This window comes from Myotis nattereri (assembly GCF_964212035.1).
Source record: "Myotis nattereri genome assembly, chromosome: 18".
Taxonomy (NCBI): Eukaryota; Metazoa; Chordata; class Mammalia; order Chiroptera; family Vespertilionidae; genus Myotis; species Myotis nattereri.
In genome coordinates this window covers 15,447,904-15,564,960 of record NC_138093.1, presented here as the reverse complement: position 1 = coordinate 15,564,960, position 117,057 = coordinate 15,447,904, and the positions used below count along the sequence as shown (strand labels likewise).

The following is a 117,057-nucleotide window of genomic DNA, read 5'->3' as shown; positions in this document are numbered from 1 at the left end:
GACACAATACAAAACTTGTAAACAACTTGTTGGGCTTTTACTTTACTTACCTATATGTGGGTAGAAATATTTGGAATCATTGAAATGTGTCATTTTAAGAAAAGTTAAATGCCATGAGATTTTGCATTCTGGAAAACATTGATTACAAGAAACTTTAGTGCTCACCATGCACAGAACACCTGTGTCAAGTGCTAGGGAACATGCCATGGAATGCTCCTTCATTCACATTACCTCTGGGTGGAGAGAGGAAGCACATAGAAAATGATAGCTCCTTTGCCACCTAATCAAGGGTAAAGTTGTTTCAAGTATGTGTACTAAATATGAGAAAACAAGGAATAAAGTTTTATGTGGTCATTGCTTTTATCTTCACTTCTCTAAATGGGCTCCCGTGATGGTAGAGAGGACTTAGTTTGGACTTAAAGGGGTGTATTGAGATGGGTAAGGAAGACACCGCATTCCATTCCCTAAAGTGAGGCCTGCTGGGAAAGGCAATGGAATTAAAGTCCAGTGTGTGAACTTCCTCTGTGCACACCAAGCACTGTTTTAAGAGCTGTGAGTCTCCCGCCGCCATTCTAAATCCAGCTCCATACAGCGCTTCCTGGCACCGATCCTAACCGCGCACCGGCACCCCCAGCCAGGAACTTGGCCACCATGGAGATCAACACCAGCAAGAATCAGCGGGATGACTGGAGACTTGAGCGGGGATACAAGCAAGAAGGATCTGACTGATACTTATCTCGATGTGGGGAAGTTGTAGACTGCACAATTAAAACAGATCCAGTCACCGGAAGGTCAAGGGGATTTAGATTTGTGCTTTTCAAAAACGCTGCTAGTGTGGATGAGGTTTTGGAACGGAAAGAGCACAAACTGGATGGCAAATTGATAGACCCCAAAGGGCCAAAGCTTTAAAAGGGAAGGAGCTCCCAAAAAGGTTTTTGGGGTGGATTGAGCCCAGATACTCCGGAAGAACAGAGTATTTTGGAGCCTTTGGAGGGGTTGAAAATATTGAACTTCACCGTGGATGCAAAAACAAATGAAGAGGTTTTTGTTTTATCACATTCAGATGAGAACCAGTGAGGAAATTACTAGACAGCAGCCATCATGCGTTTGGTTCTGGGAAGTATGAAATCAAAGTGCCCAACCAAAAAAAGTATATAGGCAGCAATAATAACAAAGAGGAGGAAGAGATGCTGCAGCTGGTGGGCCAGGTGGTACTAGGGGTCTGGGCGGAGCCCAATAGAGCGCTTCGGGCAAGGCCTCTGGAGGGGGTGGCAATCGCCACAGCAATTACCAGCCATGCTAAAGGAGGACATCGGGGAAAGCTGAAGGAGAAGTTGCCGAAGTAACCCATCTTCAGGACAGCATTGAAGATTGGTCTGTTGCTCTAAGGTAATTATTTTATTAAAGACTTTCTAGTATACAAGACACAACTGTGTCCAACTGTATATAGCCAACAATTAGTTTTCTTTGTTTTTACTTTGCCTTTTGCTATCTGTGTTATGATTCAATATGGACTTGTGTTTATACAAGTTTTATTTGTAGATTTCATGTTAAACCTCAAATAAATGCTTCCTTATGTGATTGTTTTTCTGGGTCAGGTACTGGGGGAAAAAAAAGCTGTGAGGGATTCAAAGGATTCAACAGCCTTGCTTTTGAGCTTTGATAAAATTTGCATGTACAAAACAACTAGAGATCAACCTCAAAGTAGTATGTTATATGCTCCAAACTGGGACTATTATAGGAATTCAGAGAATTTAGTAGATTATGTGCTTCAAAGTGAGAATGTTATAGGAGTTCAGACAAGGAATTAGTATAGCTGAGGCAGATCTGAGTAGCTGACTCTTTTAAGAGGCAAATTGAGAAGAGATTGACTTTAACTGGAATGCAATAATAAAGATAAGATCAAAAGCTGTAACTTCTGAAGTCTCCCCTCATCCCTGGTCTTTTATTTATTTATTTTTTTTGGTTTGTTTTTTTAATCCTCACCCGAGGATATTTTTCCATTGAATTTTAGGGAGAGTGGACGAGCGAGGGAAAAATAGAGAGAAATATTGATTGGTTGCCTCCTGCACGAGCCCCGGCCAGGGCCCAGGATGGGAAGGAGCCTGCAACCGAAGTAAATGCCCTTGACCAGAATCAAACTGTCCACAGGCCGATGCTCTATCCACTGAGCCAAACTGGCCTGGGTGCCCTCATTCCTAGTCTTAAATTCTTTTTTAATTTATTGAATTTTTAATTTATTTTTATTTTATTTAAAAACGTGTTTTTATTGAGTTTTAGAGAGATAGGAAGCGTGAGGAATAGGGAGAGAGAAATATCCATTGGCTGCCTCCTGCATGGCCTCCACCAGGGATTGAGCCCTCAACCCAGGCATGTGCCCTGACCGAGAATCAAACGCGATCTTTTGGTGCATGGGTCATGCTCAACCACTGAGCCACACTGGATGGGCTTTTTTTTTTTTTTTGAGAGAGAGAGAAAGGGAGAGAAAAATGTCTTTTTTGTTGTTCCACTTATTCATGCAGTCATTGGTTGCTTCTTGTATGTGTCCTGACCAGATATGGAACCACTAACTGAACTACCTGGCTAGGGCCTCATTCTTAGTCGTTATTGCTTATTTTCTCAAAAGAATTTTTTCTTATATAAGTTTAGTAAGTTCCTGACAAATGGTAGTGTTGCATTTTCTCCAAACTCAAACTTGAGAAGGGTGAGACAGTCTTTGCTAAGTTTGACAAGCACTTGGCTTTAAAGTGCTTTACAGTCCAATACTGAAAATGTTGGATTTGCATAGTCCTGGATTTGCTCAGCTTCAAATTAAAATTTACTTTCAAATTATCTCACATTTTATCAGCACAGCTGGAACTGAAACTAAGTTCCATACAGGAAACTAACTCTCTGACTAAAGAATTATTCAGCCCTAGCTGATTTGGCTCAGTGGATAAAGCGTTGGCCTGCAGACTGAAGGGTTCTGGTTTCGATTCTGATCAAGGGCACATGCCCAGGTTGCAGGCTCGACCCCCAATAGGAGGCGTGCAGGAGGCAGCCCATCAATGGCTCTAATCATGATGTTTCTATCTCTTCCTCTCCCTTCCTCTCTGAAATCAATAAAAAAATATTTTTTAAAAAAGTAAACTCATACCTTGTTTTGAAGGAAATTACTGGATCGAACAAAGGACCGATAGATCTTTATGTTTGGGGTATTCTTAAATTTCCAATCAACTTTTAAATATGAGTTGGCCTTGACACAAAATTACTGAAAATTATTAGCCTTGTCTAATAGTCCTTGCTTAAAACAAAACAACCCCAGAATCCTTACCGAGCAGCTTTTGGTTCAGTGTGTACATTCCCCAGTACACATGATCATATCAAGTCACCTAGTTTTTTTTAACAAAAGCTGCTGGGGTGGGGACATGTGTCATTTCCTGCCCTTCCCAGAGCTGGTTATGGATAGAGTTTATTACAGTTTGCTCTGAACCAGGAGAAAGTCTTTATTTTTAAAAAAAATGTTTATTGTTGACAGTATTACAGATGTTCCCCTTTCCCCCCTTGCTTCCTCTACCCAGTTCCCACTTCACCCCACCCCACCCCTTCACTGCCCTACTGTCTGTCTCCACAGGTAAGATCTTTGGTTAATCTCTTCCCACACCCCTCCCCCCTTCCCTCTGAGATTCATCAGTGTTCCATGCTTCCATGCCTCTGATTCTATTTTATTCACCAGTTTATTTTGTTCATTAGACTCCTTTTTTTTAGTAATTTTTATTGATGTTTAGAGAGAGGAAGGAAGAGGGAAAGAGAAACATGGATGTGAAAGCCTAACATCTATTGGCTGCCTCCTGTATGCCCCCTACTGGGGACTGAGCTGAAATCTGGCCATGTGCCCTGACTGAACCAGCAACATTTCAGTCAATCAACTGAGCCACATGGGCCAAGGCTGCCCATTTTTTAATTAGATTGTTGGCTTTTTTTGTGTCACTAGACTTCTTTTTTATTTTGATTTTTAGGTTCAATTGTTGATAGATATATATTTGTTGCCATTTTATTCTTATTTTTTATCTCTTCTTAAAGAATACCCTTCAACATTTCATGTAATACTGGTTTGCTGGTGAACTCCTTTAGCTTTTTCTTGTTTGTGAAGCTTTTTATCTGACCCTCAATTCTCAATGAGAGCTTTGCTGAGTAGAGTAATCTTACTGTTCATTATTTCGACTATCATATTGGGCCCACAGAAAGAACCTGGGTCCCGGGGAGTTTCAGTGCCCTTTGCCAGAGTTAGCTCTAAAGGCTGCCCCCCACCTGTGAACTTCCCTTTAGGTGAACTACTGCATTTTCTTAATGTTTAAGCCACTTTGAATTGGGTTTCCTGTACTTGTAGCCAAAATCACCCTGTGTTCCAAGTTACTCTTACAATCATTTTGTTATAGCTTGTTCCTATTTTTAAAACTATTACGTAGGGGAAAATATTATATACATGCCATGATTGCAATAATAAGATAGTTAAATTGGAAGATGTGCCAAAATGATTGATGTTTGTCTGTAGATGGGTACTTTTCCTATTCTATGAACTTATTATTTTACATGTTTTCTATAATGATCCTGAGTGACATTATCAGGGGAAAAATGCACAGGAAATAAGATTGGAAAACAAAACGGTTGTTTAGGTTTTGGAATCGATTGATTTTTCCCCCTCTTATTTTTCAATTTTCTTATGTTTATTATATTAGTTTTATAATTTGAAAATGTTTTTTAGTTCCTTCACTGAAACTTCAAAGAGCAGGGACTTTTTCTCCTGCTTCCTTTCTCTCTACCCCAAGCATGTACACAGGGAGGGCCATTAAGAGAAAATAAGAAAACTGAATCATTCCAGACTTTAAGGCAGGCTCAGAAATCCACAAAAGCACTTGCAGTGGTCATATCACCCCAGTATATGACCCTTGAGTCTTGCATTAACCTATGTTTTTTCTTTTTCTAAATCTTTATTGTTGAAAGTACGTATTTTTTTTTTCTCGTTCAGAGCATTTATCCGTTTGCATTTATCCATTTGTTATTGTGATTATTTGATTAATGCTTGTCCTCTGCTAAGCTTCATAAGAGTAGGACTCTTGCTTATCAATATGCTGTATCCGCGGTATGTGGCATATGGTAGACAATAAGTAAATAGCTGTTGATTAATGAATGAGTGAACCAACTCAGTTAGTCTAGGCATTGCTTTTGGAATAAATGTTCCCAATTACAAGGGCAGAGTGATTCTCAGCACTCAAAACCAGCATCTCTCCCCCTGGTGGTTATGGTCTTAGAAATTACATTTTGAAGGGAAAGCAAAATGACTAGAAAAAGTACTAGGACAAACAGTAAACCAAGCCACCTATCAAGCGAGAGTCTCTAGGACAGGAGTCTGGAATGTGCATTTTCTCCACAGGTGCCCCAGATGATTCTGACTCCGGTGGCCTGAGGCCCACACTTTGACAACAGACCCTGGAATATCCTATTAGAATCTGAGTATTCACTTCATTCGTCGTCATCCAGCTTCCAAGAGAACCATGCTGACATCACTGTTACTGTTTCTATTTAATGGGAATCAGTTTTTATTTTGCACTTGTGCGGTGCGTTAACAAATTCAACATACAAGATAGCATTACATATTGTAGGTTAGCGTTACGGCATTATGCAATTTCACACGATTCATGTTAGCGTTTTTAGATTTTTCTTTTTTAATTTGACACGTTTATTTTATTCTTGAGTTTCATTTTTACAAGAGAAGACACAAGGTAAAGAAAGACAACCACACTGGAGAAGGATCATGGTGAGGGAAATGTCACTATCATGGCCATAGTAAAAGCCTTCCAAGAAAAAGGACTTGCATTATCCCCTCTCCTGAGCAAGCTGCCCCTGTCCCGCAAACCAGTTCTGTCTGTGTTCATACCGAGAGCACTGTTTCTAAGCACGTACCTCTTGGCTGTGCTCCACTGAGAACTGAAAGAAGGAATAACTCATAAAGGGACTTTTGTTATTAAGAGAAACCCTTGTCTTCCCAAAGGAATCAAGATGTCAGCAGAGAAGAACCGACTCTTGGAAAATCCGAAGTGACCATTCCCTAACCTATTCCTGACCGTGAGCGCCTTGTGCAAAAAGTAGGATGTGACTCTCTCGTCTTTCAACTGACTCTTAGGAGGAGGCATGCCTCTCCTGCCCCCATCAGTTAGCTCTGGGAGGAACAAATGTGAAAGCCCACGTCAGTTAAGAAACTTTGGGACAGCAAAGTCAAGGGCACGATGGATCAGGCCTGAGGTAGGAGGGAGGAAACCTGTACTTCCTTTTGGCCTTTTTTCTGAGAAAAACACCGAGGCAGCTCATAGGCTACAGAACTACTGGTTCCTCCTCTGTCACCTCACTACCCACTACGCAGTAGACCCGACGAATTCAAGGAATAAAGCTCCGAGGAGATGGGAGAGAGAAAAGTGGGGTGAGGCTGTTTTCCCATTCTTAGGTCAGGAGGAGCTACAGAGGCACACACAGCAGGGCAAAGATCAGACTGTCTCCACCTGTTGCTTTGCATTGTTTCTGGGAAGGAAACAAACATGGATTGCTCGGCAATTTCTGATCTTCAGACATTAAGGCGATGAAGAAGAATCATTTAAATTTTTTTCCTAATGGGGTTTCAGAACGCTCTCGTTAGATTTACATTAAACTATCTCAAAATGCCATTTTTAGAAAACAAAAATTATTTTCTTCTACGTATGATACAGTATTTACATTCCATGGAGTATAGGACAGAGCGTGGTGGTGTGAACCCAACTGATGGTGAGAGAGTGAGTCAGACTGTAGTGGGTGGGAGCTGACAGGGACAAGAACAGAGGGCTTTGTGCCTGCTCAGTACTGCTCCGCCTTGTCAAGAATCAAGGTTAAAAAAGACAGCAACCAAAGGATTGGGGAGGAGCAGATAGGTTTTAAATCCACAAGAGCTAAGGGAACATCAAAGGCAACATCACCACTCTCCATAGCGACTCAGCTTTTTAACTCCCTTCTCAGAAGTAAGTTAGAAAGTGGTTTCTTGCTTGGAAGTGGACCTTCAGTTTTAGCGAATCCCTCAGGCCATGCTTCAAGCTGCTGCTGACTTGAGTTCCTCTTCAGGCTAGCAAAAATATCGACTGCCTATCCAAGCATACTCATTGTCAGTGAAGTCTCTGCCACCATGAGAAGCCTCAACATTAGAGACACGGCTGGCCTAGGAGTAAAGAGAGACTTGAACTCTAATCCCAGCAGGATGCTGAGTGCTCTCAACCTCTGTGCCCACTGGCAGGAGGAGGGCTGAACTCTGTGGTTCCCCTCATCAGTTCCAAGAACCAAGCACTTTGTTTTGAGGGAAAAGATGCCCTGAAAGAATCCAAGTTACCTTTATGACTCAGCCTCACTGATATTTTTCAGAGTCATTGCTAAAAAATGTAAGGAGAATAATTTTTGAGGCCCTTTGCCTTACAAAGCAAAACTAACCACTAACCACGCCTAAGCTACTTGAGAAGACTCTAAAGCTTCTTCTCAAGGGTCAGCATTTCTGGAAAAACAAAGGCCAATTTAATTCTTCAAACATCGGATGATTTCTAACCCATCAACCAGAAATAGCTGTTGCCTCCATATCCAGCTGCAAAAGGGAGGCCGCAGCCATCCCATTTCTCCTCTCCGTGTCCTCATCCCTGCAAATAGTGTTGGGGACCAGCAGGATGTGTTCACTGGTGCTATCCTGTAGCTGAAGCTGGAATTTCCAAAGCGCTCATTAGAGACATCATCTTGTTTTGTAAACCTACTGCTGCCTCATGAGTCTCATGTGTCCGTGTGCTTCCTCACAATTTAATCATAGGCTGCCGCCTACCCCTTCATAGCAGGAGAGCTGACAGCAGAAACGCCCCATCTCTCAAACAGTCTTTCTCCTGAAAACCCGGCCTAATCCAGTCCACCTTTGTTTCTTGGCTTACTACAGACCTCTGACCTAGAGCTCAATAAAAGAGCAGAGATGTCAGAGGTAATAGGAAGAAAAGATGGGGACAATGAAAATATGAGGTTTTACAAGAGCAAAATATTCTTTGTGGAGGTGGGGAGAGTAACTGTTCAGAGAAGCCCAATAAAAAGAGGCCAATTTCAGGTAATCAGCAAATACAGTTCGGCACAAAACACAGTTTTCATGGATTAAAATCTGTAACTTGATATTGGCAGCTAGGCTAATTTCTTCAGTTTGTATTAGACATGCAAGTATAGGTTACATTGTTATATATAAACTTGTAGAGGTCTTTCCCTCTCTCTTTTTCCCCATTAAAAAAAAAAGAATTGCTAGTGCCTTGCCAAGGAGAGAAATCATCATCTCTACGAACTGATCTGCCGCTGTGGTCATGTGGGGTGTTCTTTGTAGGGTTTATTTTGTAAGAAATTTTCTTCTACAACTAAAGTGAGGTTTTGAGTCCGCTTCTCTCTGCCACCTCTTTCCCCACCATGTCCCTGCCCAGCCTGGCCCTGGGGTTGGAGGCGAGGAGCACAGGGTTAGTACTCGCTCAGGCTGTGCCACTTGGCCACAGGCTTGCGGGGGCTCTCGCAGACCTCTCGCCAGTGCTCGGCGCCACTGGCTGTGACACTGTGCGCCCCCAGGATCAGCCTCCCCACCACCTCGTTCTTGGTGGTGCGATCGAAGTCGATGACGAGGAACTCAATGCTGATGTCGGGCAGGAGGTCAGTGGGGATGTCATAGATAAAAGACTCATTGAAGGCTGGGTTCAAAGTGCACTTCTTCACGTGGGTTTTCTTCTTGGCAATGCGCTTTCTGCCGTAGTAGACGTTCACCTTCACATAAGGATCTGGGGCCGCCAAAGAGATCAAACGAAAAAAGGAAGACAGGCCTATGACACAGTCCTCTCCTCTATAATGGTGGTTTCATGCTGGGAAGAGGGGGTTCTGCTGTCCATCTCTTTGGTGGCCACCCCTACGTGGTCTTAGTGACAGCACAATCAATGCCTGGAGCAAGGACTCAGCACCTGGCATGGGCTCCTACTAGGGCATCTCACCAAAGGTCAAGGTCCCATTTGCTCACCCATTTGGCTAGGAAAATCTATAACCTAGATATTCCCCAGGAAGAGAAAGGAGACACAGAGAGGAACGCATGTAAAGCGACAGGTATAAGCGGTCCTGACGTGTGTGTGTGTGTGTGTGTGTGTGTGTGTATGTAGGGCGGGTATCTGGGCCTCAGGCAAGAGGAGGGGGTGTCATTCAGACACTTAGAAATAGGTTGGAGTAAATAGCTGCTACCTGAGAGCCCGGTGATATCCATCTTCGGCAAGTGTCTGGCTTTGAGGACCACCACCGTCATTCTCTGTGCCACAGGCTGATACGACAGGGACACCTGGAGTTCCCCTCTGCTAATGCACTTCTGTGAAGAAAAACAGCACATGAGAATCCTGCCAGGGGAGCCGGGCATGGCACGGAAAGGGTGCCAGGGAGAGGGAAGAGAGGCTGGAGAGGAAGCACAGGGAGGAGAAGGCTGCATGGCAGGTGCCCATCCCCCAAGAAGATGTTACTATCACTGGACAGGGAAGGGGTAAGAGGAGATGTTCTCATTATAATCCAGATGCTAAATAAGATCATTTGCATGGAGAGGCAGCACAGCCCTGTTCTTACAGGCCCAGACTCTGAAGCCAACCTGGCCCGGGTTCAAATGGGCTACTTGTCGTCTGGATGACTTGGGACCACTTACTTGACATCTCTGTAGTACTTCAGTTTCCTCACCTATCAGATGGAGATAAAAATAGCACCTAAAGGCCTGGCCGGGTGGCTCAGTTGGTTAGAGTGTCGTCCTGAGACACCAAGGTTGCGGGTTTGATCCCCAGTCAGGGCACATGCAAGAAGCAACTAATGAGCCCTAACCGGTTTGGCTCAGTGGATAGAGCATCGGCCTGCGGACTGAAGGGTACTGGGTTCGATTCCAGTCAAGGGCATGTACCTTGGTTGCGGGCACATCCCCAGTAGGGGGCGTGCAGGGGCGTGCTGATCAATGTTTCTAACTCTCTATCTCTCTCCCTTCCTCTCTGTAAAAAATCAATAAAATATATATTTTTTTAAAGAAGAAGCAACCAATGAATTCACAACTAAGTGGAACAAGAAAATTTATGTCTCTCTCTCTCATCAGTAAATACAATTTTTTTTAAAGATATTTTATTGATTTTTTACAGAGAGGAAGGGAGAGAGAGAGTTAGAAACATCGATGAGAGAGAAACATCGATCAGCCGCCTCCTGCACATCTCCTACCCAGGTACATACATGCCCTTGACCGGAATCGAACCTGGGACCTTTCAGTCCGCAGGCCGACGCTCTATCCACTGAGCCAAACCGGTTTCGGCAGTAAATAAAATATTTTAAAAAATAGTACCTCATTCAGAGGATTGTTAAAAGGATTAAATAAGTTAAATTTTGTGACACCACGGTGCCCGGAGTACAGTGTGCACGACAGAAGTGTGTTCTCTCCTATTTCCTCATTTGGTTCTTGTGATAAACACGTATATTGGGAGGCAGGACATTTGGGTCTGAGCCTTCACTTTGCCGCTCCCGCAGCGCCTGGCCTTGGGCAAGTCCCCGGCCTTCCTGAGCTGCGCCCCTCCATGCCACAGGGCGAACAGCCGCACCTGCCCCGCCTGCCTCAGTCATGCACTTCGGGGCGTCTTCTCCAGTCGTCGCTCTCTTCCCTGGGCCCACATCTTTGCCTCCCCATCTGTAACGTGTCTTCTAGGCCTCTCTGTGAACTTGGGAAAAACCTCTCGTCCTCCAAGAACATTTTACAGCCCTGGCTCGCTACCTGCCGGGTGCTGGGGGCCACAGCTGCCCGGACCCAGCTGCTCCCAAGGAGCTCACTAAGCATAGAAGAGACGCAGGTGGAGTAAGCAGAGAAGGAAGAAGCCTGTCCACGCGCTGCCCGGAGACTCAGGGAGGCGCTGCCGGCTGGCATCTGGGCTGAGTTACGAAGGGTGAGTCAGAGGCCATGAGACAATGGGCAGAGAGAAGCTCACACCAGGCAGAGTGGCAGGAGTGGCTGGCACCAAGGCACGGGGCCCTGGAAGGGCACACTGTGCTCAGAGGGTGGTGAGAGGCGCATGTTCCTGATGTTGGGGTGCCTGGCAGGAGGGATGAGTCAGGAACCGGGAGAGGTGGGTGAGGTGAGGGTAAAGAGCAGTGGGGCAGTCTCGCCAACCAGCAGAGTCACCACCGGGCAAGGCAAGGTCTGTTGGTATAGGAGTGACAAAGTTATGATGGTTGTTTTTAGTATTTCATTAATAATATTATTATTCTAGTGAGAGCTGAAAAGTGGAGAAAGACCAAAGTCAGAAAGCTCAGTTAAGAGCTGCTGCAATAGGCGAAGGAAGAAATGATGAGGCCTGGAGCCAGGGCTAGAGCAGAGGGGTTGGGCAGGGGGGTAAGCTATGTCTCACGGAGAATTGCCAGGATGTCCTAGGTGTGGGTGGCTAATTGGATGTAAATGTAGGGGAGAAGGAAGAGGTGGAGGAATATTTGTTTGTTTTGTCTTGTTGGAGGACTATTAAGTTTCTAGCTTAGAAAGTGGGGCTGAGACTGAGATAAAACAAAAGGAGATAGAATTTGAGGAATTTAAGACACAAGTTAAATCTGAGACAAAATCACTCCTCCACTATCAAATCAGTATATATATATATATATATATATATATATGTGTGTGTATTAACATGTGTATCTTATTATTATTATTTTATCCTTACCCAAGGATATGTTTGTTTTTTAATCAATTTCAGAGAGTGAGGAAGAGAGAGAAAAACATCAATTGGTTGCCTCCTGTACGTGCCCTGATCAGGGATTGAACCTGCAACCTGGGTATGGGTGCCCTGACTGGGAATCAAACCCACAACCTTTTGGTATATGGATGATACTCCAACTGATCCACCCAGCCAGGGCCTACTATCAAATCTTATTCCTTGTATTATGCATAGTCCCAAAGAAATGTCGCCTATTTCAGGAATTTCTCTTAGATTGAGCAAAAATAGACTATTTTCACTACCAGCCTTACATGTCCATCAAAATTATTCATTGTGCACTTACTAAGTGCCAGGAACTCTGCCAGCAGCTAGGGCTGAAAAAACAGACAATGAAGAGTCCTACCCTCAAGAAGCTATAGGCTAGCCCTAGCCAGTTTGGCTCAGTGGGTAGAGTGTCGGCCTGTGGACTGAAGGGTCCCAGGTTTGATTCCCGCCAAGGGCACATGCCTGGGTTGTAGGCTTGATACCCAGTAGGCAGCTGATCAATGACTCTCTCTCATCATTGATGTTTCTATCTCTCTCTCCCTCTCCGTTCCTCTCTGAAATAAATAAAAATATATTTTTTTTTAAAAAAAGAAGCACCCTAGCCGGTTTGGCTCAGTGGATAGAGTGTTGGCCTGCGGACTGAAGGATCCCAGGTTCGATTCCAGCCAAGGGCAAATGCCCAGGTTGCGAGCTCGATCCCCAGTAGGGACGTGAAGGAGGCAGCCAATCAATGATTCTCTCTTATCATTGATGTTTCTATCTCTCTCTCCCTCTTCCTTCCTCTCTGAAATCAATAAAGAAATATATTTTTTTAAAAAAAAGAAGAAGGAGAGGCTACAAGCTAGTGCTCTGTCTGTCACGTGTGTCTGATACAGGGAAGGACAACAGCAGTAATTTAACCAGCTTATCAATGAAAAACAAGGGGGAAACCTAATAGTTTATGTTTTCATTATAAGCCTTATGTTATCTCAAGGAATAAAATTGTGATAATAAGGAATTCGATTATTTTATGTGGTTTAAAAAATTTCTCAAGACTATGTTTCATACCAGGAGCATATGAAAATGTCTCTCATAGGGCATAGAATATGACTAACTAAAATTTAATTTTGAAACTGAAGTACAAAAGAGAATAGACTTTAAAAAAGATGTGATAGCTTTTCTCTACTAGATTGAAGTCTCCCATTTTTTCCTTGCCCATAACATACATATTGTCTGGTTTCGATGATATCCACAGGAAGTACCCTCAGCCCGTTTAAAATCACAGGCTGGTTGCCCTTGCCAACCAGTATACTTCTGGGCAGCTTCTTTTGGACACAAATCAGAATACAACCAGAGAACGTAAACTCCTTTTTACTACTATTACCCACAGCCAAATGGCATTAGGAAAGTAATCCCCCGTGAGAAAGAAAATCAAATGCCTTCCAAAACATTTCAGAACTGAGCTATCCAATACAGTAGCCACTAGCTACATGTGTCTATTGAAATTATAATCCATTAACATTTTAGTTCCTCAGTCACAGGATCCATATTTCAAATGGTCAGCAGCCATGTGTGGCTACCATATTGGACAGAGCAGATGGAGAGCAGTTCCAGCATCACAGAAAGCCCCAGCAGACAGAGCTGATCTAGAAAGCAAGAACCTTTGGATTATTTGGGCCATTGCTCTCCTCCGTTTCCACGAATAATAAAATGTTAAGTAGATTTGATATCTATTTCTGGGACCATCTTGAACACTGGTATCTAAATATTAAATATGCAATCTTTCAATATAATTCTAACTTTATATACAGAAGAAGGATAAGTGGGGTTAAAGGGATATTTGATTTAAAAAAATAACACAGAGTTTTAGCCCTGGCTGGTGTGGCTTAGTTGGTTGAAGCGTTGTCCCATACACCTAAAGGTGGCAGGTTCAATTCCCGGTCAGGTCAGGGCACATACCCAGGTTGCAGGTTCAATCCTCGGTCAGGGCACTTGTGGGAGGCAACTGACCAGCATTTCTCTCCCACGTTGAGTTGATGTTTCTTCCCCTCCCACCCCCAACCTCTCTCTCAAATTCAATCAATTAAAAAAAACCACCACTAACTACAATATTATAGTTTAGGTTTCCTGAATATTTGTTTAAAACTGTTTCCTAAATCATTCATTATAGCAAAATCTCCCTAATCTAAACCTCCATGTCCCTTCCCTAGGTCTTTGAGAAAGTAGACAACTTCTGGTTCCCCTTTTAATATTTTTCTCCCCTAAAATCACTCCTCAGGCAACTGTTTTCCTTCTGGCCGCCCTCACCTTTGTCATTTTACCTGGGCAGACTGCCAGTGCCCATTCAGCTGCCCCTTTGTGATACCCAAGTCTGCAGCCGCAGCACTACCTGAATGCCATTCCATTCTGCATCGAAGAACAGAGTTTCACGTCCCCCCATTCTCCTCCCCTTCTTTTCCCACCCAATCCCATTCCAAGTAGCATTGCCAATGGCTCTTTTTCAAAGGCTCTTTGTCAAGGGCTGGGAGCGAGCTCTGTTTCCCAGTCCCTTGGCTTAATGAGGCAAAGACCCTGTTGTGGGGCAGACAAGCAGAAGGACAAGGGGGAGAAAGGGTTTTGTCTGTGCCTGACAGAGTTGGGAGGCTCTGCCCGCCCTCAGTGGGAAAGAGGAACAGGAGCATGGGTCCTGAAGCAGACAGACAGACACAGGAACACTTAGGTGGGGGAGAAACCTATCTCCTCTAACTAGCAGAGCCCCTCCCAGGATGATCTGCTAGCCACACATCCACAGTAAACCTTTACTGGGGTGAGCAGAAGGAAGGGCCACGTCCACATCAATCACAATCATGGGAAAACAAAAGAAACAAAAACCTTCATGTTCCACCCTCTCCTCCTCCCCAGGACACATACAGAGCGAACTTCTTTATTGTTCCTGGGAAAGGGACATTCCTTTTTCTTTCTCTCTTTTCAGTCCCTTTGGCTAGAATGGATGACCTCTTAGGTCCCCTGTAACTCTGAGATTTTAAGAATCCTTTCGTTAAGTGGCCATTGTCCCAGGTCATCAACACTGGATTGGACAGTGGAAAGGCAGGAAAGCAATGACCTGAAGAAATTAGGAGTCTAACAACTCTGTTACCCACTCGGTAATTCTCTTTTCCCAGTGTCTCTTTTTTATTCCCCAGCCCTCTCTGCACTGTCTCCCTTCTCCTTGTGGGGAATTTATTGTGGGAATATAAATGCACATTAATTTCTATCTGAATAAAATACTAGGAAAAAAGCTGCTTGCCACTAAAAAAATCAAGTCCCAAAGCCCAACTCAGAGATTTTGGGTATTACAGAGTTTATATCATGATCTCCTTTTACTAACCATAAAGAGTTCATTTTTCATGCTTCTTATATCTTTTTGTATGTTCATAAGAACCAAGAGTGCTCTCATAAAGTGATCCTAGTAAACTTCATGATGCAGCCGAGAGAGAGACTGAGGCCCAGAGATGTTAACCAGCTGCCTAGAATAAGGTAATGAAATGGATAGAGTAAAAGTGATGACCAGTCCTGGGCTTCTTCAAGCGGACTGCACTATATCATGGAAAGAAGAAGAGATGAATTCTCTGCTAAAGGCCAGGAAATACAGTTAGTAGTGGGGAGCTATATAGAGAAATGCAATTCTCACCACCACGCAGGAATCTTTGGAGGAAGATAATTGGGCCCCATATTATAAAGGAATGCTTTACACAGACCAAAAAAACCCAAAAAACTCTTTACAGACAGCGTGGAGTCGGCCCGAGCAGCTCTAACTGATGAGCTAAGGGGAGACCCAGAAAGGGCAGACTCTTGGCTACAGTCGGGAGGATTTCGGGCAGGCATTGGAGGCTGCAGTGCTAGGGAATCACCAGGATGAGTGTTTAGCCAGATGAGTAGGGAATGACAGTCATGGCTCGGGTTGGAACACAGCCCTGCCCATAGTTACTGGTTGGGGAGAACACTGTTGGGAAGCCAGGCGGTGGGAAGGCTCTGGTGGGGGGTTGCACAGGCTCTGGGTGTCCTGTGTGGGGCCTCTCCCAGGGAATGTGTTGCTAAGGATTGCAGCCCTGGCTTATCCCTCCCTGAGGGGAGTTAATAAAATAGAAAGAAATTGAGCTCATGCCAAGAGCCCCCCTGGACGTTTAGTAAATGCCCCCAGCCCAGTGTCCTGGATTAAAATTCAGGTCTCACTTCAAAGCCCTTGCTATTAACCACTTATATTTAATCCTGAAAAAATAAATGAAACTCTGAGTTAAAATGTCAACAACTTCTTTCAAAGCACCTGCCAATATGGTAATTGCCAAAATTGTTTGTCTTTCCTCCACTAAAGTAAAAGCTCCCCTAGGGCACTGATATACCAGGGATATTATCTCATTTGAGCCACCTACTCCTGTAAGGAAGGCAATATTAGCTCCATTTTACATTGGGGGAAAAATGCTTAGAAGGGTTTTCTCCCATGTCGCACAGCTGGAAAAGGGTGAGCTGGAACGTGAAGTCAGGCAGTCCAACTCCAGAGCCCGAGGGCTTAACCATAGAACTACATTGCTTCCCCAACTGTGGAGAAAATGAATGAACTAATGGAGGACAGGTACACATTTCTTGTACCCCTGAAATGACAATGCTAGCCCAGTGGGAGAGAAGGCTCTCCCACCCCCCCACTCCCCACTTCTCACACAGAGAGGAGGAATAGAGAGAGAGATATCTGTAGCAAAGGTTTGGGCCTGGCTCAGGGGCTCAGAGGTGAAGCAATTCATTTAATTGCATTTACAAAATGGTTACTAAAAGACATCCTGACATGATGCTATTTATACCCCTAGGTTTGGGCTGGGAAAGGAAAGCAGAGGGGGAAATTATTGAACCACTTTCAAAGTTTCTCAGCTGTGAGAAATTCGCTAGAGGAAGATCACATATTATTTAGGGGGGAAAATTAGCCCCTACAGCTAAGCAGGCTGGGTGCAGTGTCAGGATACCAGCTACTACGTGGAATTTCAGAAGCCACCTGTCCCTCTATCCCCAGGAAGCTGCTTCCTACAGGAGACCTTACCTGCCAGGCCCTCTGTCTTACTCTGACCACGGCTTATTCTTGGTAGGTGAGAGCTTCCGCCCCACAGTCCCTCTTTGCCACCCATTTCATCCCCTCCCCCTCCCCCTCCCCCTCCCTCTTCCATTTGTCCCCTAAGATCTTGTCTCCCCCAACCTACCATCCCTCCCCCACACACACTTCCTCCTCACCTGGATGTTCCTTTTGATGATGTCCCTAGTCAGCTGTACCTTGCCTGTGCTGGGGTCCACCCCAGCCAGCGGCACCATGACCTCCCCAATGACGTCGTCCCGAGAGAAGCGGTCAAAGCTGAGCACTAGGAAGTGCAGCACCAGGTCCTGGAGCTGGCTGTAGGGGATGCCGTAGAAGGTGAAGGTCTCGTCAAACACAGGGTCCAGGGTCTTCCGTAGCACTCTGGTCTTCACCCGGTGCCGCTTGTCAGGAAGGATGGTCATTTTGATGTAGGGGTCAGAGCCCTGGGTCTGGTCATCCATCACGGGCAGCCCATGGGCCTCCTGGATCGTCACCACCAGGGCTTTTTTGGGGAAGTTATAGTCCACTGAGAAGGTGAGGGACCCCAGCATGACGTCCTCCTCTGGAGACGATGGAGAACTCGTTTTGCTCTCCCCGGGGGTTAGGCTTGCAATGGGGCTCCTCAGCTCTTCCCCATAGTCCACTTTGATGGGTAATTGGCCGAGACAAGATCCAGAGCTGGGTGGCCTGGGACCCTTGTCTCGGCCCAGCAGGCCAGCCTCTGCTGCATCCACCAACAGGTTCCCGTGGCCACCTTCCCTCCCAGGGCCATCTTTGTCTCTTCGCACTTTGATAATTTTCTTTTTGTTGCTGAGGGTCTCTGGGTATATGCTGATGCCTTTGAGCATATGAATAAACTTGTACGGTGGGTTCTTGTGCTTCTTCTCTGTCTGCTGGTGGCAGCATGTCCAGACAAACACGGTCACCGAGACACACACCACCAGTACGGAGGCCCCGATAAGGCCTGCCACCACCGGTGACATATCTGAAGGTGGAGAACAGAGATGCGTTAAGGCAGGTGGACCTCAACCCCCTTCCGGAGCTCTCCTACCTGGTGCCTCTGCTGGAGCCAAGGTCATCCCAACCGAGCCTCCAACACAAAATTTGCTCATCTGGGCTCATGAACTTATCCCCTCCCTTAGCAATGCCCTCATCCATCCACTCAACCAAGCCACGGCTCTTCCTTTCCACCAAACCTGAGTGAAATATTTACCTTCTCCAGAAAGACTTCCCCGAAGTGCCCACCCAACTCCCTGTTATTGTCTTGGCCTTCCCTTAGCACTTAGGAACTTGGTTTGCTAATCATGATTGGTTTCACACAAACTGCCCTGTAGGTCTGGTAAGGTCACCTTTTTACATTCACCTCAACTGTTACACAAGGGCACGAGGTGTGTCTGGGTTCAGGAGGGTATTCCACTGCATCTCGGACAGGGTTTGTAAACAGTGGGACTGTGTTGACTTACTGGCTTGTAGGGTGAAAGGATGTGGGGTTGACTTCAGATCATTTTAGTAGGTTGCTCAAGGGTAGCAAAAGTGGGTGGGTGGCAATAAGAACAGTGGGTCTAAGTACTTTGTAAAATCTTCACCCGAGGTAATTTTCCCATTAATTTTTAGAGAGAGTGGAAGGGAATGAGAGAGGGTGAGAGAGAGAGAAACATCAATGTGAGAGAGACACATTAATTGATTGCATCCTGCAGGTGCCCTGACTGGGGCAGGATTGAACCTGCAACCCAGGTACATACCCTTGATAGGGAATCGAACCTGAGACCCTTTGGAACCCAGGCTGATGCTCTAACCACTAAGCAAACCAGCCAGGGGGGGTGTTAAGTACTTTTAAACTATGTTCTAAATTTCAGCTCCTAGGTATTTACAAATAGAAGAATTTTAGAAAGAGAAAAAGAGAGACTGTGGAAAAGTCAGATCTTTGCTCAAATGTCACCTTCTTAGTAAGATCTCCCCTGACCACCCCATTTAAAAGTGCAACCTTCTCCATCCCAAACACCCACACTTCTTAGCCCTGCTTAATTTTCTCCATGTGTCTGCTCTTTCTTTCTCTTTCTCTCTCTCTCTCATACACACTCACATACACAAGAATATATATGTAGACACACATATAAATTTACTGTTTATTATCTATTTTCACTAGAATATAAGTTTCATGAAGACAGGGATTTTGTTTGTTTTGTTTATTTCTATATCCCCAGCACTAAAGACACTTAATATATATATTTATTGAATAAACAAGTAACTAAAGAGAAACAGATTTTTTCCTTCCCTTCCTCTAGTCTTATCTGTCTTTTCCCCACACAAGTTCGCCCCTGCCTTAGATAATTAGGTTTGGGGTTATTTCCCCTTTAAGTTCACTGAAGCCAATTGGTCTAGATACAGCCTCTAGTTCTCTACATTACTTGACTTGCTTACTTTTTTTTTTTTTTTTCAATTACATTTTACATTCAATATTATTTTGTATTAATTTCAGGTGTACAGCGTAGTGGTCCGACAATCATATACTTTACAAAGTGTTCCCCCCGATATTTCCAGTACCCAAATAGATATTACCATAAATGGATATTACAAAATTATTGACTATATTTCCTACGCTGTCCTTTACATCCCCATTACTATTTTTGTAACTACCCATACATTACTTTTTTAATGTTTTGCATATATACACTTACATATTCTATTGCATTTTAATAACATGTAATGTATATGTGTATACACACACACAAATTATAATCCTCTGTGGTAATCACAAATATTGAAACCCATTGTGCCATAATATGTTCCCTTGAACTTGAAATGTAATTATATAATTTTTTTTCAATAGAAGCAGAAACATAAACCCTACATTACTTTTTCAAGGAAAGATTTGGACAGGGAGAAATCAGAAAATAAGTGTGACTCCAGAATATTCCAGATTCTTCCTGGAACATCCTTTCACCAGGTCTGCCCGGCTCTCTGCCTCTCACTGCAGACCTCTGTGCAAACTTCATGTTATCAGAGAAGCATTTGCTGACTGCCCCGAGTGAGATAATATCCCTATTACCTGCTTTATTTTTTCTGCATAGTAGTTCTTACGCCCAACAATTTCTGTTTTTCCTCACCAGATAAACTTAATAAGAATACTGAATTTCTGTCTGTTCACTGCTATATCCCCAGGTCCCAGGACCATGTGGCACCCAGGAAGTGTTCAGTGAACAAATGAGTTCGTAAATTCAAAACAGCCTCCACAGATCGGAAAAAGAGGGTGAGGTCAATATGATGACATATCTCAGGGAAAATGTAAAATTCTATTTGGTTTTTAAAACCTGTCAGTAAGCAACGGGAGACCTTACTTGACAAGTCTGAGCAAAAATCACTTAGCAGTTTAGGTGACCACAAGCTTGGAGTATAATTAGGCTAGAGCCGGCTTATACTTTGAATACGATGTCTGGATCACAGGAGGGTAGTATAATTTCATCTGCACTGGTCACAACACATATGGAGTGTTCTGTCTGCTGTCTAGCACTGACAGGAATAAACACTGCTTTTTTTTTGGTTGTACACTTTTTATGTCCCTGCCAGGCATTGAGCTAGAGCTTCCTCTCTTTGAATCAAAGGACTCATTAAGTAGGAACTGTTAATATACTCGCTTTACAATGGAGAAACCTGGGGGCTCAAATCTGCCCCAGGCCAAGTAATGGCAAATGGTAGTGATGGGATTTAAATACTGGTTTGCCTGACACCGAAGTGTCTCTACATTATGGATAATCAAGATGGTGAAAGATCTGGGAACCACATCCAATGAAGAAAAATGGAAGGAACTGAAGGAGCTGAGAGGTCTAGGAATAATAACTGTCTTCAATTATTTAAGATGCTGTGATGGAAGAAGGTGTGATTTGATTTAACTTTGGAAGGCAGGCCCAGCACCAGCACGTACAGGCTGCAGGAAGACAGATCTGACTCAATGAAAAGAGTCCAATTATTATTTCAACTGCCTCACAATAGCCCAGATTGCTTCATAAAGCAGTGAATCTATAATTGAAAACTTTCAGAGGTTGAATCACCACTGGTTAGGGATATTCTAAAAGGGATTTCTTCCATGGAGATTGTGCTAAATATCTTCAATGTTTTTTCTACTTCAGACATTCCATGGTTTCATGAAAGCTGGGACCAGGTAAGAAAAGAAGGGGTTAGTCCTGGCCGAGTAGCTCAGTTGGTTAGAGTTCGTCCTGATACACCAAGGTTTTGAGTTTAATCCCTGGTCAGAGCACATACAAGAAGCAATCAATGAATGCATAAATAAATGGGACAACCAATCAATGTTCCTCTCTCTAAAATCAATAAAAATAAAAAAAAAATTGTTAAAGAAAAGGAGGAGTTACATTCTAAAATAATATAGTTAAGGAATAAAGCCATTAACAAAATAAATCAAGGTGACCATGTCCATACCAAATAATAACAGTGTTTATTCACAGAGAATTACGTGAAATAAGAGTTATTATGGAGAGAGTTTTCACAAAATGGGACAGCATTGGTGTTCAGCTCATTGAGAGCAAGCAGAAATGACATCCTGTTCATCTCCGAATCCCTGAGTCTCTTGCATCTAACACAAGGTCAGTAACTATTTATTTGAACAATTGATTGGTTTCAATTGTCAATCAAAATGGCACAAACTAAAAGAAAATGGCTCTCTATTCACCAAGAAGGGACTTTCCTGAAAATTGCTTGCTAGTGATTAGTGAAACTGAACATTGTCTCTGTAAGGGGAAAGCAGGGAACTACCGAGACAGGTGTATTTTTGAGAGCGATTTGAAAGAGATCTAAAGGCCATGTTGGGAGACATTGGAGTGATCCTTTTGGCTCTACCTTAAATTTACTCTGTGATCCCAAGGGAACCCACTGTTGCTTCCCATGTCTTGGCTTTACTGCTAGAAAATGCAGGTGGTGTGGGTAAGAAAGAAGATGAAGGATTCTTATCTTTCAGAAGGACAGAGAAGGAAAAGAAGAGAAACAGATCAATCCATTTATAAATCACCTACGTGCTTTTCTCCACCTTATTTCCCACCTTTGCCCTACTTTTTTCTTAATTATTTGTTAACCTCTGCCTCTCCTTCCCACGCTCAAGGCAGTTAATTAGGAAAATCGGGGATGTTGAGACTCAGAACCCTCTGTCTTGCTTTAGTCAAAAGGTTGGTGGGAAAAGGCAGTTGGAACTGATATCTGACGTGAGTGCTTAAAGTAGTTGTAAATTGCAGTGGCCTATGCCTCTTGCTCCTTTTGTACGCTAAGGTCGTGGATAATTGAGTGTTGGCTTGGTGTATCTCCCAAGGGCTAGGGCATTGGGAATGGAGTACTCTAGGGGACATGAAAAAGTCAGAAGTAACAGTTCTTGTGTAGGAAACCCTCTGCAAGGGTTGAAAGGCCTGTGAGACACATCTGGGCTATGCCCAACTCTGTGAGTCCCTGACCAGACCTGCTTACTGACTTCCTTTACTAAACCAGCTTTTCCCTGTCAAATAGACCAGTGTGATACCGATATGAGAACAAACTTTGGCATCAACTGGACATTGGCACTACCCTCACTATTTTGTGTAACTTTTATTTATTTTAGCTCCCTGAGCCTCAGTTTCCTCAACTGGAAAAAGTATATATAATAATTCCTACATCAGAGGATATTTGTAAGGATTAAATAAAATGTGGTATGTAAAAGGCTGATAAAATTTATTTTCTCTTTTCCACTAATATTCCTTCTAAAGGAAATCACACCATCTCACTTTCCAAGGAATTGGGAAATGTAATTAGAAAAAAAAAAGAACATTTTGAAAAGAAGGCATAAGAAGAAAAAGAAAGAGCAGAAAGAAAATCATAGGGTGCTCATGCAATCTCCAAAGAGACTTCTATTTTAGAAATTTAGGACTCAAAGAATAGCAATGCAGAAGGTGAAGTGGAAGACAAAAACATCAAGATTTAGCCTTGAGAATCAGTGGGAGCAAGTAGTAATTGGGTGTGATCTGTTGTCTAGATACTTTCCCTGATCTGATGTCTTCTGGATATCGAGAGAATGGAGCACATTGGTTTTTGCTCATTTCCATAAACCTCTCACTGGAGAGTGAGAAAAGCCACTTCCATGTTGGATTGTGGACCCACCCAAACGCTGGATGCTCAAAACTTCTGGATTGCCTGAGGGTTAGGATCTCTTAAGGGACATGAAGGAACCCTTGGCTGACAGCACTCTCACTGGCTGCTACCATCCAAACTGGGGTTAAGTAGAATTGAGGGAGACGCAGGGCAATTCTTTTTTTTATTTTTGCACCAGGAAAACATAGCACAGGTAGTTTGTTACCCTAGCATATTTTGGAAGAATTCCCTAGGAGGAAAAACTTGTTTCTCGAGCTTTTATTTCCCATTTTTCCTATTTTCCACTCCACTCTCTGCTCCAAGGAATGTAACAGATCTTGGAGCCGCGCCGAGATGACGTAATGCTTTCTCTGGTACACAAAGCGGCCTCCCCCGGGCTGGGCCTCTCACGCCCCTCCCCCTCCGGCCTGGGTCGGGCCCCCACCAGCTCCAGCACTAGCGCGGGTGAGTCCCCCTATTTGAAAAGCCAGCCCAGAGAATGGGGAACAAAAGGCCTGGGAGGAAGCGCCTGGGCACTGCCAGGAGGCCCAGAAATAGACATCACGTCATCCCCTAGCCCAGCAGCACCAAGCGCCATTTGGTAGCATCAGAAGGACCCCACCATTACGATGCAGAATAGAACTTGTAGGGCTCACGGTTCCCCTCGGCCTCAGCATCCAGCTGACCGGCTTAAGGAGTGGCTTCCTTTTAACTCCCCACCCCCGCACCTCTCTCCCTAGAGGCCGCTGCCTCCCCTGGCTGCCAGCCACACAGCCCACAGTCTCCAAACTGCCATCTTGATGCCCCATCCCCCTTGCCATCTCCCTCCCCCGCAGCCTGAGGACGAGGATGGGGAGGAAGGGGCACCGCCCTGCGTGCCCCAAGGGGGAGGGCTCGGCCTACTCCACCTCTCCTCCCCCAGAAGGAGGGGTTCGCATCCTCTGCAAACTCTGTTTCTCACCTCCAGCAGTGCTGACGGTGCACCAGACGAGGTTTTAGCATCCTGGACCTTCCCTCCACCCCCCACCAGCCTCCATGTCTCTAGCCTTCCCAGCCTCTGCAGCCCATAGTTTAAGTTCAGGCTCCGTCCACTGCCCACGACCCACCTCCACAGGCCCGATTCTAGCGGGGCTGGCACTTGAAGACCCCGGTCTGGGCTCCGTTCCTTGTGCAGCCGCTGGGATTACCGCAGGCTTAGTTGGACCGACTGTACTTACCAAAGCCAGGTCGGATATTGGTGATTTCGGCCATGTCGTAATCAGAGGCTCTTGCTGTAAAGGCTGTTGCAATGGTCACACAACTCTGAGAACCCTGGATCAGAACCGAGGCCGCCGCTGTACAGCGCTAGGTCAGGGGAGCGGGGAGGTATCTGGCGGGTGCCCCCTGTGATGGTCTGGTCCCCGGTTGCCAGCTGCGGTCGCCTCTTCAGATGCTCCAGGGATGCTCTGAGCTAAGGATGCAGGTGCAGCCAGACTGGTCCTGATGCGAGGGAGGCCCCGCCTTCTTCCGAGCGGTCCTCGGCAGAAGACTCCGCCTCTGTCCGAAAAGTTCCGGAAGGCAGGACCCGCCCCTTTCCGGAAGATCTCTGGGAGGGGGGGACCCCATCACCGGGATTTCCTGAGAATAAGACCCCGCCCACTGACGGGCTGTTGGTCTAAAGGAGAAAACCCCAAGGATAGAGTAAGGAATGTGGGTATGTTATCATGATTCCGATCCCCTGGGCTTAATACAGCGGCGGAGTATTCTGGCTGAGAGGGAGCCCAGGATTGTGGAAAAACAAAATTCTGTATGTCTGCATTTCAGTATCCATTGCCATTATTGTTATGCATTTCTGAGCCCACGAAAGGTTATTATGGAAACTTTCTTAAACTTCAGAAACTCTAAAACTCTGACTCAAGATCAAACCTCCTGATGGATGCACAACTCTGAACATTTACTTAGAACAATTTAATTATACAAGTAGAACGGATGAATTTTGTGGTGTGTAAATTGAAGCTGTTTTTATAAAAAAGACTAATGAAGCTCTAGCCGGTTTGGCTCAGTGGATAGAGCGTCAGTCTGCGGACTGAAGGGTCCTGGGTTCGATTCCGGTCAAAGGCAGGTACCTGGGTTGCAGGCTCCAGGGCGAGTGCAGGAGGCAACCAATCGATGTTTCTCTCACATCGATATTTCTGTCTTTCCCTCTCTCTTCCACTCTCTTTTAAAAAATCAATGGAAAATACCCTCATGTGAGGATTTAAAAAAAATGTTGAAAAACAAACAGATAAATAATAAAATAAATTAAAAATAAATAAAAAGATTAATGAAGAATGCCAAAATTTATCAGCGCTGCATATGTCTTTCTTTTTTTACTTATTTTTTAATATATTTTATTGATTTTTTTTTACAGAGAGGAAGGGAGAGGGATGGAGAATTAGAAACATCCATGAGAGAGAAACATCAATCAGCTGCCTCCTGCATGCCCCCTACTGGGGATGTGCCCGCAACCAAGGTACATGCCCTTGACCGGATGGAACCTGGGATCCTTCAGTCTAAAGGCCTATGCTCTATCCACTGAGCCAAACCAGTTAGGGCTGTATTTCTTTTTTAAAGTGTCAAGTGATTAGGGCTGCTTAGGAGAGAGAGCATGTGCAAACCATCAGATGACCAGAGGCTCTGATATTTGAAACCCTGTGAGCAACAAAACTTTTCCAGGGAAGATACCCATATGCTACAGGTTCAAAAGCAAGCCACAAATGAAACCCCAAGCTTCTCGCAGCCGTGGGCAAACTACGGCCCGCGGGCCAGATCTGGCCCGTTTGAAATGAATAAAACTAAAAAAAAAGACCTTACCCTTTTATGTAATGATGTTTACTTTGAATTTATATTAGTTCACACAAACACACCATCCATGCATTTGTTCCGGTCCTCCGGTCCAGTTTAAGAACCCATTGTGGCCCTTGAGTCAAAAAGTTTGCCCACCCCTGTTAGGGACTTCCTTGGCATTTGGGAGAGTTAGGGTGATTGAGGCTAGAGTCAGATTGCAGTTGTGTCCTGAGTATATTAATTTCGCTCTTCATTTTGGCTGTGGATACTTTCATCAATCCTGTTTATAGACAGGATCAGGTTACATAGATTATTTAAATGCATAAAATATTTGTTGGTGGTTCACCTGCAAAATGAGAGAGTTGAGTGTATTTTTCCAATTCTCTTCTTCTAGAAAAGTGGAAAGAACATGGCTCTAGGAGTCATTCATTTGTTCAAAACACAAGTATTGAATTATTGGACATCAAGTATGCTTCCTGGACGTTAGATCAATGCATTAGAAGCTAGAGTTAAGGATACCCGATTCCCCTTGATACCTTTGGTCTAAGCCAGCTGTGTACCTTTGTGAAATCACCTATCCAAACTGAGCCAGAAATTTGTTCCATGTAAATTTGAAAGTATAATACCCACTGTTCCATAAGGTTTATCGGGGAGATCAAATCACCTATGATAACGTAAGTGAAAGCATTTTGTAAAATGGCAGAGTATTATACAGCTATGAGTAGTAGTTACTATGGAGTGACTCCATGACTCAGTGTAACTGCCCTATTGGTAACCCAGGGACTCCTTTCTGAAAATTTCTGAATTCTCCACTTCCTTGGCCCCGTAGTTCAGGTGTGACGCGGCAAGAAGGATTCGTTATCGAGTTAAACTAACGAATCACAATCCCAAGTTTTGTTTTGAGCAGCGCCTGGGACCGAGTAAGAGGGATATTTCCTTAAAACTTTTTGCCCACAACGGACGTGCTAGCCTTGCGGCTTCATCCCGCCCGCAAGTGGGACGGCGCCCAGTGATTGGAGCGCGCTCTTTGACGTCCTGACGCCGCGCACCGCGACTCGGGGGCGCGCACGTAAGTTGCTGCCGCCGGCTGACTTCCGGTGGCCCCGACTCCGAGTTTCCGCGGGATCAGTCGCTGGTGAGGGGACCGTGTCCCGTGCCGTGAGGCGGGAAGTGGCGAGCGGGAGCTGCACGTCCGGGCGCAGGATGTCCAGGCTGCGGGGGTCGGGTTTGAGAGCTGGCGCGGGGTGTAGGACAGAAGGTAGAGGTCCGAGGGGGTCTAGCCGGGCGCGGGGACTTGGGCCGGTGCTCGGCCCCTGGTAAAAAGCGCAGTCAGGCCCCCCTTTTGGAAAATATCCCCAGGAGGGGCTCGCGCGGGGGCTACCTTCGGATTTGCATTCGTTCACCCTGTTGGTCCCACTCCAGTTCCTAAAAGGTGAGCCGCTTTAGAATTGCTGTATTATTGTAAGTGCCGGGAGCCGACCCCTGTACGCTGCTGACTTTAAATGGTAGCTGGCTGTCTTTTCTTTCATTCTTAATTCCCACCCCACTTTTCTGGACCTCAGTAATTCATCTGCAGAATATTGGACTCGGCTAAGCTACTCCCACTCCCCTTCCCCACTTACCACCCGCCCTTGAGCTTTAATTACCAAGATAAAGGCGTTGGTAGATTGGAGTTGGGGGGAGAGCTCTCCTACGATCTGTGGAAGCTGAATTAGGGAGGTTTAAAACTAACTTTATAGTTCAGACTTGAAGAGTTGGAACTTTGCCCTGGCCGGTCTGCCCCGTTGGTTAGAGTACCGTCAGGATACACCAAGGTTTCGGGTTCGATCCTCGGTCAGGGCACATACCAGAATCCACAAATGGATTCATAAATAAGTGGAACAACAAATCAATGTTTCTCTCTTTCTCTCAACTCCTTAAATACGGGAAATTATTTAAGACGGAAAATAAAATAAAAAAGAACTTCATTTTGCAGTCCTGTAGTCCAAACGTTTATCGAGTGCCCTGGTGGATGGGCATTCAGACTTTGAACATTATCAGTGATGAAGAACTCACTGTAACACAAGGTAACTTATTCTGTTCTTGTACCTGTTTTATTGGGTAAAGTTTTTTGGTTAAAAGTTTCCATATAATGCTTAACTTCGGTCTAAATGCTGCATAAAATAAGCACAGAGTAGGGAAGTTCATGCTCTCTTTTTTAAAATATGCTTTTGATATTTTAGAGAGAGAGAGAGGAAGGGAGAGGGAGAGTGAAACATTGATGAGAGAGAGAAACATCAATCTGCTGCCTCCACCGCTGCTGGCGATCGAACCTGAAACCTGGGCATGTCCCTGTCGGGGAATCGAACAGGTGATCTCGGTGCATAGGAGGATGCTCAACTAACTGAACCACACCGGCTGGAGCCACACTCTTTTCCATTCATTCATTTAGTCAGTCTTTACAATAGGGCAGATACTGCCTGGTACTTGGGGTACTAGTTGAAAAAGTCCTTTTCCTGAAAAACCACATAGTTTTTTTGTGGAGGCAGATAGGAAGGAGACAGACAAGAGGCGATTACAAAAGTTATAATTATTATAAAAGAGGTTTCAAACAGGTGCTAGAAGAACATGAAAGAAGATACTATCCAATTTAGGTTAGTGTTGCTCCTAAACTGTGATAACTGGAATTGAAAGCAAGCGTCAGAAGTAACTTAGTACAGAGAACAGTAGGAATCTCTCTCTTGTTTACAACACAAAATTTCTGTTAATATCGCCTAACCTCTTTATTTATTTATTTGTTAATCCTCACTCGAGGATGTATATTTTTTTCCATTGATTTTTAGAGAGAGTGGAAGGGAGGGAGGGAGAGAGAGAGAAACATGGATTGGTTGTCTCCTGCATGACACCTGGACTGGGGCCAGGAATCAAACCTGCAACCCAGGTACATACCGTTGGCGGGAATCGAACTTGTAGCCTTCGGTGTGTGGGCCTGTGCACGCTCTAACCTCTGAGAAACACTGTCCAGGGCAAGGCCTAACCTCTTTAAACAAACACATTTTACTTTTGGATTGTTTCTGTTAATGGAAATAACCTGTTTATGCAAACAGAAATGGAGAACATTTATTGATCTAATAAATTACTATCTAATGATGTAACTGCTATTTTTAATTTAGGTTATGACTGAAGAAGCAGATTCAGGTTAAGTAGTGTATAGTAGGTCACAAAGCTGGGGAGAATCAGACTTGGGAAACAAATCCAGGCAGTTTGACTCTGTTTGGTCTCAGCATCGTGCTATTCTACCCTCCTGATGGTAATAATAATAACTGACACTGATCATTTACTATGTAATTCTTTTTTTTTTTTTAAATATATTTTATTGATTTTCCACAGAGAGGAAGGGAGAGAGATAGAGAGCTAGAAACATCGATGAGAGAGAAACATCGATCAGCTGCCTCCTGCACACTCCCCACTGGGGACGTGCCCGCAACCCAGGTACATACCCCTGACTGGAATCGAACCTGGGACCTTTCAGTCCGCAGGCCGACGCTCTATCCACCGAGCCAAACCGGTTTCGGCTACTATGTAATTCTTATAACAACTCTTATGAGGTAAAAACAGTTCTTTTTTTACAGTGGAGGAAACTGAAGTTTAGAGAGGTTAAGTCACTAAGCAAGATAACTTACTAATCAGCAGTAGAATTGGGATCTCAGGCACTCTAACCACTGTCTGTCCACTTCCACCTAATGGGAATAAGGTGCATTTGATATAAAGTACTGTGTTCACGATTGAATATGAGTAAGTGAAAATATATTTGAGGAAGTGTCATAGGTAATATGAAGGTGGTAAAAACTTGCTTTTATCCTTTCAGGATGGAACAAAAGTAGGACTTTTAAAATGTTGCCCAGTAAGAAGAGAAGAACGTCAGAGACTGAGTTCCCACAGCATCAGGGCAACCCGGAGGAAGAGGACTTAGACCTAGAGTCCGCTGCTCCACCAGAATCTGACCAGGTTCAAGACTTGGGGTCAGTGTCACTGGCCTGGGGTCGAAGCCATGGTAGTGCAGCTGGTCTCGAAGTTGAATCTGTGCAGGATGCAGGAAATCAGCTTGGGGTGGAAGATCCATCTCTGAGTTCCAGGGTACTCACCCAGGACACAAGTGCAGCAGTTCTAGAAGCTGTTAATGTGGCCATCTCAACCGGAATCGCCCTACCTTCCTTGGAGTCTTCCCAGCCCCTTAACATACACAATAAAGAAAAACTCCATGCCACTGGTTCAAAGAGAGGGAAGAAAATGACACTCAGGCCCAAGCCAGTTACCCAAGAAGACGGAGGTGATCCTCTTACCACAAAGGAGCCTTTTTCAGGAGAGCCTAGTGAGGAAGTCAAGGAAGAGGGAGGTAAGCTATGCATGGTCTTGCTATGTTTTTCTTGTCAGCAGTTTGGCATTGTCTTTGCCTTTGCTACTGCAGTGCTTTTACAAAATTTAGTTTTTTTCTGAAAGGGGATCTTGATTTGGCATGGAATTGGAATTGCAGAGTTCCGAAGGTCAGCAGTGAACTTTATGAATGGGTGGAGGTTTTCTTCTCCCCTCCCATTCCTTAAATCTTCTGTGTCCTTTTCTTTCCTTTCTCTATCCTTTCTTGTCTGGAGGTATGAACTATATATAGCTTTTTGTGATTTGGTGCGTATCTATGACGTGGGGCTTGTGGAGGAGGGTCAGTGGCTTAGAGACTACTGCCTGGGGCATTGGGAAAGGCTTTACCTAATCCTTAGGACTTGAAGGATGAGTTGCAGTTTGACAGAATGATGGCATAGGGTTTCATAGGCCAACAGTAGTCAGCTCAGATGTCAGAGGCAGAAGAGGATGGTGACATTGCTTGGAAGAAGTGGTGAGAGATGACTTCAGAGTGGTTGATTGTGCTTAGATTGTGAAGGGTTTTATTTTCCATGCTCAGGTGTTTGAGCTTTTCCTGTAGGTGATAGCTTACCCTATATAATAAAAGGCTAATATGCAAATCAACTGAATGGTGGAACGACCGGTTGCTATGATGTACACTGACCTCCAGGGGGCAGACGCTCAACGCCGGAGCTGCCCCCTGGTGGTCAGTGTGCTCTTACAGGGGGAGCACTGCTCAACCAGAGGCCCTGAGCCGGGATCACGACTGGTGAGCCCAGTGGCGGTAGCGGGAACCTCTCCCGCCTCCTTAGCTACTGCTGGCTTAGGGTCTAAGCCAGGGGCGGGCAAACTTTTTGACTCGAGGGCCACAATGGGTTCTTAAACTGGACTCAGAGGGAGGAGCTGTGGCCGTGTTTCCCGATGTTGCCACGTTAACACTGCTGCTGATGAAGGAGCGGAGGGGAGAGCAAGAGAACTCTCCATTCTTTCAGCTCCGCGGGCCGGATAGAACAGCCAAACGGGCCGGATCCAGCCCGCGGGCCGTAGTTTGCTCACGGCTGGTCTAAGCCATCAGTTGGACATCCCCTGAGGGCTCCCAGACTGTGAGAGGGGCAGGCCAGGCTGAGGGACCCCCCCCCTCCCCCGAGTGCATGAATTTCATGCACCGGGCCTCTAGTTGATGCATAAAAGAAGCAGAAGACATAGTTCTAACCTCAGGAAGCTTATAGTTTAGTTGGAAAGATAAGACATAAACATTTGGAACAGCATAAGACAACATGTGATTAATTTGTGTGTTGTGTTTGTGTGGGAATGTAGCAGGGCTTCAGAAAGAAAGGGCAGATCAAGGTATTCACAGCCATGCTGTTATCCCCTTAAGACCTTATAAAGAATAGAGAATAAAGAGTATAATTTAGACTTGACAAAGAAATAACTAATGTTGCTCAGAGACTGCTGTGATTTAAGGTGTCTGGATTGGGGGATGGTGAAGCATGCTGTCATAATGGGGAACATATTTGAGGGGCTGATTGTTAAATTTCTTTCTATAAACTAAGTTGTAATGGTGACATGAAGACAGGAAGAACTGGAGAAAAATACAAGATTAGAGTGCTAAACAAGGAATGGATAATTAAGTAGGGGTTCAATGTCACTTAGCTATTGAGTGGAATCTAGAGATTTTTAAAAAAATTAAATTTATTGGGGTAACATTGGTTAGTAACATGGTGCAAATTTCAGGTGTAGAACTTTATAATATGACATCTGTCTACTTATACCACCGAAGTCTAGTCTTCTTCCATCACCATGTATTTGACCCCCTTTACCCTCTTTGCCCTTCCCCACCCCACTTCCCCTCTGGTAACCACATTTTATAATGTATATCATTTATAGTTAATTAAATGTGATGTTAATGGTCAACTATATAAATTGTCCCTTTGTCATCAGCAATATAACACCTCCCCTCCCCCCATATGAATCTGATTTTTCTATCTATAATAATAAAAGCATAATATGCTAATTAGACCCGACGACCTTCCAGACGAAGCCGGGGCTGTGAGGGAAGCCCAGGTCCCGGGTACTGGGGGAAGGAAGGCTTACTCTTGCATGAATTTCGTGCATTGGGCCTCTAGTAGGAAATAAATGCATAGCTCTCAGTGTAATAGAGCTAGAAAGACCTTAGCCATTATCTACTTCAGTTCCCTGACATTATAGATGAGTTAATTGGATGTGAGCATATTTCAATATTTTTCTTAGGACACTGTCTTTAAGAGAGAGGAATGCCTGTATAGTATAAGCATCATTAACAAAGTTATTTACCTACAAAGGACTTTATAACAAGATCCTGATTTCTACAATAGAGTATGACTAAGAATGGTGAAAGTGTGAAGCAGTGTTTGTAATTCTTCCAGGAAAACCTCAGATGCATTCTGGAGAAGAGATGCCTTTATTGCCATCAGGCAGCCACTCTGTAAAACTAGGAGCCCAGCCTAGGAAATCATCTCAGCCAGATGCCTGTGCGTCTCCTCAAGGAAAGCCATTCAGGACTTCAGATCACCAAGCTGAGGAAGAGATAGAGGATGATGGACTCTTTATTCCAATGGGTAGGCTCTCTTTTTCTTTCCTTTTTTTTTTTTAAATTAACCCTCTTTATTGAAGTATAATATGCAGAAAACTGCACATATCCTAAGATATAAAAGTTTATTGAATTTTCAGAGTTTGAATGCACCTGTGTAGCCAGCAACCAGATCAAGAAAAAAATATTACTGCCCTGGCGGGGTGGCTCAATTGGTTGGAGTGTCAGCCCATACACCAAATGTTTCCAGTTCCATTCCCGATCAGGGCCCATGCCTGAGTTGTAGGTTTGGTCCCCAATTGGAGCATGTATGGGAGACAGCTAATTGGTACTTCTCTCTCGCATTGATGTTTTTCTCCTTCTCTCCCTCTTTCCCTTTCTCTCTCTGAAAATAGATGAACATTTCCTTGGAACATTCCCATTTTAAAAAAAGGAAACCGAGCCCTGACCGGTTTGGCTCAGTGGATAGAGCGTCGGCCTGGGGACTGAAGGGTCCCAGGCTCGATTCCAGTCAAGGGCATATACCTTGGTTGCGGCACATCCCCAGTAGGGGGTGTGCAGGAGGCAGCTGATCAATGTTTCTCTCTCATCGATGTTTCTAACTCTCTATCCCTCTCCCTTTCTCTCTGTAAAAAATCAATAAAATATATTTAAAAAAAAAAGGGAACAGAATATTACCTGTACTCAAAAGTGCTCCCTTTAAGTTATTACCAACACCTTACCCCTGGGTAACCATTATCCTGACTTCTAGCAGCATAGATTGGTTCATCTGTTTTGTACTTTGTATGAATGGAATATAAAGTACGTTGTGTGACTGCCTTTTTTCACTTAACTATGTATTTATGAAATTGGTCCACATTGTTTCATGTATTTGTAGATTGTTCATTTTCTTTGCTATGTAGTATTCTGTTCTTGAATGTTCTACATTTTCTTTATCCATTCAGCTCTTGCCCTGGCCAGTGTCGCTCAGTTGGTTGGAGTGCACCGAAGGGTTGTGGGTTGGAGTCCCCGTCAGGGCACATACCCAGGTTACAGCTTTGATCCCTGGTCAGGTGCATACAGAAGGCAACCATAGATGTTTCTCCCTCTCTCTCTAAAATAAAAGCAAAAACAAAACACTTTTTAAAAAAATATATATTTTATTGATTTTTTACAGAGAGGAAGGGAGAGAGATAGAGAGTTAGAAACATCGATGAGAGAGAAACATCGATCAGCTGCCTCCTGCACATCTCCTACTGGGGATATGCCCGCAACCCAGGTACATGCTTTTGACCGGAATCGAACCTGGGACCTTTCAGTCCGCAGGCTGACGCTCTATCCACTGAGCCAAACCGGTTTCAGCAACAAAACACTCTTAATGGACATAAGGATCATTTCTAGTTGTAGGCTACTTTGAATGGTGCTGCTGTGAACATTGTACTGTAGATCTCCTGGTGAGAATATGTACTTTATTTTCGTTGGGTGGAATTAATAGGTTATAGAATTAGTCCTCCCTAAAAATTCTTTGAACTATATTTTTGTGCAATATAACACATACAGACAAGTAAATAGACTTCTTCATTCAACTTAAGTGGCTTTAAATGAACCCCTGTGGTTTCTTTTTTCATATATTGCAAATTACTATGTAGGTTAGAAGTGGTGATAGTGAACATCCATGTCTCATTTCTGAAATTGGGGTAAGGTGTTCAGTGTTTCTCCATTATGTATGACAATAGTTGTAGACTTTTTACTTCTTTATTTTTTAAAACATTTTTAATTTTAGAGTAAGGGAGAGAGAGAGAAACATTGATTTGCTGTTTTACTTATTTATGTATTTATTGGTTGATTTGTATTTTCTGTTTGTTAATCCTTGCACAAAGATATTTTTTCCATTGATTTTTAGAGATGGTGGAACGGAGGAGGGTGTGTGGAGAGGGAGGGAGGGAGTGATAGAGGAAGAGAGAGAGAGAGAGAGAGAGAGAGAGAGAGACATCGATGTGAGAGAGATACATCAATTGGTTACGTCCCGAGCGCACCCCAACTGGGGCCAGGGGTCAAACCTGCAACCCCAATATGTGCCCTTGACTGGGAATTAAACCTAAGACCCTCTGGTGCACAAGCCAGTGTTCTAACCATTGAGCACGCTGGCCAGGGCAGGAAGTTTTTTCTTTTCTTGGTTATATTTGTGCCCCTTTCTTGTAGAATGGAGATACTTGGTATCTTTGTGTGTGTGTGTGTGTACCTTTTTAATTTGTGTAATTCAGAGTGGAATTTTTATAGCTTTGCTCCTTGTTTTTCTCTTTTCTACATTGAATAGTAATATTATGATAAGTTACATTTATATAATGTTTCATTGATTATATAGCACTTTGATATATATTATTTAACTTAATCTACGTGACTTTCCTGATGGGCAGATATCTATATTTTATAAAAGAAAAAACGAGACTATTGCCAAGGTTACCCTGTTAAGTTGTAGAACTGGGCCACAAACCGAGGGTTTTCTATGCATTATCTGGGCAATGTGGAGTAATAATTAAAACTGCTGACTTTAGAGCTGGACTGCTTGGCTTCAAAACATGGCTCTGTCATACTGCCTCTTCAGAAAGTTTCTTATCTCTTATCCTCTGTTTCTCCACCTGTACAGCGGAAAAAAGAATAGTCTGTATTTCATAAGGAGTAAGTGAATTAATACATATAAAGTGTGTAGAAGACTGCCTGACAGAAAGTTAGGTATTATTACTAGGACAGTTCTATCACCTCCACCATTACCACCACTGCCACAGCATAATCTTCGATTTCCAGGGCTGGACAGCTGGCCGCTTGTTTCTCTTTTACAAGGTTGCCTTTTGGGGTTACATTTGGGGAGCAGTTGCTTTGGAGATTCTGGTGATGTTCTTGGTTTATTTGCAGAAGAGCAAGACAGTGAAGAAAGTGAGAAAAGGCAGAAAAAGAAAAAGGGTACCAAGAGGAAACGAGATGGAAGGGGTCAAGAAGAAGGGACTTTGGCTTATGACCCAAAACTGGATGACAGGCTGGACCGTACCTTAGAGGATGGCGCCAAGCAGCACAATCTGACAGCAGTCAATGTGCGAAACATCCTTCACGTGAGTAAGACTGGGACAGCTGTGTAATCAGCATGGAAATTTTCTATGGAAAGCAAATAAAAGTACTCAGGAAATTCTTGACTCTTGGTATGTGAATTACTAATTTTGTGAGTTACCTATGGCAAAACATTTTACATTTCAAGATAGATTTCTCTTTGTACTCAGCACACATTTGAAATCTGAACAAATGTTAAAGAAGAACTTAACTGGGAAGATAAACTGTTCCTCTGCTGCCTTCACTGATTCGATTGTTTACTGTATTATTTATTAGATTTGAAGATGATGATGATAATGTTTATACTGGATTTACTCTTTTGTGGGCTAATATGCCTGACAAGATGTCCAGTTAACAGTTTGTAGTACTTTGCACATATGCAAATACTGTTGTTCAATATGTAGCAACACAGCTATTTACAAAACTTTATTCGTTTCTCTTAAGCATATAGTTACCTTAGAATTTCCTCTTTTTTCTAAAAAAATATATTTTTATTGATTTCAGAGAGGAAGGGAGAGGGATAGAGAGATAGAAACATCAATGAGAGAGAATCATTGATTGGCTGCCTCCTGCATGTCCATATTGGGGGGGATTGAGCAGTCCAACCTGCGACCCTTCAGTCCGAAGGCCGATGCTCTATCCACTGAGCAAAACCAGCTAGGGCAGAATTTCTTTCTATGTAAGCCATTCTTATTCCCCGTAGCAGTTAATAAGCTGTTACATTGCTTGAAGCTGTGTGTTTTTATGCAAAACTTGCTGCTTTGCTTTTAGTTGCCTTGCATTACCTTAATCTGAAGCTGTTTGAGTATATAGCTCTCATTTGTCTCTACATATATCTAGCAGAATTACAGAGAGATGAATATTATCGAGTGACACATCTTTGTTGCATAATGTGAAATTTTATCTTTCTGCAGGAAGTAATCACAAATGAACATGTGGTAGCGATGATGAAAGCAGCTATCAGTGAGACTGAAGATATGCCAATGTTTGTGAGTAGTTAATTGTCATTTTTTTTTTTAAATATATTTTATTGATTTTTTACAGAGAGGAAGGGAGAGAGATAGAGTTAGAAACATCGATGAGAGAGAAACATCGATCAGCTGCCTCCTGCACATCTCCCACTGGGGATGTGCCCGCAACCCAGGTACATGCCCTTGACCGGAATCTAACCCGGGACCTTTCAGTCCGCAGGCCAACGCTCTGTCCACTGAGCCAAACCGGCTTCGGCTAATTGTCATTTTTTTAATGTCATGGAACAAAGCTACCTGTAAACTGGCTAAGTGTAGGAGGCCACTTGGAGTCTGTAAATAGTTTGGCAGTTGGGGGCAAAGTTAGCATCTCAGAATTCAAGAATTACATGATGATTTTTATTGACTCTTCTCATTTTCCCCTCTTTAGGAACCCAAAATGACACGCTCTAAACTTAAGGAAGTGGTGGAGAAAGGAGTGGTGGGTGTTCTGTTTTTTCTTTATTGTTTACTTAGGTTGGTAAATAATATCTAATTTCAGGTTATTTGTAGAGGAAAAAATATAGTGATTATTGTGGTCTGAGTTTGCCTTCTTAATGGAAGATTTGTAAAGGACAAGTAAAGATAGAATATATGAAATCATCAGCATAGTTTATTTTTATTTTAGTTGATGTGAAAATATTACTTCTTTGGAACTGGTAGGTAGATAACCATTTAGAATTGTTGAAAGCAAAGAGAGGTCAGTTGTTCTATTCATGTTATATGTGGCAATGTTAAGTATTTCTCATAGTGTGTCCTGGGGACCACTGCATCAATATCACCCTGGTGTGGGTTCCCTCGGGAGTCTTATTAAAAATGCACGTTCTTGGACTCACCTCAGACCTACATATCAGGACCCATGAGTAGGGCTGGGATTATGTATTATTGAAAACACACTAGTTTGTTCTTTTGCACACTGAAATTTGAGAACCGCTTGAAAACTTCTGAAGTATTTTGGTATAGCAAGGTCTTTGATGCTTGGAACCATGTTACATCATGCTTAAACAAACACTTGTCCAGTTTATGGTTACCTTCTGTGACAAGGCAGGTGATAATCTGAGGGAGTCCGTTCTATCTCTGGTAGTGAGGAAGATGGACCCGAAATACATACTGCAGTTTTTATCTGTTTTTCCAGTTCTGTTTCTTGCAACCCTGTAGAAGAAATGTCTGTTCTTCTTCCACGTGACCTTTCCTCTAGTCGAAGAAAACTAGCATCTCTTTTTAAAAAAATATATATTTTATTGATTTTTACCGAGAGGAAGGGAGAGGGATAGAGAGTTAGAAACATCGATGAGAGAGAAACATTGATCAGCTGTCTGCTGCACAACCCCTACTGGGGATGTGCCCGCAACCAAGGTACATGCCCTTGACCGGAATCGAGCCTGGGACCTTTTGGTCCTCAGGCTGATGCTCTATCCACTGAGCCAAACTGGTTAGGGCTGAAAACTAGCATCTCTTGTTGTAACATTCTTTTCTTGCTAAATGTCCCCCAATATTTTATTGGTCTTTATGTGATATAGCTTTGAGTACTTTTATCAATCACCCTTTTCTTCTGAATGTACCTAGTTTGTCTGCATCCTTTTTAAAGTATGCCAAAAGTGGAATCTACTGCTCCAGATGTGTTTTAACTAGTACAGGTTAAAGTTAGGCTATCCCCTCAATGTTCCAGATACCATATTTCTTTTGATGCAGCCTGCTTTTTGACAGCCACATCATATTTTTTAATTTAATCAACTAACCCTGTTGCATTAAGTGAACTAACATCTTCAGGAAGTACACAAATGAACATGTGGTAGCTATGATGAAAGCAGCCATCAGAAAGACAGAAGTTATATGAAGTCTACCTGACATATAGAGTGTAATTGACATTATTTCCATATTTGATTTGGAATAAAAGGCCAAGGAGATCTAAATCAGATTCTGGATTATGCTTACCAGCCACAAATATAGGTGTAGAGAAGTGGAACAATCCAAGACTATCGTTTATGTGGAAGAGCAGGATTAGAGTTCCTCTTGCTTGTTAATGCTCAATAGACTAACTCCAATACGCTTCCAGATGCTGCTTTGCCTTCATGATGTATTTGGGAGTAGGGAAACTGATTGGTTCAGAAACAAACATGAGAAAGGGTGTGGCCCTGAATCACATCATCCCCTTTACATTTTGTGCGGGCCTAGCTACACAGAGCTAGATAAGTGGCTAGGACATGGCAGTGCTGAAATGTGGAAAACCTGAGGCTCCTTGTAGAGATAGAACCTAGTGGCCTGTTGGATTTTGTTCATAAAATGATTTTGATTGGGTCACAAGAAATTTCCTACTCCCTGGCATTTTGTCAGCACTATGTAGGAGCTTTAAAAAAATTATTTTAAAATCATTTTCCTCCAACTCTACTATTTTAAAACATGAAAAAAGTTGAAAGAATTTTAGTGAATCTATATTCCATCTAGATTTAACAATTGTAAAATTTTCCATATTTGTTTTATAACTGTCTATATCTATCTATTGTTTCTTCCTATACTATTTGAAAATAAGTTGTGGACAACTTGACACTTCACCCTAAATCCTTTCATAAGAACTTTTCCGGGCCTGCTTTTTGGAGGCATTCTAATGGTAGATTTATGTAATTGACTAAAAAAAAATACTGATGTCAAAGGCTACTGTCACCTATAATATTGTAGTTTACAAGTAGTTTTCATATTCATTATTTCGTGTGAACCCAAGCTGTGATATAAAGTGACAAGACAGCTACAGATTCTTACCTGGCTTAAGGCAGAAATGCTGATGATGGAAATAGTTTTCTCACCTTTTCTTCTGTCAAGCTGTGACAAATATTTGAGAGTATACCCTCAGGGATAATCAATACCCCTAGCTCAGGGCAGCTCCATGGTAGATAAATGGCTCTTTGTAATGGTAAAGAGAAAGTAAAAATGAAAAACAGTCTGTTCTAGGCAAGAGAACTTAATTACTTGTATTCTTTGTTGGTAGGTAATTCCAACATGGAATATTTCACCAATTAAGAAGGCCAATGAGATTAAGGTAAACTTGGAAGAGGTAATTCTTAATCTTTTCCAGAAAGACTTCATCAGTTTTGAAAACTAAGTACTTTTTATTTGTTAACATTTTGGGGACTTTTACATTAAACTCTTAAAATTCTAGCTTTAATTTTTCTTCTGTTCTATTGACTGCTAGGTTTGACTTTCTTGTTAGGAGTCTCTCTAACCCCTGCTTCTTATTACTTGCTTTTAGCTCATTGTGCTCTTAGGATTTTTCCCTCCTGCTTTGTCTTTTCCCCCTTATTTTCCAAATACATGTGGTTTATATTTCCTATTTACTTCATTTCTTTCTGTAATTGTATTTATGAAGCCTCCTCAGTTTGTGGATATCAACCTTGAAGAAGATGATTCCTCAGATGAAGAGTACCAGCCAGATGATGAAGAAGAAGATGAGACTGCTGAAGAGGTCAGTGGTGACCCTGTGAGTGTTGATAATATAGAAAAAAAATTGGCTCAATAAGGCAGAGTGTATTTTCTTCCTTTGTAATGTCACCTGTTCTATAGAGAGTATTGAAACACCATTCTTTTTTCTACTCACTTTGCATAAATCCAAGTCTGAGAGGTATTTTCACACTCTTAATTTTGTCACATCTTGTATTATGAAATATAACATGTAACCTACAGAGCTGTACATAGAGTAAAAATATACAGCCTAATTACAAAGCTAATTCTCATGAAACTTCTCCAAAGTCATTAAATATAGCCTTGCCAAGATACCTCTTATTTGCCCTTCAAGATCGTAATCATTTCTCTTCCCCTAAAGATAACCATTATCCTGACTTTTTGGCAATTACTTCCTTGTTGTTGTTGTTTTTTTAAATATATTTTATTGGGATAGAGAGTTAGAAACATCAATGAGAGAGAAGCATCAATCAGCTGCCTCCTGCTCACCCCCTACTGGTTATATGCTTGCAACCAACGTACATGCCCCTGACCGGAATCGAACCTGGGACCCTTCAGTCCAAAGGCCGACGCTTTATCCACTGAGCCAAACTGGTCAGGGCCCTTGTTGTTTTGATTTAATATTTTTATTAATTTCAGAGAGGGGGAGAGAGAGAGAAACATCAGTGCTGAGAGAGAAAATCATTGATTGGCTGCCTCCTGCACACTCCACACTGGGGATTTAGGCCGCAACCCGGGCATATGCCTCTGACTGGAATTGAACCCGAGACCCTTCAGTCCACAGGCTGAGGCTCTATCTATTGAGCCAAACTGGTTAGGGCTTCTTGTTTTTCTTTATAGCTATGTTACCTAAATTTGCAGATCTACACATTACAGTTCAATTACTATTTTTAATATAAATGGACCCATAGTGCATGTATTCTTTTTTTTTTTTTTTTTTTGTAGAAAAGCAAGCAAGAATTTATTGATTGCAGCAAAAACACACTTAGGACAGTGAAACAAGGAAGGACATTGAATCAGCAACAGGAGACCCCAGGCTTGGCTGCTTTGGCTCACTAGGAAGTCAGAGAAAAGGGTTCTTGGAGACAGGTAGTTAGCCCTGGAAGAGGTGCTGCTGCCCATTTCTCCCCTGGTCACAAGTCTCCTGGGGTCCCTTGGTGTTTAGGAGATACATACCTGTTGGGGAAGGAGAAGGAGGAGGGATTGGCATGGCTATATTCCCTAAAGGGAGAGGGTCTGTATTCTTTTGTGTCTGGCTTTCTTTTTTAACATTAATCCTTTGAGATTCATCTATCTTATTTCTTTTAGCTATAGTAATCTATTTCTTTTTTGGTAATATTCTATTTCTAAATGTGTTGTTTGACTTGTTTATAAAAGGATCTTTGATAAATGCCTTATAATTTTACGAAGTTTGCATTGCTGATGAGCATATTGATCTGATGATCTCTGTTCCCACTTTCAAAATATTAAGCTTTTATTTAAAAGTATTTTCTCTTACTCTGACTAATTAAATGATAATTTGTGATTCATTCTCTTGAGATACTTCAAACTCAGTGGAATAAGGTAGAGGCATAAATGTAAAAGTGAACCGGATATGTTTTGTAGAGTTTGTTGGAAAGTGATGTTGAGAGCACTGCTTCATCTCCACGTGGGGCAAAGAAATCCAGACTGAGACAGTCTTCTGAGATGAATGAAACAGATGAAGAGAATGGCATATTATCAGAGGTAAATCTGCATCATACAAAAGCGATGTTATAACTGTGTGAATTCTAAGCTATTACCCTTTGCCAAACATGAATCAAGATCCATAATCATGCCAGGATCTTCCTGGAATTTTTAACTGGTTATTACAACTGTTTCAATTCCAAAGTCTCTTAAATCAATGAACATTTTAACAGCAAACTGAACCCAGTGATAGGGAAAGAGCTTTTGTGATGTCTGATTAAGGGACCAAATATGAGTGACTAACAGAGTTTCTTTTTTTCTACTCTTCTCTTTTTTATACCAGTTTTCTAATATTGTCCTAAAGTCATTTTTATAACATTTCCCACTTTTGGTAACCTAAGTAGCATCCTGTTGGTTTCATTGGATGCCGGAAGCCGATCCACCCTTGCTGCTTGACACAGTCGCTGCAGGGAAGAAACATCTGCACAGCTTATGTTTCAAGGGACCTGGTGTATATGGCATATGTTTGCTCCCCCTCTTAACCCTATGTATTTTAAACGGGACCACCTCGCGAGAAAGGTTGTTTCCCCAGGTGAGGATTTTTCCCTGGAGTTAGGGAGGGAGTAAAATCCCTTAACTAAGTGCTAGGTGGGTAATTAATCACTTTAACTACGAACAATCACGCTTAAGCTACATAATCTTTATTTAGGATAATCTCCTTCAGTTACTTCCTTGTAGCTTAATAGAACAATAGAGTAACCTTGGAATGGAGATAAGAAATGCCCTAACCTTTGGAATAGAATGGATAGGATTAAAATCAACTGGTATAAATACAGATGTAACACCACAATAAAGAACAGAACTTGGCTGGAGAACCTGACTAGAGAACCTGGCTGGAGAACCTGGCGAGAGAACCTGGCTATGATGATCAACTGTACGCTGCCTCCCTGTCCTTCCTTCTTCGCCGACTCCATCCACACCTTTGGGAACCCCTGTACCTGCTGGGGCTGGACCCCAATAATTGGAAACAGCATGAAATCTAATTAAATTAATATGCTTGACAGAGTCTTTGTTTTTATGTACCTCCATCACATCTATCCAGATGGGTCCAGAAAGATCATTAGTATATGAAAGATATGCCTCCCTCTCTCCTTCCATCCCTTCCATTTATTTTTTAATGTGCTTGCATCTTTTAATCAGGCTGAGAAAATTGCCACACCTGCCATCAGGCACATCAGTGCTGAGGTCGTACCCATGGGGCCTCCACCCCCCCCAAAGCCCAAACAGACCAGAGATAGTACTTTCATGGAGAAGTTGCATGCTGTGGATGAGGAACTGGCATCTAGTCCGGTCTGCATGGATTCTTTCCAGGTAAATATAATTCTAATTGCTCAGAACCCTGGCTGGTGTGGCTTATTGGTTAGAGTGTCATCCCATGCACCCACGGGTCAAGGGTTCTATTCCCGGTTCAGGGCACATACCTGGGTTGTAGGTTTGATCCCCACCCCTGGTCTGGGCATGTGCAGGACGTACCCTATTGATGTGTCTTTCTTACATTGATGGATGTTTCTCCCTCTCTCTTCCTCCCTCCTTCTCTCATTCCCTCCCTCCTTCCCTTCCACTCTCTCTAAAAATCAGTGGAAAAAATATCCTCAGATGAGGATTAACAACAACAAATCTTTTTTAAAATAATAAATCACTGGGAAAGTCAAATGGAGTAATTTATTTGTTGCTCATGTTGGGAAGAGAGAAGGGACGATATTACATTTTTATATGATAAGTAAAAGTTATGAAATTGTAGGTCTTTCATATTCTTTTTTTTTTTTTTAATATATTTTATTGATTTTTTACAGAGAGGAAGGGAGAGAGATAGAGAGTTAGAAACATCGATGAGAGAGAAACATCGATCAGCTGCCTCCTGCACATCCCCCACTGGGGATATGCCCGCAACCCAGGCACATGCCCTTGACCGGAATCGAACCTGGGACCTTTCAGTCCGCAGGCCGACGCTCTATCCACTGAGCCAAACCGGTTTCGGCTGATATTCTTTTTTATTTGTACTATTTTATTGTGAGAACGGCAGTTCCTAAGGAAGGAATAAGGTATGTGAAAGAAAGCATTTTTAAATGTGGAACATAGCCCTAGCCAGTTTGGCTCAGTGGATAGAGTGTTGGCCCGTGGACTGAAGGGTCCTGGGTTCAATTCCAGTTAAAGGCACATACTTCAGTTACAGCTTGATCCTTGGCCCTGGTCTGGGCGCATGTGCGAGGCAACCAAATGATGTGTCTCTCTCACATCAATGTTTCTCTCTCTGTGTCTCTCCCTCTCTCCACTCTCTTTCAAAAAATCAGTGGAAAAATATTCTCAGGTGAGGATTAACAACAACAAAGCCTCTTGAGGAGGTAACATTTGAGCTGAGATCTGGATGAGAAAGAGCCAGGCATGTATAAAAGATCTGGGGGAAAATGGTTCATTCAGAGGAAATAGCACATTTAAAGCCCCTGATTCATAAGGATCATGGGAAGTAGTAGTAGGAGTGGGGTCAAAGAGCTAGGCTAGAGTGTGGGATCATGAAGGTTTTGGAAAACCATGATAAAGAATTTAGAGTTTGCCCAGTCTGGGTAGCTGTTGTTTTGAGCATCATCCTGATAACACCAAGGTTACAGGTTCAATCCCCGGTCAGGGCACATATAAGATTCAACCAATGAATGCATAAATAAATGGTACAACAAATCTCAGTCAGTCAATCTCTCTCTCTCCCCCTCTCTCCCTCTCTCCCTCTCTCCCTCTCTCCCTCTCTCCCTCTCCCTCTCCCTCTCCCTCTCCCTCTCCCTCTCCCTCTCCCTCTCCCTCCCTTCTTCCATCCCTCCCTCCCTCCTCTCCCCTCTCTCTCTGCCTCTTTCCTTTCTCTCTAAAATGAGTAAATTTAAAAAAATGTTCTTTTAAATAGCAACCCAATTCAAATATGGGAAATATAGGAAGGAGTTAGAGGGGGATGAACAACGAAAGGGAAGGGATTAAGATGTACAAATTGCTAGTATAAAATCAGTCAAGGGGAATATAGTCAACAGTATGGTGTCAGATGGGTATTAGACTTAATGAGTTAATCACTTTGTAAGTTATATAAATGCCTAATCACTATGTTATATACATAAAACTAATACTGTATGTCAACTATAATTGAAAAATTAAAAAAAAAATTTTAATGGGCAAAGCATATAAATAGACATTTCTCCGAAGAAAATATGCAATGGTCAATAAGCAGTGAAAAGATGCTCCACATTTTCAGTCATTAAGAAAGTGCAAATCAAAACTACGATGAGATATCACTTCGTTACCACTAGGATGGCTATAATAAAAAAGATGTTCGGTAACAAGTGTTGACAAGTATGTGGAAGATTGTGGAACCCTCATATGTTGCTGCTGGGAACATAAACTGTTATAGCCACTTTGGAAAATGGTTTGGTGGTTTCTCAATAATTACTGTATGACCCAACAGTTCCTTTTCTAGAGAACTGAAAACATGTCCATGTAAAAATGTATACACAAATGTTCACAGCAGCATTATTCATAATAGCTCCAAAGTAGAAACAAATGAAGTTTTCCTCAAGTGATAAATGAATAAACCAGAAATTGTATATCCATATAATGGAATATTATTGTGCACTAAAAAGGAACACAGTTGTGATACATTCTACAAAATGAATGAACTTACATTAAATAAAAGAAGTCAGAGACAGAAGGCTACGTATTGTATGATTCCATTTATATGAAATATCTAGCATAAGCAAGTCTTTAGAGACAGAAAGTAGATAAGTGGTTAACAGAGACCGGATGCAGGTGAGAATGGGGTGGGGAGTGACTGCTAATGGGAATTGGATTTTGGGGGAGGAGGATGATGAAAATATTCAGGAATTAGATACTAGTAGTGTTGATGATTACACAATTCTGTGAATATAGTAAAATCCACTCAATTTTATACCTATAATGGTGAATTTTTTTTAATGAAAGGATCATTTCTCTTTTTTTGAAAAAATACATTTTTATTGATTTCAGAGAGAGAAACAACAATCATTGATTGGCTGCCTCCTGCACACCCCCTACTAGAGATTGAGCCTGCAACCCAGGTGTGTGCCCTCACTGGGAATCAAACTGTGACCTCCTGGTTTATAGGTCAGTGCTCAACCACTGAGCCACTCTGGCCTGTCTTTAATGGTGAATTTTATGACATATAAATTATAGCTTAGTAAGCTGTTTTAAATATCCTTGAAATTTGGTTTTAAGGCTTATGTCATTGTCCTTAAAGTTTCTCAAAGAATAATAAACCCAAATTGTTTAGAGAAGAGACTTTGTCGTTTTAGCTAAGAAGAGACGCACACAGGATATGATGAGGTTTGAAGAATTTGGAAGCATTAGGCATTCAGTGACATGTTTTTATTTCCTTCTCTATTGGCTAGCCAATGGATGACAGTCTCATTGCGTTCCGAACCCGCTCTAAGAGGCCTCTGAAAGATGTTCCCCTGGGACAACTAGAGGCAGAGCTTCAAGCTCCAGACATCACCCCAGACATGTATGACCCCAATACAGCAGATGATGAGGAATGGAAGCTGTGGCTTGGGGGACTCATGAATGATGATGTGGGGAATGAAGGTAAGTAGTTTCACTTGCATTTACTATCTACTCTGTCTACTTTCTCTGTGGTGAAATTTTCATTAGTTAGAAGCTTAAAGAAGGTATTTTTGGTTAATTGAATTTGGTATTTATCAAGCAATTTATTTTAAACTAGATGCCCGGTGCACAAAATTCGTGAACTCGGGGTGGGGGGGTTGTCCCTCAGTCCAGCCTGTGCCTTGAGCCCAGCTTCTGGCTGAGCAGCGCTCCCCCTGTGGGAATGCACTGACCACCAGGGGGCAGCTCCTACATTGAGCATCTGCCCCTGGTGGTCAGTATGTGTCATAGTGACTGGTCATTCTGCCATTTAGTCGGTTTGCATATTAGCCTTTTATTATATAGGACTAGAGGCCTGGTGCACGAGATTTGTGCATGGGTAGGGTCCCTAGGCCTGGCCGGCCATCAGAGCTGATCTGTGGGGCCACTGGTGAGCCCCTGCTCGCTCCCGCCTTGGCGGGCCTGGCGCTATCTGCTCGCCGACCCCACCCCCACCACCCCACCACCACTGCCGGCTGGGGCCTGTGGACTGGGGACAGCTCCTGCATTGAGCGTCTGCCCTCTGGTGGTCAGTGCACATCATAGTGACTGGTTGTTCCGCTGTTCAGTCGATTTGCATATTACGGTTTTATATAGATAGGTTAGTATGTAAATTCCCCTCTCCCCCCTTTTTTGGTTTAGAATCTTTGGGATTCTTGAATGCTAAGAATCCTCCCCTGAAATATAAATGCACACACAATTTTATATACCCTCCCATTGGAGTGCATTGATTCACTTGACTGTTGTGTTAAGGTTCTTTGTGATGCAAGTGAAAGAATCCAAACTCCCACTTGCAAGAAGGTCAGATGAAACCAGACTTTGCTAAAGGGCAGAAAAACCTGCAGTAGAGTTGAGACCCTGTTAAGGCCTCCTTCTTTCTCTATTGCCTTCATCTCTACTTCTTTTTGTCAGTCAACTCCATGATTAAACCTGTTTTATCCTGTGAGGCTTGTACCATAGTCATAAGCACACTTTGCTTCTTGCATTGTCCTCAGATCAAAAGGACTCTCTTCTACAGGGTCCACTTGGAAAATCCAGGGGAACAACTCAGATTGCCTTCGTTTGATCACATGCTCAGTTTCTTGGTGTTGCATGGGATTGATAGGAAGGCTGTTTGATCATGGAGTTCTCTGATTGGCAGAACCTCATAGAACAATGTGGTTGGAGTATGTAGTTGGTCAAAAGAAGTGATGGTGTTTCCAGAAGTGAGGAAGGAGTATTAATGAGACAAAAAATAACGTTGACTACAGTCATATGTCGTGTAAGAATCCCTACCATAACCTTTACTTTAGAATATAAGTAAAAGTTCTTAGTTTAATACTGTGAAATTACGTTATTAAAATTGGTGAGGCCAAAACCGGTTTGGCTCAGTGGATAGAGCGTCGGCCTGCGGACTGAAGGGTCACAGGTTCGATTCCGGTCGGGGGCATGTACCTGGGTTGCGGGCACATCCCCAGGGGGTGTGCAGGAGGCAGCTGATCGATGTTTCTCTCTCATTGATGTTTCTGACTCTCTATCTCTCTCCCTTCCTCTCTGTAAGAAATCAATAAAATATTTAAAAAAAAAAATTGGTGAGTTTTAAAGTGTACTGTAGTGGAAATCAGGCATAATTTAATTGTTTTGTACAATACATTTCTGTAGATTTAGAAGATATGAGGTTGATTTCATTTGTAGTGATTCCAGATGTTGTCATATTCTCTTTTTTTAATCTTCACCCAAAGATATGTTTTTCATTGATTTTTCAATATGTTTGTCAAATAGGTATTCAGAGAACATTGGCTGACCCATTTGTGTGTTGTAGGCAGAAGTTGCCTATTGCAGCCATAACCGGTTTGGCTCAGTGGATAGAGCGTCGGCCTGCGGACTGAAAGGTCCCAGGTTCGATTCCGGTCAGGGGCATGTACCTGGGTTGCGGGCACATCCCCAGTAGGGGGTGTGCAGGAGGCAGCTGATTGATGTTTCTCTCTCATCGATGTTTCTAACTCTCTATCCCTCTCTCTTCCTCTCTGTAAAAAAATCAATAAAATATATTAAAAAAAAGAAAAAAAAAGAAGTTGCCTATTGCAGTTCTTGCACCCAAACCAGATGGGTGTGCAAACAGTAATATCCGTATGTTATAGGTTCTTTCAGTGCTTTCATTATTCAGCAGTGTTGGAAAAGGATCTGCTGTGAAGAGACTTATGAAGAAAGGACTGTAGAGATTAGGAAGACAGAATTCCATTCCAAGGATTAAAGAAATGTTATTGGGGAGATAAACCCACAAATGCATGAAAAAGATTTGACATTCAAATAGCTACGTATAAACAATGCAACTTAATATTTTATAAATTAGTATTAATATTGAGTAAAGAATATAGGTTAGATGAAGTTTAATCAGTACAGACTTTTCAATGGTTATGGACCAAAAATGTGTATATATTTTTATTTTTAATGGAAGATTTTAATATGAAAAAGTAAATTGTGAAAGGGTACAAAGTCAAGAGTTCTATTCTTCAATCTTTGTTAATACTTTCTAGATATTTTGTGTGTATTTAATCAAGCACATATTTATCTCAAATATATTTTTTTTCCACAAAAGGAATCATACTGCACATATTGTTCTGCCTCTGAAGTTTTGTTTCTTTCACTTAATTCAGTTAGATCTATTTCCATTGTAATACATAGACATCTTCCACTCTTGCTTAATGGCGATGCAGTAGTAAGGAATTTAGTTTTCTCATTTGGTAGATTTTTAAAAAAAATTCAGTTCCTGCCTTAGCTGGTTTGGCTCAGTGCATAGAGCAGCGGTTCTCAACCTGTGGGTCGTGAACAATGAAAATACATCCTGCATATCAGATATTTACATCACGATTCATAACAATAGCAAAATTACAGTTATGAAGTAGCAACGAAAATAATTTTATGGTTGGGGGTCACCACAACATGAGGAGCTGTATTAAAGGCTCGCGGCATTAGGAAGGTTGAGAACCACTGGCATAGAGTGTCAGCCTGTGGACTGAAGGGTCTCAGGTTTGATTCTGGTCAAGGGCACATGCCTGCGCTGGGGGCTTGTTCCCCAGTAGGGGATGTGCAGGAGGCAGCCAATCAATGATTCTGTCTCAACCATGATGTTTCTATCTCTCTCTCCCTCTCCTTTCCTCTCTGAAATCAATAAAGATATATTGGAAAAAAAAAAATTCAGTTCCTCCGTTGCACTAGCCACATTTCAAGTTCTCAATTTCTACACATGGCTAGTGGCTACTATTATTGTACAATGCATATGTAAAATGTTTTCATCATTGTAGAAAGTTCTCTTGGACATCACTGATCTAAAGTTGTCCCAGGACCCAGCCAGTGTGGGTCAGTGATTAAGCGAAAACCTATGAACCAGAAGGTCACGGTTTGATTCCCAGTGAGGGCACATCCCTGTCAGGCTTGATCCCCAGTAGGGGGCATGCAGGAGGCAGCCAATCAGTGATTCTCTGTCATCATTGAGGTTTCTATCTCTCCTTTTCCCTTCCTCTTTGAAAACAACAAAAATATTTTAAAATAAATAATTAAAAATAAAGTCTCAGAAAAATATTATAATATAACAATAATTCAGTGACTTCTTTCTAACCTCCTGGTTCATAGGTCAGTGCTCAAGCACTGAACCACACTGGCTGGGCAAACAATTTTTATTGAGAAATGGGGAAGATATCATAGAGAAAATTATTAGGGAGAAACACAACCACATTTCTATGTCCTAACATAACAAATGCTTATTATATTTGTGTATTTTTAGTTATTTTTGAGTCCTAATATAGGGATATAATTTTTGAAACTTAATGATTATTATATGTTCTTATATTGTGTTTTTTGTCATGTATGTATTGAACTTTTATAGAATGTTGCATCTTTGCATTTTGTATTATAGTCATTTCCTAATTTGGGGGAATTAGATTTATTCCTTTTTTCACTATCAATGCCTTCATGAGTTTAACAAAAGTATTATTTTCATAAGATATGCACTAATCAAAGTGAGATTCCTGAGATAAATTATATGTTCAGTTTTCTGGCTTTTGTTGCATTTTGACAGATTTAAGTCTTGTTTGGGGGACGGAAGAAATTGGCTTATTGGAGAGAATAGGTGAGGTGAGTCAGCTATAGGAAGTGATCTGTGCAAAGGCATAGAGGGAAAAAAATTATTTAAAAACTTAAGGATAAATGTACTTTATTGGAACAGATTGTCATAGTGCTGAATATCTTACATTGTCACTAAAGATAAGAGTTGAGAGTTGAGAATGAGTGTCTGAAACTTTGTGTTTTCTAGATGAGGCGGATGATGATGATGATCCAGAATATAATTTCCTGGAAGATCGTGACGAACCAGACACAGAGGATTTCCGCACCGACCGGGCAGTGAGAATCACCAGTGAGTCTGTGTTTACTTTGGGTCCTGCTCTTGACTGTCCTATCTACATTTGTTCACTTTGTATATTTTTGAGGGTAAAGTTTGCACTCCATTTAATCTAAGACATTTAAGCTTCCTCTATCCTATTTCTATAAATCTTTAAATGTAGGTATATATTCAGAAAGCCTATCAGTCGTTCATTTACACATCCCACAGTTACGTATTGAGTCCAGTATTTGGCAGGGATTATACTTAGGATACCATAATGAATAAAACATGGCTGTGTCTTATAGGTGACAGTTTAATAGGGGATACAAACAGAAAACATTATAATAGCCCTAGTCGGTTTGGCTCAGTGAATAGAGCATCAGCCTGTAGACTGAAGGGTCCCAGGTTCAATTCCAGTCAGGGGCAGGTACCTGGGTTGCAGACTTGATCACCAGTAGGAGGGGTGCAGGAGGCAGCCAATCAGTGATTCTCTCTCATCATTGATGTTTCTCTGTCTCCCTCTCCCTTCCTCTCTGAAATCAATAAAAATATATTTTAAAAAAAGAAAACATTATAATACAAAGTGATAGGTGCTATAATAAGTTGTGTATAAAGTATGCTAGTGGCCGAAACCGGTTTGGCTCAGTGGATAGAGCGTTGGCCTGTGGACTGAAAGGTCCCAGGTTCGATTCCGGTCAAGGGCATGTACCTGGGTTGTGGGCACATCCCCAGTAGGAGGTGTGCAGGAGGCAGCTGATCGATGTTTCTCTCTCATCGATGTTTCTAACTATCTCTCTCCCTTCCTCTCTGTAAAAAAATCAATAAAATATATTTTTTAAAAAAAGTATGCTAATGGCCTAAAAGAGGGTATAATCTAGTGTATGGTATGAAATTAGGGTGGGAGGGCTTAGGGAAGGATTTACAAGATGAGGGTTTTGTTTTTTGTTTTTTGTTTTTTTTTTTAATATATTTTATTGATTTTTTTACAGAGAGGAAGGGAGAGAGATAGAGAGTTAGAAACATCGATGAGAGAGAAACATCGATCAGCCGCCTCCTGCACATCTCCCACTGGGGATGTGCCCGCAACCCAGGTACATGCCCTTGACCGGAATCGAACCTGGGACCTTTCAGTCCACAGGCCGACGCTCTATCCACTGAGCCAAACCGGTTTCGGCGAGGGTTTTTTTTTTTAATCCCAGTTTTGAAGGAGAAATAGGAAATTTATGGCAAATGGGGGCAGAGAAGGATATTATAAATATAAGAGCATCTATAAACAGCAGAATTGTGAAACAATAAGTGTGTTGGGAAAATAGTAAGTGGTTGGTATAGTTGTGTGAGTGAGTGGTGGTAGAAAAGGATAATCAGTGTTCAGAACTTGAATTTGAGAACCTTGAATTTGAGTTTTGATTTATCAAAAAGGTGAGAGAGCTCAAAGAGTTTTAAGTAGGAAATCAGTAGGAACTTATTTGGATTTTAGAAATACCATTTTGATTAAATGCCGGTTTAATATAAAGAGAGCAAGATTAAAGGCATGCAAAGCACATCACTTGACTTGAGTCATTTGTTTGAAAAATTACTTCATTGCCAGTGATGAAAAACATATTTCAGAAATTGATTTTTTAAAATATATTTTACTGATTTATTTACAGAGAGGGATAGAGAGTCAGAAACATCGAAGAGAGAGAAACATCAATCAGCTGCCTGCTGCACACCCTCCACTGGGGATGTTGCCCGCAACCAAGGTACATGCCCTTGACCGGAACCGAACCTGGGACCCTTCAGTCCGCAGGCCGACGCTCCATCCACTGAGCCAAACCGGTCAGGGCAGAAATTATTTTTATTTTTATTTTTTTTAATATATTTTATTGATTTTTTACAGAGAGGAAGGGAGAAAGATAGAGAGTTAGAAACATCGATGAGAGAGAAACATCAATCAGCTGCCTCCTGCACATCTCCTACTGGGTATATGCCCGCAACCCAGGTACATGCCCTTGACCGGAATTGAACCTGGGACCTTTCAGTCCGCAGGCCGATGCTCTATCCACTGAGCCAAACCGGTTTCGGCGGGGCAGAAATTATTGATTTTTATTGCATGCATTAAACACCCACTATTGGTCCTGAGACCTCATCAGGACAATTTTTATTATTACTGTTTTTTTATATAAATATTTTAAAGAATATTTTATTTATTTCAGAGAGGAAGGAAGAGGGAGAGATAGATACATCAATGATGAGAGAGAATCATTGATTGGCTGCCTCCTGCATGTCCCCTACTGGGAATTGAGCCAGCAACCATGGCATATGTCCTGACCGGGAATTGAACTGTGACCTCCTTGTTCATAGGTCGAAACTCAACCACTGAGCTACTCTGGCTTCACAAGAATAAGACTATTTAGTTTGCTCTTGTATTCCAAGTATCTAGAACAGGCTTGAGGCATAGTTGGTATTCAGTAAATGTTTTTGAATAATGAATATTAGATATATATGAGGATTTTGTCAAATGCCTTGCTGAAAATAACATACATTGTTTTCTTGGAATTCCCTCTTATGAGATTAACTTGTGCTCACAACATACTGTTTGGGTTTTCTTGCAGAAAAGGAAGTGAATGGACTGATGGAAGAACTGTTTGAAACTGTGAGTAATGATCCTTGAGTATGAATTCGGGATGGTAAAAGTGGATTCTTCAGCAAGCTCTGTCTTTTTGGTCCGAGGGCCCCTGCCTCCAGAATGGCATTCATACAAAGCCACTTCCCCCTTTAGCCCACCCAGGAGAGAATATAATGGCAGGAGAATATTGCTAACTAACGAACTTTGGTTATCCATATATAGATAATTCTTAGTAAACTTTCCTTGCAAACTTTGGAAGGCCTTCCCAACCATTATTTGGTGCATCTTTAAGATTGCATACTAGTTGTAGATTATTCTAAATCACATAGTTACCTTGCTCATAAATTTGTCTCGTGAAAGATATGATCACTGTGAGTTATCCATGCTCTGTCCTTAGCTGTACAGACTGACCAGTTGCGAGATTTTTTTCCCCTAGGGTAATAGTGGAGTCATCCCATGTGCAGGGCTGTGGAAGTCCTCAAGTGAGAAAAATACTCTGATGCAAGCTCTTTCTGAGTGCCAGCATTATCCTGTAAGCTGTAGTGATTAATTTCCCTTCTCACTGCTGCAGTGACTTCAAATGCTCATTCCCCAGGAAAACGCTCCTTTTCCTTTTCCTCAGTTCCAAGATGAGATGGGATTCCCCAGCATGGAAGATGATGGCCCAGAGGAGGAGGAACGTGTGGCTGAGCCTCGACCTAACTTTAATACTCCTCAAGCCCTACGGTAGGCCTGTCAAAGACTTTGAAACAGCCGAAACCGGTTTGGCTCAGTGGATAGAGCGTCGGCCTGCGGACTGAAAGGTCCCAGGTTCGATTCCGGTCAAGGGCATGTACCTGGGTTGCGGGCATATCCCCAGTAGGAGATGTGCAAGAGGCAGCTGATCGATGTTTCTCTCTCATCGATGTTTCTAACTCTCTATCTCTCTCCCTTCCTCTCTGTAAAAAATCAATAAAATATATATTTAAAAAAAAAAAAAAAAAGACTTTGAAACAGAATAGAGAAAAAATGTCTTCTGAAAAGGTTTTCAGCAATTTCAGTTAATTCCCCAGCCCTCGGCAGGTGTTAGCTGTCAGGTGAATAAGTCTCCTTACGATGGGGCAGTGCAGCTATAGACCAAGCTGTATCTGTTTGGGAAGGGAGAAAAAACAGTAGCTGGCATCCATGGCAACTTCTCCAGGTGAGTGGTGCTGGAGAGGTATGTAGGACTATGTGGCCAGCCACAAAAACTACCCCAAAATGTCATAGCCATCATGTCCCTTTTGTTCACTTCATTTGCCGTTAACATCTAGTAAATGTTAATGAATGTTTGTTAATTACCTAAGCATTAATTGAGCAAACCATGAAGCACCTGTAATAATGCCCTAGGGTCTGAAATATATGTACTGCCCTCTTCATATAAAGTTAGCACTTCTGTTGCTCCACCCAGAAAGTAGAGGCTTTCATTTTTTCCCCTATTTTGGCGATGGGTTTGCATAATCTATCTGTACACTATTGTTACTCATTCTGAGTAGAAACAGAAGTCAGGATGGGGCTTATTCCATGGGTGGAATAAAGCAAAACTTAGAGATCCACAGCTTCTAATTAGTCCTGTGTTTGAACTGAACAGCATTACCTAACATTACCTAACTAGAGAGCCTGGGATCCATTTGAAAGGTAGTCTTTAAGGGAACTTAAAATTTAGTGAAGACAACAAAGTATACTAACCAATGTGTAAAAGCTAGAAATACTAGTCGTACTCCATTACAATAAATACCATAATGAAACTATAATAAGGATCTCAGGATAACCCCTTTGAGCTTTATGGAATTGTTACTGACAGTGTGCTAGTTGGGTGGAGTGGGGTCTCGGTGTCACCTGCTGGTGCTAATGGTGTTTATCAGGTAAATGTAGATTCAGATTTGGCACCTGCCTGCATATGCCAGCTGTGTACAGGGAGGGCTCAACACAGGGATAATGGTGCGCTTGCCATGAAGCCATACAATTCAGTTTGTTCTTGATATATCTCTGGCGCCTTTTGAGCTGCTGTCTCTAGGCTTCAGCTTAAAGTGAGTATTTGTAAGCGAGTGAGTCTGTAGGCAGGCCATTTTTGAGGACACCTGGTTTTCTAGCAGCCCTTTGTCTTACCTGGATGGGGTTTCAGGGAGTTACCAGGGTGTGGCGAGCCATATTCACTAGGTCAGTTAAACTGCCATGTATTTTAGTATATTCCTTGTTGCTTCATGCCTGAAGGTCTTTGAATTTTTAAGAAACAAAAGCAGTGCCAGAACAAGAGCGGAATGGGTGAAGCTAGATCAGGGATTGGAGTAATGGGTAAATCAGAGAATTTATGCTGTACTTTGAGGAGATTTTATATAATTGTTAAGAACAAGTTCCAGATTAATGTGCATATCAGTATGATATTGGAATGATAAGTTTCCATTTGCTCCTTGACTGCTTTGTTATCCTGATGTTTCTCTGCTCCTTCCCTTTTATTTGTATACTAGAGGCCCAGTGCACAGATTTGTGTACCAGTGGGGTCTTTCGGCCTGACCTGCAGGGATTGGGCCGAAACTGGCCCAGGGCACGGATTCGTCCAGGGTGTGTCAGGCCCTTTTCGCCCAGTCCCAATTGGCCGGATCCCAGCAGCAAACTAAACTACTGGTTGGAGCGTCTGTCCCCTGGTTGTCAGTGCGTGTCATAGTGACTAGTTGAATGGTCAGACACTTAGCATATTAGGCTTTTATTATATAGGATTACTTAGAGGACTGATTGTAAAAAAATGGGGATGTGGTACAATTCAGAACCATCTTATTTGAATCTATGTTAACAACTGGGAAAAGATTTGGATAGACTAGGAGTTTTGCTTATTGGCTAAAGTGGGATTTAGGAATTATTAGTAGATAGAATTTATGCAGATTCTCTTAGACCACTATTAGCAGGAACTGGATGTGTTGTGGACCTAGGGAATTGTTCACATTCAGTTGTCTCCCTGTTGGGGGTAGGTTTGAGGAACCACTGGCCAACTTGCTAAATGAGCAGCATCGTACAATGAAGGAGCTCCTTGAGCAGCTGAAGTTGAGGAAAGCTTCAGCCAAACAGCAGCAGGAAGTAGAAAGGGTTAAGCCCCAGACCGAGAAAGTTCCTCAGACTCTGATTCTAGACCCAGCCCAGAGGAAGAGACTCCAGCAGCAGATGCAGCAGGTAAGACTCTTCTTGGTAACGTTACTATTGGATCATCCCATGGCTTGACCTGGAGCCAAAATTAGCAGCTCTGTGAAAGTCTTGACACCCTGTGAAACCAGAGGACCACAGGATCTTCACGTCAGCTAGGCCCTGAGAACTTACGTTCATGAGTCCTCATGGCTCAGGCAGAATGCATGTAAGTATGTTGATAATATTCAGAATGACAGATTTCAAAGAACCCTGAGCAATCCATTCTGAATTTGACAGCCTTGGGGCCAGAATAGTTTTTTCTTCTTTCTAATCTCAGTTTCTCTGGTTTGAGGTTAAACTTCTCTGATTCTATCATTTTGTCCAAGGGGAACGTATCTGTAAAATTCATACTAATGTTGTACTCGTAGACTATCGAGAAAGCAAAAGATGTATAATAAAGTTGCAAATATCTTGACCAGATCTTCTGGGTTCCGGAAATGGCATCATAACACGTCACTGTATTGTTTTCTTTCCCTCCCCAGCATGTTCAGCTCTTGACGCAAATTCACCTTCTCTCCACCTCCAACCCCAATCTCAACTCGGAGGCCAGTACTACCAGGATATTTCTTGTAAGTTTCCAAATGTCCCTAACTCTAAAGATTGAGTATACAGTTACCTTGGCAAGTCATTTCTCACAGATATTCACCCACCATAATCTATATTTCTTCTTCTCTCCTGCATGTTTGGGTAGCTATTCCTATGTCTTCCTATCTTTGCTGAAAGAACATAAATCACTGATCTTCATGAAAGGGCAGAGAGTGTATTCAGTTTTCTTAAGAGTATTGCTCTGACTTGCAATCTTAAAGAGGTAATGTTGATTGTGAAAGAGTTTAGGATGATATTTTTACCTGTTTTTATCCTGTAATAGGAAGGACAGTTTTTCACACAGAGGCTAAGGGCTATTGATAATAATGGCCTGGAAATTAAATCTCCTTTGTGCCCTGTTTTCCCAGGAAGAGCTGGGAACCTTTGCTCAAAGCTCCATCGCTCTTCACCATCAGTTCAACCCTAAGTTTCAGACCTTGTTCCAACCCTGTAACCTGACTGGAGCCATGAAGCTCATTGAAGATTTCAACACACATGTCAGCATTGATTGGAGTCCTCGTAAAACTGTCAAGACGGGTAGGGGACAGTGGCTATTTTGTTTGAGTACTTAACACCCAGACCAACGTGTCTATTGTGGCAACAAATACCTCGAGCCAGGTCCTCTGGCCAGCAAGTGTCTGCCTTCACACAGGCATAATCTCCAAAACCTCCTCTTTGTGGAATGCCCCCAGGAAAAAGTCAATAATCTCAGATTCCTTGATGGGCAGGGAGAAGAGCTAGATCTCATCCAGGGACTTGGTCTTCATGTCCTTAACCGGGCAGCCCAGCTTGGTGACTGGAGGACTCCTTGTCCTCGGCCTTGCCTCTGAGAGCTCCACGGCCCCCCTCAGCCTTGACCTTGGCCCCAGATGCCGCTGCCAAACCCTCCTGGGAAGCAGCTGCAGCCTCCCATTACAGGGCCCCTGGGTCCTCCGGGCCCTCCTGTAGCACCAGTGTCATCCACCATTTGGTATCTCATCAGAAAGAAGCAGCACCATATACTCTATTAATATTTGCTTTTGATTTATTTCCTGGTTTAGCAAATTAGTCGTGGTTTGTTCTGGATTTAGGTTTGTCTTTGGATTTGATTTTAAATCCATGACTCTTACAGTTAAATTGAATATGGTTGAATTTAAGTTCATTAGGTCATGGACACTGATCTCAAACTACTTTATTAGCTATATGTTGGTACTGAAAACTTAATTTAACACCAAACTGCAGTAATGACTAATAGATATAGTGTCCTGTGCTTTTTTTTCTGGTGATATAAAAACACTTATGGAAGGAGAAGTATGGCTATAGTAGTTCTTACCTCTGGAAAGGCAGAAAAATGCCTGGAATTGAGAGATGGACAGCAAGACAGAAGTGAATGGGACTGTGTCATCTTATTCCCCTTATGTTGTTTTTTCTTTTTAATTTCCAACCTCAAGAGGAATCTGGGAGAAACTTAATGAAAGTTAAGTAAGAATGAAATAAAATAAAATTTGGAATTTGGAATACCAGATTTGTGAGGGACATTTAAGAAGTTGAAATCTTATCCTGGAAGAAAGAAAGCATTGTTGAAGGTCATTTATCTTTCAAGGATTTTAAGGGGGAAGGAGGTAAAAATATTTTTAGCATACACAGTGTGCCAGGTATTAGTAGGTATTTTCTAAGTACTTAGTGTGTTAAGTGTTCCACATAGGAAAGAATAAGAAAATCAACTCTTAGTAACATTGAATGGGATTCCCATGAGGTGTATGTTAGGCTCAGAAAGTTGTGGAAACTTTTGTGGGGAGAGTTGTGTGGATTTTGAAGGGATTAAGTTAGGTAGGGACAGCTCTATCTAAATGGAAAAATGCAATCAGAAACTTCTATGAAGTCCTCTTTGTTCTAGAATTTAATTTATTGTTTTTTTTGGTTTTTTTTTTTCTTACAGCCTGTAAATTTCCCTGTTTACCAAAGCAAGTGGCTTGGATCCTGGCCACAAGCAAGGTTTTCATGTATCCAGAGCTACTTCCAGTGTGTTCCCTGAAGGCAAAGAATCCCCAGGATAAGAATTCATTCACCAAGGCTGAGGACAAGTAAGGGTTTATTGTGGAGCAGTGAGCACAGAATATCCTGAAGAGAAGGTCTAGTTCTTTTTTCTTAGGGAGCTTAGGGAAATAAGACCTGTATAAGATACGGACACAAAAGACAAAGAAAAGCAGTGTTGATTGTTACGTATAAGGTTCTGTAATATGTGCTCGTTTCAGCATTGCCAAGTACTGTTCTTTTTGGGGGATGACATGCACATTTTCCAAACATTTTAAATTATGTTTTGTCTTTTATTTATTGTAAAAAACAATCTTGTAATATGTACTGTTAGGGGAAACTTAGCAAAGGAAAAGAATTTTTATCCCCTATTCTAACCACCCCAAGACAGTGATTTTTCTCTTGCCTTTCTTATATACCTGGTAATTCTTGGCCATTTAAATACATATACTTTCTTCCTTTTTTAACTTAATGTCTTTTTGTTGTTGTTGTTTTGTTAATCCTCATCCAAGGATATTTTTTTCCATTGATTTCTAGAGATTGGAAGGGAGGCAGGGAGGGGGAGAAAGAGAAACATTGATGTGAGAGAGACACATTGATTGGTTGCCTCCCATATGAGCCCCAAAGGGGGGCCGGGCATCACATCTGCAATCCAGGTACGTGCCCTTGACCAGGAATTGAACCCACGACCCTTAGGTGTGTAGGCCAACACTTAACACTCTAACCACTGAGAACACTGGCCAAGGCTAACCTAACATCTTTTTGAAATTGTTTTTCTATTTACTGTAACATTGCTCTTTTTTTTTTTTTTTTTAATATTCCAGTATCAGGTCTTCATTTATTTTTTATTTTATTGATTTTTTACAGAGAGGAAGGGAGAGGGATAGAGAGGTAGAAACATCAGTGCAAGAGAAACATTGATCAGCTGCCTCCTGCACACCTCCTACTGGGGATGTGCCCGCAACCAAGGTACATGCCCTTGACCGGAATTGAACCTGGGACCTTTCAGTCCGCAGGCCGATGCTCTATCCACTGAGCCAAACCTGTTAGAACAACATTGTTCTTTTTTATTGTTTCTGTATATTGTCCTTTAAAGCAATATTTAATGGCCCTGTGATATTTCTTTTATTTGCTACTTTTCCCCCTTCTGCTGTTTTGCAGTTGTGAGTGAGGCTTCACCAAAGATCTTTGTACACATAGAGCTTTTTTTTTTTTAAAGCTCACCTGAGGACATGCTTAGAGAGAGGAAGGTGGGGGAGAGAACACACACGAATCTATGTGAGAGAGAAACATCAATCGGTTGCCAGTTGCCTTCTGTACCTGCCCCAACCAGGGATCAAACTCAACCCGGGTATGTGCCCTGACCTGAACTGAACTGGCAGCCTTTCTGTGCACAGGAAAACACTTAGCCAGCTGAGCCACGTCGGCTGGGCTGTCCGTAGAGCTTTTGAAAATCTTTGTTGTTCATTCCTTTCGGTAAATTCCCAAGAGTGAGATTATTTGATAAAGGCTAGGAATATTTTTATGGCTCTTGATGTGTAGTGCCATCAGTAAATATGTACACAGGTAACCATAATAAATTATGCTAGGATGAGGGGTAGTGTTGGTGTTGATTTCATACACTTAGCATGGTGCCCATTGTTTTTTTATATTTGTTTTATTACAGCCATCCTCCTTCCTTTGAATACAAAGTTCAAAGGAATACAAAGTATGAAAACTCACATGTTCTGACATTCATTAGTGATTTACGCTTAGGTTTTCCTCTTCTCACCCGGTTGTGAAGTTCTGATTGAGTCTCTTACTCATTGTACTTATTAGCACTCAGTAAATATCTGAAATTTTTTGTTGAGTAGCCACGAACTTATACAAGAATTAGATGGAGCCCTAACCGGTTTGGCTCAGTGGATAGAGCGTCAGCCTGCGGACTCAGGGGTCCCAGGTTCGATTCCGGTCAAGGGCATGTACTTTGGCTGTGGGCATATCCCCAGTGGGGAGTGTGCAGGAGGCAGCTGATCGATGTTTCTCTCTCATCGATGTTTCTAACTCTCTGTCCCTCTCCCTTCCTCTCTATGAAAAATCAATAAAATATATTAAAAAAAAAAAAAAGAATTAGATGGAGAAAAAGTGGATTGTAAAATGCGGAGTTAGTCTGGAGAGCCTTTTTAGAAGAATGGATTGTAAAGTGAGATTTTGTGACATTGTTCCTTTCTCAGTTTGTTAGTTTTAGGACTAAAGCACTTTGAAGGGACTGAGTTTCCTAAGCCTCTAATCAGCAAGTACCTTCTAACTTGCAAAACTGCCCACCAACTGACAGTGAGAATCAAGAACCGCAGCATGAACAGAGCTCCTGACAATATCTTCAAAGTAAGTGTTTCCTGCAGGCTCTACCTGGGGACTTGTTAGGGCTTTGGCTGGTGACTCAGGCTGTGAAAGAATTCACAACCAAAAGAAGAGATAGGTGCAGAGATGTGAGATGTTTCCTCTTCTTTACTGTTTTGAAATTTCATAGTAATATTCCTTAGTTTGGGTCTAGTTTCATTAAATACTTTAAAATAGTGAATGGCAGAGGGACAGTGGGCAAGCAGGAGAGGAAGAAGGCTGGAATTTCTGTATTTCCCCCCCCCCCCCTGTATTTGTTAAGCATAGTACTCCAGCCCTCAGTTATGCCCAATGGCTTGGTCCAGAGATCATCATTTCCAGAAATCCTCCTGCCAGGGGAGGGGAGGCTTTCACCTGACTACACACCATGGGAGAGGGGATGGGGGTTTGACTGCCTCTTCAACAGATTTAATCTGTCCTCTTCATCTTTACCTCATTTGAGTTGTAGCTTTTCCTCCAATTCAAGAAGTAGGTGGTGTCTTATCCTTTTGCTAGACTCTGACATAAATTTTGTTGGCTGTGAACTCTCCTCCACATGTGATTTGGTTTTCTTCATTTTCCTGTGTCTTAGTTTGGAAACTCATGTGTTTCAGTATTCATCCATCTGCTTTTGTTGTTGTTGTTAATCCTCACCTGAGGATATTTTTCCCATTGATTTTTATTTGAGAGTGGAAGGAAAGGAGAGAGACAGAAAAGAGAAACATGGATGTGAACAAGACACATCGGTTGGTTGCTTCCCGTATAGTCCCCGGGCCAGGGATCGAGCCTGCAACCGAGGTATGTGCCCTTGACCGGAATCAAACCCAAGACCCTTCAGTCTGGGGGCTGACTCTCTATCCACTGAGCCAAACCAGCCAGGGCTCCATCTGCTTTTTAGCCTTGAAAATTTTGCTGTTATTTTCTCATTCTCTCTCTCCTTGTAGGCTTTTACCTGTAAGAAATTCCTTTCTGTTGTTTTCATGGGGTTTTAAAAGGGAACAAAGACAAGTGGATGGTTTAAATGGTTTTAACAGTAGGTTTCTCCTTAACCCTTTAACCTATGAATGTGTGGATATTATCCCCGCAAAGATTTTGAATTATCTCCCAGTTGGCTATCCAGTAGGTACTTTTCTCTTCTTCTCCTCTTAATCTTTGTAGTGCTGTTCACTCATTCCTTCCTTAAATTCCCTATTCTCTTATGCTCTGTGATACCAGGACTCTTACCGCAGGCTGCTCCTTCATGAACTCTTCTTCTCCTGCTCTGTCCTTAAATATTAGTGTTCCACAGTAAATTGGATTAATGGTCTCATGATTTTCAAATTTGCGTCTTTGGTCCAGTTCTCTCCTGAGCTCTGACTTAGTGTAGCCAACTGCTTAAAGGAATTCTTAACTTGGTTGCCTCCCTCCTCACTGACTCCTCAAATAGAACTTCTGTCTCTCCCTCTGTACCCTCTAGTTGTGCCACTGTCACCACCAATAACAGCAAACTCTCCTCCCCCCCTTCCCCCCTGTGGTCTGTGTGTATGTGTATGACATTAATGTCTCAGTCCATAAGCCTGGGCAGTGTTCTCAGTTCTTCCTGCGTGATTGCTACCGTGTCTGCCAGCCATCACATTCTCAGTTTTTTTACTTTATTTTCTACTCAGTTGCCCACTGCCTTTGTTCAGGACTTTGTTACACTTAGTTTACTGCAGTAGTTTTCTCTCTGTGGTTCCTTAAACATGTTCATGATTTGAATGTAAAGTATACTCTGCCCTCCCCGGCCTCATGTAGCAAACTCCGTTCCATGAAGATTCATCTATGCCAGTTGCACCTGCTCCAGAAAAATACTGTTCAAGTTTGAAGTTATGTGTCATTTTTTGTATAACAGTACATCTTTGTACTTTTTTACACAGAATGTCATTATTGGTGTACTTGACTGTTTCTCCCACTAATCTGTAAGCTCCTTGAGAGCAGGAATTGCTTCTCTTATTTTGTATGCTTAGCTAGTAGCCCAGGACCCAGCACATAGAAGGCATTCTGCAAATGTGAATGAATGGGTGCTTATTGTCATTGTAAGTTCAATTTCCATCTTCATTTATGCTTAAAACCTCACTGTGTCAGTCCTTCTGTTCTTTCCCTTCCCTTCTCATGTTCTTTCGCCATTATTTGCTTTAAAAAAAGAGAAGCTTCCATATGTCTAGGATGAGGGTTAAGGCAGATGTTGTGTAGGAGCAAATTTTCAATAAGATTTCTCTGACCATCTGCTTCCTTTTCTCAGTGACCTAAACTTTCCCCTTCCTGGTGAGCTGAATAGAGATGATCAGTTAAAAGACATTGAATAATTATAAATCTTTATTAATTAGAGATTAGTTTAATTTTAAATGCAGAAGTATTCAGCACATGCTGTTTATATAGATGTATATATGGATGTGTACCTGTGTGTGTGTGTGTGTGTGTGTGTGTGTGTGTGTATGTTTGTGTCAGTCAAACCACTGCCCACCCCACTCCTCACCCTGACAGAGGGCAATGTTTCTGAAAGAAATACAACTCATGCTTCATTTCTTCATGCTCAGTTTTACAAGAAGACCAAACAGCTGCCCGTCTTCGGGAAGTGCTGTGAAGAGATCCAGCCACATCAGTGGAAGCCACCTGTAGAGAGGGAAGAACACCGGCTTCCATTCTGGTTAAAGGTAAGCCCTCCTCTTCCAGGACCAGGGGCAGCAGGTCACTAAAAACCTGGCAGAAACATCAGTTCCACTTTACACCTCTAATGCTTTAGTTGTAGAACCAGGATTTAAGAAATCTTCCTCATTCGTCCTTCTCTCCTTCCTCTCCCCTTCCCCCAGGTGGGTAAAATGATAGTTTCCTATAGGAAACTCAGAGAAGAGTTTCTAGAGTATGCAATAGGAATGTAGTCTTCGTAGAAATTTTATATTGTGCAGAAAAATCCTTCTTGAAAAGATTACCTTGAGACTGTCCTGACAAAGTTCCTAAAATCTAGAAAACCCTATTTTATTTTTTACCAAATTCTGACATATGCTAGATCAGAGTGTTTTTGTTCCCAATAGGCCAGTCTGCCATCCATCCAGGAGGAAATGCAGCACCTAGCTGATGGTGCCAGAGAGGCAGGAAATGTGACTGGCACCACTGAGATCAAGCCGGACCCAGATGTAGGAAAAACCAGCTTGGAGTTGGAGCGTGAGACTCGGTACCCACTGCTGCTGCCTAAGGGCGTAGTCCTGAAACTGAAGCCAGTTGCCAACTGTTTTTCCAGGAAGGGCTGGAGACAGAAGCGGTCATCAACCTTGAAGCCCCTCCTTATCAGACCCAGCCCCTCGCTCCAGCCTACCTCCAATTCTGGGAAAATACCGCTTAGGTCAACTCAGTCAGAAGCCCCTCCAAGCAAAATGGTGGTCCGGATTCCTCAAACGATCCAGCCAGCCACCGTCTTACAGACGGTGCCAGCTGTCCCTCAACTGAGGGTCACTGGAGGTGATAGTTTTGAGTCCTCAACAGTATTGCCTACTATGCCCCCCGAGGCCAGGCCCAGCTTCCCTCTGTCCGAGCCCCAGACCTTGTTCTCCTCTGCTCCTGTGCCCAAGATAATGCTGCCCTCACTTGCCCCTTCTAAGTTCCGAAAGCCATATGTGAAACGGAGAGGCCCAAAGAAAAAGGGGACCAAGGCCTCTCTCTGTCTGAAGTCTGTCCCCCTCATCAATTCTGCACCTGTTATCTTCACTGTTCCTGCCACCACTGTGAAGGTTGTGAGCCTTGGCAGTGGCTGCAACATGATCCAGCCTGTCAATGCGACTGTGGCCCAGAGTTCTCAGACGCTTCCCATCACCACACTCTTGGTTAACCCTGCTTCCTTCCCATGTCCATTGAACCAGCCCCTTGTAGCCTCCTCCATCCCACCCTTAATTGTTTCTGGCAACTCTATGAATCTTCCTGTACAGTCCACCTCTGAAGAGAAGGCCCAAGTGAATATGGATGTTGGTTGTCCTTTGGATGAAGGGAAAAATGCCTTTCCAGGCCTGGTACCCAAATTAGAACCCCAGGACCTATCTCCTCTCTGTGCCCCTGTCTTCCCCAAAAAGGAGCACAGCCCAGGACCTCCACCATCAGATGGAGTGTGCCAGGAAGACTTGTCAGAAAACAGTGCCTACATCTGGACTGTTGTGAAAACAGAGGAGGGGAGGCAAGTTGTGGAACCGCTGCCTCAGGGCTTCCAAGACTCCCTAAGCTCTCCTCCTGAAAACGCGGAGGAGATTGTCAAGATGGAACCTGAAGATCCTGGGGAGGAAGTCCCCCGGGCATCCCCGAAGCACGCCATTTATGATGCCATCAAAGAAGAGTGCCCTGTGGAATTGGACACTGGCTTCCCAAGTGAGGAGTCGAGTGGTGCAAGAGAAGCGAAGAAACAGACAGTCTTACAAAAGGAGGAGGAGGGGAACCAGCTCGCTAAAACCCCGTCAGCTTCTCAAGAGCCTCCTGATGGAGGAAACTCAGGAAATGTGAGCAGAGAATCGCCAAAGAATGCTTCATCCTCCATTGACCCTGAAGCGGTGCTGAGCAGCCTCCCCGGGAAACCTGAAGACGTACTCAGCATGGATGGTCAGTTAGCAGGGACCCCAGCGAGGCCAGACACTGGAGGAGAGAAGGATGGGCCAGAGGAAGAGGAGGAAGAGGACTTTGATGACCTTACCCAAGATGAGGAAGATGAGATGTCCTCAGCTTCTGAGGAATCTGTGCTCTCTGTCCCAGAACTCCAGGTGAGAGATGGGAAGTATTCGCAAATATTTTGTGGACTCAGTAATATCAGTAGGTTACCTTGGTTGCTGCACTATAGATATTTCTAAAATCATTTTTATTTGCCTTTTGAAATAAAATTTTGGGTTTGCAGTGAGGAGAGGGAAAGGGTGAAATTTGACTCACTATATTTGACTTAAACACATTTAAATGTTGTGTTGAATTACCTAAGCACAATTTAAATGCCTGAAAAATAGATCATAAGTGTGGACTGTGGCAAAGGAAAACTGTCTTCAGGGTAGAGGGGACCTCTCCCCCATCCCCTCCCCCAGTCAGCTGTCAGGCAGCAATCCCAGCTACACCTATGACTCCATAACTCAGAGAACCAGGCTCTGATAATTGTGGTAACCTCTGTGGTGACCCCCACAGGTCCCCCCTGCCATATATGTGTGCGCGTGTGCGCGCACACACACACACACACTCTGATTGATTAACCTCAGTTCCTCTTGAAAAACTGCAGTTGGCACTTGATGAGCCATTACCAGCCCTTATGAACACTCTTTGGGGGGTGAGGTTTGCAGGAAACAATGGAGAAACTGACTTGGCTCGCATCTGAAAGGCGCATGAGTCAGGAGGGTGAGTCTGAGGAAGAGAACTCTCAGGAAGAGAACTCTGAGCCTGAAGAAGAGGAGGAGGAGGAAGCAGAAGCAGAAGGAATGGAAAGCCTGCAGAAAGAGGAGGGAATGACAGATGAAGCCATAGGAGACCTGGCTGAGAAACCTCCCACTACCTTTGCCTCACCCCAGACTGCTCCAGAAGAGACCAGCAGGACCCCAGCAGGTGAGTTTGGCAAGCCTGTATGAGGGGCAGGTCTCAGTTGGCCTCACTGTCTAAAGACGTGTGCAGAGTGGCTCGCTTGTAAGCCAGGTGTCGACCTCAGAAAAAGTCCTCTGGGTCACCCCTGCAACTTCCCTTCCCCAAAATGGAAGTTTAACTTGGTACCTTTACAGATGAGATGCTCAGAAATTTAAAATTTTATTCCCATCAGCTGTTAGATAAACCCATCAGGTTTATCTAAATTTTTATACTGGTTCTTTTTTAAAAAAATATGTTTTTATTGATTTTTAGAGAGGAAAGGAGAGGGAGAGAGAAATAGAAACATGTATGAGAGAGACACATCGATCGGCTGCCTCCTGCCCGCACCCTACTGGGGATCGAGTATGTGCCCTAACTGGGAATTGAATCCAGGATCTCTTGGTTCACGGGAGGATGCTCAATCTATTGAGCCACACTAGCCAGGCTATCCTGGTTCTTCATTCATCTTTCATGCTTGAGGCTAAAACTGTGTTTATTTCAGAAAGCACTGCTTATTCCTCACCAAGACATAGTCCCTTGAGAGCTCGACATAGGCCATCCTCTTAAGACTGCTGACTCTGCATAGACCTGACCTGTCAGACAGACATGCCTCTCATACCGTTTTCCCAGCAGCTTTTCTCCTGATTTGTTTCATACCATTAAAAGGGTTTGCATGGGGTGGGGTGGGAAGAGTAGGGGTTGCAGCGATGAAGAAACACTCTTTTTCTCACGTACTCTAAGGAGAGAGCATCAAAGCTTCTGGAAAGGGCCGGAGCAGTCATCGAGCTCGGAATAAGAGGGGCAGTCGGGCCCGAGCCAGCAAGGATACCTCCAAACTGCTGCTGCTGTACGACGAGCACATTCTCGAGCGGGACCCACTCCGAGAGCAGAAGGACTTGGCCTTCGCTCAGGCTTACCTGACGAGGGTAGGCACATGCTACTTCCTGTACTGCCATTCCCTCCGAATGAGGCTGCTCCTTTAAGGAAGATGTTTTTAAAATGACGTTTGCTTTTCAGGCTCCACAACAGCCTTCTATGCCTCTGCCTTTGCTCTCCTGGAATTACCTAAAGATCTGAGAGAGAACCGTAAGGAGGTAGAATTCAGTTTTAAGCAGGTGTCCTGTTAGTACCTTAGCATCATCCCTCTATTGCCTAGAAACGGGGGAAAGATGGACACCACCATCATCAGTAGGAGGTTGTGACTTCCCTGGGTCGGCTAAAGTAGGACCCTTACTGAGCCCTTGGCTTGTGAAGACAGACCTCTGACACTGCCAGAGAGTGGATCTCAGAGGCACCCGGTCTTCAGAGAGAGGAACCAACCTGCTCCTTGAAGTTGTCCTGGCTGGCGGTCTCATTCTTTTGCTAGCCACCTGGTTCCTTTATCCCCCCCCCAAGCAAAGTGGAGTGCTAGCAGTGCTAGTCATGACTTTCTTGTCTCCTAATATTTACTAACAATCCTAATTTTGTATTAGTTACCCTCAAATGATACCATGCTGAAATATAGGGATGGAATACTTACCTATTTCAGTATGGAGCTGAAATCAGGAAGGATAGAGGCTAGGGCTGTGAGCTAGGAAAAAAGCTTACCTCGCTTTGTGGAGAAAATGGCTTTTTAGTTGCCCCTTAGCAGAAAAGGAGCTGTATGTACCTTGCTAGTTGTCTTCCATTAATGGTCGGATCTTAGGGTCTGTTAGAGGAAGGACAATTCTTAGAGCTCTCTAACAATAACTCCTCATCCTTTCTTGGTATTGCCTTTTTCTGTTGCAACGCAAAGAAAGGGTACTGATGACTGATAGTCTTTCTGTCCAGGTACGAGAAGCCCTGCAACATATCCCTGGCAGGTATGAGGACTTCCTTCAGGTTATCTATGAATTTGAGTCAAGTACTCAGAGGCAGACGGCTGTGGATCTCTACAAAAGCCTGAAAATTCTTCTCCAAGACTGGCCTCAGCTGTTGAAGGACTTTGCTGCTTTCCTGTTGCCCGAGCAAGCTCTGGCCTGTGGATTAGTGAGTAGATGGGCAAAGACAGCACAATGGGATTCCTGGGCCAGAGCGAGATTGGATTTGAATAGAGTTGGTTAACACTGTTCCAGTCTCCCGACTATTTCCAGTCAGATGGCCTTTTCCTAGCACAAGGTGGTAAGAGCCTCCTTTTCCAGAATGATCTTCCCAGTTCCATTCTCCCAAGTACGTTACATGGGACTAGGAGGGTTTTACCTTCAGTTGCCAGTGACGACCTTAGTTAAATCATATGCCTGTTGCTCCTCATTGTTGTAAAACAGGCATTCGTTGAACAAATATTTAATGAGTGCCTACTGTGTGTCAGGCACAGTCCTAGGTACTACGACTATAGTAATTATAAGAAAATCCTTGTCCTCATGGAGTTTACCTTCTCACGGGGAAAGTCATATGATAAACAGTGTTATGTAAAGTGCTGAGGTCTGAGAAAACCTTAGGGTATTTGTGGACTCCAAAGAAATAACCCTGAGGACTAGCTGTGAAAGACATGAGTTGATTAGGACTTGACATGTGCACTGGCCTCCATCTGTGATGTTTTCCATCAAGTCCCATCTGGCCTGCTGATAGGCCACCCTGGGGGCAGCCAGCTGATGCTGTTGTCTAACCACCATCCAGACTTCCTCAGCGCACGGTTTTATCCTAGAGCACAGAAAACAAAACAAAATGGGGCACGCAGGGAAGGGGGTCATGCCCGAGGGCAAGCTGTGTAAAATCAAAACACTAGCTGTTTGCAATCCGGGCTCACATCTGGAAGCAGTTCCTCTTTGGCCTTTCTTAGTCCGAATTGCTGGCCAGGCTCTGAAGGTCTCACCATCCACTTACAGGCCTTCTGTATATTCCCACAGGGTGGGAAGGGGAGTTGGAGCTTGGGAAAGGGCCCATGTTCCCATTGACCATACAAACAGTAAAATACATTACTGTAAATATATATACAGAGTATGGCAAATGTAGGTTTATAGTTGTGAGTATGTGAAACACAGTTTATTCTTGTATTATTTGTTTGTTAATTATTGTATTATTTTCCATATGAACAACTATAAACCTACTTTTGTCCTGCCCTCTATATTATAAAAAGTATAAAATAGACATAAATAGTATATAGTATATAATGACTTATAGTAATAATGCTCTATAGAAAAATAAAGTAGAAAAGGGGAATAGAGAGTAGTAGTTAAAATGGATGAGGGGTAGGGTGTTGCAATTTTATACATGGAAGGTTGGGAGGGCCACTGTGATAAGGTGACATTTGAAATGTTTGAGATCCAGTATCTAAACATGAGGGATATCCTGGTAGTTCTCATTTTTTTGTCATGACTGGTAGACAGGAATAAAGGATATGATGAGAATTTTCTGATAGTGTTAAGGCAGTTCAGTGGTAATGGAATGATTATACATATCATGCCAATCTTCTCTTTCTGTATTATGAGAATCAAATGAGTGCATATGTGAAAATTCTTCGTAAACTGAATGCTACATCAGTTTGAGTGTCTGATTTCACAATGCATGAAACAGTAAACAACTTGAGATATGTATGTACATCTCTTGAATCTTTACTTCACATCATAGTTACCTTGGACCAGTAGACCCCAGTAACCCAAGGCGGATAGATGCTAGAGGTCGTTAAGAAGATGACACAGTTGTAAACTGGAGCCTTCCATCCCTAGTCCCCCAGCCCATTTTGTCTTGGCTCTTAGCGTACGACCTCACATTGGCTCTGGCTGTGTAGGCGACTCCTCTTTTGCTCTCTTCACTCTGGTAGTTTGAGGAGCAGCAGGCTTTTGAGAAGAGTCGCAAGTTTCTCCGGCAGCTTGAGATTTGCTTTGCGGAAAACCCCTCACATCACCAGAAGATTATCAAGGTCCTCCAAAGCTGTGCAGACTGCCTGCCCCAAGAGATCACTGAGGTATTTTTTCCTGTCCTTCCTTTCCATTTTCATCTAGGCCTTAGGCCCTTCCCTTCTCCCTTTCCCTAACTTAGCCCATATCCTCTTGCTTCTGGGTACCATGCACTTCTAGAGGAGATGAAGAAGGCAAAGACCTTTTAAGGCTTATCTGTAGCATAATACCCTGGAATAGGGGTTGATTGCCACCTGAAACCGGATCCTGACTGACCTTCCCAGGCTCAGGAATGCCCTCAGTGCCCTGGAAGGAAGAGGTTCAAGGAAGGAGGTGATGATGGGGCCCAGAAGAGGCTTATTGCTCTGCTTGCGTTAATGCCTGACCTGGAGATCAGTAGGGCAGGATAGAGAGTGTTGTTATTAGGAATCAAACTTATTGTAAATACTCCTCCTGTGTAGGCAAGCAAGGAGGGAGAGGAAATTCAAGAACTTTTATCTATCAAAGAGAGGCTTCTGTTTGTCTCCCAGTTGACTAGAAAAATAGAACTCGGAAGTATATGGGACTGGTTTGGAAAATGGCCTAGAGAGGATCTGGGGATTTCATCTTTCCCTCTACACCTCTTCCTAGCTCAAGACACAGATGTGGCATCTCCTTAAGGGCCACGACCACCTGCAGGATGAGTTCTCCATCTTCTTTGACCATCTGCGCCCAGCAGCTAGCCGGATGGGTGACTTTGAAGAGATCAATTGGACTGAAGAGAAGGAATATGAGGTAAAAGCCCTGAGGCTGCACTAGGGTTGTGAAGGGAGAAGGCCTGTGTAGGAGGGGTAATCTGCCCATGGTCTATGTTGAGTGGCACCACTTTCTCCCCAGTTTGATGGCTTTGAAGAAGTGGCACTGCCTGATGTGGAAGAGGAAGAGGAACCTCCCAAGATACCCACAGCCCCAAAGAACAAAAGAAGAAAGGAGATTGGGGTGCAGAATCATGACAAGGTACACCAAGCTGTTGGAGATGGTCCATTTTCCATTAATCAAGACTTGAGTTTCTGCCTAAATGTTTCTCTGGCAAAGCTTCCGGGATCTGAGGCTGCTGTGGACATGCAGAGCCCGTGGGGAGAACAGTGCAGTTGCTAGAGTCCCCACTCTGGAGTGCTTCATTAGAAGGGTCTGTTTCCCATTTCCTTTCTAGTTCAGAGCTATTTCTCTTGCCCTTGGGTCTTAACTTTTTCTTTTCTGTTTATGTGAAAAAATAGAACTAAAACTGCCCATTTTAAAATGATAATGGCTAGTCCTTAGGTGTGTTACAAAATATATATCTCTTGAAAGTATTTTCAATGGATTATTCACTCATTTAATTCTCACAATAATCCTATGAAGAGATTGCTCTTGTTTGCATTTTACACAAGAGGAAACTGAAGTGCAGAGAGAGGCCATTGCCTGGGTCTCATATTTAATAAGTGGCAATGCGAGGATATGAACCCAGGGAATCCAGCTCCAGAGCCTGCTCAAACTGCTCTCAAATGCTCTGCAAGAAGTAGTCTTTTTATTTTATTATTTTAAAAATATGTTTTTATTGTTTTTTTTTTTTTGTTTTTTTTTAGAGAAAGAGGGAGAGGGACAAAGAGTTAGAAACACTGATTGGCTGCCACCTGCACACCCCCTACAGGGGATTGAGCCTGCAACCCAGCACTTACCCTGACCAGGAACTGAACCGGTGATCTCTTGGTTCATGGGTTGAGGGTGAACCAGTGAGCAATACCAGCTGGGCAAGAAGTAGTTTTTTTTGTTTTTGTTTTTAATCCTCACCCCAGGATATTTTCTATTGATTTTCAGAGAGAATGGAAGGGAGGGGGAGAGACAGTGAGAGAGAAACATTGATGTGAGAGAGACACATCGATTGGTTGTCTCCCGCATGTGCTCGACCAGGGTCAGGGATGAAGCCTGTACCTGAGGTACATGCCCTTCACCAGAATCGAACCCAGGACCCTCAGTCTGCAGGCTGAAGCTCTATCCACTGAGCCTAACCAACTAGGGCAAGAAGTAGTCTTTTAAATCCATGTCCCTTTACTCCATGTCTCTTACTGTTTCTTAGGGAAGGACTTTATAGGAGCTCAGTGACCATGGGCAATGTATTTAATATCTCTTCAGGTTTTTCATCATCAGCGGGAATAAATATGGCACTTATGTCTTGGGTTTGTTAAATAGCATCATCGAGTGAGCCTTCCATATGTACAAAGCCTCTCTCCAGGTGATTGGGAGGGGAGAGCTCAACGCACCGGGAGACAGACAGACAGATGAGTGAGGAGGTCATCGCTTACGTTGCAGCTCTCCAGTGTCTGCCGCAGATTATATTGGACTGAAATGTTCCTTGAAACATCTAGGCAACTGGGATGTGTCAGTTTTGGGGTCATTTAAGAATTGTTTTAGGGATTCACAATAAGCTTTAATCGAGTTTAGATGTTGATTTCCTCAGGCAATATAAGGATGGTATATAATGAAAGAGAAAGGGTGGGATTGGCAGGGCCAGAGCAAGCTATTTCTCTCTTGCTACCAAAATGCTTGGCAGCTAACCAAGCCCAGATATCTCCTAGGAGACTGAGTGGCCAGATGGCGCCAAGGACTGTGCCTGTGCATGCCATGAAGGAGGTCCTGATTCCAAACTGAAGAAGAGCAAAAGGAGAAACTGCAGCCACTGCAGCAGCAAGGTGAGGGCAGAGGCTGTACCGAGAGGCATCAGAGCTACCTACCTAGGTCACCCTCCAGCTTGCTGTTGGGGTATTGTTTGCTACCACAAATGTGAACCTTGTATGCACACATAGAATACAAGTAGAATCTTTTAAAAATATATTGTGGGTTTTGCTTTCTTAAAAATACATTTTCATTGATTTCAGAGAGGAAGGGAGAGGAAGAGAGAGAAACATCAATGATGAGAGAGAATCAGTAATCGGCTGCCTCCTGCAACGCCCCCTACTGGGGATAGAGCCTGCAACCTTGCCATGTGCCTTGACCAGGAATTGAATTGTGACCTCCTGGTTCCTAGGTCAAAGCTCAACCACTGAGCCACACCAGTCTGGCAGATTTTACTTTTTAAAGAGAATCCTGTGGATAAAGTTTTTGGAGTTGGGAAAAAAAATCAATTAGTTCAAATAGTTCCTTCATAGATGATTTTATTTTTTAATTAAGTAAGCCTGTGTCAAGAAAACAGACCCTAAAGGTAATGCTGGCTCTCTAGGGAGAGTAGAGCTGGTTGGCAGCAAAAATACAGTCCTTGGTAGAGGAGTTGTTGAATCCATACTCTATTCTGGGCATTTAAAATCCTTGAAGCAGGCGTGTATCTTGATTGACTTGCTAAACATCCCAACAGGGCTTCTTCCTTTGGTTGGCCCCCTAAGACAAAGGAGGGTCAGGGGAACCTTGACCCACAAGGCCATTCCTGCAGGTCTATGACAGCAAATCCTACAAGAGCAAGGAGCCCCATGAGTTGGTGGGTGGCAGCCCCCACCGAGAGGCCAGTCCTATGCCTGGTGCTAAGGAAGCTGGGCAGGGCAAGGATGTGATGGAGGAGGAAGCCCCAGAGGAACGAGAAACCATTGAGGCAACCCAGAGCAGGACTGGCAGGAGCACCCGGCAGGGAGAGAGGCCTATTTCAGGTGAGTGATCTGGCTGCCAGTCCAGCCTTTCTCCATTTATTTCTGTATTTCTGTCTTATTCTTACACACTTCAAGTAAAAATGTATTTGAACCTGGGTAAGTCACAGTGTTTTCAAGGACTGTTACTAATAAACCAATAGGAAACCCTTCTCCTGTTCAGCCTTAATTTTCTCTCCTGGGGCCTTAATACTCTTGCAGAACTAAAAATGCTACAAAATCAACATGATTCAGCCTTTTCTTGTATTCCCATTCCTGAATCCCTTCTCTTTATCTCCAGATCCTGTGATCTACATTCTAAAGACTCCAGCATTATCAGCTTTGGCAGGCAGATATTTTTTTATTTATTGATGTCTAGAGAGAGCGACATCGTTTTGTTGTTCCACTTATTTATGCATTCATTGGTTGCTTCTTGTATGTGCCCTGATGGGGATTGAACCTGCAGCCTTGGTGTATTAGGACGATGCTCTAACCAACTGAGCTATTAGGCTAGGGGCGCAAATATTATTTCTTTTTTTAAAATATATTTTTGTTACTGATCAGTGAGAGAGAGCAATCAATCAGCTGTCTCTTGCATGCCTCCCCCTGGGGATCAAGCCCACATCCTGGGTATGCGCCCCAACTGGGAATTGAACCGTGACCTCTCATGCATGGGGCGTCACTCAGCCAACTGAACCACACCGGGCCAGGGCTTATTTCTTTAAACGTGACTTTAGCCCTGACCCCCACCTCACTCTTTTGGATTAGAATTTTGCCACAGTAGCTTATCAGAGTGACCCTGTGGTAATTTGAAGTCAGTCCTTAGTTGCATCTCCACCCTGTCCACACTGTTAGGTCTTTGTTTCCTCCTAAGCAGGATTGGCAGTGGGGAGCACTTTGCTGTCCCCTCAAGAAGTGATTCTTACAGAACGGCAGCTTCTCCTGGATGGCCCGCCGCCCAGCTCACCAGAGACTCCTCAGCTTCCCTCCAACACTGGAGTTGTTCTAGACACTAGGACAACCCAGGCCAAACCGGAGGTTTCCTGCTGCATGGAGCTCCCCAGGCTTCAGGGTGAGGGGGAGGGCCATCAGGCAGCAGGTGACGCGGAGTCTTCCCCGCTGGTCTGCGGTGCTTCAGAAACTCCATGTTCTGGAACTCTTGAACCCCCTGCTTCTTTCCCGAGTCCTGTTTCCTCAAGGACCAGAGACTTAGGGAGAAGACAGGTGTCTGGGAAACCAGATACTCAAGAGAGCTGGCTGCCTTCAAGCAGAACTGGTATGAAGACATCAGACAGGAAGTCCTCAGTCCATGAATCTGCATCAGGAATTGACACCTCAGAGACTTCTCCCAAAACCCCTAAAGGAGGTTTGGCTAAAGACAGTGGAATACAGGTCAAGGTTCCAGAAGGGGAGCAGCAGCCAAAGGCCACAGAAGTCACTGTATGTGCGAACAACAGCAAGGTCAGCTCCACCGGGGAAAAGGTGGTCCTGTGGACAAGGTAGGTTGGGGTGCGTGTGTGCTTATAAAGCACGTGGCCCACATCCATGGTACTAACTCAGGACTCATCACAATATATGGTTACAGGGAAGCTGACCGTGTGATTCTCACCATGTGCCAGGAACAAGGAGCACAGCCCCAGACTTTTCGAATCATCTCCCAGCAGCTAGGAAATAAGACTGCTACTGAGGTAAGTGGGCGGGGGGAGTCCTCTACAGTTTCGAATCCAGGAGAGGCAGGAAGAGGACAGGTTGGCCAACTAAGAGGAGGTGAGATTGTAAAGCTCTGCTGAGGAAGGGCCTGGCTTCCCAGGGTGTTTGTGGTGGTTCTAGAAGAGAAAGGGCATTGGATTTCGAGGTGGAAGCCCCAGAGATTCCATTGTAGTTTCCGTTTTAGGAGTGACTTTGGACAAAATATTTAGCCACTAACCTGAATTTTCTTATCTTTAAGGAGGACCTTATTGTATGGAGAAAACAAGGTTGTTTAGCTTGGTATATAACACTTTATGTTACTTAGAGACAGGGAACACCAACCTTCCCCTCTCCTCCTAGGTTTCCCACCGTTTTCGAGAACTCATGCAGCTCTTCCACACCGCCTGCGAGGCCAGCTCGGAGGATGAAGACGATGCAACCAGCACCAGCAATGCAGACCAGCTCTCTGACCATGGGGATCTTCTGTCTGAGGAGGAGCTGGATGAGTGAGACTCAGGAAGCATGTGGGAGATGTGTGTGTCGGATCCAAACCACAGGCACCCTGACGAGGGAAAGGGTGGTTGTCCCTTGCTGGTGTGCCCCTTGAGCTCAGTATAGAGCTGAAGGAGCAGGGGCCAAGGACAGGACAAAGCTAGGCTGAGGGTTTTCATGGCTCTGCCATTCTCTGCCTCACTCAGTGTTTGTTACGAAGTCTTTAGAGTCATTTTGTAAATAGTGTTGAGGGAGAGGGGCTCAGCTCCTTTCTACCCTTCTTGAACTTTTTGTCCTGATGGTTCACATTTATTGTGATGTAAGGCACAGTGATTCTATATAAATGTAATAAGTGCATATGTTGGTGTAGCCAGTCCCAAGACATAGCTCCTGCATCCAGCACTTTTTATTGGAAACTAGTTTTTTCCTTTTCTTGGAACTTCAGTCCGTGAGGCTGTCACCGTGCTGGTAGCACTGGGCCAGGCTGCAGAGCTCCTGCAGCAGCTCCCCTAGGTCATCCTGTTCCACTCCAGCGTCCATGAAGCTGGCCCAGCGCCGCAGGTTGAGTTTGGTGAGGTCCTTGGCCAAGTCTCCCAGGGTCCGGTTCAAGGATGAAGAGGAACGGAGGGCCCCAAGCACTGGGATGCTCTCCCCTGCCGCAGAGGGAGAGAAGAGAGACCTGTAGTCAGATTGTTCCTTCACCCTGAGACTGTCGTATAGATAGGGAAGTCTGGGTCTTTAGTTGACTTGATTATAAAGTAAACTCAATAAATTTTGTGTACTGTCCCCTTAGTATACCAGTACTCCAGGGGAAGAAAAGTCTTCGGGAACCATTGAATGAATAAAGAAATGTTTGACTGTGACTTTAAAGTATCTTTATCCAGGAAGTGATAGAGTAAATCTTGGTTTTTGTCGTCTCCTACATACCTGCCCCGGTTGGGGGATTATCCAGAACCAAGCCCTGCTGGCTGAGGCTTGAGGAGAAGAGGGAGGGATAAGGAGGAACCACCTTGCAGGGAGTCAGCAGCAGATGAGAAGAACTGGGGACAAGAGAATAGCAGCTGAGTGAGAAAAGGTCAAGGGGGGTCTGCGATCTAGGAGGAGAGCAGGAGCAGTGTTTCACTAACCTCCTGGCTCTAGGCTGCTGCTGTTGCAAATACTGGGCCAAGACTTCCTCCCCAGTGGTGCAGGCATGGAGTAGGGAGGGCAGAGGTGTACCTGGGGTGAGCTGACTGCCAGAACAAAGACAATCACCTTTAATATGGGGGTGCTCAGGTTTTTTTTCTTTTTTAAAGTGGGACAGAGGGAAGAAGAGAAGGGCACTACCATGAGAATGTCCAGAGGTATTAGAGGGAAAAGAACACGAAACAGAGGCCTGACAAGGGCCCCTCAGGACCACCAGTCCTCACCTGGTGTGGCATGCTTTGTCTAGACCCCTCAGCACCACTGACTGGGCAAAGCAGTGTGTTCCAGAAGGGTCCCCACATGCAGACAGTGGAGTCCAAGGGGTGGCCCCTCCGAGCTGCATCAGGGTATCGGGAAGAGACTGGCCTGGACCCAAAGGGAAGGGGATGGATGCTCCTGCTGTCACCACCTTAAAGGTAAGGACAAAACCAAGTTACAGGGCCTTTTCTCAGTTGTGACCTAACCCCTCACCAAGCGTCATACCTTTTTCCCAGAGAAGTTCAGCATGTCGGCTAGATGAACCATGGAAAGTGGTGAGGAATATAGGCGGTAAGGAACGGTGACTGTGTCCAGGGCTGTGGCCAGGATGGCGCTGCAGTGGAAGGGCAGAGTTGCCTATAGAGAGGATACCAAAGAGAGCGCTTAGCCTTTCGGCTCCGGGAAGGGCGTGTGGAAGCAGGATAGTACTGCAGGGAGACCTGCGGGCTTGGAGACAATCGGTGTGACTGGCCTAAGGCTGGTTAAACAGGATGTGGTCTAAGAGGCCCCATCACCGCCGAGTTCAAGCTGAGGCTTCCAGAACAGGCTGACTTGGTGAGTGGGACCGTCCCTTTTACTAGCAGAACAAGAGCATTGAGCCTTACATCATAACGCAGGTGAGGGAAGTTGACGGGGGGCTCAGGCCTCAGCCCCAGGCTCCCACCCAAGGACAAAGGGCAGACGAGAGAGCTGTGAGCAGACAGGCGCACCAGCCCAAACGCTGTGTTTAACAGACGATAGATGTTTTTCTGGGGCTCCTGCTGAAAGAAAGGGAGGAGTTTGTTCTCAGCAGCTTTCTCACTGGGCTATCATTCCCTCATTTCCCCCTCCACTGAGGTTTTTCTTCCCAGTTCTACTCACCCCAAGAGCATAGGGACCGGGGAGCAGGCCCCAGGTTATTATCCCGCGCCCTGAATACTCATCATGTAGCAGCTCTGCGGCCTTCGCACCTACACCAGAGAAGCCATCGTGCAGGTCGCACAGGACCTGGAAGCCCTGGAGGTGAATGATGAGCAGAATGAGCCTGGTGGGTGTGGCTCGGTAGAGCGTAGTCCCAGGCACCAAAAGGTTGCTGGCTCTCGGTAGAGGTTGTGCAGGAGGCAGCCAATTGATGTGTTGCTCTCACATTGTTTCTCTCCCTCCCTCCCTCCCTCTCCCCTTTCTCTCTTCAAAAATCAATTTAAAAACCTTTAAAAAAAGTAGTTTACCCCAGTGTCCACTGTGCCCCTCAGCTACCTGCAGGTAGTCACATTCCTCCACATAGAAGTGCAGCCTGTCCTCCAGCTCTTCCAGGTACCTGGGTTCCTTCAGGACACTCTCCCCTTGGCCAAAAGCCTCCAGGCGACCTGCTTCGCTGTCATGCAAAACACAATCCGGGACTTACAGGGTCCTGCCCCCCCACGTACCCCCCCCCCCCCCGAGATCTCCCATCCAACATTGGTAGGGACCCAGTTTCTTGCCTCACAGCCTCTGGGGCACCCCATACCCATCGTGGTTGTACTTCTGAATCATACAGATGCTCCGGGGATGGAGATGCACTCTGAGGAAGTCTGACCAGACCCTGATGCTGCCCTCTGTGGGGATAAGGGGCTCTGGAGTTGGAGCAGTGGTGAGTGGTGGGAGACCTGAAGGAAAATGAGAGGAAATTCACCTTCTCCATGTTCCCGCTCTGCCCACTTCCCATCCTGCAGCACTTGGATCGCTCTCACCTTTGCCGTTGGAAATGGATTTGACCCTCCAGAGACCATCACTGCTCAGCACTCCCTGGGAGGGATGAGAAAAATCTGTACTTAGTTCCAGGCGTCTAAAGGCAGAAGGCTCACCCTCCCTGATCTCGCTGGCCACACCCTGCAGCCTCCTTTCTGTTTATGTAGTCACAGTCCTTTTTATTAATTTTTAAAAAATATATTTTATTGATTTTTTACAGAGAGGGAGGGAGAGGGATACAGAGAAACATCGATGAGAGAGAAACATCGATTCACCTGCCTCTAGCATGCCCCCTACTGGGAATGTTCCAGCCACCCAGGTACATGCCCTTGACCTGAATCAAACCTGGGACCCTTCAGTCCGCAGGCCGATGCTCTATCCACTGAGCCAAACCAGTTAGGGCTATTTATTAATTTTTAAAATATATTTTTATTGATTTCAGAGAGGAAGAGAGAGGAACATCAGTGATGAGAGAGAATCATCCATAAGTTGCCTCCTGCACGCCGCCCCCCCCCCCCCCCCGCCCCCCACTGGGGATCATGCCTGCAACCCAGGCATGTGCCCTGACCAGGAATCGAACCGTGACCTTCTGTTTCATAGGTTGATGCTCAACCATTGAGCAACACTGTCCAGGTTGTAGTCACAGTCCTTTAGGAAGAAAAGTGCTTCTTCCAAAATTACTATTTAAGGCATTTAAGATTATTGAATTCCTCTATTTCTCTGACCCACTGGAGGCACTGTGGTTGTAGCACTCGGTGTGCAAGTTCAGAGCAGTCTCTGTCTGTCCGCCCCCCCCCCCACCCCCCCCCAGAGCACACCCTCTCAGATCTTTTTTCCCCACTGTCCTTTCCTAAACCTTTCTTTTGCCTCTGTAACTTGTTTCCTTAGCCATTTGTTTCTTCTATGGCTCACTTTTACTACCTCTGTAACTTTCTAAATAAACTTTCTCTCATAATTTGAAAAAGAAGTTCAGGGCTGAGACCCTCACCTCCACACTCAGAAGATCCTGGAGATAAGGATTCTTGGGATGGAGTTCCTCTTTGTGTGTGGTGAGCTTCCCCTGCCTTAAAGAAAGTGGAGACGGATCATAGCCAGTTTGCCTTTGTTTTCCAGCATTTTGTGCACATCTCCCACGCTTCTCCAGACGACAAATACCATGCTATTGCAGCGTCCAGCTGTTTGTCCCTGTAGAGTCCACTTTCTTGTTTTAGGGAGCTCAGACTACCTGCACAGAAATAACAGGAAATGTGAAATCAAAGCCTAGTCCCTCCCAGGCTTCAGGTAATCTTTCTCTGATCACCCGAAAACCTGCTGTCACCATCCCTCCAAGCACTTGGCACTTCCAAGCTTTCTGGAATATCCATAAGTTGGAAAAACAAACATTGCCTAGGAGAATCTAGATTTCATCCTTTCCTTAGCTGTGGCTGTGGGTAGGAGGCAAAGACCATGCCCAGCGGTCTTAGCGGCCGGCCGTGTCACTGTCTCTAGGGACAAGCAGCCCATTCCAGAGATGGCTCGTGAACGGAATAAAGCTGTGCCTCTTGCGTCCCTGGGCACTTGTACATTGTGCTTAGCTCTCCCTAGGCAACTCATCTGTGCCCTGCAGCTTAGTATGGTCAGAGGGTCCTGAGACGAACGGATGCTCGAGACTCCGATGCGCAGGAGAACATGGGCACTGGCAGGCCCTGGCCACCGCCTCACCCTTTAGATCCATGAGGATGAGCCTTGGCGTGTACGTTTCCTGGCCGTGCAGCGTTCGGCCGGCCCGGAACAGGACGTCGGGGCACAGCTCCCCCGGCGGCTCCTGGGTGTCAGTCGGTTCACGAAGCGCAGCATCCTGGGGAGGCAGAAAGGGGACCGGACTCAGGAGTGGCAAGATGGGCCAGCCGGAGGCAAGGGCTGGAGGTCCCGAAAGGCTTCGCTGGGGCAACTGCCAAGAGACCTCACCTGCTGGTTCCACCAGTGCGCTCCCACGAAACCCGCAAAATGTCCCAACTGCAGCGTGAGCACCTCCCGGGCGCCGCCCGCCATGCCGCGCGACTCCACCAAGTCGCAAAGCCGGCGCTTGCCCACTCGCTGCTCTCAGCCGATTGGCTCGGCAAGCTTGTAGGCGGGGCCTCACCCTCTGAGCCCTATTGGTCCACAAATACGTCTTTTCCCAGAGGAGGAACGATTCATTGGGCTTTAGAGACACCGCTCATCATTCCCGCCTCTTCCTGTCGTGGACTATCCTACTTGCTTGTGGTTGCCAAGGGGTGGGGCCCACGCCGGAAGTTGTAGCGCCCGAGCCTCCGCCCCTTGCTGGCGCGTTCTTGGTGCGGTGGTCTTTGCTGCTCAGGTGGGGATTGTCGGGGTTCACCCTACGTCTTACTGCTCTTGCAGCGTTTGTCTCTTCTCTCGGGGTAATTCTGCTTCAGGCAAAACTAAAAGCTTGATGGAAAAGGTGCTCCTCTAAAGCTTCCCTCGCACCCCTTTCTTCCGCTCAAAAAGTCACAGCCTTAATTAACCCTGTGAACTATCTTTATCTGTCTGTCCCCTCTCCCAGGCGCCCTCAACATGCACCACTTCGCCCCAAGCAGCTTAGTTTCCATGTTTTATGTCACGGCCATCAGGTAAGGCATTGCTTGCAGAAAGTACTCAGTGTGAAAACCCTTTGAAGTCCCCTGCTCAAGGTCAGCCCTCAGGCCCTTGCAAGCTTGCCTGGCCCTGGATTTCGGAGAATGGAGGCCTTTCTCCCAATTCTCCCCAACACACGGAGCTCCTTATGGAGTCAAGTGCACACCTGCATCCTGGTGTGATTACCTTGCCTCCAAAGGGACAACAGACACAGGCCTGTGGGTGTAGAGAGGACCCCTGAGCCGGCTCCAAATGGGGTGAGGCAGAAGGTGCTGGAGCCCAGGCTCAAGTGGAGGCGGCAGGAAGGGGGTGGGCTTTGCTCCGTGCCCAGCCCTGTGCCGGGTGCTCACAGTCCAGATCCTCTCCTATCCTATGAGAGGTGCCTTTTTGCTCCCTTTGCCTCCCTCCCTCCCTCCTTCCTTCCCTCCTGGCTTTACTGAGCACCTGTCTGTGCCAGGCGCTGGGCTACAAAGGCAAAGCTAGCATCCCCACGACCTCACCGCCCCGCCCCGTGAGGGCATCATCAAGAAAAGGGCTGTGACCGCGGTGGGTGCAGGATGCAGGGGGGGCCCTGGGGACTCAGGGGAGGGTCTCCAGTGGAGTTAAAGCCGCTGGGACCTGAAGGCTGAGGAAGGGCATTCCAGGTGGAGGGAACTGCATGGGGGAGGCAGGGAGGCAGGAAGGAGCCCGCCTGGTCTGGGAACTGTGGGAGGGCGATGGAGTCCAGGTCCAGGAAATCTGCTGGGTGAGGTTGGGGTCCCAGAACCCACTCCCTGGGCCCTCTGCCTTCTTGACCTTCTTTGCTCCCGGCTTGGAAGAGGCCCGGGCCCAGCTGCACAAATGGATGCTTTGACGTTGGAGAGAGGGAGTGAGCAAGGAGGGGCCAGGGGCCAGCTGGTGTGTGTTCGGGAATTGCTTCTCAGAAACCTGCCCCTCATCATCATCTCCTTTTCCTCCTCCTCCTCCTCCTCCTCCTCCTCCTCCTCCTCCTCCTCCTCCCCCTCCTCTGACATCATGGCAACCGGAGGCAGCTGGGGGAGCCACCTGTGAGCTGGGCTGAGTTGAGGGGGAGGTGGGCTGGGGGTAGGGACCTCTGCTCCCCCTGAGCTTCAGTCTTGGCATCTAGAATATGGGCACGGCAACCCAGTCGTGGGCTCCTGTCAACCCAGGTGCTCCAGGAAGCCCAGGCCCAGGCGGGACTCCTTAGGGCAGCAGTTCTCCACCTTCCTGATGCCGCGACCCTTTAATACAGTTCCTCATGTTGTGGTGGCCCCCAATTTCATTGTCACAAATGGAACATAATTAAAGCATAGTGATGAATCACAAAAACAATATGTAATTATATATGTTTTCCGATGGTCTTAGGCGACCCCTGTGAAAGGGTCGTTCGACCCCCAAAGGGGTCGTGACCCACAGGTTGAGAACCGCTGCCTTAGGGGAAGGCCCGGGAGGGAGGTAAGGGCGGGGCTGGGGAGTGCCCTGCATCATCCTGCAGCAGGGGCTGGGCAAGGCAGCGGAGAGTCCCTGAGCCACATGGCCTGCGCTTCCCACCAAGCAGCCTGCCTGGTGTGCCCACTGCACTGTTGCTGCGGAGGAGCGCCAGGGAGCAGGAGACAGGGCCCAGGCACAGACACAGGGATGATCTCCCTGTGAGCCCTGCAGTGAGAAGTCTGGGGTGGGGGCTGGAGGGTCTCCCCTGCCATGGAGCACAGGGCTCAGCTGTTCCCAGAACCCGGTCAAAGCCCCAAAAGGAGCCCTAGCCGGTTTGGCTCGGTGGATAGAGCGTCGGCCTGTGGACTAAAGGGTCCCAGGTTCAATTCCAGTCAAAGGCACATGCCGGGGCTCAATCCCCAGTGAGGGGCTTGCAGGAGGCAGCCAGTCAATGGTTCTCTCTCATCATTGATGTTTCTCTATCTGCCTCTTCCTCTCTGAAATCAATAAAAAATAAAATAAAACCCCAAAAGGAGGGGTCTATTTCCTGAGGCTGCGGCTCAGATGACTACAGACTGGCCTAAACCAACAGGAACAACTGCTGTCCCTATCTGGGTGCCAGAATCTGAAATCAGGGCGTCCAGGGCTGTGCTCCCTCGGAGGGCTCCAGGGCAGGGTCCTTCCCCTGGTCAGCTTCTGGGGGCTCCTGGGGCTCCTTTGCTCCTGGCCCCATCCCTTCAATCGCCGCTCGTCTTCACGTGGCCTCTCCTCCATCTTCAGGTGCCCCCTGTCCTTCCTAACAGAACCCCACACTGTGTCACTTCCGGCAGATCACGTGGCCCCGCCCCCGCTCACGCGCCCATTGCACAGGTGAAGGTGCTGCGGCACAGAGAGGGCGAGTGATTTCTTCCTTGGAGGGTGCACAGCAGTAAAAGGACGGAGCTGGAAATGGACCCTGGGCCGCCCAGAGCCTCTGTCTCCTTGACCTGTGACCTCTGGGTAAGCGGCCGTTTGCTCTGATGGGCTTCACCCTTGCCCTCACCCCCCCATCCACCCCCAGCAGACAGGGGTCCGGTCAAGGGGGGTCACGGCACCAGTGCCTCCGGGCGGCTGCTCCCTCTGTCCCAAGGTCCCTCCCAGCTGGTAACCTTGGCGGAGTCCCGCTGCATTGGGGCGAGGGCCCTGCGTGGAGAACACCCCGCCTCCCCTCGCCGTCTGTGGCTTAGATTACAAAGTGCCATGACTTTCCCCGTCTGGCTTCCGCCGCCTGCCTCTCCTGGCAGATTTTGTTTTACCTCGAAATGAAATTGATTCGGGGTCTGCAAACCAGCAGACTTCCTGCATTCGCTCTGAGACGGGGCTCTGCCTGGGGCCTCCTGGTCCAAGTGCCCGATGCCACCCCAGCTCCGTGGCAGCATCGCTCATCCCCTGGGCCCCCATTCAGCACAGGCACCCTCAGCGCTCCCCTGCAGCCCCAGGGGCCTGCTGAGCCCGGCCGGGCCGTCACCAGTTCCCCAGGTCCTGCCTGCAGCCCCAGGTCCTCAAACCGGTGTGGTAGGGCCCTGAGAGTTGACCCCTTAGGCCAGCGGTTATCAACCTGTGGGTCGCAACCCCGGTGGAACTACGACCCTTTCACAGGGGTCGCCTAAGACCATCGGAAAATATATATATAATTACATATTGTTTTTGTGATTAATCACTGCTTTAATTATGTTCAATTTGTAACAATGAAAATACATCCTGCATATCAGATATTTACATGACGATTCATTAACAGTAGCCAAATTACAGTTATGAAGTAGCAACGAAAATAATTTTATGGTTGGGGGGTCACCGCAACATGAGGAACTGTATTAAAGGGTCGCGGCATGAGGAAGGTTGAGAACCACTGCCTTAGGCAGAGGGGGCAGACACTGGGTGTGCACTCTGCTCCCCCCCTCCACACACACACACCTGGCCCTGTGATCATTTATTCATTTCCATTAGTGTATCCTTCATCTGATTCTTTTTTTGTGGTTTCTATGTCCTTTTTAAAAAATTACTTTTTTGTTAATCCTCACCTGAGGATATTTTTTCCATTGATTCTGAGAGAGTGGGAGGGAAGAGAGGTGGGGAGGGAGAAGAACATCGATGTGAGAGAGACACATTAATTGGTTGCCTCCCAGAGGCACCCTGATTGGGGCTAGGAATCAAACCTGCAAGGTACATGTCCTTTACTGGGAATTGAACCCTTGACCATTTGGTGCATGGGCCAACACTAACTATTGAGCCCACTGGCTAGGGCTCCATGCCTTTATTTATTTTTCGGGGGAGAACGCAAATGCAGTTCCCACTACCACAAATTATGCAGCCGAGTTTCCCACATTTGGGGAAATCACGGGGTCAGCGCATCTGGAATGCAGTGTATCCTCACCTTGGGAAAACCCCCTTGTGATCATGGTCTCTCTCCTGCTAGATAGGTATTCCATGTCTTTTTTTTTATGCTACTGAAGGGCTCACTAAAGTTCTGGAGCATCCTTATACCTGTATTTTGAACTCTATCTGATAATTTGCTTGTTTCCATTTCATTTAGTTCTTTTTCTCAAGTTTTCTCCTGTTTTTAAATTTAGGAACTATTTGTTAGTCTTGTCAGTTTGGCTCTGTTTCAATGTATTAGGTAGAGATGCTGTCTCCTGTACTTGGTAGAGTGACCTTATGTAGTGAAATAGAGATAAGGTGAAGTCAAAGAAGGAAATAGGGTAAGAGACCCTAAGTCAGATAGCAATTAAGTGGTAGATTTGTGACTCAAAACTCTGACTCTATACCAAAAACCTGGGTATGGTCAGACAATTTAACTCTATTGAAACTTATTTGAGTAATTATTTCTCAAATCTCCCAAAGATGGTACACAGCTAGTACTACTCTATATGCATTAAGGACAAATGAATCATTACACACAATGCATTCTGTCGGGGTTTACTACTTAATTCTTTTGGGAGCCTGTATAAAGGGGCTGTACTGTACAAAGCTGCCGGATTCAGGTGGAGTGTCAGTAAGGTTCTCAAGGACCACCGATAAAAGTGTAAAATTTGGCCAATCTGAAGACTCTTCCCATCGTATAGATCTAACACAACACTTTAAGAAAGATAATTTATTTTTTAGGAAAAGAGGCACAATTAAAATGTGAAAACCATATATAATAAACTGATACTAGTTTCAGGAACAAGAGGATGTCTTATTGCCATTATAGTCACTTTACAAGGAACCCATTTCAGCCAAGTTGGGAGTTGATTTGCAGTACTGTCCAGTCTCATGAGCTGTGTGTGTGCTGTGGGACGTCCCATCTGATTGGGCCTGTGATGTCCACTGCCTTCCATGCATGTTGTGGCCATTGCCTAGAGGTGGGCACAGAGCCGCTCCAGCTGCCCAGGATTCCCATTGCTTAGGAACAGCAGCTCCTTTTTACCTTCTTCCGTGTGAGCTGAATGGAGTCAAGCACAGATAATTGGCAGTTTTCTCCTGAAGTATTAAGTTACACCCAGAGAATTCTGCTGCAGAGGCTACATTATCTAGATTACATTCTGATGTCATCAGCACTCCCAGAGACCTCACTGCTAGATCCTTCATCCTAATAAATGATTATATTTTCTATGCACATTTTCCCTTTCTGTCTCTAGTCTTCCAGTCCAGCATTTATCTTTCCCATTATTCCAAGATTATCTTCTGGACTTTCGGACATGGTCAAATCTCCCAACCACCCCAAATCTCTCCATTGTGCTTCCCAACCCATCATGTTGCAGCTGCTTTATACTCTTTCCTTTAGTAACATATTCCAGTTACAGCTAATTCTCTATGACCTATCGATAGAACAGCCTTGACTTTTCCTCTGTATCCTCCTCCTCCTCCCTGTCCTCAAGCCGAGGGCAAGGATAAAAAGAACAGCTCGAATGCTCTCATGTACAAGACTAGGACAGATAGAGCAAAGATTTGGTTTGATGGGGCGGCGGGGTTTAGTCTCTTACACAGTCAACTATTCTGTGGGTGTCCTAGCATATGAGTCAACTGAAGTCTGTTGAATGATGAATAAATGCAACAATGAACAAAAAAGATAAAAAAACAAACAAAGAAAAATGCAACAATGAGAGTGTGGCCAGCAACCTGAACCAAGTGACTGGGCTGGGTTTGGCCTCCTCTCTTAGCATGAGCATTTTATTGTAGACTACTCTGAGAATTTTGGGAGAGATATAATGTCTTTTGTAAAATAAACCTTACCCCTGCCCCCCTTCTGTATTAGGTGATCAGCCAGGAAGAAGTCAGGATAAAGGGAATAGAGATGAAATACAAATAACACACTACTCTTGAGGGAAGAAGAGGTCAAGGTGTTGACAGTGGGGCTCTTCCTGACAGATAAAGTCCTTATAGAAAAAATTAAACAACTGACCTTTCTCATGTTGAAGCCAACTGTTTTCCAAATAATACTGAATACAACTTTCAAATTCTTTTGGGTTATAGTTGCCAACCAGGATAGGAATAAAGGGATCCAAGGCATCAAATCCTTCCTGGAAAAGAAAAAGGATAAAGATATAGTAATTGTTAAGTGACACACAGGGCCTGTACGCACTAGGTCAGTGATGGCGAACCTATGACACGCGTGTCAGAGGTGACACGTGAACTCAGTTTTTTAGTTGATTTTTCTTTGTTAAATGGCATTTAAATATATAAAATAAATATCAGAAATACCAATCTTTGTTTTACTATGGTTGCAAATATCAAAAAATTTCTATATGTGACACGGCACCAGAGTTAGGTTAGGGTTTTTCAAAATGCTGACACGCCGAGCTCAAAAGGTTCGCCATCACTGCACTAGGTAGTGCTTTTGGCCACACATACTCTTTTAAAGATAACCTCTTTTCCTTCTGGTTCATCTACTACATGTTGCCTGTGTGTGTGTGTGGCTGTTGCAGGCAACTGTGTTCTATGTTGACCTCATTAGAAATTCAATTAAAAAAAATATTTTTATTGACTTCAGAGAGGAAGGAAGAGGGGAGAGTTAGCTAGAAACATCAATGATGAGAGAGAATCATCGATCAGTTGCCTCCCCAGCTGGGGATCGAGCCCGCAACCCGTGCATGTGCCCTTGACTAGAATCAAACCCTGGACCTTCTGGTCTGTAGGCCGATGCTGTATCCACTTAGCCAAACCAGCCAGGGCACGAATTCATCTTGAAAATAAATTCTTCTCTATCAGTTTTCCATGGCTTAGAAATGGTGGGTATTAACATTGCCCAACCATGGTCCAGAAGGTGCCTCTAACTGGGTGTTATTAGTAGCCCATATGCATCCAGGGTAAGCTTAAAGGGGCACCTACTGGCCAAATTTAAGCATCGAAATAAATAATGGTAGTAAAAATTAAGAATCCACATGTCTGTACTGAAATAAATAAATATATAAGGTAGAAAGGAAAACTCTTACATATAATAGAAAGCCAACTGATACATTTAGAGGAAATGATGGAACTAGAACATATCTATTTTGCTATTATCATGATAACTAATTTAGGAAGAATCACCAATGAGTACTAAAACTAGTAAGGAGAAATTTGAGGAGTAACAGGATATTTACCTAGTCTCAAAATATACATCCACAAGGTTATTTATTCAATATAAAAGTAAAATAACAACTGCACTGAAGAGAAACCAAATGGATGCCACCTTAATTATGTGTTCAAAGTTAACATTGCTAGTAGTAGGAGAAACAGGTTTCATGTGCCTCCTAATATTATGCACTAAGAGCACACATCCCTTCTAATATCACATATAATCAGGAGAAAAACATCAGACAACTTCATAAAATAACTCCTAAGATAACTGGCATGTATTCTTCAGAAATAAAAATATTGCCCTAATCGGTTTGGCTCAGTGGATAGAGCGTCGGCCTGTGGACTGAAGGGTCCCGGGTTCGATTCCGGTCAGGGGCATGTGCCTTGGTTGCGGGTGCATCCCCAGTGGGGGGTGTGCGGGAGGCAGCTGACCGATGTTTCTCTCCCATCGATGTTTCTAACTCTCTATCCTTCTCCCTTCCTCGCTGTTAAAAAATCAATAAAATATATTTTAAAAAAAATTAAAAAAAAAAAGAAATAAAAATATTAAGAGTATAGAAGACAAAGACTGAGGAACTGTCCCAGGTTAAAGGAGACTAAAGACACATGCCAGCTGAGTGTGACACACTGCCCAAGACCCTCTTTTTTCTGTAAAGATACTGGGATATTCTGTCAAAACCAGAATAAGTTCCATAGGTTAGGTTAACAGTATTATATCAATGTCAACTTTCTGATTTTGACAGCTGTGCTTTGGTTATATATTAAGATATCTTTGGTTTTTAAGAAGTACACATGATTTTTAAATAAAGAGGCATCCTCAGGTTACTGCCACATATTCAGAAAAAAATGAATGAAGAGGAAGAAGAATAAAGCAAATATGATTAATGTTAACATTTTAGGAATTTGGGTGAAGTCATATAGGAATATAATTTTTATCCAAGTCTGAAATTATGTAAAAAAAAAGAAAAAGATGTCTTTAGACAGAATGACTATCTAAGGGAAACAAGTTTTTCAATGGTTTGACCTTTCCCAGCAGTTCCTGGGGCAGATAGGCTTTCCGGGGCTTAAAAAGAGACCCAGTCTGGCTCAAAGTCATCACAATGGCACCTCCATTCTGAAAGAAAGGAGAAAAAGACAATTAGAAAAAGCTAAAACAGATAGAAGATCTAAAAACACTTTGAACAATTGTAAGCAAAGTAATTACACCAATATTTAAATAAAATGGTTCTGAATAAGCTTACTCCAGTTAAATGGAAAGATTAGAAACCAAATATATAGATTTTAAATTGGTACAGTTACGGGAATTAAATGACATAAAAGAACGTTCTGTCCATAAAATTAGAGACTGCAAAGTGCTAGGAATGACATAGTGGAAGATCTTTGAAATGAAAATACATTTCTCTCTGAACTATGTTAGGCATCAGATCACTCACCCAGTCATTTCTCACCATCTTCCTCAGGTTGTGAATAAGTGCCAGTTCCTCTGCGGCGATCTGCACATTGGCCAGTGTGCAGGGGAGGAAGAGGTGGGAGCAGAAAGAGGCCATTACTTGCTTTTGCCTGGATGCTTCCCTGAGACAAATTACTAGTAATTGATAACGACTAAAAAACCTTCAATTACTAAGTAACCATAGTAGAGGCTGAAGATAAGCCTGAGATAAGCTACAGAGCTGTTGGCCCTAAAACTACTGTGCTTCTGGAGTTTAAAAACAGTCCCCAAGGGCGAAAACACCCACTGTCTCCAAATACCAAGATACTTCTGATCTCTTTTTACACCACATAGCCTCATTTTGAAAAGAGAATAGAAAGAAAAAAAATGTACTAGTAGCTTCTGTTGTCATGCTCTTTTCAAATACTGTCCCTTCCCTAGACGGTTTGCTCAGTGGATAGAGCGTCGGCTTGCGGACTGAAAGGTCCCAGGTTCGATTCCAGTCAAGGGCATGCACCTTGTTTGCAGGCACATCCCCAGTAGGGGGTGTGCAGGAGGCAGCTGATCGATGTTTCTCTCTCATCGATGTTTCTGACTCTCCCTCTCCCTTCCTCTCTGTAAAAAAAATCAATAAGATATATTAAAAAAACACAAACTCTCCCTTAGTTTTCAATGGATAGTGGAACTTGGTATCATCCTCTAAAAAAATTGACTTTAGCCCTGATTGGTTTGGCTCAGTGGATAGCGCGTCGGCCTGTGGACCAAAGGGTCCAGGGTTCGATTCCGGTCAAGGAATCAATACATTTTATTGATTTTTTACAGAGAGGAAGGAAGAGGGACAGAGAGTTAGAAACATCGATGAGCGAGAAACATCGATCAGCTGCCTCCTGCACACCCCCCACTGGGGATGTGCCCGCAACCAAGGTACATGCCCTTGACCGGAATCGAACCTGGGACCCTTGAGTCCACAGACCGATGCTCCACCCACTGAGCCAAACCGGTTAGGGCAAATATATTTTTAAAAAAATTGACTTTAGAGAGAAGAGGTGGGAGAGAGAGAAAGAAACATCAATTTGTTGCCTCCTGTACTTGCCCAGACTAGGGCTCGAACCTGGTATGTGCCTGGCTGGGAATCAAACCCACCACCTTTTGGTGTACAGGACGGTGCTCAATCAACTGAGCCAAACTGGCCGGGGCTGTCTCAGCTCCTTTTGATGCGATTTTCACTATACATCTAATTCAAATATTCCGAGGCAAGAAAATATATTGTATGTCTACTATGCCCAGACCATATATAATGTGGCACCAGAAACCAGAGAAACCAGAGCAGAGAAAGTCAGTTTTCCTACTGGACTTTTATCTTCTCTTTTCAGCGTGGTCCTTCCCCAGAGAGCATTGACTCCATCCACTGCCACCAGCAGGTGAAAAATACCCAAAGAACTTTGCCTCTTTAGCTCTTTGAGCACAATCCCAACGGCGTCTGTGGCGTTCCTCACCCGTGTTATACCCTGTAGCAAAAGGGAGAGTGGCTTACAGTCCAGCCTGTCTGTAAGAGGCCTTCTCTGGTATGGCACAGTACACAGTATCTTTTTTTATACCTGTTCAACTACTTCTCCCAGAGAACTGCCTTTCTCAATGCTTTCTCGCTTACTCCAGACATACTTCTCTTGAATTTTTATCTAAAGCCAAACAAAAGGTTGTGTTATTAGGAATCAGTTTAAATCTATTTTTCAAGCCCTATAAGAGGTCTATCTCAGTATGGAAGTGAATGCTATCTAGCCCATTTCTGCCTGGAACTTAAAAACAAACACACACACACGATTCTGACTATAAAGGTCCAGGACAAGACCTTGACACCTACATTTTTAATAGGCTCCTAGATGATTCTAAATATCTAGGTTTTGAAACCTCTGGCCTAGAGATCATATTCAAGAATTACTAGAGTAATGAGTAATTTTACCAATACATTTCTGGTTCCAAAAAAGATTTTATCTGGAGAAAATTATGTAGTTAGAATATGCTTTAGAGAATCTGAGCCTGTGACCTTGAAAAAGTCAGTTAATTAATTTGAACTTCAATTTGCTACCCACAGATGGGAACAGCCTACTGATGGCTCTATGGGAATGAGTTTCAGATTGTGAGCTCACTGTGAGTAAAATGCTATATATGCAGGAAGTAGAAAACGGTATAGTTATCTCAGCCATGATACTAGTTCTCCAGTCTACTGGTACTTGGGGCACAAAGGAGATAAAATCTATTTAAAGAATGGCTAGCACCAAACTTCTGGGAGTCTCATCACCTGATTCAAGAAACGCTCATTTGTAGTTTTGAAATTCTTCAGCCAGACCGAAGCCTCTAAAGGTTGATCAAAGCGCTGCTTATTGTAGGAGGACTGCAGAAGATTCCGGCAGTCTTTCACCCAAAGATGAGCTACAAAAAGGGGGGCGAGGGGCACAGAGAACAAAGTAGGCAGGAATTAACTGTATACAACACAAAATACTCTATTAACTAAGTCATGGGGAATGACTTTAGTGTCCTATATATTTCTTAAAGCCTTGTTTCCAAGATTTATTTTAGATTAAACATTATCATTACACTCAACACACACGGCATACCAAGTGAATTAACGGTCACCTCAGCTTCCTGGTAGTTTCTAAAGATAGTCATAGTATGTGGATGCACATACACAACAAGGAAGGATATGTACAAAGAATGAGAGTTTAAGTTTTAAACTCTAGAATGCTGATTACCAGTACCATGTCAGTTTCTCTGGATATGATGGCCATAATGCCTGTGATGACCTCTAAGGTGGGAGTTTATGCTCTTGGGCATCACATATCAAAGTGAGGACTGCTGGGCCAAAGTAGTTCATTCTTATTATCAAAAGGTTCCAGGAAGCTTTCAGCTGAATTTCTTCTTCTTTTTAAAAAATAGGTTTTTATTGATTTTAGATAGAGAGGAAGAAAGAGGTAAACAGAAACATGGGTGAGAGAGAAACATCAACGGCTGCCTCCTGCAGGCCCCCTGCTGGGTATTGAGTGTGCAACCAGGGCACGTGACCTCCTGGTGCATGAGTCAACCAGTGACCCACACTGGCCGGGCAGCTGAATTTCTTCTTGTTACATTTACTTCACCTTGCACCTTGCTTGTCAGTAATATGAAGAAATTATGAACTAGTTTAGATGATTCTGTACCTGGAGCAAAGGCCTCTCCTGTAGCCATCAGAGAGCCCTGTCCGAAAGTTAAAGCCACAACGCTACCACAGCAACAGGATAACAAACCCGTGCAGTGAAGATAGAAGTTCTTACCATCTGGAATATGCAGTATCAGCCAGTCCTGTTTTGCACAGAAATGAATAATATGGCAAAGACTGAGTGTTTTTCCTGTTCCTTTTTCCCCATCTAAAGCACTTGCTGTTAAAGAAAACATTACCAGAAGGAACACTTCTGCTAACAAAGGGTACACTTGCATTTCTTTTCGCACATTTGAGGGAGGAAAGCACTGGCTTAAGACAGCCCATGTAGGCAGGAAAGGATACACAGAACGTATCGTACAGCTGGATGAGCAAAATTGGTGTTTTTCAGGTAATGCAGAAGCTCTAGGGCTGGTTTCCTTACCATCAGGCAAGCTTCATTGAATGTCTTCATCTAACAAAACGGAAGGAGAAAGGAGAGAGTGGGTGTGGAACTTCTAACCTGTTCTTGGTATGCACACTGAGCCTAATATAGCAACAAATTGTATATTTTTAATTTATGCAGTTAGGAGGGGTTGAGTTGATTCTGATTTTGAAAATATATCCGTATATGATAATTAAGCTAAAAACTGAAACACATGATCTCACACCAACTAACGTAAGAGTCAGCTTTTGATTGTATCTGTTATGAAGTACAGATATTGCATCAGTTAATTGAAATCTACAAATAATACAGACATCACACAACATAGCTACCGGTAGGTATTCCACTTAGGGTTGATGTGAATACTAAAAGCATAGAAAATGCTACTTAATGCTACCTCTAGCATGGCCCAGTGGTTAAGTGTTGACCTATGAAGCAGGAGCTCACCATTTGATTCCCAGTCAGGGCACATGCCCAGGTAGCAGGCTCCATCCCCAGTAGGGGGCGTGCAGGAGGCAGCTGATCAATGATTTTCTCTCATCATTGATGTTTCTTTCTATAGCTCTCCCCATCTCCCTTCCTCTCTGAAATCAATAAAAATATGTTTTTAAAAAGTCAATGGAAAAAAATATCCTCAGTCAGGATTAACAACAACAACAACAACAACAAGGAATAATTTCTGAGGCTGAAAATAATTCAGCAGGAGTTAGCAAAAAGAACCAATCATGTCAACAAAATATGCTTGCAGTTATTCATGATTTTTTTTTTTTTTGCTAATCCTCACCCCAGAATATATTTTCCATTAAATTTTTTTTAGAAGTGGAAGGGAGGGATGGAGAGAGGGCGAGGGAGAGAGAAACATCGATGTGAGACACACATTGATAGGTTGCCTCCCGAACACAACCCAACCAGGGCGGGGATGGAACCTGCAGCCCATGTACATGCCCTTGACTGGAAATCAACCCAAGAAAGACCCTTGGGTGTGAGGGCTGACACTCCAACCACTGAACCACACCAGCCATTGTGATCATGAATTCTTTATTGGCTACAACACCACCCAAGCAACTCTTTGGGTTTAAGTTATGACCACAAATCTAGAATTTTCTGAAAATCTGTGAAATTGAAGAACATGATACATCTAATCCAAACATAATTTCTATATGTCTTAGGAATACATTATAATTTTGTTTTTCTATAGCATATTAACTATTTTCATGATACTTTTCTAAGGAAAATATTAAATCCATTTTTTTAAACAACTATTTAAATATTCAAATTTCCCAAAACCTGTTAGGTAAGGAAAATAGCAGAATATTGTTTATTTGTTTAAGAATATTTTGGGCCCTACCCGGTTTGGCTCAGTGGATAGAGTGTCGGCCTATGGACTGAAGGGTCCCAGGTTCGATTCCGGTCAAGGGCATGTACCTTGGGTGCGGGCACATCCCCAGTTAGGGGGTGTGCAGAAGGCAGCTGATCGATGTTTCTCTCTCATCGATGTTTCTAACTCTCTATCCCTCCCCCTTCCTCTCTGTAAAAAAATCAATAAATTAAAAAAAAAAAAAAAAGAATATTTTGGCCCTAGTCAGTTTGGCTCAGTAGGGCATCGTCTTGCAGACTGAAGGGTCCCAGGTTCAGTTCTGGTCAAGGGCATGTACCTTGGTTGTAGGTTCCTTCCTGGCCTGGGATCTGGTTGGGACTTATGCAGGAGGCAACCAACCAATGTGTTTCTCTAACACTGATATTTCTCTCTGTCTTTCCCTCTCTCTTCCACTTTCTCTAAAAATCAATGGAAAAATATCCTTGTGTGAGCGTTAAAAAAAAAAGAATATTTTGCCTGCCCCCCAAAAGGATTTTAATCAGTTAAACACAGATAAACATTGGCTTAAAGTAATAGCACCATTAACAAAAGATGAATTCATCTATTGTTTTAAGATTCAAGTTTCATTTTTTTATAGTTTTCTATTCATTTCATCACATCACTTTGGTACAAACAGCTTGTGTTCTGGGCTCCCTCCAGTTCCCTCCCCTGTTCTGAGCACCTGCATTGCATATCGAGGAGGCAGGCCATGGGGGAATATGGTCTTCATATCCTGGAGGGGTAAGGTGTAGTGCTGACCCTCATGCTTCTCCTCATGCTTGGCCTATGAAATAAAAATGCAAACAGATATAATGGGCTGTAGACAACGTGACAAAGTCTTTGAAAAGTGGAAAGGGCCTGATAGACAATACTGAGGAAACATTCATCTCTCAGAATTGAAAAGCATATCTTTCATTTCTTATCTTAAATAAAAAATATGCTAGTTGTTGTCCTCAAATCCAGTGTGTATATACAGCTGGGGTTGGCCTGAATGATGAAACCAGTTGCCCAGCAACGTAAACCCTAGATGTGGAGGTAGCAGTGACAATTCTTGCCATCTGGATTCTTCTGTGCTGTGTATAGAGATGATCCAGTCATGTGACAAGATCATCTGCATGCTGCTGTTTCCATAGCAACTCTAGAGGAATTGGCAGATGAAGAGACTATATTCACAGGGAAAGGCACTTTGATGATTTCATTCACTTATTCTATTTCATTTTGTGCTTTTGAAAGTAGGTGAACACTGGAGATATAAATAAAACATACCCTGCTGAGATAGTGTTTTGGGTAATGAATTATTTTTTTTCCTCCCACATGCACAGAAGCATATGTTAAGATGGGGAAACTCAGAGAGTAGGAAAACAAACAAACAAAAGCTATTGGTTTCCTTCATATTTAATCACAGACCTTACAATTAACTTCATTTATGAGAGGCAGCAATAATGCTGGGGAAGGAGAAAAAAAAAATCAACATCTAGTCTAACAGAATCTGAAGCAAAAAATACAACACTGGATACCACTGTAATCCTAGCTTCTGCTGACAAACTTCATTTTAAATGCAGCTCTTCTCAACAAGTCAAGTTGCTTCCTTCTCTAGAACTAGGAAATCCACTTAGAAAAACAGATAGAAAATAGTCCCAGATGGGTTATTACAGGGGTGGGCAAACTTTTTGACTTGAGGGCCACAATGTGTTCTTAAACTGGACTGGAGGGCCGGAACAATAGCATGGATGGAGTGTTTGTGTGAACTAATATAAATTCAAAGTAAACATCATTATATAAAAGGGTACGGTCTTTTTTTTTTTTTTTAGTTTTATTCATTTCAAACGGGCCAGATCCGGTGGGCGGGCCATAGTTTGCCCACTGCTGGGTTATTAAGAAAACTAGGTTCTGTAACTGCTCTGCTGTGATCTTGGACAAGTTAAGTTGACTTCTTTAGAATTTTGCATACCAGTCTATACTATGGTTGACTATCATTTTTAAAATAAAGTTTTATTGGAACATATCCATTTCCATTTGTTTATAACAGAACTAAACAGTTGTGACAGAGACCACTGTGGATCATAAGCTTAAAATTTTACTATCTGGTCCTTTATGGAAAATGTTTGTCAACCCATCATACAGTAAGATCAATAATATCTGTTAAATTTAACTTCTGAGGAATTGACTTAAGTATTTACTATGTGCCTGCTCTATCCCCAGCAAAATCCTTGGCATAAGATGAATTCAATGGCAGGATTAAATGAGAACAAATGTGGACTGACCTGCCTAAGTGTTTTATCTATATACTAGAGTCCTGGTGCACAAAAATTTGTGCACTCAGGGGGAGAGGGGTCCCTCAGCCCAGCCTGTGCCCTCTCACAGTCTGGGACCCCTCAGGGGGATGACCACCTGCTGGCTTAAGCCTGCTCCCTGGGGGATTGGGCCTAAGTTGGCAGTCAGACATCCCTCTGGCAGCCCGGGAGCCCTCGGGGAATGTCCACTTGCCAGTGGGGAGCAGGCCTAAGCTGCAGTCGGACATCCTTAGCGCTGCTGCTGAGGTGGGAGAGGCTCCCACCACCACCGCTGTACTGGCAGCCGTCAGCCTGGCTTGTGGCTGAGCAGAGCTCCCCCCTGTGGGAGCGCACTGACCACCAGGGGGCAGCTCCTGCATTGAGTGTTTGCCCACTGGTGGTCAGTGTGTGTCATAGTGACCAGTCATTCCCAGTCGTTCTGCTGTGTCAGTTTGCATATTACCCTTTTATTATATAGGATAGAGGCCTGGTGCATGGCTGGGGGCCGGCCTGTTTGCCCTGAAGGGTGTCCCGGATCAGGGTGGGGGTCCCGCTGGGGTGCCTGGCCAGCCTGGGTGAGGGGCTGAGGGCTGTTTGCAGGCTTGCGAAACCCCCCAGCAGGGACCCTCATGCCATGAGGGTGTGGCCAGCCTGGGTGAGTGGCTGATGGCTATTTGCAGGCTGGCCACAGCCCCTTCAGTGTGGGCGTCCCCACTGGGGGTGCCTGGCCAGTCTGGGTGAGGGGCTGAAGGTCATTTGCAGGCTGGCCACAGCCACCTCAGGGTGGGGGGGGTCCTGCTGCGGTGCCTGGCCAGTCTGGGTGAGGGGCTGAGGGCCATTTTCGGGCTGGCTAAGCCCCCCAGCGAGGACTCTCACCCCATGAGGGTGTGGCCATCCTGGGTGAGGGGCTGATGGCTATTTGCAGGCTGGCCACGGTCCCCAGCCACCCAAGCTCTCAGTGGAGGCTGGCTGGAAGCAGGTATCTGGGATTTATTTGTTTTCTACAATTGAAACTTTGTTGCCAATAAGCGGAGTCTACAGCCAGCTCAAAGCAGGTGGGAAGCTTGGCTTCCTCCATTGCTGGGGCAACCAAGCTTCCTGCTTGCTCCAGCTCCGTGGCTGCTGGCGGCTATCTTGGTTGGGTTAATTTGCATATAGTTGCTCTGACTGGCTGGTGGGCGTGGCTTAGAGCGTAGCGAAAGTATGGTCAATTTGCATCTTTGTCTTTTATTAGTGTAGATATAAAAGCCTAAGAGACTGCTATAGCTAAACTACTGGTACGACCAGAACGACTGGTCAACCAGTTGCTGTGATGTGCACTGACCACCAGGGGGCAGATATTCAACACAGGAGCTGCCCCCTGGTGGTCAGTGCACTCCCTTAGCCAATCTCCTGAAACCCCTCCCCTCCCTGGTTGCCCCCCCCCCCCATTGGCCTCGATCACCAGCCAGGCTGAGGGACCCTACCCGAGCACAAATTTGTGCACCGGGCCTCTAGTGTTATAATACCAGACAGGGGGATGGGGATGATCTGGGTTCCAGAATGCTGTCTTGGGTGCATTGTCTGACTACATGTACATTTTCTTGATATGTAAAATGACAGCAGCAGAGATTATAAGCACTGAAAAAAATTCATATACATATTAGCAACTCACCGGGTCATTCTCACTGGTGCAGGAAATAGCTCTAGGACTCTCAAATGAAACCTGGTTATCCAGGTGAGCAGCAAGGCTCTGGGGTGCCTGGGTCCCCAGGCGCAAAAAATGTCCAGGGTCCAACTAGAAAAGAAACCATGTTAGTGTTTTGTAATTTTAAAAAATATATATTTTATTGATTTTTTTTACAGAGAGGAAGGGAGAGGGATAGTTAGAAACATCAATGCGAGAGAAACATCGATCAGCTGCCTCCTGCACACCTCCTACTGGGGATGTGCCCACAACCAAGGTACATGCCCTTGACCGGAATTGAACCTGGGACCTTTCAGTCCTTAAGCCGACGCTCTATCCACTGAGCCAAAATGGTTAGGGCTAGTGTTTTGTAATTATAAAGTTTATGCTTGCTACCACACTTAGTTTTTAAGCAATATCTGCAACAGGGAAAAATGCCACTAACATACATTTTATTTTTATGTAAAATGAGGATCCTTGTACTTATTGTAAATCTCTAAGTATAATCACATTACTCTGGCTCTGAATCTATTTCAGCTTATGTTGCTACTAGAGGCCCAGTGCATGAAATTCATGCACTGGAGGGGAGGGGGTGGGTGGGGTGGGGGGGGCCCTCAGCCTGGCCTGTGCCCTCTTGCTGTCCGGGACCCCTCAGACATCCCTTTCACAGTCCAGGACCCTTGCTCCTTACCGTTTGGCTCGCTGCTCCTTAGAGCTGCAATGGAGGCAGGAGAGGCTCCTGCCATCGCTGCTGCACTTGCCAGCCGTGAACCTGGCTTCTGGCTGAGCGGTGCTCCCCTTGTGGGAGCACACTGACCACGAGGGGGCAGCTCCTACATTGAGCGTCTGCCCCTGGGTGGTCAGTACACATCATAGTGACCGGTCGTTCTGATTGTTCCACCATAACGGTCGCTTAGGCTTTTATTATATAGATGGGACTACCTGACAGACAGTGCACCCCCAGATTGCGAGAGGGTGCAGGCCAGGCCGAGAGACCCCACTGGTGCACAAACAGGGCCGGGGAGGGACGCAGGAGGTTGGCCAGCCAGGGAGGGACTGCGGGAGGGCTCCAGGGCACGTCTGGCCCATCTCACTCAGTCCCAATCAGCTGGACCCCAGCAGCAAGCTAACCTACTGGTTGGAGTGTCTGCCCCCTGATGATCAGTACATGTATAGAAAGTGGTTGAGCGGCCTTAGCATATCATTAGCATATTACGCTTTGATTGGTTGAATGGACGACTGAACACTTGGCATATTAGGCTTTTATTATATAGGATACCAGGGCTCTGTCCCAAATGGAAACAAATAATTCCATTAGAGATTGTTCAGGAACATAGTACAGCCATTAACCTGAAGCAGGAAACTTCTTTTAATGCTCTTGCCCACAATGATGAATGGTGGTGGCTAGTACTGTTCAATTCTCAGCTGTCTGTCCAGTAATCGTAATCACTTCAGTAACTAGGGGATTAGTGCAATGTTCCTATTTGGTAGGTATAATTATACCCTCCACAATTTTCTTGCCAGCTGTGTCCTGGAATAAAGAACCTTTTTTTTTTTTTTTAATATATTTTATTGATTTTTAGAGAGAGGAAGGGAGAGGGATAGAGAGTCAGAAATATCAACGAGAGAGAAACATCGATCAGCTGCCTCCAGCACGCCCCCCACTGGGGATGTGCCCGCAACCAAGGTACATGCCCCTGACCGGAATCGAACCTGGGACCCTTCACTCCGCAGGCCGACGCTCTATCCACTGAGCCAAACTGGTTAGGGCAAGAACCTTTTTTGATAAAAGAATGAGGGAGCATCTAGGTAAGTGAAAAGATAATGCTAAATTCAGTGAACTGCACGTGGAAACCTCTGAACTAGGAAGAGATTGGGGGGATGGAGTGCAGAGAGAGGATGATTCAGGAGACAAATCTGGCAAAATGCTAACTGGAGAACCCCCAAACTGAGTTTGAGGATAATAGGCTTATGTAGGAGTGAAAAGATGCCAGTTACAAGGGAAAGATTAGGATATGAAATCAGCAGAAGCAGATATGAAAGATGGCTGCAATAAGGAAGATACCTGATAAATCAACAGGTAACATAAAAACTGCCTGTATTTCTATTTAGTCTTACCAAGCAGCCTCATGAGTGCAGAAAATGTGTTATTTTTGTACCAGCCCTCATAACACTTACATCCACTTAAAGACCTTAAACTCAGTAACAACTTTCTAATTGGTTATCTTTACCTCTAAATCTTTGATTCTTCATCTTTCATAGTGTAAAAGACTTGTCCTCCCAAATAGTAAGTTTAACCTTCTCCTAATAAAAAAATTTCGTTTTGCCCTAGCTGGTTTGGCTCAGTGGATAGTGCATCGACCTGCAGACTGAAGGGTCCCAGGTTCGATTCCGGTCAAGGGGACATGCCCGGGTTTCAGGCTCCATCCCCAGTGGGGTGAGTGCAGGAGGCAGCTAATCAATAGTTCTCTCTCATCACTGATGTTTTTAACTCTCCCTCTTCCTTCCTCTCTGAAATAAATACATATATATATATATAGCTTGGTTTCCTACTAATGCCAAAGTAAGCCCCAAAGTCCTTAGCATGGTAATCAAGGCCATGACTTCAATGGACCTCTCTAGTCTCATTCCTGTATGAACTCCATATTCTAGCCTATGACCATGTTATTCACTTTGATACTTCTATACTGCTCATTCTACTTCAACTTCCCTCTCTCCCTATTGAAATCTTACTCCTCCTTTAAGACTCATCTCAAATGTCACAACCTCTGTGAAGTTTTTCCAGATACTTCCAGTCAAAAGTAATTATTTTCCCTCTCTGCTGATAGCACTTTATCTTGCATGGATTAAAAAAAAATATATATCTGTCTATCTATCTATATTAAATTTTCACCCAAGAATATTGTCCCATTAATTTTTAAAGAGAGTGAAAGGGAGGGGTGCAAAGAAAGAGAGAGAGAGAGAGAGAGAGAGAGAGAGAGAGAGAGAAAACATTGATGTGAGAGACACACATGGACTGGTTGCCTCCTGCACAACCCCCAAGCTGAGGATTGAAACTTCAACTGAGATATGTACCCTTGACCTGGAATCAAACTCGTGACCCTTTGGTCTCCACTGAGAAAAACTGGACAGGGCAATAGGTTCTTTAAAAAATATATATTTTTATTGATTTTTAGAGAGAGGGAGAAAGAGAAACATGGATGTGAGAGTAGAACATCAATTGGCTGCCCCCTGCATGCCCTGACTGGGAATTGAACCAGCAACCAGACCTGTATAAGAGACAACATTCAACCAACTGAGCCACACCGGCCAGTGCTTCCATGGCATTTTTACACTGCCTCGAACTGCATTCGTGGCTTTTGTTAACTGAATACTTGTTAGATGTGAGGCAATACAGAGTTTTAAACACATTTCTGAGCCAAGAATCCTAGAAGATAGGTATAATATTATGTTTTATGATGAGGGAAACCAAGATTCAGGGAAATTAATCCTGTCTAAGGTCAGAGTTGGCAGGTGGTGAAGCCAGAATTCAAATTCAGGTTTGTCTGACTACAAAACCTATTCTTTTTATTATATACTAGAGGCCCGGTGCACAAAAATTTGTGCACTCGGGGGGGAGGGGGGTCCCTCAGCCCGGCCTGTGCCCTCTCGCAGTCTGGGACCCCTCGGGAGATAACGACCTGCTGGCTTAGGCCTGCTCCCGGGTGGCAGAGGGCAGGCCCAATCCCTAGGTGCAGCCCCTGGTTGGGCTCAGAGCAGGGCCGATTGGGGAGTTGAGGCGCTGCCCCGTCATGCACAGAGCAGGGCAGATCGGGAGATTGTGATGCCATCCTCAGTCACGCTCAGGGTAGGGCCAATTGGAGGGTTGGGGCACCATTCCCTGTCACACTCAAGGCAGGGTCGATGGGGAGGTTGGGGCGCCACTCCGTCATGCACAGAGCAGGGCCCATCAGGGGGTTGGGGCACCACCCTCTATCACCCACAGAGCAGGGCCGATCAGGGGGTTGGGGCGCCGCCACTCTCACACTCAGGGCAGGGCTGATGGGGAGGTTATGGCTCTACCCCATCACACACAGAGCAGGACCCGTGGGGGGGGGGGGTTGAGGAGCTCCCCCCTATCAGGCACAGAGCAGGGCTGCTCAGGGGGTTGGGGCCCCGCCCCCTGTCACGCTGATCCCGGTGCCAGGAGGCATATTACCCTTTTACTATATAGGGTAGAGGCCTGGTGCATGGGTGGGGTTGGCTGGTTTGCCCTGAAAGGTGTCCTGGATCAGGGTGGGGGTCCCCACTGGGGTGCCTGGCCAGTCTGGGTGAGAGGCTGAGGGCTGTTTTCAGGCTGGGAGTGACTGAAGTTCCCAACTGCTCCTTTTTTTCTTTTTTGTTTTTATTCTGGGCCAGCTTTATCTTGAGGCTTGGCTCCAGCTCTTAGGCCTCCGGGGCTGAAAGTAGGTTTCTGGCCTTTGCTTACAATGTTGCGAATCTGCTGGCAGAAGTCCAGTGGTATTTGTTACAATGTTTAAGAAACTGCCTGCTCAGAGGCCTGCAGCCACAGGCGGGGAATGTTGGTTTCCTCCTTAATTTCAAGCTGCCTGGCTGCCGGCCGCCATCTTGGCTTACAGTTAATTTGCATATCTCGCTGATTAGCCAATGAAAAGCGTAGCGGTCGTATGCCAATTACCATGTTTCTCTTTTATTAGTGTAGATTATCTTATACACAAGTCTGTCTCCCATTCTAGGACACACACTTGGAAGAGAATGGATCAGATTTTATTCACCTTTGTATTTCCTTCTCTAAGTAACACACCACAAATACTTCATACTGTGCTCTGGAATTAAAGAATCTTTCATTGGAGACATATAGCAGGGAGTATGTAAAGCATCTAGCTAAGTGAAAATAAATTGCACTAATTCAACTCAACTGCATACAGAAACCTCTTAAACCAGCACTTATAGATTTAATATAAAGTAATAGAGTTGCTCCAACTTTGTCTGAGGATTGCAGATTCCAATGTTTATCAAATATCCAAATTCTCTATATTTCCCAGCCTCCTGTGCAAATTTGGGTTATTTTATTAATTCTCATAAATGAGCTCTACATGAATACAATGTGTCTTTTCTAGTCAGTCAGCTTAGCGTGACTATAAATCCTCTTTCTTCCCCTGCCACGGCAACCTATGTGCTGAGGTGGCATCCCAAGATGAGCCTTCATCCCATGTCAAGCCCCTCCTACATGTGCCTGTAAACCACTCTGGAAATACAGCAACAGGAAAAACAAAAGAAAACAAAACACATGCACAGATCTTGATAAGCAACATCATTTGTTGTGTTAAGCCAATGAGAGTTCAGGGTCTGTTGCCTCAGTACAGCAACCTGAATAGTATACCCTACTATTGACAGGACAGTGTCAATTCTACTGGAGAGAAAGTACCGTCTCTAAAAAATAGTGAAGTGGAAAATTTAAGATATTCAAGGACCACAAGGTGGTGCTATTTCTACAAGAATTCTATGACTTTTGTTAACTGCTTTTTGAAGCAAATTAAGAGCTAGCAAAATGGATTCCTTACTTATCACAGCATTCTATATGGCATCATCCAGCTAGTCTCTTGCTTCCAGGGAAAACAACTATAAGTACAATAGCCTTTACACAGTTCCAGAATGAACATCATGCAGTTAAGAATAGCATTCATGAGCCAAATCAAGACAGTTACTCTAAACCAATCTATGTGAAGCACAAAATTTCTTCAGACATCTCTGCATTTTGGACTTGTCTTCCTTGTCTGCTATTAAAGAAGAAATTGTAGCTTTTTAAATGTTGAAACCAGAATCATTCCTCTGTTGATCCTTGCTTTTATTTTCATTTGATATACATAGGTTTATGGTAAACCCCTGGAAAAAAGATGAATTCTACAGGAGGAAGGGCTGCTTTTCTAGGAAGTCTAATCTGCAATAATTAGACAATGAGATGGAAGTGACTAAGCCCTTCTGGCTCAGTTCTCATTTTTCAGGATACAGCTCTGGGAGGATTTCCTCTGGATCCTACTAATCCAGGTTAAGTGCTCCTACTGGGTGCTTTAATAACAGCACCATACTACAACAATCATTTGTTCATGATTCCACTACTGACTTTGAGATCCTAAATTGCATGGACTATAACATGCACTATAGCACAGTGGTTGAGGCCACAGGCTTTGAAGTCAGACAGACATGGTACCTAGTCTGGGCTCTGCAATTTCACAGCCTCTTACTTTGCCTTTCTAATCCTCAATTTCTGCACCTGTGAAACAAAGGTATCATCTAGTTCCTGGGTTATTATGACAACTAAAAAAGTAAAGCATTAGCCCCGTGTCTGGCACATAACGAATGCCCAACAAATAGTAACCATTAGTGAAATGAGTAATCTGAAAATCCTCAGTACTTGCAATATGGGAAGTAATGAAAACTATTTGCTAAATAAATGAAAGAATGAAGTAGAGCAACAGAATGTTTTTTTCATATATGATTTTATCCAACTATCAGATACTTAGGGTCTAAACTGGCAACATATTTTTCTTTTAAGTACTTTATTAAGAAATGATAATCCAACTAGAGAATACGAATAAAAGTTAGAACTGCAATCAATCTTTTAAAAAATGTTACTTCTCCTACGACATGGTAAATTCTCAAACAGAACTATTCTATGGAGACCTTGTTACTTGAAGATTGTTAGGGCAGCTGGGAGTGAAGTGAATGGGAAAGGAAATGGAACTGTAACTGTTCTTTTGAGTGTGAACTTATAAAGTCAGCTGAAGTTCTCTAGAGCATTTAATTCTGGATATAGTAAATCCATATAAAAACAGAAGTCCACCTACAGACAGTTTGTACAAAGCATTGAAGTCAGTTAGGACTCACCTTATGGACCCTGGAGACAAGTCTTGTCACTCCTTTCAGCATTGTCCCCACACTCTTGAAGAAGTGGAAAGGTCGGCCAGAACTGGGAAAAGACATTTGCACAATGGATTAGTATCCTGAATACATAAAGAATGCCTACAATAGATAAGAAATGAGAAGACACAGACAGACATTTCACGGAAAAGTTTATACAGGTGGATAGTAAACCCATGAGAATTCTCATTATAAATCAGAGAAATACAAATTAAAACAACCACAATGAGATCATTCACAACCACCATTTTGGGAAAAATGAAAAGATCAGACAACAGCAAATGTTAAAGAGGCCGTGAAGGAAGCACTAGGAACTTTCATACATTGTCAACGAGAGAGTAAATACAAATATCTTAAAAAACAAATTTGGCATCATCTTGTGAAGTTGAAAATGTACAAGGCTGAAACCCAGGTATTCTATTCTTTGGTATTTATTCTACAAAAACACTTATACATGTACACTGGAAAATATCTATAACAATGGACTTAGTAATAGAATATGAAGCATTATCAAAAATTGTGAAAAGCCCAAATGTCCATTGGTAGAAGAGTGAGTAAACAGAGATATGGTCATACAATGGAAATCCATACAGAAATAAAAAGAGTAAGTTGCAGTGACATGCATTACATGTATGACTCTCAAAAACTAATATTGAGCCCTGGACAATATTAGTCCAGGTTGGAGCATTGTCCTGTATACCAAAAAGGTTGTGGGTTCGATTCCCAGTTGGGTAAAAGTGGGAGGCAACGGATTAATACTTCTCTTTCTCTCCCTTCTTCTCTTTCAATAAAAAACATATCCTGGCCCTAACTGGTTTGGCTCAGTGGATAGAGCGTCAGCCTGTGGACTCAAGGGTCCCAGGTTCGATTCCAGTCAAAGGCATGTACCTTGGTTGCAGGCACATCCCCAGTGGGGAGTGTGCAGGAGGCAGCTGATCGGTGTTTCTCTCTCATCAGTGTTTCTAACTCTCTATCTCTCTCCCTTCCTCTCTGTAAAAAATCAATAAAATATATTTAAAAAAAAATATCCTGAGGTGAGGATTAAAAAACAAAACAAAAAGCTAATATTGAGTAATCCAACTATTATATACAGCAATAGAACATATAAAATTCAAAACAGCTTGCCCTGACCGGTTACTCAGTGGTTAGAGCGTTGGCCCTTGGACTGAAGGGTCTCGCGTTTGGGTTTAATTCCTGGACAAGGGTACATGCCTGGGTTGCAGGTTCAATCCTTGGTCCCAGTCTGGGGGCGTGTAGAAGGCAACCAGTTGATGTGTGTCTCTCTCTCTCTCCATCCTCCCTTCCACTCTCTTTAAAGATCAATGGAAAAAATATCCTTGGGTGAGGATTAAAGAAATCAAACATACAAAGCTTACTTCATCACTTGGGGAATCTATACTAATAAAAGCCTATGTGGTCATCATGTCCTCATGCCATGATGCCCTCACGCTGTAACAATCCATCACCAGGAGGCTGCATGTGCGGTGAGCGCACGTAGGTGGGCGGGGCCGCGTGCACATGGAGCAGCGGAGGCGAGAGCCCCGGCTCTGGCCTACCTCTTTGGGGCACTCGATCGAGGGGCTCCCGCACTGTGAGAAGGCATAGGCCAGGCTGGGGGACGCCCCCCTCGAGTGCACGAATTTTGTGCACTGGGCCTCTAGTATATACATATTTAGTAAAATTGAAAGGAAAAAGCAAGAGAATAAGCACATCATTTGGAATAATGCTTACTCTTAAAGAGAAAGTAAAGAGATAAGACTGGGGCAAGGCAGACAGAGAAATTGGTAATGATCTCTTTCTAATGCTAGATAATGGGTACATGAATATTTGTTTTGGAGAAATATGTACTGCATATTTAATTGGTATAATGGTACCCAAAAGACATGTTAGTTAAATGGGTTGAAATTTCCTTGACCATTGACATCTGTGCATGGTTCTCACTCTTGGTTGCACACCAATGTCTGTCTTACCACCAAAGAGGTTGGCTGGCTGGTCAAGGTTGGCCTCTGCTGGGATGACTGACTCTGCTCTACACTGTCTCTCATTCTCTAGCCGTGTACCCTGGACTTGTCATAGCAGTGGCAGAGGTCCAAGGGACCTGAAATAACTTAAGACCTCTTCAAACCTAGCTCAGAATCAGCATGGTCTTCTGTCACATATTATTGCAGATTCAAAGGATGGGAAGTAGATTTTACCTCTTTATGGGAAGAGCTGCAAAATCACAATTTTTCTGGCATGGAAACCACTGTACTGTTAAAAAATGGAGAAGCTTGAATGTAAACACGGCTATTGGACTTGAGTGACGTTCTTCATCATTATACCATATTTCTTCCTAGGTGGCCCTTATTTGTGCAGCTATTTGTTGATTCTGATCTTAGCTAAGAATAAGTGAATTATTACAATTCATTTTATTAATTTGAACCTTATTTCAGTTTGATATCTTCTATTAAGAAAAATTTTTAAATAAATTCACTATTTTAAACATTTAGTTATAAACTTAACCAGTAAGTTTTATCTTTAAAAATTCCTGCCGAACCGGTTTGGCTCAGTGGATAGAGCCTGCGGACTCAAGGGTCCCGGGTTCGATTCTGGTCAAGGGCATGTACCGTGGTTGTGGGCACGTCCCCACTGGGGGGCGTGCAGGAGGCAGCTGATCAATCTCTCTCATCGATGTTTCTGATTTTCCCTCTCCCTTCTTCTCTGTGGAAAATCAATAAAATATATTAAAAAAAAATTCCTTAAGAAAAAAAAATTTATTGATTGCCTGGGCCTGTGTTCTCAGTGGTTAGAGTATCAGCCCATGCACCAAAGGGTCTTAGGTTTGATTTCAGGTCAAGGGCACATACCTGCGTCCCAGGTTCAGCCCTAGCTCCAGTAAGGGAGAGTGTGGGAGGCAACCAATTGTGTCTCCCCCCACCCCCTCACCTTTCTTCCCTTCCACTCTCTCTAAAAATCAAAAGAAAAAGTATCTTGTGGTGAGGAATAACAAACAAAACAAAAATTTATTTATTGATTTTAGAGAGAAAAAGAGAGGCAGAGACAGAGACATCAATTTGTTTTTCCACTTATTTAAGCATTCATTGCTTGCTTCTTATATGTGTCCTGAGGAGGGATCGAACCGAAAACCTTGGCATATTGAGATGATGCTCTAACCAACTGACCTACACAGCCAAGGCTTTAAAAATTTATTTTAACATCTGAAGTCTTATTTTTAAAGTTTATATTACAGAGCTTTTCCTGTTTATCTAGACTGCATTTAGACAACATCCCAGCAAGGAAGCACCATGAAATGTTTATTTGCATCTATTGCAGGGAGGCGGGGGGGGTGGGGGGGGATCTGAGAGCAGTTTAGCTAAGACCTGCTGCTGGACAGTAATATCATATAGCCCAGGGGTGGGCAAACTTTTTGACTCGAGGGCCACAATGGATTCTTAAACTGGACCGGAGGGCCGGAACAAAAGCATGGATGGAGTGTTTGTGTGAACTAATATAAATTCAAAGTAAACATCATTACATAAAGAGGTACAGTCTTTTTATTTTTTATTTTTATTCATTTCAAACGGGCTGGATCCGGCCCGCGGGCCGTAGTTTGCCCACGGCTGATATAGCCCATCCTATATAATAAAAGCCTAATATGCAAATTGACCGAACGGCAGAATGACTGGTTGCTATGACGTGCACTGACCACCAGAGGGCAGAGCTCAATGCAGGTGCTGCCCCCAGCTTGCAGGCTCCAGGCCAGCCAAGGCGGGTGCCAACGGGGCCCTCCCAATCGCCCCGCTGGTCGTCCCACAGATTGGCCCTGACTGCTGGCCAGGCCAAGGGACCCTACCCATTCACGAATTTCGTGCATTGGGCCTCTAGTATATCATACAGCTTGAGGACTGGTGCCAGAAGCAGCAGAGCAATAGGGAAATACAGATAGACCCTGGAGATATTGTGGGTTTGGTTCCAGATCACTGTAATAAAGTGAGTATTGCAGTTAAGTGAGTTGTAACCTTTTTGCTGGTGGACAGTGTTGCCTTCCATTTGTAAAAAAACACACCTATAAAACGCAACGAAGTGAAGCACAATAAAGTGAAGTGTAATGTATGCCTCTACTGGAAATCTAGGCAGCTTTGAGTGCCTATAACTTTGCTTAAAGAAAACTTTCAGTTAAACCACAACCGCACTTAAAGCACAAATCACAGTCCAAATCAGAGTACTTGGGAGGTTAGTCATGATTTGGCTCCCTTTTCTATATTAGTTTCTTTTTTTTAAAAAAAAAGATTTTTTTATTGTTTTCAGAGAGAAAGGGAGAGGGAGAGACAGAAACATCCTTGATGGGAGAACCATTGATTGGCTGCCTCCTGCACGCCCCCTTCTGGGGATGGAGCCTGCAACCTGAGCATGTGCCCTTGACTAGAATCAAACCCAGAAGCCTTTAGTCCGCAGGCAGACCTCTATCTACTGAGCCAAACCAGCTAGAGCTCTATATTAGTTTCTTATTACTGCTGTAACAAATTACTACAAACTTAGCAACATAAAACAACACAAATTTGCCACTTTCTGTGGTTTAGACGTCCAAAAATCAAAGTGTCTGCAGGCTTGTATTCTTTCTGTAGGCTCTAGTAGAGAATCTGTTGAGGGGTGTGTGTGTGTGTGTGTGCGTGCGCACGCGCTTTTTTTTTAATTTTAATTTTATTTTTTTACTTTTTTAGTTTTTAAAGCTTGCGCTTTCATCTTCAAAAGCTGCAATAGCTGGTCAAGTCTTTGTGATATTGCATAATTTTGACACTTCTATCTCCCTCTTCCAACTTTTCAGAACTTTGTAATTACAGTAAGCCTATCAAGTAATCCGGGATATTCTCCCTACTTAAGGTCAGCTCATTAGCAACCTCAATTCCATCAGCATACTTAATTTACTCTTGTCATGTGATATATTCACAGGTCTCAGGGATTAGGACGTGAACATCTTTGGACAGTGATGGCGAACCTTTTGAGCTCGGCGTGTCAGCATTTTGAAAAACCCTAACTTAATTCTGGTGCCATGTCACATATAGAAATTTTTTTATATTTACAACCATAGTAAAACAAAGATTTTTGATATTATTTTATATATTTAAATGCCATTTAACGAAGAAAAATCAACCAAAAAAATGAGTTCGCGTGTCACCTCTGACATGCGTGTCATAGGTTCGCCATCACTGTCTTTGGAGGAACCATTATTTTGTCTTCCATACCTTCCTTGGTTCACTCATTCAATAAGGCCATTTTTTTTTAAATGTGATACTGTTTTTATTTAACTTCAAAACATTTCAGCATTCTAAACATACAAAAATTAACAAAATATTGCAAATTGTGTTTAGTACAGAATGTTCTTGAACTTTCATTGATGCACTGTCACTGTTGACAATGAAGAGTTGTAGTTTGTTTTAAAACAGTTTAAAACTACCACACAACTAAAAACGATCCATATACTTCTCGTGCCAGCTGACCCCCCTTTTTCCACAGCTAAGAATGGCAGGATGCTATGTCACAATGTACAAAAACAAGACAGCCTAAAGCTAAATGGATGCCCACTGCAGTGTCCACAGGTCCAGCCTCACAGTGCACACCCTGAGCTACAGCCCCTCCAAAAGGCATCTTCCTCACAGCCTCAACGCCAAGCAAAGAGCATCAAGAGCTTGTCTTGGTTATTTGTTCTTTTTACAAACTATAGATATGTGCAGTTGAGAACTCAGGATTTCTAGCCAATAGCCAAATAGGTAACACTATGTTGCAGATTAAAAAAAGAAAGAAAGAAAGAAAGAAAGAAAATGCCAGAAACATCTTTAAATGCCGTCACACCAACAGCAAAGTGCACAGAGCGAGGAGAACACAAGAGCCTTTTCATTTTAAAAATGTTTGGAAATATGTATAACTTTGATACAGTTTCTGGGTGCTCTGGACAGCCATGGCCACTGCATGTAAACCACTGACAATTTCTAGAGCACTTTGAGAGACTACATATGATCATGATCCAATTGTGTAATTAATCCTAATGAGGGCAACAGACACCTCTCAAAGAAGAGCTGTGTCAATTACGGAGCTCCCCTACATAAAGTATTCACAAGGAGACAGATAAAGTTTATTCATCCTCTTCCTTCTCCTCCTCTTCATCTTCTTCCACCCTTTTCTGGGCAACTGTAGCGGACCCTTTATGCCATCAAACTTGCCTTTGGACTTATAGTCGGCGACCCCCTTCTCATACTTCTCCTTCAGTTTTGCAGCCTTATTGTTGTAAGGCCGCTTTTCACTGTCACTTAAGTTATTCCACATCTCGCCCAGCTTCTTTGCCACATCTCCAATAGAAATTCCAGGATTTGTGGATTTGATCTTGGGGCGGAATTCCGAGCAGAAAAGGAAAAATCCAGACAGTGGGCTTCTGGGTCCTTCTTCTTCTTGCCTCCCTTAGCTGGTCCATAATCCTTCATTTCCCGATCACAGTGTACTTTATCTGCCTTTGCCATCTCATCAAATTTAGATTTCTCTTTTGCCGACACGTCTTAGACATTTCTACAAAATTGACTGGAACTTCTGGGTTTTTCTCCTTATGTTCCTCTCTGCATGTCTGCACAAAGAAGGCATAAGCAGACATCTTGCCCCTTGGCTTCTTGGGATCACCTTTAGTCATCCTGACTGTACTGTTCGCTCCTCTGGGCAGCGCTTCCCAGCCTTGCGCTAGCTGCCTCCATGAGAGCCGCCTGAAGGCCATTTTATTTTATATTTTAGTCTCTGGTAACACCTGGGGCATACACAAAAGAACAGAGTACTATAGAATCTGCCTATACTTAGCTGACAATTCATAACTTAGTGCAGTTACTGAAAGCTAAATGAAGGCAGAGACCATAAGTAACTTTCTTTATAAAATGGTAAAATTCTTTTACCAGGAAGGCAATGTGGTATAGTGAAATAATTTAAGTTTTTAAGAGACAGACAAACTAAAGCCTAAAGATAAACTTACTGAACTTCTCGAGCCTCAGGCTTTTAATGGGGATAAGGTGATCTACCTCACATGCTGTTTATTATGAGGATTAAACAGGAACACATGTTCTCCTTTCTGAAGAACATACAAGGTAATGCCAATTCTCTTTCCCTTCTCATGTTTAAAGTATCTAACATTCACGTCAACATTTCCATGACTCACATGCTAGCCATAGTCCCTGCCCTCAAATTAAAAACGTGTCGGTAGGATAAGGCACTTGCATATAAAACACAATTAAAGAAAGATCAATGTGCCCTCGTTGGTTTGGCTCAGTGGATAGAGCGTCTGCCTGTGGACTGAAGGGTCCCAGGTTCAATTCCGGTTAAGGGCACATGCCGGGTTTTGGGCTTGCGTGTAGGAGGCAGCCGATGGAATATTCTCTCTCATTATGGATGTTTCTAGCTCTCTCTTTCTCCCTCCCCCTTCCTCTTCGAAATCAATAAAAAATAATATTAAAAAAAAGAAAGAAAGATCAAGGTAAACTTAAATGGGCTCCATGAAAGAGTTGGAACTTGAGACATACTTAGGAAAAGCAAATATATAGTTAGGTGATTAAAACTGAGTTAAAAAAAAAAAAGCAAGCCATCAAAACCTGATCCATACATTGAAATATGATTAAGGATGAAATTTAGGCGTGTCTACTTGGACTTGACTAGACATTTGAGATTTTCAAACTGTCCCCTAGGTCCCTAGGAGCCCACAGATGTTGAAGAAAAGGGAAACCTACGTAGATCCCTTTCCTCATTGATTCTGCTTTACCCTTTGGGTGAAATGAAGAGGCTGTGGGATTATCTGTGTGCTTTAATAGTCCAGAGTTCTGCATTCAATCATTCAGAGTAAGTGTTGGTACAGAGTTTTGAGAAGCAAGTATTAGGAGCCACAGAAATCTGATAGGCCTAATTTTGCATAGTTTTATCAATGATTTGGAAGAAGGAGACACAACTACCAATTACACCCACAAACCTTATCAACATCAACAGCACTCTGAACGATAACGGAATACTCTGCCCCCTCCCTGTGCCTCGGAGCGAATTCGACTCCGACTCGACCTAAATTGCGTTCTCTAAGATGGAGCGAAGGAAAAGAACTTCCTGAAGGACATGCAAGCCGCGGATGATCGGGCCCAGAACCGAACCAGACATACATGGTTTCTTTATCCCCTAACACAGCGGTTCTCAACTTGTGGGTCGCGAACAACGAAAAGACATCCTGCCTATCAGATATTTATATGACGATTCATAACAGCAGCAACATTACAGTTATGAAGTAGCAACGAAAATAACTTTATGGTTGGGGGTCACCACAACATGAGGAACTGTATTAAAGGGTCGCGGCATTAGGATGGTTGAGAACCGCTGCCCTAACGTGAAGTTGAAAATGTAGCACCCACTCAGGAGGAAGGAATCGTGCACAAAAAGACCGCAGTGTGTGAGATTCGAGAAATCTTAGCGGGGTTTAGAAAGAGAGAAAGACGACCACGGCGCGCGTTTTTCTTTGGGTCCCAAGTCCACAACCGTGAGCCCAGAAACACGTCCCCCAGGAAGGTCGCCGGCCCTGCTCGGCCCCACTTCCTACCTCCTGGGAGCGCGCAGTCCCGCTGCCTCCCCTCGTGGGCAAACCCCCGCGCAGGGTCCCTCCGTCACCGGCGGGCGCGGACCGGTCCTCCCGACGAGGTCAGTCCACAGCGGAGCTCGGCGGGCTGCACACAGCCGGCCCCACCGCGGAGCACCCCGCTCGGCCCCTCCAGCAGGAAACTACTCACCGCGCAGCCGCCGCGGCCTCCAACCGCCGCCCGGCGGAGGGGCGCCCCGCTGCCCCTCACCCACTCGCCGGCGCTCGAAGCGGAGGGGAGAAGCGACCCCGGCCGTCGCGGAGCCGTGGCCAGGGAGTCAGTCGGCACAGGCCACCGTCCGCCACGCGGGTGGGTCCGGTTACAACGGCCAGCTCCGCCCGTGCCCGCCGCCCTCGTCTCCCCGCCCCGCAGCTACCAGAATGGAACAGGCCCGCGGGGGGGATTGTGGGAGACGCACGCGCGAAGGGTGGAGGGAATGTGGGGGGGGGGGCGAGGAGGAGGCGGCGGCGGCCGCGGCGGCTGTTGGTGGCAGTGGGGGCGGGGAAGGGGGGAGGGAAGAAGAGGAGCCCGAGGAGGAGGCGGCTGGGGCTCGCGCCGCTGGAGGTATGCGTGAGGGCCGCGCCAGCGCCGGCTCCACAGGGGCCGCGGGGAGGCCGGGAGCGGGGCGAGGAGGCGCCCTGGAGCGAGCGCGTCCGGGCTGGCGGGCGCGCCGGGCGGCCGAGGGTGGTGGTTGGTGGGAGCCGCGAGCGACGAGCCCAGCTCCACTCCGGCGCTTGTGGGCGGGCGTGCGCGCTGCGCCGCCGGAGTCGGGCGAGGGGGGGGTGGAGAAAGCCAAGAGGGAGGAGTGGGAGGTGGGGGGGTACGAGGCGCCCTTCGCTCCCTCCCTCCCTCCCTCCCGAGGAGCTGCCGCCGCCGCTCTGCCGCCGCCACTCCGCCGCCATTTTGGGTTCGCTTGGCGGAGGGGGAGACGATCCCCGTCTCGGTTGTGGGACCCACCTCCCCTTAGTTTCTCCAGCTTTAGCCCCACGCCTTTCTCTTCTCCTCTCTCCCGTCTCCGCCAGTCCGCTCCCCCGCCGGCCGCCTCTTGACAAGCGAGAGGGATCCGCTGTGGACCCGGGGAAGCGGAGGAGCCTGGTGGCGGCCGTCCCCTCTTCCCCACTTCCCTGCACTCTCATCGCTGGGCCTCGGCCTCTGACACGGTGAGTAGAACCGCCGGGGGAGGCCTTGGGGCCTAAGTCGTTCCTCCGCTACTCAGCCCTTGGCTGCCGGGGCGCTCCTGTCATCTCCCGGACCCGCGCCTCCGGGAGAGCGGCGGCGGGAATGGGGGAGGGGAGCGCCGGGCAGGGGATCCTGAGCTCATCGGGAAGTCCCTCCTGGCGGGGCCGAAGGGGTGTCCCTCACTGGCGGGCTCCTGGCGCGGGGCCGGGGGGCGGGAAAGTC

The 117,057-nt window shown here is 44.3% G+C and overlaps 4 protein-coding genes and 1 pseudogene across 10 annotated transcripts; 1 reads left to right on the top strand and 4 right to left on the bottom strand.

Moving 5' to 3' along the window:
- Positions 1–5,681: 5,681 nt before the first annotated feature.
- On the bottom strand, positions 5,682–24,469 carry SYT11 (synaptotagmin 11). Its single transcript, XM_081112260.1, has 4 exons — positions 24,189–24,469; positions 17,028–17,854; positions 9,280–9,403; positions 5,682–8,834 (listed from the first exon to the last, which is right to left on the bottom strand). Exons 1-4 carry the CDS (start codon positions 24,220–24,222, stop codon positions 8,524–8,526), a joined length of 1,296 nt encoding a protein of 431 aa, XP_080968386.1. The 5' UTR covers positions 24,223–24,469; the 3' UTR covers positions 5,682–8,523.
- Positions 24,470–26,887: 2,418 nt separating this feature from the next.
- Positions 26,888–77,864, top strand: GON4L (gon-4 like). Of its 3 annotated transcripts, XM_081112213.1 has the most exons (33): positions 26,888–27,208; positions 27,716–27,842; positions 29,624–30,151; positions 32,556–32,747; positions 35,612–35,805; positions 36,715–36,789; positions 37,199–37,249; positions 39,791–39,841; positions 40,169–40,279; positions 41,866–41,985; positions 43,126–43,296; positions 46,383–46,575; positions 50,924–51,025; positions 53,587–53,627; positions 54,223–54,326; positions 56,585–56,783; positions 57,278–57,364; positions 57,749–57,917; positions 59,299–59,443; positions 61,607–61,757; positions 64,307–64,423; positions 64,802–66,505; positions 67,064–67,322; positions 68,079–68,263; positions 69,147–69,344; positions 71,116–71,259; positions 71,822–71,965; positions 72,068–72,187; positions 73,786–73,899; positions 74,634–74,844; positions 75,698–76,319; positions 76,406–76,508; positions 76,870–77,864. In XM_081112213.1, exons 2-33 carry the CDS (start codon positions 27,788–27,790, stop codon positions 77,017–77,019), a joined length of 6,810 nt encoding a protein of 2,269 aa, XP_080968339.1. In that variant the 5' UTR covers positions 26,888–27,208; positions 27,716–27,787; the 3' UTR covers positions 77,020–77,864. The 3 variants fall into 3 exon arrangements, with proteins under 3 accessions (XP_080968339.1, XP_080968338.1, XP_080968340.1); XM_081112212.1 differs by lacking the exon at positions 26,888–27,208 and having other exon boundaries at positions 27,484–27,842; XM_081112214.1 differs by lacking the exons at positions 26,888–27,208; positions 27,716–27,842 and having other exon boundaries at positions 29,629–30,151; positions 40,169–40,264.
- Positions 77,393–82,229, bottom strand: MSTO1 (misato mitochondrial distribution and morphology regulator 1). Of its 2 annotated transcripts, none has more exons than XM_081112250.1 (14): positions 82,099–82,229; positions 81,853–81,988; positions 81,307–81,376; positions 81,140–81,215; positions 80,154–80,208; positions 79,931–80,069; positions 79,681–79,798; positions 79,306–79,440; positions 79,050–79,202; positions 78,670–78,801; positions 78,411–78,595; positions 78,129–78,233; positions 77,929–78,041; positions 77,393–77,654 (listed from the first exon to the last, which is right to left on the bottom strand). In XM_081112250.1, the coding sequence occupies exons 1-14, from the start codon at positions 82,180–82,182 to the stop codon at positions 77,443–77,445; spliced, it is 1,713 nt and encodes a 570-aa protein (XP_080968376.1). In that variant the 5' UTR covers positions 82,183–82,229; the 3' UTR covers positions 77,393–77,442. The 2 variants fall into 2 exon arrangements, with proteins under 2 accessions (XP_080968376.1, XP_080968375.1); XM_081112249.1 differs by having other exon boundaries at positions 79,050–79,205; positions 82,099–82,227.
- A 3,657-nt stretch (positions 82,230–85,886) lies between these two features.
- Positions 85,887–116,051, bottom strand: DAP3 (death associated protein 3). Of its 3 annotated transcripts, XM_081112267.1 has the most exons (14): positions 115,620–115,786; positions 109,234–109,288; positions 107,006–107,087; positions 100,106–100,228; positions 96,861–96,962; positions 94,743–94,851; positions 94,513–94,605; positions 93,504–93,634; positions 92,803–92,883; positions 92,554–92,712; positions 91,209–91,268; positions 90,800–90,889; positions 88,619–88,736; positions 85,887–87,658 (listed from the first exon to the last, which is right to left on the bottom strand). In XM_081112267.1, exons 3-14 carry the CDS (start codon positions 107,045–107,047, stop codon positions 87,573–87,575), a joined length of 1,194 nt encoding a protein of 397 aa, XP_080968393.1. In that variant the 5' UTR covers positions 107,048–107,087; positions 109,234–109,288; positions 115,620–115,786; the 3' UTR covers positions 85,887–87,572. The 3 variants fall into 3 exon arrangements, with proteins under 3 accessions (XP_080968393.1, XP_080968392.1, XP_080968391.1); XM_081112266.1 differs by lacking the exons at positions 109,234–109,288; positions 115,620–115,786 and adding an exon at positions 115,807–116,051; XM_081112265.1 differs by lacking the exon at positions 109,234–109,288 and having other exon boundaries at positions 115,620–115,818.
- On the bottom strand, positions 113,024–113,693 carry LOC308534007 (high mobility group protein B3-like; annotated as a pseudogene). Its single transcript has one exon. The product of its transcript is annotated as a high mobility group protein B3-like (transcript).
- Positions 116,052–117,057: the final 1,006 nt, after the last annotated feature.

Excerpts from the sequence above, each read along its gene's own strand:
- SYT11 (XM_081112260.1), bottom strand. The coding sequence starts at position 24,222 with ATGGCCGAAATCACCAATATCCGACCTGGCTTTG. Across the intron at positions 9,404-17,027 it reads TCATCAAAAGGAACATCCAG|AAGTGCATTAGCAGAGGGGA; the intron begins GTGAGGAGGAAG and ends TTTTCTTCACAG. Across the intron at positions 8,835-9,279 it reads TATCACCGGGCTCTCAGGTA|ATCCTTATGTGAAGGTGAAC; the intron begins GCAGCTATTTAC and ends TGGCGGCCCCAG.
- MSTO1 (XM_081112249.1), bottom strand. The coding sequence starts at position 82,182 with ATGGCGGGCGGCGCCCGGGAGGTGCTCACGCTGCAGTTGGGACATTTT. Across the intron at positions 81,216-81,306 it reads CTGGACGCTGCAATAGCATG|GCAGGGGAAGCTCACCACAC; the intron begins GTATTTGTCGTC and ends ACTTTCTTTAAG. Across the intron at positions 78,596-78,669 it reads TGAACTTCTCTGGGAAAAAG|GTGGTGACAGCAGGAGCATC; the intron begins GTATGACGCTTG and ends CTTACCTTTAAG.
- DAP3 (XM_081112266.1), bottom strand. The coding sequence starts at position 107,047 with ATGCTGAAAGGAGTGACAAGACTTGTCTCCAGGGTCCATAAG. Across the intron at positions 94,852-96,860 it reads CTCCTCGATATGCAATGCAG|ATGAAGACATTCAATGAAGC; the intron begins GTGCTCAGAACA and ends CCGTTTTGTTAG. Across the intron at positions 94,606-94,742 it reads AGCTGTACGATACGTTCTGT|ATGGGGAAAAAGGAACAGGA; the intron begins GTATCCTTTCCT and ends CAAGTGCTTTAG.
- GON4L (XM_081112212.1), top strand. The coding sequence starts at position 27,668 with ATGTTTCTCTCTTTCTCTCAACTCCTTAAATACGGGAAATTATTTAAG. Across the intron at positions 54,327-56,584 it reads AATACTCCTCAAGCCCTACG|GTTTGAGGAACCACTGGCCA; the intron begins GTAGGCCTGTCA and ends TGTTGGGGGTAG. Across the intron at positions 72,188-73,785 it reads GGGTGCAGAATCATGACAAG|GAGACTGAGTGGCCAGATGG; the intron begins GTACACCAAGCT and ends GATATCTCCTAG.